General features: G+C 44.8%; 1 long non-coding RNA gene across 1 annotated transcript in view; it reads right to left on the bottom strand.

The window, feature by feature from the left end:
• Positions 1 to 14, bottom strand: part of LOC120991654 — an 18,276-nt gene extending 18,262 nt beyond the window's left edge. Inside the window, exon 1 of the long non-coding RNA XR_005776751.1 lies at positions 5 to 14. This is a non-coding gene — a long non-coding RNA (uncharacterized LOC120991654). The remainder of the gene's footprint in view (positions 1 to 4) is intronic.
• Positions 15 to 144,179: the final 144,165 nt, after the last annotated feature.

Here is a 144,179-nt window from a genome sequence, read left to right as displayed (position 1 = left end):
ATACAGTAGCTACCTTGTGTGTAGAGTTTATGGTAAATGTTTATATGTCATGCTGCTCTTTTTACATAATTGAATCCAATTTATTTTCTGGCTCTCCACCAAAGTAAAGCATCTCAGCATGGCTGCAGCCCTGTGTGTACGTGTGGTATTCTGTCGTGCTTAAAAGTGGCGTGATAAGTCCAGATGGGGTGCCAGCTTCTGTTCAGACACTGAAACCTCACAAGAGTACCCGGAAGGTTAATTGCAATGAAGAACTGCCAACCATGTACTTTCTTTAACATTGTGTGTTTAAATAATGCAAGATAACATCTGCTTCAAAAAATAAGCCAATTAAGATATGCCTCCATAACACGTTGAGATACTGTTATGGCTGCTCATTTAAAGTTATCTTCACGATCACTTTTCGGCATTGCGCTCAATTTCTGTTACACTAGGGTTAAATAGCTACCAGGCATTCCAGCGCAAGTACAAAAGAAAATGTTCTTGTTAAGAGTTTTCTATTACATTTACTTGCTGTGCTAGTTATACTGTGCAATATCATATAAACTGCACCCCAGGTCCCTTCTTTCAGTTAGTCCTTGTCTAACGAAGATAATCATGGACATTATCAAATGTTTTTTAAGCCACTGTCATGGAGTAAAAAAAGTGATAAATAATGGCACACAGTATATCTGGCGGGGGGCTCACCATCTTCGACTAAGCTCCACACCCTTTGTTTTCCAAGGTGGCGAAATAGTGGGAAAATCATAAAAAGTTGCATGTTTTTACACAATATGTGGTTTGTGCAAAAGTTTGCGACTTTTCTATGCCTGAAAACTGGTGCTAATGCAAAAATTCTCCGTATAAAGTTGTGAACTTTTGGCTGCAGCCCGGACTTTGTGTATTACCGTTTTTCCGCTGTTGTATGTGATGGTATAACATCGTATGACATTGTTTGTTGATCATGGAAACCTGAGTGCCAGAACCCCAACTTATCTTAAGGCCTCATTTTTGCGGCTCGGTTGCGGACCCATTCACTTCAATGGGGCCACAAAAGATGCGGACAGCACTCCGTGTGCTGCCTGCACCTGTAACGCCCCAGAGTGGCGTTACCACCTTTGCACCTCACTACTATCTCCTATGGTTAACCTGAAGTCATTCTGTGTATTTATTTCCAGGTCCTGTATAATGTGCACAGTGGCGTAACTAGAGTGTTATGGGCCCCAGTGCAAACTTTGTATCGGGGCCCCCCTACCCCCCGATTTTTATAAAGAACCGGCAGATTTTCTTACTAATGGCTTTCCCGTGTGGCTAGTCCGCTGCGTGAATGAGGGCCAAGCCCCATTCCGGACAGCAGAGACACGGAGCAGTAACACGATTGATAATGCTCCGTGCCTCTCTGTGACCTTTTTACTAAAAAATCACAGGGAGATAAAGTGATCACCGTGATTTTGTAGCAAAACGATCATAGAGAGGCATGGAGCATTATCAATCATGTTACTGCTCGGTGTCTCTGCTGTCCGGAGCGGGGCTTGGCTCTCTTTCACACAGCAGATTAGCCACACGGGATCCGCTCGTGTGAAAGAGCCCAATGCAAGGCTACACTCACCCAATCCTAATAAAATCTGGTCCTACCTCATCCAGGGTGTCACTGGCGTCGGTGTGATGTCCGCTGGATCCAGAACAAGGTCCCTGTGGTGATAGAAAAAAAAAGAATAATCACATAAGGAAGGGATGGTGACTACCCCTGTGAAACTACCAGCTGGGGGCGCTCTGCTGGCCTGGTAGACTGAGCTATGCCAATGTATAGCAGGGTAATTTAGGACATTTCCCCTAAGTGCTACCACACAGTACTAATGTCCACATTGTGGCCCCTCACAGTAGTAATGCCCATCTTGTGGCCTTTCACAGTAATTAAGCCCACCTTGTGGTCCCTTCACAAAAGTTATGTCCTTCTTGTGGCCCCTCACAGCAGTTATGCCCACCTTTGTTCCTGTCACAGTAGTTATGCCCAGATATGTGCCCCTCACAGTAGTTATGCCAAATATGTGCCCCCTAACAGTAGTTATGCCAAATATATGCCCCCTCACGGTATTTATGCCAGATATGTGCCCCTCACAGTGGATATGCCCAGATATGTGCCCCTCACAGTGGTTATGCCCAGATATGTGCCCGCTCACAGTGGTTATGCCCAGATATGTGCCCACTCACAGTAGTTATGCCCAGATATGTGCCCCTCACAGTGGATATGGCCAGATATGTTCCCCCTCACAGTAGTTATGCCAGACTATGTGCCCCTCACAGTAGTTATGACCAGATATGTGCCCCCTACAGTGGTTATGCCATATTATGTGCCCCTCACATTAAATATGCCCACATATGTGCCCCTCACAGTGGTTATGCCAGATTATGTGCCCCCCTCACAGTAGTTATGCCTTTATATGTGCCATCTCATAGTTATGCCTTTATATGTGCCCCCCTCACAGTAGTTATGCCAGATATGTGCCCCCCTACAGTGGTTATGCCAGATTATGTGCCCCTCACATTAGATATGCCCACATATGTGCCCCTCACAGTGGTTATGCCAGATTATGTGCCCCCCTCACAGTAGTTATGGCAGATTAGGTGCCCCCTCAGTAGAGATGCCCACTTTTGTGCCCCCTCACTCTAGTTGTGCCCCCTCACTCTAGTTGTGCCCATCAACCCCCCCCCCCTTCCCCCCCAGTCTGCAGTGTTAGGAAAATAAAAAAAAACCACATACTTACCCTCTTCCCTGATGTTGCGCTGCCACACTGACATCGCACTGCTGGCTGTACTAAAGGCAGTTTCCCGGGCCTTCAGAGCTCCTCCCACAGCCAGCAGCCCGATGTGCGGCCAGCAGAGGGAGCGCTAGAGCTCCTGCTTCACTGATGATCTGGAGACAGCCCGGCAGTGACAAGAACTGCCGGGCCGAGTGTATGTGAGTGAGTGCGCGCGTCCTCCCTCTTCCTCCCACCCCCTCTGCGCAAACCTCCCCCACCTTGCCTCATATTAAACATGTAATGGAGCGCCCTGACGGGGCCCGGCATTGTCACTGTACTTCATGCCGGGCCCCTTCACAGCGCTTCATTACATGTTAGTACAGCGGGCCCCCTCCCCCCGCCGGGCCCGGTCGCAGTCGCACTCCCTGCGACCGCGATCGTTACGCCCCTGAATGTGCATATCTCTTCCCATGTAACTGTTTATGTTCACGTGTAATATGCCTGGTTTACCAGCAGGTGGCAGCATAAATGGCAGAGCTACAGGTACAGAGAATGGAGCTTTCCATTCCATTCTAACACCCCCCTCTGTGGTGTGGTGGGCGAGTCCCACTTCCTGCAGCAAGGCTGTAGTTCAGTTTCTAGTCAGTTTAGCTCATCCTCGTCTAGGGGAAGGTTCAGCTTACCCCCTGCTAGGGGAGGAAGAAGGTGCACGTCCCTGCTGGATGTACTTTGTCTATGCCAGCTAGAGCTCTGCTGGATGTGGAGGCCACCGCTGGAAGCCTCTTAAGCCAGGAAGTATAGTTCCCTGGACAAATCTAGAGTCAGACTACAAGAGAGAAGTTGCAGCAGGAAGCTAAGTTATGCAGCTACTCTGTTAGTACAGCAGAATCAGAAGAGCAACAGATGAAGCATAGAGGAGTTTGCCTGCCACAGTTAATGCTAACGCCTGCTGGGACCAAGACAAAGTCTGTAAACCGTTTGGAGAAACGTTTATGCAAGGTAAAGCTGTTATTAAACTTCATCACAAGGTCTGGACTAAATTTATTTAATCATCCACTTCATCAACAACCCCCCTTTTCATTGCTTCGGAGCCAATGCCTAGGGTCCAGCGTATCCATGTAGGAGCACCGTGACACATGCACAAAACATTAAGGGACATTATAGGCTGCCCTACACCACTCTGGCATTCCTACACCTTGGTACCATTCACAGTATCACTAAAAGGGGCACTGTGCCTTTTTTTCTTTACTGCAACTGGAGTCACAAAAAACAAGTACTACTCTTTTTACTCCTAAAGGGCCCTAGGGGGAGGCGCCCATTGCACATCGTTGCTCTATTCCGTGGACCCGCAAAAAAAAAAAAAAAGTCCTATTCTTGTCCGTTTAGTGGTTAAGAATAGACATTTCTATTTTGCAGAATGCACACAGGCAGAATCCGTGTTTTGCAGATCCGTAATTTGGAGACCACAAAGCGCATTGTGTACATGAGCCCTAAGAATGAGAGAGGTGCATGGCTCCTTTAACGGGGAGGATTCATCATCTCTCTATCTACACCTTGCTTTTTAAACACCAGTACGACTTAGGCAAAAATGCTTCCATTACTGATAATACAACCGTCTGCATCCGTCATAAATGGATCCGGTTGTATTATGTCTTCTATAGCCATGACGGATCCGTCATGAACACTGTTGAAAGTCAATGGGGGAGAAAACGGATCCGTCAACATTGACTAACATTGTGTGTCATGACGGATCTATCTTGCTCCGCACCACATCGCAGACAGAAAAACGCTGCAGCATTATTCTGTCCTCAATGGGAGCACAACCAAATGGAATGGAATGCTTTTGTTTCGTTCAGTTCAGTTTTGTCCCCATTTACAATAAATGGGGACAAAACTGAAGCGTTTTCATCCGCTATTGAGATTCTATGATGGATCTCAATAGCGGAATTTTTAATGCTAGTGTAAAAGTAGACTTAATCTAGAGTGTCGCTTTTATGCTGCCCTTGCCAGTTGTTAAAAGGAGGTCTGGCAAAGGGCGTTGTGGGAGCCAGGCCCCGGCACATTTATTAGCATTTACACAATAATTTGGCATAAATGATGATCTTAAATCTATAAGCTGTGTAGATTTCAGTCTTGCGCACAATCTGACAGAGAAGCCATTTATTTTATGACAAGGCCTCCTCAGAATAGGTCATTATTATGGGCAGGGCTAAATGCGTCTTGGACGTGGGTAAGGCATGCCGAACCTGAACTATGGCTGAGTTGTGCCGGAAGCCACGGGCGTGGGTAAGCCTGGAGAGGGCGTACCCTATTGGAGTGTGTGAAAAAAGGGGTGGGAGGGAGGGGCAAGTGAGACACACCACCTGAGGGAAGGAATTGGCAGGTATATATAGGGAGCTAACGCCCTGCCCACAAATACAGGCTGAAATCAGCCTTAATACTTATGGGCAGGGCTAAATGCGTCTTGGACGTGGGTAAGGCATGCCGAACCTGAACTATGGCTGAATTGTGCCGGAAGCCACGGGCGTGGGTAAGCCTGGAGAGGGCAAAAAGACAAGTACGCTATGTTGTCTACACTGGTTTATTCATATTCTTCCAGCCCGCATGACCTATAACGCCAACGACTGAAAAGCTTGAGAAATTTCCCGGTGTGGATTCGGAATGTATCTGTTGAAGCAAGATGACCTCCAGCGCCCCATGGATCGAATAACGTGAGCGGGGACTTGGTGTTTCGAAGCTGACGATGCTGTCCCAATACGGAACGAGTGACCCGAAATGGCTCCTGGGTCGTACCCCAGACCTGCCGCCAGAGAGCGGATGTGGGACGTGAATTGGTTTGAAGTGAGGGGTTTGTTCTTGAAGGGCAGGAGCAGACTGTCAGGAGGCGCTGTCTGCAACAGGGACAATAATTTATTGAGGATCTGGACTGGACACCAATTATTCCGGGTAGGGAAATATTTAATTTCCGTGGATGGCCCTGTCTGGTTTGTTTTGGTTGACGGAATGCTGAGTACATAATAGTTATAGTGCCACGACAGTTGTTCTTTGCGAAGACCGCCGGGTCTCGGAGAGCTGCCAGTGAACTCTCCTGGCAGGAGGAAGCCGTAAAAACTTAGAACATGGCCGCTTGGATTACCGTGCTGGTCAAGGGCCAAAAAGGATCGCCGTCCAGGGCAGAAGACAAATCCCTGAACAGCTTGCCGAACACCGGCTGTCTGCGGGTGGCAGCCTGTTTTGCATTTTCCTGTATTCCCCTGAGGGCCGCCTTGATGACCTGGTTGGACAAGATAGAAGAACAACCCGGATTACTGAGCATAAAATGGAGTTGAAGGCCTGCTAGGTATAATTTGATAGTATTATATGAGAGCTTTTGTTGGGAATGGCAGAAGGCTATGAACGCCAGTAAGTAAGATATTTCGTCGCGGCCGCCCTGAGAATAGAGAAGTCTAAATCTCTCAAACGCTTTCAACCCCGCTTTATAATTCCTGGACATATTTGGGGCTAATGATTGTGTTATGAGGTGTTTTGCTGTTGAGATCAGAGATTCTAATCCATCACTGGGGTGTTGTATGCTGGAATTGTGGCACCCGTGGGGTCCGCGTCGGGCATCTCCTTGCGGGGCTTTGCCTGCTTTTAGAATGATAATGGCCGGAGACGCTTCTAGGAATCTGGGGGAAACATAAAGTAAACTGAATAACGTACCCGTGGGGATAGGATAAGGACCGTGAGACCCCTTGACCATCCGGGAGACTCCTAACTAAGAACCGAGCCCGGATGGCCTGGAGTGGGGTGTGGCGGACTCAATATGACATATGGCGTGGAAACAACAATGGCTAAATTGAAGGTCCAGTTGTCGCCCAGCATTTGGCTCATCCTGGCGGGACCCAGAGGCAAGATAAATGATGTGACATGGTATCAGTGGTAGCTGAACCTGGACGATCTAGGTGACATACACTGTTAAGTTGGCCTGGACGATCCAGGTGACATACAACATTGAACTCGGCCTGGACGATCCAGTTGACATACAACATTGAACTCGACCTGGACGATCCAGGTGACATACAACACTGAACTCGGCCTGGACGATCCAGGTGACATACAACACTGAACTCGGCCTGGACGATCCAGGTGACATACAACACTGAACTCGGCCTGGACGATCCAGGTGACATACAACGTTAAAGTTGGCCTGGACGATCCAGGTGACATACAACGTTAAAGTTGGCCTGGACGATCCAGGTGACATACAACATTGAACTCGGCCTGGACGATCCAGGTGACATACAACATTAAAACTCGGCCTGGACGATCCAGGTGACATACAACGCAAAAGTTGGCCTGGACGATCCAGGTGACATACAACATTAAACTCGGCCTGGACGATCCAGGTGACATACAACGCTAAAGTTGGCCTGGACGATCCAGGTGACATACAACACTGAACTCGGCCTGGACGATCCAGGTGACATACAACACTGAACTCGGCCTGGACGATCCAGGTGACATACAACACTGAACTCGGCCTGGACGATCCAGGTGACATACAACGTTAAAGTTGGCCTGGACGATCCAGGTGACATACAACGTTAAAGTTGGCCTGGACGATCCAGGTGACATACAACATTGAACTCGGCCTGGACGATCCAGGTGACATACAACGCAAAAGTTGGCCTGGACGATCCAGGTGACATACAACATTGAACTCGGCCTGGACGATCCAGGTGACATACAACATTGAACTCGGCCTGGACGATCCAGGTGACATACAACACTGAACTCGGCCTGGACGATCCAGGTGACATACAACGTTAAAGTTGGCCTGGACGATCCAGGTGACATACAACATTGAACTCGGCCTGGACGATCCAGGTGACATACAACATTGAACTCGGCCTGGACGATCCAGGTGACATACAACATTGAACTCGGCCTGGACGATCCAGGTGACATACAACACTGAACTCGGCCTGGACGATCCAGGTGACATACAACGTTAAAGTTGGCCTGGACGATCCAGGTGACATACAACGTTAAACTCGGCCTGGACGATCCAGGTGACATACAACGTTAAACTCGGCCTGGACGATCCAGGTGACATACAACGCTAAAGTTGGCCTGGACGATCCAGGTGACATACAACATTAAACACGGCCTGGACGATCCAGGTGACGTACAACATTGATCTTGGCCTGAGTGGTCCAGGCGACAGATAATTTAAGTACGCAGTATATGTGGTAACTAAACTGATCGCGCGCCACTGACGAATCTTCCCAGCCAAATCTGCGTTTGGAAGCCTGCCACGCGCAATTTTGTACCCCTGGCACCTGCTGGCAGAGAATCCCTGCCTCCATGCCGAGACACAATTCTGACCTGCAGGGACCAAGTAGCTTACTGGCCCATGTGCTGTTGATTAATATATGTAAATACGCACACCAAAATTGCCCCTGACACAGGCTGGAAGCTGGGCTGCCGCAGCTTGGCGTAACGCCGGCAACAATGCCCACTGCTTCCCACCTGTGCCGCCTCTGCTATATAGCGTCTCTGCTGGGGCAATGGATTTAATTATCCCTTTTTTTTTTTTTTTTTTTTTTAAACTGGGGCGGATATTTCCGAATGGACATGTGGCGCGCTCATGGCCACTGCAGGGAGGGGAAGGGGGACCCCCGTGCCTGCGACCCTGCTAGGACTGGGATGTGCGGTCCCCAAGTGCGAGCCTGGAGTGGACGGACGTGTGTGCCTTTCAAGGGGAACCTAGACTTGTACTCTTTCCCTAACTAAACATAGCTACCCCCGACTGCCCATTTCCTGCCACCGTAGGAGCTCCGGAAGGCAGAGCGAGCGGTGGACGTGTACAGGAGGGTCATTTCTTCGGCGCTCAGCTGAACATGCCTGTGGAGGCCCGGCGGTCACGTGTGCGTTCTATCCGCGAGAAGGGGAGACCGACCCGTGGCCGCAAGTATACGGCACGCTCCATTGGACAAGTACTTACCTGGTGACAGACCGGAAAAACAGTTTAAGTATTGCACTATACCGTGTAGCGAACCGAAACTTTTGAAACAACCGTGATGCTTGCACGTGCCGGCAGCTGGATGTGGCTCCTCTTGAGAACGAAAACTTCTCTCAGGAATGTCGCACTGTGCAGAGAATCGTACTGAAGAGAAAAAACAGACGTGAAGTTTGCTGGGCAGCTAGGTGTGGCTCTTCCTACAGATGCAAGTGAGACACACCACCTGAGGGAAGGAATTGGCAGGTATATATAGGGAGCTAACGCCCTGCCCACAAATACAGGCTGAAATCAGCCTTAATACATGTCAGATCGGCAGGGGTCTGACACTCAGCACCCCTGCCAATCACCTGTGCTGTGGCTGGTATTGCAGCTCTGCCCCATTTATATGAATGGGACAGAACTGCGCCTAGGCCAATAGACTGATGAATGTAATGTCACTGTCCTAGGAGGAAGCCACAGCACTATGATCTCTTCAAGCAGTTGATTGTCGAGGAGCCAGGGGTCGGCCCCCTGCCAATCGGATATTAATGACCTATCCTGAGCATAGGCCATCATTATTAAACTCACAGAGAACCCCTCTATCCAGAGACAACCCTGGTAAGGTTCCAAGCCCTTGCAATCACATCTGAATCAAAACCATTGACATTTAAAGAGAGCCCCCCCTTTGATCAGTGCTATGATCAGATTTAGGGTCCATTCACACGTCCGCAAAAGGGTCCGCACCGGTTCCGCAATTTTGCGGAACGGGTGCGGACCCATTCATTCTCTATGGGCCCGGACGTGAAGCGGAGAGCACACTATGTGCTCTCCGCTTCCGCATTTGCGGAGCGTGGCCCTGAACTTCCGGGTTTAGGCCCCGAATTTCCGGTCCGCAGCTCCGCAAAATATAGAACATGTTCTATTCTTGTCCGCAGCTGCGGACAAGAATAGGCATTTCTATAGGGGGTGCCGGCCGGGTGTGTTGCGGATCCGCAACACACCACGGACGTGTGAATGGACCCTTACTGTAATTATGATACTATGTTCTTAACATCAAGAATAAATTATGTCAAGCTGCAAAAAGGGTTAAATGAAATTATTGAAATTGCTCAGTTTACAATTTGTAAATGTGTAATTGGTACCATCTGATCAAGATCTCTAAAAAGTAAAGGCCAATTTATAAAAAATGCACGTGTAAACGACCCATAATATTGAACAACATATAGACCTATTGGTTAGGAGGCATGACTGTATTTAATGGCCAATAAAAATTTATATTAATATAATGCATGATTATACGTATTAATCCACTACTTACATATAATGTACTACAGAGATGGTCTATTCCTCAGGTCACTGGAGGCCATAACTGGGGTAACCATAAGGTCAATGGGAAAACTACTCTGGACCACCTCATAAAATATTGTATGAAATCACACATTTGCAGCCTCAGTTGTTTTATTTTTTGGGAGCAGTGTGGCAATACCTTTTATGTCATTTGGGGTCATTTACCAAAGTAGTCTAAAGTAGAACTGGCCTAGGTGCCCATAGCAACCAATCAGATTCCACCTTTCATTTTTGACAGCTCCTTTGGAAAATGAAAGGTGGAATCTGATTGGTTGCTATGGGCACCTAGGCCAGTTCTACTTTACACCAGTTTGATAAATGACCCCATTTATGTTGTTCAATATGGGCATTGGTGAGGAATTATCTAGGTGACATATGCACTAGTTATATTTGTTTTTCTATGACACTGTTTATCTGGCATTGTATGGCCCTGTCCAAGCACTGTAGGCACTATTGAATGATCCAGTGATTCATCTGTTGGAATTTTTTCTTTGAGGACAACCCCGCATTCCCAAATTATAAAGTTTGTTAGTTCCAGCACCCAATATACTAATGTGGCTGTATATAGTCAAGGGGTGGTCACCAGCACTCAGTGCCCAAGAGGAGTGAAAATTACTATTAGAGATGAGCGAATCGAAGCTGACGAAGTTTCAGAAAAAATTTGATTCTAAACGAATGTGAATTTCCTCACGCTTCGTGGTAACGAATCACAATTTTTCCTAACATGGAAAATGGCGCTACAATGGTGGCTAAAATAGTGGCTACACGTGTGAGGACATGGGGCAAGGAACTCTGGGAAGGTGGGATGACCCATAATGCCATGCATGCAGCCAATCAGCAGCCAGCCAGCCAGCCATGTGATGTCACAACCCTATAAATACAGTGGCCATCTTAGAGTCTTCCATTCACTATCGTACTTTGTTCAGGGACAGACATTTATGCAGGCACTAGAAAGAGTAAAAGAAAACCTCATTGTGAAAAAAAAAGCCTTTTTTATAAGTGCACAATAAGGATAGGGAGGAATCATTTCACATCATCTAAGTGCAGGGACAGACGTTTCAGGCGCTAGGGAGAGTGATAAAGAAAACATTGTGAAAAACAAAGTGGTTAATAAGTGCACGATAAGGATAGGGAGGAATCATTTCACAGCATCTTAGTGCAGGGACAGACATTGCAGGGGCTAGGGAGAGTCATACAAAAAACATAATTGGGACAAAAATACAATTTAGAAGTGCAGGGAAAGATTATTTGGGGATCTAAATAGCCATTATACAGCAATGTCATTCCAGAAATTTGTTGTAGGGGTGCAAGTGTTATGTTGAAAAGCCTTTAGTGGCTTATATCTGTGGAAAAAGAGAAATATACAGTATACTCTGTTCACTTTTGCAGCTATATATGGTGAAAGCGTTTAGTGCCCTATTATAGTACAATATGAGAAAAATAGACGCCGTTCACATTTGGTGTTATTTGCGCTCAAAACATTTATTGTCAGTTCAGTACAATATGAGAAAAATAGACTCTGTTGATATTTGGTGTTATTTGCGCTAAAAAAAGTATTGTCAGTTCAGTACAATACGAGAAAAATAGACACTGTTCACATTTGGTGTTATTTGCACTATAAGCGTTTCTTGTCATACTTCTAGAGAAAAAGAGAAAAATACACGCCGTTCACATTTAGTGTTATTTCCGTTAAAAGCATTTCTTGTAATTTTTCTAGAGAAAAAGAGAAAAATACATGCCCTTCACATTTGGTGTTATTTGCGGTAAAACCATTTATTGTCAGTTCAGTACAATACGAGAAAAATAGACTCTGTTCACATTTGGTGTTATGTGCACTATAATCGTTTCTTGTCATATTTCTAGAGAAAAAGAGAAAAAGACACGCTGTTCACATTTGGTGTTATTTGCGGTAAAAACATTTATTGTCCGTTCAGTACAATACGAGAAAAATAGGCGCTGTTCACATTTGGTGTGATTTGCTCTAAAAACATTTGTCAGTTCAGTACAATACGGGAAAAATAGACGCTGTTCACATTTGGTGTTATTTGCGCTATAAGTGTTTCTTGTCATATTTCTAGAGAAAAAAAGAAAAATACACGCAGTTCACATTTGGTGTTATTTGGGTTGAAAACATTTATTGTCAGTTTAGTACAATACGAGAAAAATAAACGCTGTTCACATTTGGTGTTATTTGCTCTAAAAACATTTATTGTCAGTACAGTACAATATGAGAAAAACACACTGTTCACATTTGGTGTTATTTGCGCTAAAAACATTTATTGTCAGTTCAGTACAATACGAGAAAAATAGACGCTGTTCACATTTGGTGTTATTTGCACTATAAGCGTTTCTTGTCATATTTCTAGAGAAAAAGAGAAAAATACACGCAGTTCACATTTGGTGTTATTTGGGCTAAACACATTTATTGTCAGTTCAGTACAATACGAGAAAAATTGACGCTGTTCACATTTGGTGTTATTTTCTCTAAAAACATTTATTGTCAATTCAGTACAATATGAGAAAAATAGATGCTGTTCACATTTGGTATTATTTGCGGTACAAAAATTTATTGTCAGTTCAGTACAATACGAGAAAAATAGACTCTGTTCACATTTGGTGTTATTTGCTCTAAAAACATTTATTGTCAGTTCAGTACAATACGAGAAAAATAGACGCTGTTCACATTTGGTGTTATTTGCGGTACAAACATTTATTATCAGTTCAGTACAATACGAGAAAAATAGACGCTGTTCACATTTGGTGTTATTTGCTCTAAAAACATTTATTGTCAGTTCAGTACAATACGAGAAAAATAGACGCTGTTCACATTTGGTGTTATTTGCGGTAAAAACATTTATTGTCAGGTCAGTACAATTCGAGAAAAATAGACGCTGTTCACATTTGGTGTTATTTGCACTATAAGCGTTTCTTGTTATATTTCTAGAGAAAAAGAGAAAAATACACACAGTTCACATTTGGTTTTATTTGCACAGAAATAATTTAGTGGCCTATTTCAGTACAATACGAGAAATAATAGTCAGTTCACTTTGCTGGTGTTTGCGCAGAAATAATTGGCCTATTTCTGTACAAAAAGAAAAATATATTCGTCGCTTTTAGGGGTGTTTTAATTTCCGTTTAATTTGTTTAGTTCAGCTACAAGTATGTCAGGCAGTGTGGCAGGTGCAGCACTATGAAGTGCCTTTTGCGCTGTGGCATTAGAAGAATTCTGATATCTCAGACTTTTAGTCTAACCAGACTGTTTGTTACTCTGTAATTCCTCCAGCGTCGTTCTATGGAAACAGTAGGTTTAAAGATCACACCAAATGCTTGAAATAACTTCTTTATTAACTTCAACTTTTCTTCAGGCCTCCGCAGCAGATAGTCCATGTACGTGTTGAAAAGATATCACAAAATGGCGGTATGCATAAGATGGTGGTTCAACTGTTCAATCTTGTCATTCAACATAAAAGGGTGGATATATTTCTCTTTTGAATATCTGTATTCTCACTTTAAGTTATTTAAGCTTTATGATCTCTCTGAGAGTTATATCTGAGGTCTAACTAATAATTTACTTGCTCTACTTGGTTTGCAGTTTGCTCTATACAATTGCTTATGATCTGGTATGAGCAGTTCGCATTTGTATGCATTTTTTTTTTTTATTGTATGATTGTATGGCTCAGTAGTTTGTATGTATGGAATTTGAATTTGGATTGTGAACTTTGTAATTTGCAATTGGTGGAACTGTAAGTAAACACACATATAACTGGTTCAGAATACAGCTCTAATCACTATATTAACAGTAGGAATATTATACAGTATAACTGTTTTAAATACATATTTTGGCCTCTTGCTTCCATAAAACACAGCTCTTAGTGGAGTGTGTGTGTCACGATACTAGTGGAATACTGCTGGAATCCAATGGCAGGGACAAGGCCTATACACAGAAAAGCACTGGTGTCTTGAATAGGAGGTTGCAGGACTGAAGGATGCAGTAGAGCCAGACAGGCGGAGCCGTTACCGGTAGCAACGGTGCAGGACTGAAGGATGCAGCAGAGCCAGGCAGGCGGAGCCGTTACTGGTAGCAACGGTGCAGGACTGAAGAATGCAGCAGAGCCGAGGTCAGACGAGCAATGGGTCAGGGCAGGTGGCACAGGAACGTAGTCAAACAATCCGGGTCGGCAACAAGAGGTAGCAGGATCTTCACAAAGTAGCAGGGTAAACCGCAAGTAGGAGGAACAAACCAGAGAGCTAGTTCCAAGCAAGAGGACTGCACGAGCAGAAGCTAAACACAATACTCAAGCAATTAGTAACAGGCTTGAGAGGTTTAAATGTGAAACAGGAAGTAAGATGGCACCCAACTGAGACACAATCCACCATCTTAACCGAGGGAGAACTTGAGGGCAAGACAATCTGAACTAAACAGACGTAGCAGGATGATTCCTGACAGTGTGTCTGTTCAGCTCCTCTCTCTGGTGAATAATAATTTTTAGCAGCTCCTGTGTGTGAGGCTGGCTGTGGTTGGCCAAGACTTCTGCTGTGTGTGAGGCTGGCTGTGATTGGTCTAGACTGCTGCCCAGCAGCAACAGTTTAACTCTATGCTTCCTGTTGTTTCTGCTGTGTCAATGAGCTTACCTCACATCCATATAATGAATATTAAAGGCATATTATCTTTTCTGCTACTGTGAACACAATATATATAACAGTTTTATGACATCCAAACATAAAGTCACTGTAAATAACTCTACTTTTGTCTTTAACACACAAACATAAGAACTGTATTAAGGTTATTGTCAGGTCTAGCTGTATAAACATATAAGCTATGTTAGCAACCTAGGGCAGGTCTTAGCTGGCCAGATACAGTCAGAGAAGTGCCAGGTCATGCACAGAAGAGTGGCAGAGGCCTTAATGTTTCTGGCGCAAGCAAAGGTTGCAGCAGAGTAAGGTGGCGTGGCAGCAGGAGTCGCAGCGAGAGGCCTGAGGTCCCGGTGTCATCTAGCGGTCGTGTCTTGACCAGCAACCCAGCGGTTCTTGATTGGTTAACTTGGTCATCCACGTCATCCCAAGTGACATCAGACACCCCCAGCCAACAGTCGGTGGGTTCGTCAGACACAACCCTTGAGCAGGCCCTGTGGCCTCACCTGTCCTCAACCTGCCTCTGTCCTTTTCAGTTCCCTCACCGCGAGAAGTATTATATGCTGTAGACTTGGCTCCACTTTTCAGCGAGGAAGAGCTACTAGAGGACAATCAACAGCTACTGCCGAGCCAGGATCTGGAGGAGACATCTGCTGTATCCTCCGCTAGGCGGCCAAGTAGTGATGAAGAGAGTGGCATTGGAGTTTGTGTTGCGAGCGGTCAGGCTCCTGACCCAGAGACCGTTGAGAAGGACATCAGTGATGTGCAGACACTACTCGATGATGATGAAGCTGATCACACTTGGGAACCGGGTGAAGAAGGGGCTCCGTCATTATCAGGAGAAGAGGGTGGCAGCTTGCCCGTGAGCCAGCGGTGGAGCCAGCAAGTCGCTAGCATGGCTGGGAGACAGCAGGGTGGCAGCAGTGGGAGGTCGGGAGCCAAACGGGCACGGGGTAGAACACCCACTTTGCAGCAGCCTACCTGCCCGGAAAAGAGTGGTGCAGGGGTTCACGGAGGAATCTGCGGTAGCAGTGAGCCAGTGAGTAGTGTTGGGGGGAAAATCAGGTACTCAGCAGTGTGGCAGTTTTTTGTGAAGCCACCAGAGGAGGTCAACATGGCCATATGTAGAATATGTGGGCAGAAGGTGAAGCATGGGCAGGGTGCAAATGTTGGCCCCACGGCCCTGCATCAACATATGCAGCGTCACCAAAAAGTGGCCTGGGAGAACCGTGGCTCTGATGTGGTGGTCCAGCCTGCTGCAGCTACCGCTACATCACCCAGTGGCACGCACTCAGTTTCAGCCAGTCAAGGCTCCACCACCTCAGCCGAAGGGAGCTGTCTGTCAATCCCATCTTCTGCTGGTCCAGATACTCCTGCTCCTACTCCTGGTCAGTCATTCCGTCAGCAATCAATCACCAAAGCGATTGCCAAGACAGCAGTATGCGTGCATGCATTCAAGGGCACAGAAGCTGAATGTGCTCCTGTCCAAGTTGCTGGTGCTGCAGTCCCTCCCTTTCCAAGTGGTGGACTCTGCACCTTTCAGAGAACTGATGGCTTGTGCCGAGCCGAGGAGGAGAGTTCCAAGCCGTTATTTCTTTGCGAAAAAGGCAGTACCAGCCCTGCACACACATGTAGAACAGAAGGTGGGCCAGTTCTTGAGCCTGTCGGTGTCTCCAAAGTGCACGGTAGTGCCGACATGTGGAGCTATATCTACGGTCAGGGACAATACATGTCCTTTACGGCCCACTGGGTGAATGTGGTTCCTGCACAGCCACACCAGCAACTTGGCCAGGGCACGCCGCTTCCACCTCTACGTTGTCACGCAAAAATGTCTGCCTCTGCCTCCTCATACTCCACCATGTCCTCAGCCTCCACTGCAGTCACAGTGCCCCTCCAGCATACTACATGTGCAGGGCTCGGCGGTGTCATTTGTCACGCTTTTCTGCACCTGGCTTGCCTTGGCGAACGGAGTCACACAGGGGAGGAACTGCTCCGTGTGATAAATCAAGAAATCGAATCCTGGCTTTCTCCGCCATAACTAAAAATCGGAACCATGCTGACCAACAACAGGAACAACATGGTGTCGGCGCTGCGTCAAGGAGGGCTGAGCCTGCATGGCACACATGTTCAATCTGGTTGTCAAGCGGTTCCTGAAGTCTTCCACCCATCTGCAAGACATCCTAAAAATGGCCAGGAAACTTTGTGAACACTCGTACACAGCAAAGCACACCCTCCTTGAGCTGCAGCGGCAGAACGGCATCCCCCAACATAGGCTGATATGCAACGTTTCCACCCGTTGGAATTACACCCTCCATATGTTGGACCGAATATACGAACAGAGAAAGTCCATGTCACGGCAAGTGGGGATAAGAGGAACACCAAGCAAACAAACAGCAACAGGTAAACAGACTAGGCCCCAAAGCTAAGGAGGAGGGAATGGTAACCTCCTAACAATCCCTGAGTCTCTCCCTGACTGCTGACAGTATGAGCAATTCCTGATGGTGAACGAACTCATACACTGAAACCTAAGCCCTGCTGACACTGAAGCAAACCCTAACTTAGGGAGCGGGGAATGAGACAGTCGGTACCTTCCACCGTGAAGGGACCAGCGTCTCCCTGAGACCTATAAGCAACACACGCACAAAGGAGAAAACAGGAGTTAGCTTGAGCGGTAAGTAAAGGATCCACAAACAACCAATATAGAACTCCAGAAGGAAAATATAAACCGCAAAGTCAGCAGGAATAGGTGGACTTAAATAGAGCCTCTTAAACAGCTCATGAGCAGAACCTGTGGAGAGGTGGGATCCAGCCCACAACAACAAACAGAAGGGAAACACAGAAAGACCTGTAAGATAGACTAACGTGCTGCAAGTCTATCTGATCTTCTCAGATCTCTCACAGGGCAGGCAGTGAAAGTACCCCCTTTTCTACGGGTGACCTCCAGGCACCCTGGACCGGCCTTATCCGGGTGCGCCCTGTGAAAAGCCTTCAGAAGGCGACTAGCACTGACATCAGTCACCGGAACCCACATTCTTTCTTCTGGACCGTAACCCTTCCAATGTACGAGGTACTGGAGGGAACCACGAAGAATACGCGAGTTAATAATTCTGGAGATCTGAAACTCCAGATTACCATCTACCAAGACAGGAGAAGGTGGCAAGGGAGATGGGTCAGCAGGTTACATATAGTTTTTCAACAAATACCTGTGAAATACATTATGGATCTTCCAAGCCTGCAGAAGTTCGAGACGAAACAGAACCGGATTAATAATGGCAGGGATCTTGTAAGGATCAATAAATCTTGGGCCCAACTTCCAAGAGGGTACCTTTAACTTAATGTTCTTAGTGGACAACCACACCAAATCACCCTCATACAGGTCCGGACCAGTCATACGTCTCTTGTCAGCCATACATTTATATCTTTCGCCCATTTTTTTCAAATTGATTTGAATTTTCCGCCAGATAGATGACAATGAGGAAGAGAATCTTTCCTTTTCAGGTATACCAGAGGACTCAGTCCCAGAAAAGGTACCAAACTGAGGGTAAAACCCATATGCACCAAAAAATGGTGACTTATCAGTGGACTCCTGTCTATGGTTATTTAAGGCAAACTCAGCCAAAGACAAAAATGAAGACCACTCTTCCTGATTCTCAGAGACAAAACACCTCAAATAAGTTTCCAGATTCTAGTTAGTGCGCTCAGTTTGTCCATTCGACTGAGGGCGAAAAGCTGAAGAGAAGGACAACTGAACTCCCAGACGAGTACAGAATGCCCTCCAGAACCTGGAAACAAATTGTGTCCCCCTATCAGACACTGCAAAAAAAGAGGGTTAGTCAGCACCTCCCAGTGCGCAGGTGCACGCCGCCATGGCAAAGACCTAGAGGAAAAAAAGGAAACAATGCGGCAGCACTCTGCAAATCAGACAAAGTACAACAATGCTTACAAAAATTGTGGTGCTAATACTACGCTTAAAAAGCGAGATGCTTGGTCAATGCATTTTGTACAAAACCATCTAAGCCCGTATGCCAAACGTCAAGGCGATCTCTGTTACACGGGTCCTAACACTAAATACTACCTGTTATGCGCCATAATGACCGCCATAAAATTCAGGGAGTGTTGGACCTACATGCATGTTGGATCCACTCTGCCTTTTTCCGTTTTTTGTGCCAAAATGGCCTCCATTACAAGGGATGCAGGTGCCAACATGCATGCTGAGCCCACTCTATACCCTTCCTGGTGCTAAACAGCTTCCAATGAATGTAGTGAGAGCAGGCCACAGCTTTATACTGAAAATAATTAAAATCAGCCTATGGGGCAGACAGGCTAATCAGGAGTGCACGACTCGCTGGAGTGCCACATCTCCAGCATTGTAAATCTGCAAAAAAAGAGGGTTAGTCAGCACCTCCCAGTGCGCAGGTGCACGCCGCCATGGCAAAGACCTAGAGGAAAAAAAGGAAACAATGCGGCAGCACTCTGCAAATCAGACAAAGTACAACAATGCTTACAAAAATTGTGGTGCTAATACTACGCTTAAAAAGCGAGATGCTTGGTCAATGCATTTTGTACAAAACCATCTAAGCCCGTATGCCAAACGTCAAGGCGATCTCTGTTACACGGGTCCTAACACTAAATACTACCTGTTATGCGCCATAATGACCGCCATAAAATTCAGGGAGTGTTGGACCTACATGCATGTTGGATCCACTCTGCCTTTTTCCGTTTTTTGTGCCAAAATGGCCTCCATTACAAGGGATGCAGGTGCCAACATGCATGCTGAGCCCACTCTATACCCTTCCTGGTGCTAAACAGCTTCCAATGAATGTAGTGAGAGCAGGCCACAGCTTTATACTGAAAATAATTAAAATCAGCCTATGGGGCAGACAGGCTAATCAGGAGTGCACGACTCGCTGGAGTGCCACATCTCCAGCATTGTAAATCTGCAAAAAAAGAGGGTTAGTCAGCACCTCCCAGTGCGCAGGTGCACGCCGCCATGGCAAAGACCTAGAGGAAAAAAAGGAAACAATGCGGCAGCACTCTGCAAATCAGACAAAGTACAACAATGCTTACAAAAATTGTGGTGCTAATACTACGCTTAAAAAGCGAGATGCTTGGTCAATGCATTTTGTACAAAACCATCTAAGCCCGTATGCCAAACGTCAAGGCGATCTCTGTTACACGGGTCCTAACACTAAATACTACCTGTTATGCGCCATAATGACCGCCATAAAATTCAGGGAGTGTTGGACCTACATGCATGTTGGATCCACTCTGCCTTTTTCCGTTTTTTGTGCCAAAATGGCCTCCATTACAAGGGATGCAGGTGCCAACATGCATGCTGAGCCCACTCTATACCCTTCCTGGTGCTAAACAGCTTCCAATGAATGTAGTGAGAGCAGGCCACAGCTTTATACTGAAAATAATTAAAATCAGCCTATGGGGCAGACAGGCTAATCAGGAGTGCACGACTCGCTGGAGTGCCACATCTCCAGCATTGTAAATCTGCAAAAAAAGAGGGTTAGTCAGCACCTCCCAGTGCGCAGGTGCACGCCGCCATGGCAAAGACCTAGAGGAAAAAAAGGAAACAATGCGGCAGCACTCTGCAAATCAGACAAAGTACAACATCAGACACCACATCAGAGGGAATGCTGTGTAATTTCACGATGTTATCAATAAACAATTGAGCGAGAGTCTTGGCATTGGGCAAACCTGATAATAGTACAAAAGTGCGCCATCTTACTGAAGCGGTCCACCACCACCAAAATTACCGTCTTCCCAGAGGAACTAGGAAAATCAGTGATGAAGTCCATGGACAAATGCGTCCAGAGACGGGATGGGATAGACAAAGGAAGAAGAGATCCTGAAGGCAGAGTATGAGTCACCTTGGCACGTGCACAGGTCTCACAGGCTGCCACATAACCCTCCACACCTTTACGTAAACCTGGCCACCAGCATCTCCGGGAAATAAGATCCACAGTGGATCTGCTCCCAGGGTGTCCTGAGAGGACAGTATCATGATAGTCCTTGAACACCTTGTGCCGAAGCCCAGAAGGAACAAACAACCTCCCTGGAGGACAGGAATCAGGTGCCTCACCTTGAGCTTCCAACATCTCCGCCTCAAGTTTGGGATACAGGGCGGAAACCACCACCCCAGCAACCAAAATCAGAGAAGGATCCTCTGAATCAACCCCCCCCAGGAAAGCTATGCGACAAAGCATCCGCCTTGACGTTTTTGATGCGATAAGTGACCACAAAATTTAATCTGGTAAAAAACAATGACCATCTGGCCTGCCTTGGGTTCAGATGCTTCGCCGATTGCAGGTAAGACAGATTCTTATGATCAGTAATTACCGTAATGGGATGAATCGCTCCTTCTAACTAATGACGCCATTCTTGGTCATATCGGTCAAAGGCTTGACAACAGTAGAATAATTCAGGATAAATTTTCTGTAGTAATTAGTAAACCCCAAAAACCACATCAGCGCTTTCTGATTCTCAGGTCGATCCCAGTCCAATACTGCACGGACCTTTTGGGGATCCATATGAAAACCTGAGGAAGAAAGCAGGTAACCTAGCAACTGCAGCTCCTGAACAGCAAACACGCATTTTTCTAACTTAGCATATAACTTATTCTCCCGGAGGATCAGTAATACTTGTCTTAAATGATCCTGATGAGTTTCCATATCGGGCGAGTAAATTAGTATGTCTTTAAGGTAAATAACAACAAACCTCCCCACCAAATGATGAAAAATGTAATTGATAAAGTGCTGAAAGACCGCTGGGGAATTAGTCAACCCAAAGTGCATGACCAAGTTCTCGAAGTGGCCCTCAAGGGTATTAAAGGCCATCTTCCATTCGTCCCCTTCCCTGATTCTTAGCAGATTTTAAGCCCCTCTTAAATCCAACTTGGAAAACACCTTGGCTCCAACAATCTGATGGAAAAAATCTGGGATCAAGGGAAGGGGATAAGGAACACGGACAGTGATGCTATTTAGCTCCCGGAAGTCTAAACACGGTCTAAGGGTCCCATCTTTTTTTTTTAACAAAAAAGAAGCCGGCAGCCACCGTGACTTAGATGGTCTAATATGTCCATTTGCCAAACTCTCAGTAATATACTCTCGCATAGCTACTCTTTCGGGTTGGGAAAGATTATACAACCGAGACAATTTAGCTTTGGGAATAAGGTTGCCTGGACAATCATACTCTCGGTGAGGGGGTAACTCCTAATCTCCACCCTCAGAGAATACGTCGGAAAAATCATAAAGAAATGGGGGTAGCACCTTAGTGGATACCACAGAAAGTGATGCGCAGAGACCGTTGTCTATACAGAAATCACTCCAATTACTGATATGTCTTGCTTGCCAATCTATGGTAGGAATCTTATGTCTGGTCAACTATGGTAAACCTAGCACTAGAGGGGCAGGCAAACCCTTCAGTACAAAACAAGAAATGGACTCAACATGGGAATCACCCACCCTCAAATGAATATCATACACCATATGAGTCAGAAACTTTTGTGAGAGAGGGGCGGAATCAATAGCAAACACAGATATCACCTTGTTTAACGCGCTTGTTTTAAAACCATGACTCTGAACTAACTGATAGTCCACAAGGTTAACTCCTGCCCCACTGTCAACAAATACTTCCAATTTAATATTTTCGGAGTCTATCGCCACTACGGCAGGCAGGAAAAATTGGGTACTACTGGTAAAAGACAAAAATACCTTCTCTGACTCCCCACCCACACTTCAAAGAGTAAGAGAACTAGACCCATTAGTAACAACTTTTTTTTTTTCCTTTTTTACCTTGAGGTTTAATATAAGGACATACATTAATAAAATGTCCTTCTTTACCACAGAAGAAACAAAGTCTTCTCTGAACCCTGAAGTTCCTATTACTGGGGCATGAAGAAACCTGTTCCAATTGCATAGGTCCCTCACCAGACACGAGCTCGAGTGTCTCTGTACCCGGCGGGACAGAAGAGGCTGTTTCCCCATCTGGTAGTGCATCCTGAGTGAGGGGAACCTTGCACCTCTCTCTCAGGCATCTGTCAATCCGTACGGCCAGGGACATAGCCGCCTCCAAAGAATCAGGGTTTTCGTGGAATGTCAGGGCGTCTTTTAGTCTCTCAGACACCCCTTGACAGAATTAATTACGGAGTGCTGGGTCATTCCACTCCAAATCAGTCGCCCATCTCCTAAATTCAGAGCAATATGACTCTGCAGAACGTTCTCCCTGACTCAAACTACGCAGTTTAGATTCGGCCAGAGAAACCCGGTCTGGGTCATCATAAATTAGGCCCAGGGCTTTGAAAAATTCATCCACCGATCGGAGGGATTGGGAACCAATCGGTAGAGAAAAAACCCAGGACTGAGCATCACCTTTCAGCAGAGAAATAATAATCCCCACTCTTTGACTTTCGTCCCCAGAGGAGAGCGGACGCAGTTGAAAATACAGTTTACAAGATTCTCTGAACCAAATAAAATTATCACTTCCCCCAGAAAACCTATCTGGGAGGGTGACTTTAGGTTCAAGGCTGCCCTGGTTCCCACTGACAGAACAAGTCATCTGAGAATTCTGAAACTGCAACTGAATTACGGAGGTCAGCTACCTCCAAAGATAATCCCTGCATGCGATCCACCAGTGCATTAACAGTATCCATATCTGCACAAAGCAAGGAAAATAATGACAGTAGGGGCGGTTGATAATATCACGGCAAGTGGGGATAAGAGGAACACCAAGCAAACAAACAGCAACAGGGGAATGGTAACCTCCTAACAACCCTGAGTCTCTCCCTGACTGCTGACAGTATGAGCAAGTCCTGATGGTGAACGAACTCATATGCTAGAACCTAAGCCCTGCTGACACTGAAGCAAACCCTAACTTAGGGAGCGGAAAATGAGACAGCCGCTACCTTCCACCGTGAAGGGACCAGCGTCTCCTGAGACCTGTAAGCAACACACGCACAAAGGAGAAAACAGGAGGACTTAGCTTGAGATGAGCGGTAAGTAGAGGATCCACAAACAACCAGTATAGAACTCCAGAAAGAAAATATCAACCGCAAAGTCAGCAGTAAGAGGCGGACATAAATAGAGTCTCTTAAACAGCTAACGAGCAGAACCTGTGGACAGGTGGGATCCAGCCCACAACAATAAACAAAAGGAAAACACAGAAAGACCTGTCAGATAGACTCATGTGCTGCAAGTCTATCTGATCTTCTCAGATCTCTCACAGGGCAGGCAGTGACAGGCCATCAACGATTTCTTGATGATGCAAGCGGATAGGAGTACTCCACTGTATAACTTCGATGTCAGCCAGTGGCAGCTCATGCGTGACACCTGCGGTTTGCTCAGGCCCTTTGAAGAGGCCACGCTTTTTGTCAGTCTACAAGAAAATTTAGACTAGCACATTTATATTCATAGCCACAGGTGCATATCCATCAAGCAAACATAGTTGATAAAAAAATGGCTGCACAACATTTCACATACAAACAATAGAGCTGAGAAATGGGGATCATTCTAAATTAAAGTTTTATTATACCTACTATAAATGGAAAAATATAAGCTCTTTGCACATATTTTTGATCAAACGTGTGTCGGGCCCATCTACCAGGTGTCAAGGTGGCTTCCGCAGATGGGTACCTAACACTAATATACCGCCTCTCTTGGACTTACCTAAGCCTAAAATTTCAGGGCAGTCTAGGAACCAGCTACATTTATACTCCGCTCAGAAGCCCCAGGCAGATGGGCTTTGCTCAGTCTAAAAGAGGGGCTACCGTCAATATATAATACCAGTATAGTGTATAGGTGTTTAGTGCGGCGGGGGCCATAGTTACCCCAAGGAGAACTCGCCTGTCCACCCAAAATGTGGAGAGAGATTGACCTGTGTCAAGATGAATCAGGCGTGGATCAGCCAGGATTTCCAACCACCAATTCCTGATGCATCAGACTAGATAATCCATGGTTTGATACAAGAGACCAGTTTATTCTGATTACCTGCCTCAGCTACTACTTTGATGCTGCAACCCGCCTGATGCCACACATCTGATGCCAAGTGCTCCTTATTTCACCCACCTTCGTTAGCGGGTACTGGTATTGCCACCCACCGCCCCAATCTGTTACCCGGTCACTTTGTGGTCTCCTGATTCAGTTGCTGCTGCCATCTCCAAACTATGTTGCCTTGCCACTCTGTGGTCTCCGGATGCTGCTGCCATATCCACACTGTCACCTTGCCACTCTGTGGCCTCCTGATGCTGCCGCCACCTCCAAACTATGTCACCTTGCCACTCTGTGGTCTCTTCATGCTGCTGCCATCTCCACACTATGTCAACTTGCCACTCTGTCGCCTCCTGATGCTGCCGCCACCTCCAAACTACAGTATGTCCCCTTGCCACTCTGTGGTCTCCTCAGGCTGCTGCCATCCCCACACTATGTCACCACCTTGCCACTCTGTGGTCTCCACATGCTACGGCCACCTCCAGACTCGGTCATTGTGCCACTCTGTGGCCTACTCATGCTGCTGCCACCTCCAGACTCGGTCATTACTCATGCTGCTGCCACCTCCAGACTCGGTCATTGTGCCACTCGGTGGCCTCCTCATTCTGCTGCCAACTCTAGACCCTGTCATAAGGCCACTCTGTGGTCTTTTAATGCTGCTTCCACCTCACCACTATGTCATGGGTCCACTCTGTGGACTTCTCATGCTGTTCCCTCCCTCCCCACTTCATGACTGGGCCACTATTTTGCCTTTCGGCCTGGCTGACATAATGATTTATATGATTTATTTGACCTTTCTTCTGATCTGTCAGAAGGAAGAAAAAATGAGATGCACAACGGATTCTGTGTGTGTAGCCGCTGTAAGGCCTGTATGGTCCCATCAGAATTGGCTTATTGATTTGGTAGCCAAAAGCAGGAGTGGGTACAAAACACAGAAGACATGAAAATATTCCATTCACGTGTCATCTGTTTTAGATCCACTCCTGTTTTTTTTTGGGCATTAGCAATACTGATGGATTATTGAGCAAATGCTGACCGAGTGAAGGTGGATGCTCAACAGACAGGATCCGTTTTTTGTGGGTTATTGTTCTGACGGATCAGAGGAAGGGCAAATTAATCAGTGACGTCAACACAAACTTACTGCTGACCCCCTCTCCACTCTGTCAGGGGGAGGTCTACATGTATAAGCGTGTAACAGAACAGGTTCTGTGGACATCTATGTGGAATCAGCTGACGACGGTGTAAAAGGAGTGCGCTTCTTGGCGCTAACATCAACCTATAAGGCTGAGTTAATATTTGAGTTATTTGGTCGGTTTTGGCCCCGTGACTGCCCAAATAAGTAAAGTGTGCAGTGATTCTACTAGCGACACCTGTTATCTGCATGTCATACTGACTGACAGTATTATTTCACTACCACAGCAGACTCCATATGGGTGTTACTGCAAGGCACAATGTTCTACACCCAGATAAAGGCTCTATGCAGCCCGGAAATAGCAGTTTTTTTTATGCGATTCGTCGTGAATTAATTTGGATCGAAGCTAATTTTTCCGAAAAATTCAGCGAACCGGCCAAATCTAATTTTTTTAAAATTTGCTCATCTCTAATCACTATGCGAGCGGCGCAGACAGCATCACAGAGGACATAATGATCTCTTATGGTCTTTTGAGATATGCCTTATCTTACATAACCTTTGTGAGACCATGCTGTGTTCACATAGCATGGTCACAGCATTTGAGAACAGAGCGAGGCAAGGCCTCAGTGTACAGCGTCAGTGCAGTGAAGTTCACTTCCCTTGATCACTGAATACCACTGACCATCCTCCTGGCTATGAACAACCACATTTCTATATTGGGTGCCAGAACTAATGATCGTAAAAGAAAATTTAGAAACAGGAGGTCCTATGGATGAATTCGTGGAGCGGCTTCTAGTGAGGGAAATACAGTGATTTAAAAGTTTTAGCAGGGGACAGGTGCTCTTCAGTTGAACAGTATGTGCATGTTTTCGCAATATAGGTACTGGTCCCCCCCCCCCAAAAAGATGGAGCCCACCAACTAATGCTGTCAGTGGGATCCAGTGGGGCCAGACTAATCTATACACCAAAAAGAATGAACGTCCCCCCACTAGTAAAGAACAATCAAATACCAAAAATCAATATCTTTATTAAATTATGCAAATCGTGAACATATAAAAACAGTCACAAAAGCAGCATACATATGCAAGCAAAGAGAATACATTGGTACTGCAGTAAATGGCTATATATATTCAATGAGCTACATCCATCTCAATATAGCGTCCCACTCTATCTCAGGATCACAAAATTTATACAGAAAAATGTATAAAATGCATAATGCAAGTTGAAATACTTTGTAAAAAAAATAGTACATGTCCCAAAAAGAGAACAAAAGGACAGCTAAACAAGCACATCAAATTACATCACATCCTAACAAGCCAGAATATAACCCATAATAATCAAAAGCATACAGCCCAAAGTGCCTCCAATCCCAACATACATTCCTCTATACAGCTTTCTCAAGGGATACCATAATACTAATTCCTGTCCCTTTTTATACCCTGTTAATAACATCTAATTAAAAACACATGGGAGTATTGGGCTGAACCTCAATCAGTTGTATCATGTGTTACTGTCATGTGATATCCTCTTATGTGATACTAACAAGTACTATCATGTGATACTAGAGAAAATGTCATGTGATATCCTCTCATGTGATACTAACAAGTACTCGTCATGTGATACTAGTGAAAATGTCATGTGATATCATCTAGTACTATCATGTGATACTAGTAAAACTATTATGTGATATTTCCTGTTAGGAAGCACTGTACTGGCCCATTGTTGTTGTGCTGCTACGCAGTTCAAATTTATATAGTTTAATTCATATGATATTCTATATTTGGTTATATACTCCCATCTAATGGCCGTTTTTGGTATTGCACTTGTTTTTCTGTTCGTGATGTGTGATTCATTTCATTGCTCCACCCCTTCTTCTGTGTACCTCACTTCCTGTTTCTTCATACTGCTCCAGGCATTTACACAGGTACAAATAACGATATAGTGAGGTGCCAATTGCACGTAACTAATAATGGAGAGGGTAGATGTATAAATATAGAAAAGAAGTAAAACAGCTCAAATGGCAAATATACCAGTAATCAAGTATGGAAGTTGTATTAAAACATGCCATACAGTGTAAAAACAATTAAAAACCGAGTTAAGTCAAGGGACTTACTTCACCGGGGAGGAGGATGAACAGGATAAGCTCAAGACACCTGTCCTCCTTGCCTCCCCCGCCGAGGTCGCCTGTAAGATGGATACACACCCTGTCCTCGCGATGGAAGTAAACTTGAGGACTTCAAACCAAGGATGCTCGTTTTATTCCTATTAAAAGCTTGACGTGTTTCGGGGATTACAGTTAGGTCCCGTTTATCAAGAGCATAAGTATAACATAATACAAGAAAAACTCACAATTATATAGAGGAGATGCATATCATTCATTTGGTGGATTCCATGTGGCATTTTGTTGTGGGCAGTGACTTCCTGGTCACATGACCTCTGGGGCCGGAAACAGGAAGTGTAATCGTGGACAGCTTAAATAAAATACTATAATGGTTATAAATTAAATAAATACACTCTTTATCCAAATATAATTTAACTATAAAAAATAGTCTAACCAGAGGTCTATATTCCCTGGATATACTTACGATGCGCTCTATATCCCCTGGCAGGTTTACGATGCGCTCCTGAAGGGCCATAGCCTTTTCCCCCTTACAGGAAGTCTGTTCACTGCGGTGCGTTCCAAGCAGGAACGCATCAAGGAACAGTGAACTGCCCAGCTAGCGTAGCGATGGTGCGTTCCAGAGTGGAACGCACCGCGAGCTTTAATCCACATGAATATAGCCAGGGGATATAGACCTCTGGTTAGACAATTTTTTATAGTTAAATCATATTTGGATAAAGAGTGTATTTATTAAATTTATAACCATTATAGTATTTTATTTAAGCTGCCCACGAATAGACTTCCTGTTTCTGGCCCCAGAGGTCATGTGACTAGGAAGTCACTGCCCACAACGAAATGCCACATGGAAACCACCAAACAAATGATATGCATCTCCTCTATATAATTGTGAGTTTTTCTTGTATTATGTTATGCTTATGCTCTTGATAAACGGGATATCCTGTTCATCCTCCTCCCCGGTGAAGTAAGTCCCTTGACTTAACTCAGTTTCTAATTGTGTTTACACTGTATGGCATGATTTAATACAGCTTCCAAACTTGATCACTGGTATATTTGCCATTTGAGCTGCTCTACTTCTTTTCTATATTTATACATCTACCCTCTCCACTATTAGTTACATGCAATTTGCGCCTCACTATCGTTATCTGTCTCTTTTGCATGTGGTACACTAATTAGTGTCCCTGTGTTCTGCTTTTTCCAAGTGGGTAGCTGCCTTGTACTGTAATGAGTAAACCACGACCTGGTGTTTCTGCGTTAATTTTTAGTTCTCCTTTGGCGCTCTACCTATCCCTTCCCTTCATTTCCTTCCCCATTTTCCTTTCCCATTCATCCACTCCAATTTTTTCTTTTATCTTTTACTTATTTGCACAGGTACACATGTATTCTCATGTAAGCTTACAAAAGCATCATCTTTTGACCACACAATACCGGAATCCATCTGTTCTGCTGTACTCTGTTATCTGGCTTACAGAATAAAGCAACTTACACGGATAAACTCGGTGTTGGTGATTACAAGCTATCTGATGAGGATTGTCCGCAGTGATTATATCTGCTTATACAGGCCAGGCATAAAGGTCTCACTAGGGATAAATTGCTATTACAACAATCGGAGTCAGAATAGTTGTTTATATGATCGAGCAAAGTAATGGGAATATCCATTAATGCACATATGTCTTGCAGGGACTGTGACAAATATATATACAAAAAAAAAGTCTATCTACCCCTCACTGGACCGTCATCGGCTGTGGAGTGCACCTGAACTTCCAGGCCGCGTTCCACAGTCGTGCGCACCAAATATCGCAAGAGTCAAGGTTCCTTAGTCCGAGATCACACCCCATGCGTCTCAGGCTGGAACGCAAAGCGCTGCGACTTATCGGAGAAACAGATTAAAAAAATAACAGTGCTACCATCAGGAAAATTTTAAAAGGAGTCATAGTCTTAATTCATTATACTGGAAAAATAATAAATATATATAAAAGGTGCAAAGAAGTGAGTGCCCAACATGAATAAAATATTAAAGTGACTGTGCAAAAAAAGTTCCAGTGATGGTGAACATGCAAAAACCACATACACATATATTCATGATAAAATGCAATCAGAGATCTCAATAAATACCACAATTATAAATAAAGTGATTCATACATAATATAGATGAAAATCCATGATTATAAATATAATATATAATAGTTAATCCATTGTGAATAAACAAAAAAACTTGTTTAAAAAAATACATATATCGTATGTGTTAAAATATATTGTATATTACATCTAAATATGATAAAATAATAAAACAATCAAAAACGAAGGAGCCCGGCAGGCTCTGAAACGCGCCGGATGCTTTTTGACCTACGGAGGCTTCGGTATCTTCAACGGTGATGTCACCAGCAGTGGTTTCCCGGCTAACTGTATCACAGGTTCCCCCGCACTGCGCGTGCTTCCGGCCTGAGCAGTGCTGGTGTTAGGAGGTGAACGAAGAGGATGCTTTCTACAGCACGTGAACAAAGAGGATCACTCATCAGCAGGAGAAAAGGACGGTAACTTTCAAGTCCAAAGAAGCTCTCAAGCAGGTAACGGACCGTACTAAATAACATCAGTGTATGCTTTGATTTTCCATGTACATTGCAGCACTTTTAACAACATTTTAACCCACTACCTATATACATTTTATTATATATATATATATAGGATACTGACAGGCTGATCCTAGTACACCCTTTAGATCACAGACCCCACAACAATAAAAGAGGGAGAATCAATTAAGCATTCAAGCTCTATTGGGAGCACCTTTTAAGTTCGTCACCTAGCGCCGGTTTCTCATATCACCCATACAGGCGATATATACGTGTGTATCAAAAACAAATGTAGTTGTGCTGATCAAGTGTACATAAATAAATCTATCACAGCTAAGGATAATCCTTCATATGTAGTTCGATCACGGTTTCTTTAAGGCAAGTATGATCAATGAGTAGGAACAGCCATGCACTCGTCCAATCTCCCTAAATCAATACATCAAAAGTGTGTTAAAAAACATAAAAACAGTATTAAAACCAAGAACCAAACAATGTCAAACAGAAGGAAAAAAGTAAAAAGGAAAGAGGAAGAAAAGAAAGAAAAAAGAGAAGAAGGACATTAAGAGGAAGAGACGACACAAGAGAATATAGAATAAGAACAGTAAAAAACAACTATCCTACAGGAATGGGGCAAAACTGAGATTCTCATTGAGGGTGTGACAGTGTCTAATTGGAAAATCCATCTGGCTTCTTTTTGTGCCAGAAGGCGTTTCCACCTACCTCCCCTTTAACTAATCAAGACCCTGTCAATCCCTCTTACCTTTAATAAGGAGCCATTACACCGTGAAGATCTTTAAAATGGCGTGGAATCGACTTGAGTTTTGTCAGGTCTGCTTCGTCTCTGGCTGCCTCAAATTATAGTTTTACTGGCATCACATGACGAGTACTTGTTAGTATCACATGAGAGGATATCACATGACATTTTCTCTAGTATCACATGATAGTACTTGTTAGTATCACATGAGAGGATATCACATGACATTTTCTGTAGTATCAACAGACGAGTACTTGTTAGTATCACATGATAGTACTAAATGATATCACATGACATTTTCACTAGTATCACATGACGAGTACTTGTTAGTATCACATGAGAGGATATCACATGACATTTTCTCTAGTATCACATGATAGTACTTGTTAGTATCACATGAAGGGATATCACATGACAGTAACACATGATACAACTGATTGAGGTTCAGTCTAATACTCCCATGTGTTTTTAATTAGATGTTATTAACAGGGTATAAATATGCACAGGAATTAGTATTAGGCTGCGTTCACACGAGCGTGTCCGGATTAGTTCCGGATGCGTCCCGGTGTGTTGCGGCAAACCCGCGCGAGCAGGAATGCAATTGCAGTCAGTTTTGACTGCGATTGCGTTCCGATGTTCAGTTTTTATCGCGCGGGTGCAATGTGTTTTGAACGCGCGTGATAAAAAAACGACTGTGATACCCAGACCCGAACTTCTTCACTGAAGTTCAGGTTTGGGTTCGGTGTTGTGTAGATGTTATTATTTTCCCTTATAACATGGTTATAAGGGAAAATAATAGCATTCTGAATACAGAATGCTTAGTAGGTGATCAATTGAGGGTTAAAAAATAAAAAAAATTAACTCACCTTGTCCTCTTGTTCGCGTAGTTCTCCCGGTCTTTAGTTCTTTAAAAAGATAAACTATGGGCTAAAGGACCTTTGGTGACGTCAGATCACATGCTCCAATCACATGGTACATCACCGCGAACAAGAGGACAAGGTGAGTTAATTTTTTTTATTTTTTAACCCTCAATTGATCACCTACTAAGCATTCTGTATTCAGAATGCTATTATTTTCCCTTATAACCATGTTATAAGGGAAAATAATACAGTGTATAGACAGTCACCTAGCAACCGTGCGTGAAAATCGCACCGCACCCGCACTTGCTTGCGGATGCATGCGATTTTCACGCAACCCCATTCACTTCTATGGGGCCTGCGTTGCGTGAAAAACGCAGAATATAGAGCATGCTGCGATTTTCACGCAACGCATAAGTGATGCGTGAAAATCATCGCTCATCTGAACAGCCCGATTGAAATGAATGGGTCCAGATTCAGTGCGGGTGCAATGCGTTCACCTACCGCATTGCACCCGCGCGGAAATCTCGCCCGTGTGAACGCAGCCTTATGGTATCCCTTGAGAAAGCTGTAGAGTGAAATGTATGTTGGGATTGGAGGCACTTTGCGCTGTATGCTTTTGATTATTATGGGTTATATTCTGGCTTGTTAGTATGTGATGTAATTTAATGTGCTTGTTTAGCAGTCTTAATAAACCCCTGCACTGGCCGTGGTTCTGCCGAAGTTATGAAGAGACACAGACCTCGGTGGATCCTCCACTAGTTCTAACTATAAGACAGCTTCCTTTGTGTCTTACACTTACACCTTTTTCTATGCCTGAAACAGGCGTGGTAAATGAGAATGGCCTGTCCCTTTCCCCACTCACACTGTGCCCATTTTTTTATTTCTGGCCAGAGCGGGGAGAAGCCACAGATTGCGGCACAACTAGCTGTTACGCTGCAATCTGCACCTGAACTATTCCTAATATAGGCGTATTTCAGGTTCATAAATGACCCCCTATGTATCTTGTTTCTGTGTGGAAATATCTCTACACTGCATTACAATATTTGATTGTTGCATAGATGTGTCGTTCCTCGTGGCGCATCATATCCCAAGATGAGTCGCACGATTTCATGATACTCTATTGGTGGTTATTTATGCCGTATGTGGCCACCTAGTGGTTGTGATGTGGGTTGCAGGCTTCCCAGGGTTTTGCTAATCTGTTGCAATATGTTGAATTTGTATTGTGAGAAAATGACGTCAATAACGGATTTTGCAGAAAGATAAGGGTGGACACATGGCAGTTTTTTTGTGGTCTGTACATGGTATTATCTGGGCAAAACATTATATTCCAAGGCAATGGATTACACTATTTATGCATCCATTAGATACACTGGCACTGAGCATGTGAAATAAGATCTGATTTTCACTTTATTTTACATTTACCAGTGTTAATTTGTCCTCACCCTTATTAGATCAGTAAAGGTTTTAGTCAATTTAGCCATTAGGTCAATAGATAGATTTCCCAAGCTATTCCTTGGGTAATATGTTTCATTATCTGTTGTATATGTACTGTTTATTTACATAGAATGTGTCGGCAGATAAGAACCATTTGGCCCATCTAGTCTGCCCAATATACTGAATACTATGGATAGCCCCCGGCCCTTATCTTATATGAAGGATGGCCTTATGCCTATCCCATGCATGCTTAAACCCCTTCACTGTATTTGCAGCTACCACTTCTGCAGGAAGGCTATTCCATGCATCCACTACTCTCTCAGTAAAGTAATACTTCCTCATATTACTTTTAAACCTTTGCCCCTCTAATTTAAAACTGTGTCCTCTTGTGGTAGTTTTTCTTCTTTTAAATATGCTCTCCTCCTTTACCGAGTTGATTCCCTTTATGTATTTAAAAGTTTCTATCATATCCCCTCTGTCTCTTCTTTCTTCCAAGCTATACATGTTAAGGTCCTTTAACCTTTCCTGGTAAGTTTTATCCTGCAATCCATGTACTAGTTTAGTAGCTCTTCTCTGAACTCTCTCTAGAGTATCTATATCCTTCTGGAGATATGGCCTCCAGTACTGCGCACAATACTCCAAGTGAGGTCTCACCAGTGTTCTGTACAGCGGCATAAGAACTTCACTCTTTCTACTGCTTATACCTCTCCCTATACATCCAAGCATTCTGCTGGCATTTCGTGCTGCTCTATTACATTGTCTTCCCACCTTTAAGTCTTCTGAAATAATTACTCCTAAATCCCTTTCCTCAGATACTGAGGTCAGGACTGTGTCAAATATTCTATATTCTGCCCTTGGGTTTTTACGCCCCAGGTGCATTATCTTGCACTTATCCACATTAAATTTCAGTTTCCAGAGTTCTGACCATTCTTCTAGTTTTCCTAAATCCTTTTCCATTTGGCGTTTCCCTCCAGGAACATCAACCCTGTTACATATCTTTGTGTCATCAGCAAAAAGACAAACCTTACCATCGAGGCCTTTTGCAATATCACTTATGAAGATATTAAACAAAATCGGTCCCAGTACAGATCCCTGTGGAACCCCACTGGTAACATGACCTTGTTTTGAATGTTCTCCATTGACTACAACCCTCTGCTGTCTGTCACTCAGCCACTGCCTAATCCACTCAACAATATGGGAGTCCGTGCTCAATGACTGCAGTTTATTGATAAGTCTTCTATGTGGGACAGTGTCAAAAGCCTTACTAAAATCTAGATATGCGATGTCTACTGCACCTCCACCGTCTATTAATTTATTCACCCAGTCAAAAAAATCTATAAGATTTGTTTGACATGATCTCCCTGAAGTAAACCCATGTTGTTTTTCATCTTGCAATCCATCTTGAGCACTGTATGCCTATTTCCAAGCATTGCATGGTACTACTTATTTGGGCACTATGTGGTATTATTTATCTAAATAACATATAGGAACATTTATATAGATACTATGGGAGTCATTTATCAAACTGGTGTAAAGTAGAACTGGCTTAGTTGCCCATAGCAACCAATCAGATTCCACCTTTCATTTGAAAGCTTCTTTGAAAAATGAAAGGAGGAATCTGGTTGCTATGGGCAACTAAGCCAGTTCTACTTTAGCCAGTTTGATAAATGACCCCCTATATGACAGCATTCAGCTATGTATCTGCATTCTGTGTGGTCTTAGTTGGCATAGCATATACTGAGTATCGTGCTGTTTTATGGAACCATGGCACTAAGTTTAATCAGTATAAGGCCTCTTTCACACTACCGTATGGCTATTTCAGTGTTTTGCAGTCCGTTTTTCACAGATCCGTTGTTCCGTTTTTTGTTTCCGTTGTGTTTCCGTTTCCGTTCCGTTTTTCCGTCTGGCATATACAGTATACAGTAATTACATAGAAAAAATTGGGCTGGGCATAACATTTTAAATAGATGGTTCCGCAAAAACGGAACGGATAGGGAAGACATACGGATGCATTTTCGTATGTGTTCCGTTTTTTTTGCGGACCCATTGACTTGAATGGAGCCACGGAATGTGATTTGCGGTCAATAATAGGACATGTTCTATCTTTCAGCGGAACGGAAAAACGGAAATACGGAAACGGAATGCCTACGGAGTACATTCCGTTTTTTTTGCGGAACCATTGAAATTAATGGTTCCGTATACGGACCGTATACGGAAAGCAAAAAACAGTCCGCAAAACGAAAAAAATAAACGGTAGTGTGAAAGAGGCCTAAATCTGTTTTCAATAGGCTTCCTTTATCCATGGTAATGGGTTGTCAACATTTTTAAACCTGAAGTACTAAAACAGAAAAGCACGGGGGTTTGAAGTAATGATGATTTAGGCATCAATATAGGAAAGGGTTCTTTACAGTTAGGCCCCTTGCAGAAGAGCATGTCCGGATGCGTTCAGTGAAAACTGTGCAATTCCGCAAACAAGTCCATTCAGTTTTGTTTGCGATCACGTTCAGTTTTTATTGCACGCGCGTGATAAAAAACTGTTTACAAACATCTCCTAGCAACCATCTGTGAAAAACGCATCACATCCGCACTTGCTTGTGGATGCGATGTGATTTTCACACAGCCCCATTCACTTCTACGGAGCCAGCGTTGCGTGAAAATCTCAGAATATAGAAATAGAACATGCAATGGGTCCGGATTCCGTGTGGGAGCAATGCGTTCGCCTCACGCATTGCACCCGCGCTGAAAACTCGCTCGTGTGAAAGGGGCCTTAGAGTAGTCAAACTGTGGAATGCCCTACCCCTAAGAGGTGGTAATGGCAGATACTGTGTTAGAATGTAAAAAAATGTATAGGCACTTATCTAATTACAAATTATATTGGTAGTTATTAATGTTCTTTAATTGACCTGAGAAAGGTTGAACTTCGTGAACCAATGTAACTATAACTACATTATGTTACTATAGTATATGACTATGAGGATTTGTATAAGATAATTAGAGCTCTAATATAAAAGTTATCTATCTTTATCTGGGGGGGAAGGGGTCATTTGAGCAAAAGTCACAAAAGTATGGATTTACTTGCTTTTTATTATTTCCATCCTGTTGGTGAATACTACATTCAGGGCTGCTTTATAGGTAGGGCAAATGGTGCATCGCTAAATGTAGATACAGTTGAAAGCTACTCCACCAACCCCATCCCCTGACGCTCGCCAGACTTGGTAGTAACATTGGGGTGGGGTTCACACAGTCAGAATTAGGGGCTAGCTGGCAAAGTTTAGCCTTAGGGGCAAACATACAGCACTGGCCCACTTGTAGTGGCCCAGCCTCAGGCCTCATGCACACGACCGTTGTGTGCATCCATGTCCGTTGTTCCGTTTTCCGTGATTTTCTGCGGACCCATTGACTTTCAATGGGTCCGTGGAAAACTCGAAAAAATGCACCGTTGTTCATCCGCGTCCGTGATCCGTGTTTCCAGTCCGTCAAAAAAATAGGACCTTTCCTATTTTTTTGACGGACAACGGTTTGCGGACCCATTCAAGTCAATGGGTCCGTGAAAAAACACGGATTCACACAAGATTGTCATCCGCGTCCGTGATCCGTGTCCGTAGGCTACTTTCACACAGATGGATCTGCAGATCCGTCTGCATAACAGCTTTTTCAGATCTGAGTTTTCACATCGTGAAAACTTAGATCCGACAGTATATTTTAACACAGAGGCGTTCCCATGGTGATGGGGACGCTTCAAGTTAGAATATACTAAGAACTGTGTACATAACTGCCCCCCTGCTGCCTGGCAGCACCCGATCTCTTACAGGGGGCTGTGATCCGCACAATTAACCCCTCAGGTGCCGCACCTGAGAGGTTAATTGTGCGTATCATAGCCCCCTATAAGAGATCGGGTGCTGCCAGGCAGCAGGGGGCAGACCCCCCTCCCTCCCCAGTATTAAATTAATTGGTGGCCAGTACGGCCCCCCTCCCTCCCTCCCCAGTATTAAATTCATTGGTGGCCAGTGCGGCCACCCCTCCCTTCCCTGTATTAAATTCATTGGTGGCCAGTGCGGCCTCCCCTCCCCCCACTAATTAAAATCCCCCCCATCATTGGTGGCAGCGGAGAGTTCCGATCGGAGTCCCAGTTTAATCGCTGGGGCTCCGATCGGTTACCATGGCAACCAGGACGCTACTGCAGTCCTGGCCTGCTATGGTCACTTAGCAACTTTAGAAGCATTATACTTACCTGCGCTGTCTGTGACCGGCCGGGGGCGCTCCTCCTACTGGTAAGTGACAGGTCTGTGTGGATCATTGCTTATAGCACAGACCTGTCACTTACCAGTAGGAGGAACGCCCGGCCGGTCACAGACAGCGCAGGTAAGTATAATGCTTCTAAAATTGCTAAGTAACCATGGCAGCCAGGACTGCAGTAGCGTCCTGGTTTCCATGGTAACCGATCGGAGCCCCAGCGATTAAACTGGGACTCCGATCGGAACTCTCCGCTGCCACCAATGATGGGAGGGGAGATTTTAATTAGGGGGGGGGAGAGGGGAAGCCGCACTGGTCACCAATGAATTTAATACAGGGGAGGGAGGGGGGCCGCACTGGCCACCAATGAATTTAATACTGGGGAGGGAGGGGGGGTCTTCCCCCTGCTGCCTGGCAGCACCTGATCTCTTACAGGGGGCTATGATACGCACAATTAACCCATCAGGTGTGGCACCTAATGGGTTAATTGTGCGGATCACAGGCCCCTGTAAGAGATCGGGTGCTGCCAGGCAGCAGGGGACAGTCATGTACACAGTTCTTAGTATATTCTAACTTGAAGCGTCCCCATCACCATGGGAACGCCTCTGTGTTAGAATACAGTCAGGTCCATTTATATTGGGATCTCGACACAATTCTACCATTTTTGGCTCTATACACCACCACAATGGATTTGCTCAGGATACTGCTTCTTTTCCTCACAAAAAAATTTTTTTTTGTCCGGTCTTAGACAAAATCTGTGACAGTAGCTGAACTCACATGTGAATGGATAGTATTAGCTCAAAGTATAGCATCAACTACACATTTAACACACAAATACAGAGCAAGAACCAAGATCACTACATACAGCACCAGAACCAAGCCTATAAGGCCCCTTTCACACGGGCGAGATTTCCGCGCGGTTGCAATGCGTGAGGTGAACGCATTGCACCCGCACTGAATCCGGACCCATTCATTTCTATAGGGCTGTGCAGATGAGCGGTGATTTTCACGTATCACTTGTGCGTTGCGAGAAAATCGCAGCATGCTCTATTTTGTGTGTTTTCCACGCAACGCAGGCCCCATAGAAGTGAATGGGGCTGCTTGAAAATCGCAAGCATCCGCAAGCAAGTGTGGATGCGGTGTGATTTTTCACGCACGGTTGCTGGGAGACGATCGGGATGGGGACCTGATCATTATTATTTTCCCTTATAACATGGTTATAAGGGAAAATAATAGCATTCTTAATACAGAATGCATAGTACAATAGGGCTGGAGGGGTTAAAAAAAAAATAAAAAATTTTTAACTCACCTTAATCCACTTGTTCACGCAGCCCGGCTTCTCTTCTGTCTTCATCTTTGCTGTGCACAGGAAAAGGACCTGTGGTGACATCACTACGCTCACCACATGGTCCGTCACATGATCCATCACAATGTTAAAAGATCATGTGATGGACCATGTGATGAGCGCAGTGATGTCATCAAAGGTCCTATTCCTCAAAGAAGAAGACAGAATAGAAGTCGGGCTGCGCGAACAAGTTCATTAAGGTGAGTTAAATTATTATTTATTTATTTTTAACCCCTCCAGCCCTATTTTACTATGCATTCTGTATTCAGAATGCTATTATTTTCCCTTATAACGATGTTATAAGGGAAAATAATACAATCTACACAACACCCAACCCAAACTCGAACTTCTGTGAAGAAGTTCGGGATTGGGTACCAAACATGCAGATTTTTCTCACGCGCGTGCATTACAATAATTTGCACTCCGGGCCAAAAACATGACGCCCATGTGAAAGAGGCCTAAGTCAAACACAGCACCAGAATCATAGTCCCTGCATGAATACAGCACTAGAACCTTGCTCAAAACACCAAAACAGCATCAGAACAATGTTCACTATATAAATACAGCACCAGAACCAAACACATAAGTTAAATACAGCAGCAGAATCAACTACATAAATATTGCAGCAAAACCCAACCCCTAAGTCAAATATATCACTAGAACCAAGCCTATAAGTCATATACACTCAACTAAAGAATTATTAGGAACACCTGTTCTATTTCTCATTAATGCAATTATCTAGTCAACCAATCACATGGCAGTTGCTTCAATGGATTTAGGGGGGTGCTCCTGGTCAAGACAATCTCCTGAACTCCAAACTGAATGTCAGAATGGGAAAGAAAGGTGATTTAAGCAATTTTGAGCGTGGCATAGTTGTTGGTGCCAGACGGGCCAGTCTGAGTATTTCACAATCTGCTCAGTTACTGGGATTTTCACGCACAACCATTTCTAGGGTTTACAAAGAATGGTGTGAAAAGGGAAAAACATCCAGTATGCGGCAGTCCTGTGGGCAAAAATGCCTTGTGGATGCTAGAGGTAAGAGGAGAATGGGCCGACTGATTCAAGTTGATAGAAGAGCAACGTTGACTGAAATAACCACTCGTTACAACCGAGGTATGCAGCAAAGCATTTGTGAAGCCACAACACTCACAACCTTGAGGCGGATGGGCTACAACAGCAGAAGACCCCACCGGGTACCACTCATCTCCACTACAAATAGGAAAAAGAGGCTACAATTTGCACGAGCTCACCAAAATTGGACTGTTGAAGACTGGAAAAATGTTGCCTGGTCTGATGAGTCTCGATTTCTCTTGAGACATTCAAATGGTAGAGTCCGAATTTGGCGTAAACAGAATGAGAACATGTATCCATCCTCTGATGGCTACTTCCAGCAGGATAATGCACCATGTCACAAAGCTCGAATCATTTCAAATTGGTTTCTTGAACATGACAATGAGTTCACTGTACTAAAATGGCCCCCACAGTCACCAGATCTCAACCCAATAGAGCATCTTTGGGATGTGGTGGAACGGGAGCTTCGTGCCCTAGATGTGCATCCCTCAAATCTCCATCAACTGCAAGATGCTATCCTATCAATATGGGCCAACATTTCTAAAGAATGCTATCAGCACCTTGTTGAATCAATGCCACGTAGAATTAAGGCAGTTCTGAAGGCAAAAGGGAGTCCAACACCGTATTAGTATGGTGTTCCTAATAATTCTTTAGGTGAGTGTATATAGCACCAGAATCAACTACACAAATATAACACCAGAACTCAACCCACAAGTCAAATACAGCACCAGAAACAAGTTAATTACATAAATACAGTACCAGAACCACGTGCAGTACACATAGACATCACCAGATTTAGGGGCCAGTATAAGAGTTAGGCCTCCTGCACACGGCTGTTTTTTTTCCCTGTTTACTGGCCGTTTTTTGCGTTCCTTTATACGGTCCGTATACGGAACCATTCATTTCAATGGTTCCTCCAAAAAAACGGAATGTACTCCGTATGCATTCCGTTTCCGTATTTCCGTTTTTCCGTTCCGTTTTAACATAGAACATGTCCTATTATTGCCCGCAAATCACGTTCCGCGGGCTCCATTCAAGTCAATGGGTCCGCAAAAAAAACAGAACACATACGGAAATGCATCCGTATGTCTTCCGTTTCCGTTCCGTTTTTTGATGAACCATCTATTGAAAATGTTATGCCCAGCCCAATTTTATCTATGTAATTACTGTATACTGTATATGCCATACGGAAAATCGGAACGGAAAAACGGAACAAAAACGGAAACACAACGGAAACAAAAAAATGGAACAACAGATCCGTGAAAAACGGACCGCAAAACACTGAAAAAAACATACGGTCGTGTGCAATAGGCCTTAGGTGTAGTATTAGCATTAGGGGCCAGCATTAGGATTAGGGTTAGGAGCAGGGTTGAGCAAACCCGAACTGTAAAGTTCGGGTTCGTACCGAAATTTAGGATTTTTGGACCCCGGACCCGAACCCGAACATTTTCGTAAAAGTTTGGGTTTGGGTTCGGTGTTCGCCGGTTACTTGGCGCTTTTTGTAAGGCTGCACAGCAGCCAATCAACAAGCGTCATACTACTTGCCCCAAAAGGCCATCACAGCCATGCCTACCAATGACATGGCTGTGATTGGCCAGAGCAGCATGTGACCCAGGCTCTATATAAGCTTGAGTCACATAGCACTGCACGTCACTCTGCTGTTACAAGTGTAGGGAGAGGATGCTGCTGGACTTGTGATTTCAGGGAGAGAATAGGAGAGAATCTAACTCAGCGATCTACAGACAAATAGTTGTGTGGGTGCAGGGCACTATCGTTTTACCCTGCCCTGAGCTCATTGACCAAAAAATACTAACTTTTAGAATTCTGTTAGCTTGGTGGGTGGTGGCGGCAGCGGCCATTTTATGCATGCTCAGTGCACCAGCACTGCATCTGAGCTTTTGGGACATTGCAAATCACCATTTTTTTGGGGCAAACTACAACATCTGGATTAGTCAGTGTGCAATTTAAGGTAGAAATACACCCATCATTTTCTGGGATTTTAAAAACACACTATTTAAAAAAAAATATATATATTATTTTCCAGATCTGCAAGTGTTAAATTCAAGTTTAATATATACAGCTTTCATGTTCTGTTAGCAAAAAAAGACTTTGGGCAATCTACAACATCTGGATTAGTCAGTGTGCAATTTAAGGTAGAAATACACCCATCATTTTCTGGGGTTTGAAAAACACACTCTTTTGACAAAAAACACTATTTTTAGGCCTTGCAGCATCAGCAGGTGTGAAATTACAGGCTTATATACTGCTGTCAAATTCAGTTTTTAAACAAACACTCATTTGGGCACAAAAAATTTAGTTGGCAGCCTTTGATGCAGATGTCATTGTGAGATACACCCTTAATACATTTGGGTTATGTAACGGATCTCCTAGCACCCCGAGTGGGTACCTCCGTTGATAGTTGCTCCTAGTGCTTTCCGAGGACTCCAAGCACTCCACTTGACACCGTACGCACTGCAGACCCAACGAACCGCCTAAGCTTGGTTGAGGTCTGACCGTCTCCTACCCACCCTGGACCTACGACAAGGCTCCAGGCTCCAGTGGGTGAACCTCTCCTAAAACGAGAGAGTAGGAACAGCTCTTAAAAGAGCTAGTGGTTATAGCCAGGGGAGTATAGCAAATCTCCCAGCGTATAGCAATCCACCGCGTCGATCAGTTACCCAAACATCAGCCTCAACATGATAAAGGGTAAAACAGGAACACTTTATTGAGGGCTACCCGCCCGTATTTATGCAGGTCCCCATCTGGTGGACACGCCCCTAGGGGACCAGAATGAAGACTGTGACACAGGACAGATATGCAGCAATTCAGAATACACAGACACAATACATCCCCACAATGCATCATGGTTTCCTCCTCTCTGCCCTGGAGACACCCGAGGAGTAATTCAATTATCTCTCAGGACAAAGAGAAATCGCCAATACACATGTGGATACAACAGGACAGGAATCACCACCCAAACACACAATGTCACACCCCCACAGCAAACAGACATTTAACATATTCCCAGAAAGCTCAAGTCTGAGTGCATATCATTAGGTGAATGGCACACAGAATACACAAATACAATAAAATTAGCTATCTGGGTACCCTCACTTAACAAAATACAATTGCAAAGACAGATTTAAGCTGTGCGGCTTGTCTGTCTGCTCCTTTAAAGTTAGTATGGGCCATAATCCTGAGGCAAGAGGCTGGTAACCAGGCCCCTCCGAAACCCAGTGGCGAGGTTGGTTTCGCCACAGGTTACATTCAGAGATTTTAAATACCGCCATTTGGTGCACCAATATTGAATTCAGGCCTACACTGGTTCAGGCCCTGTGAGATACCCCATCTACATACAGGGGTTTGAATTAGGCATTTGAAATACAGCCATTTAAAATACAGCCTTTTTGTGCAAAGATATATTTACTTCAGGCCTACAGAGGTTCAGGCCCTCTGAGATACTACCTCTACATACAGGGGTTTGAATTTGGCATTTGAAATACAGCCATTTAAAATACAGCCTTTTTGTGCAAAGATATATTTACTTCAGGCCTACAGAGGTTCAGGCCCTGTGAGATACTACCTCTACATACAGGGGTTTGAATTAGCCATTTGAAATACAGCCATTTTGGGCAAAAAAATCTTTTATTGAGGCCTAGTCTAGTTCAGGCCGTGTGAGATACACCCTTTACATACTGTCGTTCTATTCTACTATTAAACACCCATTTAGGGCAAGATACTAAATTAAAAAAATATGAGGAGAGCGTCAAATAAGGGACGTGGCCCAGGTCGTGGTGCTGCTGATGGAGCTCCTGTTGCAGGGAGAGGACGTGGTCGATCTGTGCCAGCTACACGCACAAGTGAAACCCCTTCCTCAGTGCGAGTATTGGTCGGGCCTAATGCTGCTCTACGAATGGTGAGGCCTGAACAAGTACAGGTGATAATAGATTGGGTTGCTGACAGTGGCTCCAGTTCCTTCACATTGTCTCCCACCCAGTCTCCTGCTGAAAGACCACAGTTGGCACCTGCAGCCGATGTCCATCAGTCTTTCACCTCACCTCCATGCAAATCAGCCAAGCAGTCTGAGCCCCAAGTAATGCAGCAGTCTCTTCTGCTTTTTGATGACTCTGTTAGCAGGGATTCCCAGGGACATCCACCTAGCCCTGCCACAGAAGTGGAAGAGATTGAGTACACCGATGCCCAACCACTTATTTTTCAAGATAAGTACATGGGAGGACCATCGCAGCACGTCTCGGATGATGCCGAAACACAGGTGCCAACTGCTGGGGCTTTCGAAAGTGTGCAGACCGACAAGGAAGGCGGGGTGAAGACTGAGTGGAAGATGATGTGGAGGACGATGAGGTCCTCGACCCCACATGGAATCAAGGTCATGCGAGTGACCTATGTAGTTCTGAGAAAGAGGCTGTGGTCGCACAGAGCCACCAGCAGATCAGAAGAGGGAGCAGGGTGCAAAAGCCTAGTGGCCGTCCTCTAGACAGTACGCCTCCTACTGCCCACCGCAGCAAGGGACCGAGCACACCAAAGCCAGCTCCAAGGAGTCCCCTGGTGTGGCAGTTCTTCAGACAATGTGCCGACGACAAGACACGAGTAGTTTGCACGCTGTGCAATCAGAGCCTGAAGCGAGGCATAAAAGTTCTCAACCTGAGCACAACCTGCATGACCAGGCTTTTAAGTGCAAAGCACAAGCTGCAGTGGAGTAGACACCTCAAAAACCAAGAAAGGTCTCTGGCTCCTCCTGCTTCCTCTTCTGCTGCAGTCGCGGCCTTTTCATCCACCTCTGGAGTGACAGTGCCACCTGGCACCCCGCAAACAGAGGATCTGCCTGCAACACCAACACCTGGGTCACCAAGCATCTCCACAATGTCCCACGCAAGCATTCAGCTCTCCATATCCCAAACGCTGGAGAGGAAGAGGAAGTACCCCCCTACCCACCCCTGATCCCTAGCCCTGAATGCCAGCATTTCTAAATTACTGGCATTTGAAATGCTGTCATTCCGTCTGGTGGAGACGGAGAGTTTTAAAGGCCTTATGGCGGTGGCTGTCCCACAGTACATCATGCCCAGCCGCCACTACACTGCGTGCAGAATTATTAGGCAAATGAGTATTTTGACCACATCATCCTCTTTATGCATGTTGTCTTACTCCAAGCTGTATAGGCTCGAAAGCCTACTACCAATTAAGCATATTAGGTGATGTGCATCTCTGTAATGAGAAGGGGTGTGGTCTAATGACATCAACACCCTATATTAGGTGTGCATAATTATTAGGCAACTTCCTTTCCTTTGGCAAAATGGTTCAAAAGAAGGACTTGACAGGCTCAGAAAAGTCAAAAATAGTGAGATATCTTGCAGAGGGATGCAGCACTCTTAAAATTGCAAAGCTTCTGAAGCGTGATCATCGAACAATCAAGCGTTTCATTCAAAATAGTCAACAGGGTCGCAAGAAGCGTGTGGAAAAACCAAGGCGCAAAATAACTGCCCATGAACTGAGAAAAGTCAAGCGTGCAGCTGCCAAGATGCCACTTGCCACCAATTTGGCCATATTTCAGAGCTGCGACATCACTGGAGTGCCCAAAAGCACAAGGTGTGCAATACTCAGAGACATGGCCAAGGTAAGAAAGGCTGAAAGACGACCACCACTGAACAAGACACACAAGCTGAAACGTCAAGACTGATTTTTCTAAGGTTTTATGGACTGATGAAATGAGAATGAGTCTTGATGGGCCAGATGGATGGGCCTGTGGCTGGATTGGTAAAGGGCAGAGAGCTCCAGTCCGACTCAGACGCCAGCAAGGTGGAGGTGGAGTACTGGTTTGGGCTGGTATCATCAAAGATGAGCTTGTGGGGCCTTTTCGGGTTGAGGATGGAGTCAAGCTCAACTCCCAGTCCTACTGCCAGTTTCTGGAAGACACCTTCTTCAAGCAGTGGTACAGGAAGAAGTCTGCATCCTTCAAGAAAAACATGATTTTCATGCAGGACAATGCTCCATCACACGCGTCCAAGTACTCCACAGCGTGGCTGGCAAGAAAGGGTATAAAAGAAGAAAATCTAATGACATGGCCTCCTTGTTCACCTGATCTGAACCCCATTGAGAACCTGTGGTCCATCATCAAATGTGAGATTTACAAGAAGGGAAAACAGTACACCTCTCTGAACAGTGTCTGGGAGGCTGTGGTTGCTGCTGCACGCAATGTTGATGGTGAACAGATCAAAACACTGACAGAATCCATGGATGGCAGGCTTTTGAGTGTCCTTGCAAAGAAAGGTGGCTATATTGGTCACTGATTTGTTTTTGTTTTGTTTTTGAATGTCAGAAATGTATATTTGTGAATGTTGAGATGTTATATTGGTTTCACTGGTAAAAATAAATAATTGAAATGGGTATATATTTGTTTTTTGTTAAGTTGCCTAATAATTATGCACAGTAATAGTCACCTGCACACACAGATATCCCCCTAAAATAGCTAAAACTAAAAACAAACTAAAAACTACTTCCAAAAATATTCAGCTTTGATATTAATGAGTTTTTGGGGTTCATTGAGAACATGGTTGTTGTTCAATAATAAAATTAATCCTCAAAAATACAACTTGCCTAATAATTCTGCACTCCCTGTACTTTTCAAGGCGAGCCATCCCTTCTCTGCATAACCAAGTAGGGGACAAAATCAGCTGTGCACTGCGCAACGCCATCTGTGGCAAGGTGCACCTGACTAAGGATACGTGGACCAGTAAGCACAATCATGGCCGTTATATCTCCATAGCAGCACACTGGGTAAATGCAGTGGCGGCTGGGCCTGAGGCCGATAGCAGTTAGGCCCATGTCCTTCCACCACCGAGGATTGCAGGGCGCTTCATTTTGCCTCCTGTTGCTTCCTCCTCCTACTCTGCTTCCTCATCCTCTACCAGCTCCTCATCCGGTCAGCGTAATACCTTCACCACCAACTTTAGCACAGCCAGGGGTAAACTACAGCAGGCAGTTTTAAAACTTATCAGTTTGGGGGACAAACCCCACACCGTGCAGGAGCTGTGGACGGGCATTGAACAACAGACCGATGAGTGGTTTGTGCCAGTCAGCCTCAAGCCCGGCCTGGTGGTGTGCGATAATGGGTGAAATCTCGTAGCAGCTCTGGGACTAGCCAGTTTGACGCACATCCCTTGCCTGGCGCATGTGCTGAATTTGGTGGTGCAGAGATTCCTTAAAAATTACTCCAACATGTCAGAGCTGCTGCATAAAGTGCGGGCCGTCTGTGCGCGCTTTCGGCGTGCTCACCCTGCTGCTGTTCGCCTGTCAGCACTGCAGCGTAACTTCGGCCTTCCTGCTCACCGCCTCATATGCGACGTGCCCACAAGGTGGAACTCCACCTTGCACATGCTGGCCAGACTGTGCGAGCAGCAGCAGGCGATAGTGGAGTTTCAGCTGCAGCACGCACGGGTGAGTCACTCAGCGGAACAGCACCACTTCACCACCAATGACTGGGCCTCCATGCGAGTCCTGTGTTCCTTGTTGCGCTGTTTCGAGTACTCCACCAACATGGCCAGTGCCGATAACGCCATTCTCAGCGTTACTATCCCACTTCTATGCCTCCTTAAAAAAACGCTCCTGGCGATGATGGAAGAGGATGTGGCACAGGAGGAGGAAGAGGGATCATTTCGTAGGGTTTCCGGCCAGTCATTCCCAAGTGGCGCCGAGGGTAGGTTCCTGCACCCACAAACCCGAAGTACACAATTTTCCAGCCAGGGTACAGTTCTGGAGGATGAGGAGGTGGAGGATGAGGAGGAGGAGATGGAGGAGGAGGAACCATGTTCACAGCAGGGTGGCACCCAGACGAGCTCATGGCCATCACTGGTGCGTGGATGGGGGGATACAGAGGACACAGACGATACACCTCCCACAGAGGACAGCTTTTCGTTGCCTCTGGGCAGCCTAGCACACATGAGCGATTACATGCTGCAGTGTCTCCGCAACGACCGCCGAGTTGCCCACATTCTAACTTGTGCTGATTACTGGGTGGCCACGCTGCTGGATCCTTGTTACAAGGACAACGTACCATCCTTAATTCCCTCACTGGAGCGTGATCGTAAGATGCGTGAGGAGGAGGAAGAGGTCGCCAACGCAGCTGGGGCACTGCCAGCACCTCAGAAGGCAGGGTTAGCATGGCAGACATGTGGAGGGGTAGCATGGCCAACATGTGGAAAAGCTTTGTCAGCACGCCACAACAACCAGCACCACCAGCTGATATGGAATGTCTTAGCAGGAGGCAGCATTTCACCAACATGGTAGAGCAGTATGTGTGCACACGCCTACACGTACTGAATGACGGGTCTGCCCCCTTCAACTTCTGGGTCTCCAAATTGGGCACATGGCCTGAGCGTGTCCTTTACGCCGTGGAGGTGCTGTCCTGCCCTGCAGCCAGTGTATTATCTGAACGTGTGTTTAGCACGGCAGGGGGTGTCATCACAGACAAGAGCAGCCGCCTGTCCACAGCCAATATGGACAAGCTCACGTTCATTAAAATGAACCAGGCATGGATCCCTCAGGACTTGTCCATACCTTGTGCAGAATAGACATGTATACCGGCACTAAGCAGCCATTGTTATACTGCAGCGCAATTGCTCATGTTTGTATTTTGGATATTTCACACTCTTTTGAAGTGTACCTTAATTTTTAAAAATAAATTAAAACCAAAAACCTGTGTTGGCTATCTCGTCCTCCTCCACCGCCGCTTCCACCTACTCCGCTACGTCCACCGCCTCCTCAAACTCCTACTCCATATGGAACTCCACCTCATAAATCCATATTTTTTTTTGTACGTGTTTTATTTTATTTCACTACTTTGTAATTTACATTTTCTGGTGGAATTCACCAAATTTTGGGTGTATAGTACTACTGCTCTACCTAGTAGGCCGGTTAAAAAAAAAATATATATTTGTCAGTTACATTTACAGTTGAAATTCAACAATTTTTGGGTGTGAAGTACCACTGCTATACCTAGTAGACAGGTTAAACAATAAAAAAATTGGTCTCTTAGATTTTATGGTGAAATTCACTAATTTTTGGGTGTGATGTACCACTGCTATACCTAGTAGGCCGGTTAACAAAAATAAAATTGGCAGTTACATTTTATAGTGAAATTCACCAATTGTTTGGTGTGATGTACCACTGCCATACCTATTAGACCGGTAAATAAAAAAAATAACATTTGTCAGTTACATTTTAGGGTTAAATTCACAATTTTTGGGGTGTAATATACCCCTCCTCTACCTAGTTGACAGCTTAATAAATTTCAATAATTTTTATTTTACATTTTTGGGTGACAATAAACAATTGTTTTCTGTCATAGACCCCTGCTCTACCAAGTAGACAGGTTAATTCATTTCTGTAATTTATCTGTTACATTCTTGGGTTGACATTATACAATTTTAGACGTGAATAAACCCCTGCTCTGCATAGGTGACAGGGAATAAAATTTCTGAAATGCTTCTTTAATTGATGCGTGCCACCTCCTTTGATTCAATACTTAAACTTAAGCAAGTTGTACCACATTTAAGCTTCAATACTTTGTCCCACATTTCCGCTATACTCTTTTGGCCAACATTTGCACCTCAATAGCTTTTCCCACAATTCTGCTTGACTCTTTTGGCCCACATTTGGGCTTCTGTAATTTGTCCCACATTTATGCCTCAATAACTTTTCCCACATTTCTTCTTGATCCCAATTTTTTTTAAATAAATTTATCTCCCTTAAATTTGGTCTCTTTCTCACGCTCCCTCTCCTGCCTGGAACCTTGATTCCACGCCACCCGTAATCACCATGGTAGGCGCATAAAAGAACATCGAAAGTTGATAGAGCAGACATCAAATTGGATCGTGAACATCATGGGGACGTGCGACATGGTGGGTGGGGCAGTAAGTATGCACACGCCTACACAAACTAACTGACAGGGGTCAGCCCCTGCAACTTCTAGGTCTCCAAATTGGGCACATGGCCTGAGCTTGCCCTTTACGCCTTGGAGGTGCTGGCCTGCCCTGCAGCCGGTGTATTGTCTGAACGTGTGTTTAGCACGACTGGAGGGTTATATTTCCCAATGTTTTGGGGTGTACCCTAATTTAAAAAAAATATTTAAAAATGTAAAACCAAAAAGCAGGTGTAGGCTACCTCCTCTTCCACCTACACCACCATATCCACTGCCTCCTCAACCTCCTTCTTCATATGGACCTGGTCCTCCTAGATCAAGATTATTATTTTTAATTTTTACGTATTATATGTTATTTTAAGTCATTTCCCTATCCACATTTGTTTGCAGAGCACTTGCCATGCTCTTAACCACATTTTGCTGCCATTTGCAGCCCTCTAGCCCTTTCCATGACATTTTTACAGCCATTTTAGTGCTCAAAAGTTCGGGTCCCCTTTGACTTCAATGGGGTTCGGGTTCGGGGTCAAGTACGGTTCAAGTTCGGGTCCCGAACTCGAACTTTTTTCCGAAGTTCGGCCGAACCCGTCGAACCCGAACATCCAGGTGTCTGCTCAGCTCTAGTTAGGAGCAGTAAACATCAGGAAGCAAATAGAGGTGGCTGAACTTCGCTGCTCTGCATCTCTTGTGAAGTCAATGTCTCCAACTCTGCCCCTCTCGCGATTTACAACAAATACATTAATTTCATGTAGAGATCCAAGAATTATATTGGAGGCATGTAGTGTATGCAAGCCATGTGCGACCCCTCTGATCACTCTCACGCTGTTCTGCACCTGGTTTGCCTGGGCGAACTGAGTCACACAGAGGAGGAACTGCTCCGTGTCCTTAATCAATAAATCGAATCCTGGCTTTCTCTGCGACAACTCAAAATCTGAACCATGGTGACCGACAAGGGGAAGAACATGGTGTCTGCGCTGCTTCAAGGAGGGCTGAGCCATGCGCCCTGCATGGCACAAGTGTTCAATCTGGTTGTCAAACGGTTCCTGAAGTCTTCCAACCATCTGCAAGACATCCTAAAAATGGCCAGGAAACTTTGCATGCACTTCAGCCACTCATACACTGCAAAGCACACCCTCCTTTAGCTGCAGTGGCAGAACAGCATCCCCCAACATTGGCTGATATGTGACGTTTCCACCCGTTAGAATTCCACCTTCCATATGTTGGACCGACTATAGGAACAGAAAGGCCATCAACGATATCTTGATCCAAGCGGACAGGAGTAGTCCTCTGTGTAACTTCGATGTCAGCCAGTAGCAGCTCATGCGTGATACCTGCCATTTGTTAACCGCTTCACGTCCGCCCATAGACTATAAACGTCCTATGGGTGGACGTCTATTTCTGACAGCACGTTTTAAAACGTCCTGTCAGAAATAGCAGCTGCACGCTAATCGTGCAGCTGCTGATCGGGTTGCCCGCTGTCAGTGACAGCAGGGCAACCCTAAGACAAGGCAGGGACAGTTCCCAGGTGTCCCTGCCTTCACGATCGCTGCAGACACAGCGCTCATCGAGCGCTGTGTCTGCAGAGAAGGAAGCGCTGTGCGCTTCCTGTTCTGGCCCGGCGGTCATGTGACCGCCGTGACCGGAGTGTGCAGGAGCTGTGTGAGGTCTCTCAGAGACCTCGATCAGCCCTGCTGTGAGGCTGTACAGCGCTAGATTGCTGCTGTACCGCCTCTCTAGGGGTGCATTTGTCCTGTAACTGGGGCTACTATGTCAGCCCCAGTTACAGGAGAAATCAACAGTGAAAAAAAAAGAAAAAGTGAAGCAAATGTCCCCCAGAGGTCTTGTATGACCTTATGGGGGACGAAAAGTGTAAAAAAAATAAAAAAAAATAAAGGGGTTGAAAAAATAAAATAAAATAAAGTTTCACATGTAAAAAAAAAAAAAGTTCCCAAGTAAGGAATAAAAAAAAAAAAAAAAAAAATAGAAAAAATAAAATAGACATATTTGGTATTGCCACGTCCGTAAAAACCAGCTCTATAAAAATATCACATGACCTAACCCCTCGGGTGAACACCGTAAAAAAAAAAAAAAAAAAAAAACTGTGTCAAAACAAGCAATTTTTGTCACCTTGCATCACAAAAGGTGCAACACCAAGTGATCAAAAATGCGTATGTCCCACAAAATAGTACCAATAAAACCGTCACCTCATCCCGCAAAAAATGAGCCCCTACATAAGAAAATCTCTCAAAAAATAAAAAAACTATAGCTCTCAGAACATGGACACATTAAAACATAATTTTTTTGTTTCAAAAATGCTTTTATTGTGTAAAACTTTAATAAATGAGAAAAAGTATACATATTAGGTATCGCCACGTCCGTAACAATCTGCTCTATAAAAATGTCACTTGACTGAACCCCTCAGGTGAACGCTGTAAAAATAAATAAATAGAAACTGTGCTAAAACAACCAATTTTTTGGTCACCTTGCCCCATAAAGTGTTATAATGAATGATCAAAAAATCATATGTACCCAAAAATAGTACTAATAAAACTGGCACCTTATCCCCTAGTTTCCAAAATGGGGTCACTTCTTGGGAGTTTCTACTGTAAGGGTGCATCAGGGGGCTTCAAATGGGACATGGCATCTAAAAACCATGTGGAGTTCCTTTTCTTCTGCGCCCTGCCGTGTGCCCATACAGCAGTTTATGACCACATGTGGGGTGTTTCTGTAAACCGCAGAATCTTGGTAATAAATATTGAGTTTTGTTTGGCTGTTAACCATCGATGTGTTAAAGAAAAAAATTGATTAAAATGGAAAATCTGCCAAAAAAGTGAAATTTAAAAATTTGATCTCCATTTTCCTTTAATTCTTGTGGAACGCCTAAAGGGTTAACAAAGTTTGTAAAATCGGTTTTGAATACCTTGAGGGGTGTAGTTTCTACAATGGGGTCATTTATGGGGGTATCCACTATGTAGGCCCCACAAAGTGACTTCAGACTTGAACTGGTCTTTAAAAAGTGGGTTTTGGCAATTTTCTTAAAAATTTGAAGAATTGCTTCTAAACTTCTAAGCCTTCTAACGTCCTAAAAAAATAAAATGACATTTCCAAAATGATGCCAACATAAAGTAGACATATGGGGAATGTTAAATAATAAATATTTTATGAAGTATACTTTCTGTTTTAAAAGCAGAGAAATTGAAATTTAGAAAATTGCGAATTTTTCAAATTTTTGGGTAAATTTGGGATTTTTTCATAAATAAAGGTGAAATATTTTGACTCAAATTTATGACTATCATGAAGTACAATGTGTCACGAGAAAACAATCTCTGAATGACTTGGATAAATAAAGGCGTTCCAAAGTTATTACCACATAAAGTGAGATATGTCAGTTTTGCAAAATTTGGCCTGGTCAGGAAGGGGGCAAATGGCCCAGATGGCAAGTGGTTAAGGCCCTGTTATTTGTCAGTCGCCAGGACTACGGGATGAACAATGTCATTCCACTGCTTTATGTCCTGGAATAGATGCTGGTAAATTTGGCTGGTCAGGGAACTGGAGACGTGGTGCCTAGATCTCATGGCTATATGAGCCCTGTGGGGGCTGAACTGGAGGAGGACATTGGAGCACAAGCAATGTGTAGAGAAATGGGTGGTTTTTTGACATAGGTGACAGGAAAGAAGGAGCAGGACCAGCCAGAGGAGCAACGGGGTGATGAGGAAGAGGACCCAGATACACAGTGGCAGTATGCAGTGGAGATGGAGGCAGGGAGTCCCTCCGAGTCACTTGCAAAAATGCTTGCTTGCGTATAGACAGCCGAATTGTCACCATTCGGCAGAGGGATGACTTCTGCCTCTCCACCTTGTTGGACCCTCGCTACCGGTCCAAAATGGGGGGCCTTTTTTACACCCGCTGAGAGGGAGGACAAACTGAACTATTATAGAGACATCCTATGTAGTCAGTTGACCGCTGCCTATTTGCGCCATTGCAGGTCTGACCGGGGGGGGGGGGGGGGGGGGGGGGCCCTCTGCGCTCACATTCCTCTGCCATGGCTGCTGTGCCAGCTCCATCAGCAGCAACTTAAGTCTAGAGTCTCTGAGCAGCTTTCTTCACCCGCCTAGTGAAGAAACTACTTCCCAGCAGCAGTTAGACCTGGAGTAGGACCTGAACTGGCAGGTGGTGGCATACTTGGACAGCACCCTGCCACCCCACATTGAAGATCCACTGAACAGCCAAACTGGACGCAACTAGCAGAGTTTGCCCTGGAAAAGCTCTCCTGCCCGGCCAGTAGTGTTGCATCAGAGCGGGTGTTTAGTGCGGCGGGGGCCATAGTTACCCCAAGAAGAACTCGCCTTTCCACCCAAAATGTGGAGAAACTGACCTTTGTCAAGTGTAGGGATTTCCCAAATGGTAGCCTTCAGATAAATACACAGTAGCCTTTTAGTGGTGGAAATCAAAGTAACAAATGTCTTTTATTGTTGGCACACCACAATTCAACAGGCGGTAGTGATCAGCTTACTTCAGCTGACACTTAAAGAAAAACAGTTCAGTCTTGAATCTGAAAAATCACATAGAAAGTTTTAGGGCACAGTACCGTACTCCCCACGGAGTGGATGGGAACCTTGCTTTGTCCTTTGTCTCTTGGCAGAGACCCTCTGGTTTTCACTCGGCTCCAAAAACACACAGCTACACAGAGCTCCACCATCAGCCAGGTAATCACACCACTGACCCTGCTGGCTGACTTATTGTAAGCCCGTCAAAACCCGGCTTGGACCATGGGGAACAGCCAACCCTCCCTGCACTTTGGCTGCTCCCAGTAAGAGCCGGCCCGGATTAGCTTTTCACAGCTATGCTAACTATCAAAGTGTCCATCAGCAACTGCTGCGGACATTTACACTACTGGCTCCTACTTCACAGAGGCCAGGAACCTCGGTGACACATATCTTCCATCTATGATGGTCCCTTGTGCCTTTCTACATATCCCCCCCCTCTGTCCAAAGCCGGGGGTCTGGGCAACTCCAGCAAACATGCAGTGTACTCTGGATAGGGCATCCGCATTTCCTTGTAGCCTTCCCGGCCTATGCTCTACCGAAAACCTAAAGTCCTGTAGAGCTAGAAACCAACAGGTGACACGGGCATTCTTACCCTTTTTCTCTCTTAACCATTGCAGAGGGGCATGATCCGAGACCAGTGTAAATCTCTGTCCCAGGAGATAGTATCGGAGACAATCAAGGGCCCACTTAATGGTTAAGCATTCCCTTTCAATTATAGAGTAATTCCGCTCTGCCGGGGACAGTTTTCTGCTGATGTAACACACGGGATGTTCCTCCTCATTTATGACTTGAGACATTACTGCCCCTATGCCTACTTCTGATGCATCTGTCTGAACAATAAAGTCCCGGGAGAAGTCAGGGGCTACCAAGATGGGCTGTCTACAGAGAGCGGACTTAAGTTTTTGGAAGGCCTCTTCAGCTTCCGGGGACCACTTGATCACAGCAGACTTCCCCCCTTTTGTAAGGTCGGTCAGGGGTACTTCTATTTCTGCAAACTTAGGAACAAATCTCCTGTAGTATCCCACAATACCGAGAAAGGCTTTGACCTGTTTCTTGGTAAGTGGGCGGGGCCATTTTTGGATAGCTTCCACTTTAGTTACTTGGGGTTTTATTATACCTCTTCCTACGATATATCCCAAGTATCGATCCTCTTCCAACCCCATGGCACACTTACTTGGATTTATAGTGAACCCGGCCTTTCGTAGTGCATCTAGGATGCTCTGAACTTTACTGAGGTGACTCTCCCAATCTTGACTGAAGATCACTATATCATCCAAGTAAGCGGCCGTATATTCCCGATGTGGGCGTAAGATTTGGTCCATAGCTCTCTGGAAGGTGGCAGGGGCCCCTTGCAACCCAAACGGCATCTTAACGTACTGGAAGAACCCTTCCGGTGTAGCAAATGCTGTTTTTTCCCTAGCTTCTCTCGACAACGGAATTTGCCAGTATCTCTTTGTAAGATCCAGGGTCGTTATGTATCGAGCTGGCCCCAGTCTCTCAATGAGCTTATCCACCCGGGGCATGGGATAAGCATCTACCATGGACACCTCGTTTAATTTTCGGTAGTCATTACAAAATCGTCATTCTCCATTGGGCTTCGGGACTAGCACTATGGGACTAGACCACCCACTTTTGGATTCCTCAATTACCCCCAGTTTTAACATTCTCTGGACCTCTTTGGAAACTATCTCCCTTCGGGCCTCAGGTATCCTGTACGGTTTTAAATTTACTCACTCCTGAGGTTCCGTTTGAATTTCATGTTCCACGACCTTGGTTAAGCCAGGGGTTTCTGTAAACAAGTCTCTATTCTGCTGTAACAGGAGCCGGCATTGGTATTTTTGGGAAGGGGACAGGGTTTCGGCAATTTTTACATTGCCGATGGTGGCGTCTGGTTGGGTCAACAGACATGGGCTCTCAGGAGGGTCCCTATCCTTCCATGGTTTTAACAAGTTGATGTGGTAGATTTGATAGGGCTTTCTCCTACCTGGCTGATATACCCGGTAATTAACTTCGCCCACCCTCTCAGTTATCTCACAGGGCCCTTGCCACTTGGCCAGGAACTTGCTTTCCACTGTGGGGACTAAGACTAAAACACGGTCCCCAGGACAAAACTGTCTAAAACGGGCGGTCCTGTTGTATATGTTCGCTTGCGCCTCCTGTGCTTGGAGCATATGCTCTTTCACAATAGGTGTCATTTGAGCTATTCGCTCCTGCAATGTAGTCACATGTTCAATGACACTTTTGTAAGGTGCGACCTCACTCTCCCAGGTCTCCTTAGTGATATCTAACAGGCCTCGTGGATGCCTTCCATACAACAACTCAAAAGGCGAGAAACCTGTTGACACTTGGGGTACCTCTCTGATTGAGAACAGTAGATTAGGCAACAGGTAATCCCAATCTCTGCCATCTTTCTCAACCACTTTTTTCAACATGGCCTTCAAAGTTTTATTGAAGCGTTCCACCAGGCCATCTGTCTGTGGGTGGTACACTGAGGTACGCAACTGGTTAATTTTTAATACTTTACAGAGATCCTGCATGACCCTGGACATGAACGGGGTCCCCTGGTCAGTCAGGATCTCCTTGGGCAGCCCTGTCCTGGAGAAAATCTGAAACAGTTCTCTGGCTATAACTTTAGAGGTAGCTTTCCTCAAGGGCACCGCCTCAGGGTATCGGGTAGCATAATCCATTACCACTAATATATTGGTGCCCCCTTGCGGATTTTACCAAAGACCCGACTAAATCCATCGCAATTCTCTCGAATGGTATCTCGATAATTTGTAATGGTATTAGAGGGCTGTGGAAGTTTGCGACTGGAGAGGTTACTTGGCACGTAGGGCAGGATTGGCAGTAATCTTTAATTTCTCTGTAACACCCAGGCCAATAAAACCTCTGCAAAACCCTTTCAAGCGTTTTCTCAGCCCCTAAGTGTCCCCCTAATACATGGTTATGTGCCAGGTCCATTACCATGCGTCGGTATGCTTTAGGAGCCACGAGCTGTTCAACTAATTCTTCCCGGATTTTAGTCACTCAGTACAACAAGTTTTCATTCATTGCAAAGTGAGGGTACCTCTCGTCTGCCCCTGGCTCTTGAGGTGCCCCATTTACTACCCCCACATTGTTTAAGGCCCCTTTTAGAGTCTCATCTCAGAACTGAGCAGTCCCAAAGTTTCCCCGAGACATCTCTAAGTCGGGGACCGTCTCCTCAAGGGCAGACTCTTCCTCATTCTCACCTACCATGGCCGAGAACGGAAAGTCAGGGACCATCTCAGGGTCAAGGAGCACGGGGCTGTCTGCAGCACCAGGGTGTTGCTGCGTTACTGCCTTGGCCCACAGGTCCCAGAACACAGGACAGTCTCGGCCAATGATCATCTCATGCATAAACCCCTGCACTACCCCTACCTGGTGGTATACCGTATACTCTTCTGTTTTTAAGGTCACCTGGGCTATTGGGTAGACCTTGGTATCACCATGAATGCAGGTGACTCCCAAGGTCTTCCCAGGAACCAACTTATGAGGAATACTGGTTGTTAGGAGCGTGACCAGGCTCCCCGAGTCCAGAAGTCCCTTTGTGGGGTTGCCATTCACATTAATTGTACAAAAAGGGAGTCCTCTCTCAACATTAGGAACCGCACTACACGCAAACTGTGAGGTTCGTCTCCCCACAGAACAGTCCATTTGTTCTGGGCTGCTGGGACATTGGGCTGCCATATGTCCCAGGCCACGGCACCTCCAGCAGATGACCTCTCTTAAGGACGGTCGTGGTGTTGGTTCTGATAGACTCTTAGCCTCATAACGTCCACCCCGGGGGGGTTTTAGTCCCTTTTTCTGCACTTCAGTGTCAACCCATGCCTTCCAGTAGGGGGAGTTCAGGGATCCTGAGGCAGCTATGGTTGGCTCTACGGCATAGTACCTCTCTACCAAACCTATTAAGTCATCTGCAGTCTGCGGATTTCCTTTTGCAACCCAGTACTGTACCGGCTTAGAGAGAGCATGCAGGAATCGGTCCATTATGACCGGCTCCACCATTTTGGCTGGGGAACAGACATCCGGCTGTAGCCATTTTTGGACGAGGTGCAGTAGATCAAACATTTGGGACCTGGGAGGCTTGCCTCTCTGAAACCCCCACTGGTGCACCCTCTGAGCTCGGACGGTGATGGTTACCCCCAGACGTGCCAATATTTCTGACTTCAGTCGGGAGTATTCCCGTGCATCCTGCAATGATAAGTCATAATACACCTTCTGGGGTTCGCCTGAGAGGAAGGGGGCCAGCACCTCGGCCCATTGCTCAGCTGGTAGTCTCTCCCGCTCAGCTACCCGCTCAAAGACGGTGAGGAAGGCTTCTACGTCATCCTCTGCGGTCATTTTTTGTAAGGCAGATTGCATGTTTTTTATTCCGCCCACATTCTGTTCAGCCACATACCCCGCTGGTTGTGCGGCCACCCTCTCTCTTAGGGTTGCAATTTGCTCCGCCAGTAGGCGGTTCGTCTCCTGCTGATGGGCATTAGCCTGCCGTTGTTGCTCCAATGCCTGTTGCTGCTGTAGATTGCTCTGCACCATCTGCTTGATAAGATCCTCCATTTTCATTGACTCTTGTTGAAGCTCCGCTGCTGCTTTAACCCAGAACATCAATTAAAAAACTTCCTTTCAACAAAAAAAATCCATTCAGTAATTTAGGCTACTGGCCCTTTAAAAGTCCAACCAGAGGAAAAAAAACAGCTTCTGACATTTAAATTGTTGCTGCTTCAAGCAATCCTGGGTGTGCACGCATCCTCCACCAATTGTAGGGATTTCCCAAATGGTAGCCTTCAGATAAATACACAGTAGCCTTTTAGTGGTGGAACTCAAAGTAATAAATGTCTTTTATTGTTGGCACACCACAATTCAACAGGCTGTAGTGATCAGCTTACTTCAGCTGACACCAAAAGAAAAACAGTTCAGTCTTTAATCTGAAAAATCACATAGAAAGTTTTAGGGCACAGTACCGTACTCCCCACGGAGTGGATGGGAACCTTGCTTTGTCCTTTGTTACTCGGCAGAGACCCTCTGGTTTTCACTCGGCTCCAAAAACACACAGCTACACAGAGCTCCACCATCAGCCAGGTAATCACACCACTGACCCTGCTGGCTGACTTTTTGTAAGCCCGTCAAAACCCGGCCTGGACCATGGGGAACAGCCAACCCTCCCTGCACTTTGGCTGCTCCCAGTAAGAGCCGGCCCGGATTAGCTTTTCACAGCTATGCTAACTATCAAAGTGTCCATCAGCAACTGCTGCGGACATTTACACTACTGGCTCCTACTTCACCGAGGCCAGGAACCTCGGTGACACATATCTTCCATCTATGATGGTCCCTTGTGCCTTTCTACACAAGATAAATCAGGTGTAGATCATCCAGGACTTCACCTACCAATGCCTGATGCAACAGATTAGATCATCCATGTTGCCTCACCCATACCTTGACAAGAGACAGGTTTCTTCTAGCTACCTGCCACAGCTATTATTCTGCTGCTGCCGCCACCCACTTGATGCCACACATCTGATGCCAAGTGCTCCTTCTTACACCCACCATCGTCAACCGGTACTATTATTGCCACCCACCTCCCCAGTCTGTCACCGGGTCTGTAGTCTCCTCATGCTGCTGCCACCTCCACACTCTCATTGTGGCTCCTCCTGATGCTGCTGCTGCTGCAACCACCTCCACACTGTCATTGTGCCACTCTGTGGCCTCCTAATGCTGCTGCTGCCACCTCCACACTGTCCTTGTGGCACTGTGTGGCCTCATCATGCTGTTCCCACCCTCCCCACTTCATGACTGGGCCACTATTTTGCCTTTCAGCTTGGCTGACATCATCATTTATTTGACTCTTCTAATCTGTCAGAAACAAGGAAAAATGAGACGCACAACGGATCCTATCTGTGTAGCAGCTGTAAGGCCTGTATGGTCCCATCAGAATTGGCTTGGGATTTGGTAGCCAAAAGCAGGAGTGGTTACAAAACACAGAAGACATGCAAATATTCCATTCATGTGTGTTAAAGGGAATATTAATTATTGATATTTATGCAAATCTCAATAATTAATATTCATAAATAGGTGTAAGTCATCTAGTGATGCCTCCGCCTATTTATACCAATTAAACAAACTATACTGTATACCTTTCTCTATACTGAACTACCTGCGGCTATTGCTGCGGCGCCTACTACAACAAAAGACTACACACTGTGCTTAAATAAAAAGTATTTATTATAACACTACACAGTCTAATATTTGCTTATAATTATATATATCTATATCAATGGAATATACACTCACCTAAAGAATTATAAGGAACACCATACTAACACGGTGTTGGACCCCCTTTTGCCTTGCATTTCCGTATGTGTTCCGTTTTTTTTGCGGACCCATTGACTTGAATGGAGCCACGGAACGTGATTTGCGGGCAATAATAGGACATGTTCTATGTTAAAACGGAACGGAAAAACGGAAATACGGAAACGGAGTGCATACGGAGTACATTCCGTTTTTTTGAGGAACCATTGAAATGAATGGTTCCGTATACGGACCGTATACAGAACGCAAAAAACGGCCAGTAAACGGGAAAAAAAAACAGCCGTGTGCAGGAGGCCTGACTCTTATACTGGCCCCTAAATCTGGTGATGTCTATATGTACTGCACGTGGTTCTGGTACTGTATTTATGTAATTAACTTATTAACTTGTTTCTGGTGCTGTATTTGACTTGTGGGTTGAGTTCTGGTGTTATATTTGTGTAGTTGATTCTGGTGCTATATACACTCACCAAAAGAATTGTTAGGAACACCATACTAATACGGTGTTGGACCCCCTTTTGCCTTCAGAACTACCTTAATTCTACGTGGCATTGATTCAACAAGGTGCTGATAGCATTCTTTAGAAATGTTGGCCCATATTGATAGGATAGCATCTTGCAGTTGATGGAGATTTGAGGGATGCACATCTAGGGCACGAAGCTCCCGTTCCACCACATCCCAAAGATGCTCTATTAGGTTGAGATCTGGTGACTGTGGGGGCCATTTTAGTACAGTGAACTCATTGTCATGTTCAAGAAACCAATTTGAAATGATTCGAGCTTTGTGACATAGTGCATTACCCTGCTGGAAGTAGCCATCAGAGGATGGATACATGTTCTCATTCTGTTTACGCCAAATTCAGACTCTACCATTTGAATGTCTCAAGAAAAATCGAGACTCATCAGACCAGGCAACATTTTTCCAGTCTTCAACAGTCCAATTTTGGTGAGCTCGTGCAAATTGTAGCCTCTTTTTCCTATTTGTAGTGGAGATGAGTAATACCCGGTGGGGTCTTCTGCTGTTGTAGCCCATCCGCCTCAAGGTTGTGCGTGTTGTGGCTTCACAAATGCTTTGCTGCATACCTCGGTTGTAACGAGTGGTTATTTCAGTCAACGCTGCTCTTCTATCAGCTTGAATCAGTCGGCCCATTCTCCTCTGACCTCTAGCATCCACAAGGCATTTTTGCCCACAGGACTGCCGCATACTGGATGTTTTTCCCTTTTCACACCATTCTTTGTAAACCCTAGAAATGGTTGTGCGTGAAAATCCCAGTAACTGAGCAGATTGTGAAATACTCAGACCGGCCCGTCTGGCACCAACAACCATGCCACGCTCAAAATTGCTTAAATCACCTTTCTTTCCCATTCTGACATTCAGTTTGGAGTTCAGGAGATTGTCTTGACCAGGACCACACCCCTAAATGCATTGAAGCAACTGCCATGTGATTGGTTGACTAGATAATTGCATTAATGAGAAATAGAACAGGTGTTCCTAATAATTCTTTAGGTGAGTGTATATATATATATATACATATATACTGTATACACTACTCAAAAAAATAAAGGGAACACATAAATAACACATCCTAGATCTGAATTAATTAAATATTCTTCTGAAATACTTTGTTCTTTACATTGTTGAATGTGCTGACAACAAAATCACACAAAAATTGAAAAATGGAAATCAAATTTTTTAACCCATGGAGGTCTGGATTTGGAGTCACACTCAAAATTAAAGTGGAAAAACACACTACAGACTGATCCAACTTTGATGTAATGTCCTTAAAACAAGTCAAAATGAGGCTCAGTAGTGTGTGTGGCCTCCACGTGCCTGTATGACCTCCCTACAACGCCTGTGCATGCTCCTGATGAGTTGGCGGACGGTCTCCTGAGGGATCTCCTCCCAGACCTGGACTAAAGCATCTGCCAACTCCTGGAAAGTTTGTGGTGCAACGTGACGTTGGTGGATAGAGCGAGACATGATGTCCCAGATGTGCTCAATTGGATTCAGGTCTGGGGAACGGGCGGGCCAGTCCATAGCATCAATGCCTTCGTCTTGCAGGAACTGCTGACACACTCCAGCCACATGAGGTCTAGCATTGTCTTGCATTAGGAGGAACCCAGGGCCAACCGCACCAGCATATGGTCTCACAAGGGGTCTGAGGATCTCATCTCGGTACCTAATGGCAGTCAGGCTACCTCTGGGGAGCACATGGAGGGCTGTGCGGCCCTCCAAAGAAATGCCACCTCACATTATTACTGTCACGGCCATGGCTATGACCGTGACTCCTTAACCGCATGCGGTTGCCTGCGGTTTGTTTTTGGTAGTTCAACCACAGGTGAGGGCTACTTGTGTGTTGCCTCACTTGTGGTTGCCGCGGGCAACATGTGGTTGGAGATTGTCGCAGATAGCAGCCTGAGCTGGTGCTAGGCAGCTTGCGGCATCTTCATGAGGTTACACCTAGCAACCTTTATGTTAGGTGTGTGTGTGTATGTTATGCACGTTGTATGTATTATGTGCACTTCCCGTTTAAGTGGTGTTTTTCCCTTCTGTGGTGTTGGAAGGGTTAACTCCCTTCCCAGTGTGCGTGTGTGTCACTGGGTGTGTCTGACTGTGGGTGTGGCTACGTGGCCTATAAAGCCTCTCACTTTTACATGGCTCAGGAGGTTGCTTCAGTCATGCTGGCTGGAGCAGCCTCCTGTGTTTCTTCCTGCCTGTGAGAGCCACCCCTGTGGTCATAAAAATATTGTCGTTATGTTTATGTCTTCTTGTATGTCATGTTGTATGTGATGTTCTGTTGGGACCTTCCTTGTTACTTTGTGCAGTTTACGGTTCTGGATTCCTGTTGCACAGGGATCCAGTCAGCAAGGCTGTGGCAGGTTGGTGGAACTTCTAGTTCGCCTGCCATACCCGTAAAGCTGTTTGTGTTCCCCTTTTTCCCAACAGCTTGGCCAGTGAGACTCCTGCTCCTCCGCGTCTAGGAGGAGTAGGTCGTCTTACCCTGACTCCTAGCGCAGGGACCGGACGGAGGGTGAGTTAGGGATCCGAGGTTCCTGCGCATGGGTCCTCCTACCTTTTAGGTCGGCCCATGCAGTTAGGAGTTAGGGTCAGGGTAGGGACGCTGTTAGGAGGTGACCTGCTCCCTATCCTGTCATCCTGGCCGAGTAGGTCAACAGCATCTGGCATCGCACGGCTGAGGATTTCCCCCATCCTCAGCCGTGACAATTACTGACCCAATGCCAAACCGGTCATGCTGGAGGATGTTGCAGGCAGCAGAACGTTCTCCACTGCGTCTCCAGACTCTGTCACGTCTGTCACATGTGCTCAGTGTGAACCTGCTTTCATCTGTGAAGAGCACAGGGCGCCAGTGGCGAATTTGCAAATCTTGGTGTTCTCTGGCAAATGCTAAATGTCCTGCACGGTGTTGGGCTGTAAGCACAACCCCCACCTGTGGACGTCGGGCCCTCATATCACCCTCATGGAGTCTGTTTCTGACCGTTTGAGCAGACACATGCACATTTGTGGCCTGCTGGAGGTCATTTTGCAGGGCTCTGGCAGTGCTCCTCCTGTTCCTCCTTGCACAAAGGCGGAGGTAGCGGTCCTGCTGCTGGGTTGTTGCCCTCCTACGGCCTCCTCCACGTCTCCTGATGTACTGGCCTGTCTCCTGGTAGCGCCTTCATGCTCTGGACACTACGCTGACAGACACAGCAAACCTTCTTGCCACAGCTCGCATTGATGTGCCATCCTGGATAAGCTGCACTACCTGAGCCACTTGTGTGGGTTGTAGACTCCGTCTCATGCTACCACTAGAGTAAAAGCACCGCCAGCATTCAAAAGTGACCAAAACATCAGCCAGAAAGCATAGGAACTGAGACGTGGTCTGTGGTTACCACCTGCAGAACCATTCCTTTATTGGGGGTGTCTTGCTAATTGCCTATAATTTCCACCTGTTGTCTATCCCATTTGCACAACAGCATGTGAAATTGATTGTCACTCAGTGTTGCTTCCTAAGTGGACAGTTTGATTTCACAGAAGTGTGATTGACTTGGAGTTACATTGTGTTGTTTAAGTGTTCCCTTTATTTTTTTGAGCAGTGTATATATGTATATATATATTTTTTTTTATAGCAGCACACAGCAATATTATTTGTAAACACACTATAACAACACGCTAATACGGTCCTAACTACACTAGACACAATCCCACTTCCAATATTCAACCCCAAAATCTAACTACTCATAATACTCATATACACATTAGCAGCCCACCCAACTTGGCTCTAAGCTGTCCCTAAGGGAGTAACGAGGGGTTAACACACACTCACTGCTTCTGGGGCAGGCAGGGCAGCAGTGAAGGGGAATAAAGGGGTAACAGGGGTTAATTAGGGGCGAGCAGGGGGTACCAGGGGAGGTGTAACAGGGGTAATGAGGGAAATGCACTAAAGAGTTAATGCAGGGGGAATGCAGGGGAATAAGGGTTATAGTTGGTGGTATAGGGATATCGTTGGTGGTATAGGGAAAGGGTTAATGATACTTAGCGATATTAGGCTTGTTGTCTAGGGGGTGCTCGTTCCTCTTACGGGATGATCCTCTCCGGCTGCTTGTGGCAAATGATGTGTGTCCTGAGCGTAGCGCCACCGGACTATTTAAGTTCGGCGGCACTCGCTCCCGATCCACCAGGCAAGAACGCGGGGGCCAGCATGGTGATATGACATCACCGCGCCGGCCCGCGCATTCCGGAGCACGCTTCCAGGCGGGAGGATCCTTTGATCCTCCACCTGTAGTGCATCTGCATACTACATACTACATAATTATCGCGCCAGAGGTATGCAGATAACGGAGGGACGTTTGTTTCCCTCTCTCTGTTATGTTAACTATCCCCAGCAGAGCTGGAGATAGTTAACCAAAAGGCATCAGATCTCTATTGATCCCATGCCTTTTGAAGTCACCAGAAGCTGGACATAATTGTCCAGCCATCTGGTGACATTCTCATCTCCTGCAGGGATGCAGGAAGAGGTTGGGGGGGGGGGGCACCTGGACAGGGGGGCAGCCATATTTGTATAGGATATGTGTATAGATGCTTGGGGCACATCCATACACATATACAGTACAGACCAAAAGTTTGGACACACCTTCTCATTCAAAGAGTTTTCTTTATTTTCATGACTATGAAGGCATCAAAACTATGAATTAACACATGTGGAATTATATACATAACAAACAAGTGTGAAACAACTGAAAATATGTCATATTCTAGGTTCTTCAAAGTAGCCACCTTTTGCTTTGATTACTGCTTTGCACACTCTTGGCATTCTCTTGATGAGCTTCAAGAGGTAGTCCCCTGAAATGGTCTTCCAACAGTCTTGAAGGAGTTCCCAGAGATGCTTAGCACTTGTTGGCCCTTTTGCCTTCACTCTGCGGTCCAGCTCACCCCAAACCATCTCGATTGGGTTCAGGTCCGGTGACTGTGGAGGCCAGGTCATCTGGCGCAGCACCCCATCACTCTCCTTCATGGTCAAATAGCCCTTACTTTCAAAGTTTTCCCAATTTTTCGGCTGACTGACTGACCTTCATTTCTTATTCTATTCAGTAGGACTATCAGCTGTGTATCCACCTGACTTCTCCTCAACGCAACTGATGGTCCCAACCCCATTTATAAGGCAAGAAATCCCACTTATTAAACCTGACAGGGCACACCTGTGAAGTGAAAACCATTTCAGGGGACTACCTCTTGAAGCTCATCAAGAGAATGCCAAGAGTGTGCAAAGCAGTAATCAAAGCAAAAGGTGGCTACTTTGAAGAACCTAGAATATTACATATTTTCAGTTGTTTCACACTTGTTTTTTATGTATATAATTCCACATGTGTTAATTCATAGTTTTGATGCCTTCAGTGCGAATCTACAATTTTCATAGTCATGAAAATAAAGAAAACTCTTTGAATGAGAAGGTGTGTCCAAACTTTTGGTCTGTACTGTATATACACATCTTCTGAGGGAATATATACATAGATATATATATATTCATAGATGTCTGGGGCACACCCATAAATATATATATATATATTACACACACCAATAAGCCCACCCATGTAATATATTATACACATAGAGGGATGCATGCTGCCAAGGGGGCATACATACATCTCTATGTATATATGCACCCCACCTGGACAGGCCCATATAAAAGGGCCAATATATATGCATATATGTCAGGGCATATATACATATATATTTAAATCTAACACTTCCCTCAGCAATCCCCCTGTTGTCAGGAACACGAGAATAAACATTTTGGGGGAAGGGTTGGGATGTATTTGTCTCCTCAATCGCACTCTTGGTGACAGTTCAGGAAGGACTGAAGTAATATGGCTCCTAGGTACCTAGACATCACCCATCACGACTAACACCTCCGACCTGCCCTTCACCAAACGTCTCCATGCACAGAATACACAGTCTTTATCCTGCTGGATAACTTTCTTGGCATCATTCATTATGATCTTCAGGTATCAGCCACTCCCAATGTAGTCTATTCTTGACTCCGGAATGGCTTCACCCTCGCCGTCTTTAGGTCACTCCACTCAGCAACTGTGAACTGTCCTTCTTTCTTTCTCTTTGTTAGTGTTGCTCTTTTGGCGCTAGCCACCCCCAATGTCAGTGCCAGTCTTTCGGCGTCAGTCACTCCCAATGATTCCGGAATGACTTTACCCTCAATCCATGTAGCACCTCCTTCTGGGGTACGGATGGCTGTAGGCTGGCTTCCTTTCAACACAAGTACAACTTCCCTCTTGATTGAAGAATCAGTTGTTGGAAAGGTTCTCCCATGGACAGATACGTAGGTCTTTACAAGGCAGGTTGAAAATTCTGGTAAGAGGTGATGTCATGGCACCTAAATTCTAACTGCGGGAAAGAACCCCGCACTACCACCATTCAGTCCAACCCTAGGGAATCTACTCTTCCCCACTCACACAAACTGGTCACATCCCTCCCAATACAGCCTAATTCAATTTAGTGTGTGTACCCATAGAGACTCATGCAACATGTCATATCTCTCTAAACTTCCAAAGACACAGGTAGGTTACAGACTTTGTTGGAGCTATGTCCTGAGCCTGCTACGATTAACTTTGTGAAGTTCTGTCTGGTTCTGGTTTAGTTGGTCCGCAAGCCTCTTGACCCTCCTGTAGATTAGACACTGTCCCATGTACATGACGATTACTACAGGGTGGGCCATTTATATGGATACACCTTAATAAAATGGGAATGGTTGGTGATATTAACTTCCTGTTTGTGGCACATTAGTATATGTGAGATGGGAAACTTTTCAAGATGGGTGGTGACCATGGCGGCCAATTTGAAGTCGGCCATTTTGAATCCAACTTTTTTTTTTCAATAGGAAGAGGGTCATGTGACACATCAAACTTATTGGGAATTTCACAAGAAAAACAATGGTGTGCTTGGTTTTAACGTAACTTTATTCTTTTATGAGTTATTTACAAGTTTCTGATGACTTATAAAATGTGTTCAATGTGCTGCCCATTGTGTTGGATTGTCAATGCAACCCTCTTCTCCCACTCTTCACACACTGATAGCAACACCGCAGGAGAAATGCTAGCACAGGCTTCCAGTATCCGTAGTTTCAGGTGCTGCACATCTCGTATCATCTGAAGGCAATCGTCTATGCTGTGAAGAATTTATGTTGGCCTCACCACCAGGGAATTAAAAATCAGAGTGAGGGAACATATACGAGACATAGTGAAAGCCAAAGATGTTGTCGAGTTAGTCAATTTAAGGCTACTCTTTGCTCTGTAAACCAATGTCTTTGTAATATAATTTAGTTACTCTTGGATTGGTTTGCAGGGATCGATCTCTGTGATCTTTTGATTCTATCTATTTAGATACAGTTATTTAGGTGATCGATTCCTGTGTATAGGTATCTGTATATGCATATGTACCCATACATGGCTCTATTCTTAGGGCACTGGCAGTAATCTCATTTGTCCTTAAGGTGATATGTACATATATGTTCACGCATCTCTATGGGACCTGGTTTTGAATCTCTATTTTTATAATGGATGATAATATGCACATACAGTACGCACTTTTTTGCTGTAATTGAGGCATTAGTCTTTTTTACAAGTGGATGGGACTCTTTGTTTGTCCAGCTGCTATACACGTGTATGTCCCAACTTGATGCACTGGCAGCCTTTTTTTCCGGAGATACATACGTGTACACCAGTAAAATTGTGGATACTTGTGATATATAAAACACTTTTTACATATGAAATAGGTCCTATGTGCGTGTAAATATGTGTACAAGTCTGGAGATATGCATTTGCACTTTTTCTGGACATCTGTGAATTCTAGCTGAGTGTTAGCCTCACTGCCCTCTTTTTCTAATTGTAATCAATTATGTTATGTCCTCTCTGGTGTAATTCACCTTTTTATCTGATGTGATACATCACATATAAATTAACTTTTTTATGTATTGTCTAATAAAGTGTATGTATATTTTGCTACTATACCCGTCTAGTCTCAGTTTATCCTTTGTTCGTATATGCTTATGTACACTGAGTGGGTACGTCACTATAGGGTTTTTTCCATCACAAAGGAACACTAAATGTGAACACAAATCTGTGTGCATTCTGTGACTGTTGTGTTCTATGTACAGTAAGGATCCTTAAGGGGTTAATGAGAGCAATAATCCAGTTTTGCACTGGCTAACATGCTACCAGACTTTTTTCTTCGGTGTGATGTTCGGCCTAAGGGCTCATGCACACGAACGTACTTTCTTTCCGTGTCTGTTGCGTTTTTTTTTTTGCGGACCGTAAATAGAACCATTCATTTTAATGGGTCAGCAAAAAAAAAAACGGTAGGTACTCCGTGTGCATTCTGTTTCCGTATGTCCGTATTTCCATTCCGCCAAAAAATAGAACATGTCCCATTATTGTCCACATTACGGACAAGGGTAGTACAGTTCTATTAGGGGCCAGCTGTTCCGTTTCACAAAATACGGAATGCACACGGATGTCATCCGTATTTTTTGTGGATCCATTCTTTGTGGACCGTAAAATACATACAGTCGTGTGCATGAGGCCTAAGTGAGATTGTTTGCCATGCTAAAAGTCCAAACAAAGGATGAAGTTAAGAGCCAGGACAGGAAGTAGAATACATGGAGTGACTTGAAAAGATTATAACCCAAAAGCATTCATCTGTTTTTATTTAAAGTACGGTATGTAGTATATTCACATATAGGCCTCATGCACATGTCCGTTCTGTTTTTTTCGGTCCGCAAACCGCGGATCTGCAAAAAACGGAAGCCGCCCGTGTCCGCAAAACGGACAATAATAGGACGTGCTATTTTTTTTTTGCGGGGCCATAGAACTTTTGTGGCCCCATTCAGTGAATGGGTCCGCACCCGAGCAGCAAAAACTGCGGTTCGGATGCGGAACCGAACTACGGTCGTGTGCATGAGGCCTAAGGCTGTTAAAAATCTTTGAAAGTGTTTCTTTAAACTTCTGTTAATAGAGGGTAATTTTATGTAATTGTTTGGGTAAAAGGGTATTTGGCATAAAAAAAAACACTGCTCCAGCATAAACTGTGGCAGATTTACTACACAAAGCTTCTACGCGGCAGTAGTGGCATTAGGGTCTCCCTAGGAGTAGAAACCATTTTTCAGGGGTTCACATGCAGTAAGACTTTCAGATGTTTTGTTTGTGGACTCCTCAAAGGATTAAATGTGATTTCCAAAGAAATATAAGCAATTCAAATGTTTACCACAAGATGGCAGCCTGAGAATAAAGTAGAAATATCAATCCCACCTAAGGACTATGGCAGTATTACTTTAGGTATACAATATTTTTCACATTATGATATGCATAAATATATTGAAACCTTTGGCGACAAACTTTTTTATGCAAATCTTTTAGAGTTCTGACAGAATGCTTATCTTAAAAAAAAAAAAAAAGTGATTTGACTTCCAAATATGCACAAGAGCAAGGCAAGTTTGAAAATGTTCTTTTTTTTTTAAAAGGATATTGACCCAGGTAATGAGTGTGACAAAGGAGACCATGGCCATTAGACCTCAAACCATAACTTTCCTGGTGAACCAGAAGCAAGCACAGACATTTTGCCTAATGATACAAATATACTCAAGAACTGCACAGTCTCTAGCACAGAGAATTTCACAATGCAGACAAGATCTGCTTGATGCAAAATGTTCAAAAAGGCTGCCGAGGGCATATCTCACCAGTGTAGAGACTATCAATGGCTAAATTTTGACCTTGGGTTTACTGCAGCATACAGCCCTGAGGTTAAAGGGGTTGTCTGAGTTATAATAAAACTTGGGCAACCCCTGTAAATGGTCTAAAGCAAAGATCAGCAACCTTCGGCACTCCAGCTGTTGAGAAACTAAAATTCCCAGCATGCTCCTTTCATTCCTGTGGGAGTTCTGGGAAGAGCAGAGCAAGTATGCATGCTAGGAGTTGTAGTTTCTGAACACCTGGAGTGCCGGAGTTTGCCTACCCCTGGTTTAAAATAACAGATGAATGGATACTCACCTGTTCCCTGTTTCTTTGTTTTGTGCTCCGGTCCTCCAGCTGCTGACATCATCTTCTTGGCTGTAGCTATGACGTTCTATGTAGAAGTCACCACTGCAGCCAATCACTGGCCTCAGCCATGCATAAGATGTCTGTTCAGGCCAGTGACTGACTGCAGCAATGACCTGTGTGCAAAGAACGTCACCGCTGCAGTGGTGAAAACTGGAGCTCAGCACAGGAAGAAACAGCGGTGAGTAGTTGTTTTAAGCAGTTTACAGGGGTTACCTGAGTTTTCATATAACTGGGACAATCCCTTTAAACACAAATGCTACCAGCATGGATTCAGTTTGGTAAATTAAAAGGGGGTGCTGCTATAGGGAGTACAGAAAATCAGTACATAAAGAAGAATACCTAACAATGTTGGTTTCCTGAGACTGATAGAGTATATATGAGAGTTAATGGAAGAAAACGTTTGTCAAAAACTAAAGGTGCAATTTGTCCGAGCTTGTACAAACTTACACACTGTTACTACAGTACCTTGCAAAAGTATTGCCCCCTTGGTGTTTTTCTTGTTTTGCTACATTACAGCCTGGAATTAAAACAGCTTTTTTTTGGGAGTTGCACTATTTGATTTACACTACATGCCTACCAGTTTGAAAGTACAAACTCATTTTTACTCTTAGGTAAACAATTATTAAGAAACAGAAAACTTTAAAGCGGCTCTGTCACCAGGATCAACCCTATTAAACAGACATACTGCCTGGTAGGGGTCATCATGCTGATTATTACTATGCCTTTCTTTTGGGTGTATGCTAAACAGCGGCATAGAAATCAGTTTTTATTCATATGCAAATTAGCAACTGGAACACCAGGAGGCGGGGCTGAATCATTTGAGCACCGCTTTGTAACACCCCCTGTGCTCTGCACACTCCTGCCTCCCTTTGATTGACAGGGCTAGACATTAGGCTGAGGCCAGAGCAGTGTCTAAGAGCTGTGTGCAAGCAATATCATATCACTATGTACTACAGCTTCACCACACTGAGATCTGCTCAGAAAGCTAATCTACATATTACTGCTTTATTCACAAGAACCATATATGATTAGAAAGATACCATTAATATGTGTTACTGTAGCTTCTAAGTATAGAAAAGAGATGATTCTCTATGTGGTGATGTTATAGCTTGATGGTAAGCATTTGGCTTTGTATGTAGAGATCCCAGGTTTAAATTATGAGAGAGACTGTCAGTTGTTTTCTTTAGATATTTTTTTTTCTTCCACACTTAACCCCTAATAAAAGTCTATATCCTTATCATATTTAGAATATTTTTTTTAAACGATAATAAATATTAATTTCTTCAAAATCATATGTTGTCTGTGAATAAACCAGTAATAGGTTTCAGGTTTCTAAGAAAAAAACATTATTCGCAATATGGTAAGGCCTTTCATTATTAATAATAATATCATATGATTATATATTTATTATATTATAGCCTTTTATTATGGTTTAAATTAAAGAGAAAAAAAAAAAGTTTATATAAGTCTCTCTGGGGATTTGACCTTAGAATCTCTACATGCATGACAGACCACTTAGCAATAAGCTATGGCATTATCACATAGTGATGCAAGTTTTTTCTGTGCTTATAAGCTAACACATTACTGGAGTCTTAATCATATTGTGCTTGAGAACAAAGCAGTAATATGTATATTGGCTTTCTGAGGATATCTCATTGTGGTGAAGCTATAGTACATAGTGTATATGTTATGTAGATGCTAGGACACAGCTTTGCACCTAACATGTCTAGCCCTGTAAATCAAGGGGAGTGGGGAGTACGCATAGCACAGGGTGAGTTACAAAGCAGTGCTCAAATAGTCAGCATCTAGTGCTCAAATTGCTCATTTGCATATGAATAAAAATGCAGATTTTACTGCATCTGTTTAGTATACAGACAAAAGAAAGGTATACTTTTAATCAGCATGATAAGCCCTACCAGGCAATATGTCTAGTTTAATAGGGTTGATCCTGGGGACAGAGCCTAACTATTTACCCCCTGAAAGTCAATACTTTGTGAATCCACCTTTCGTTGTAATTAGAGATGCACGTCTTGACGGGTATGTATATATTAGCTCACCATATCTAGACTGTGGGATTTTATCCATTTTCCAGGCAAAACTGCTCCACCTCATTCAAGTTAGATGGACTACGTTGGTGCACAGCAGTCATGCCACATATTCTCAATTGACGTCTAGGCTTTGACAAGGCCATTCCAAGACATTTACATATTTACCCTTAAACCACTGTCCCAGGGGGGTGAACCTCTGTCCCAGTGTCAAATAGCAGATTGAAATTTTAATTTTTTTTATTCTAATTAGTTTTTCAGTCTCTGCTGATGAACACCATCCCAACAGCATCGTGCTGCCACCACCATACTTCACTGTGAGAAGTTGTGGGTGTGCCACACAGTGTTTCCCATAATGGTGTAATCTGAGCAGAGAACTTATTCTGCATGTTTGAGGAGTCGTGCTGTTTGGCGAACTCCAAATTTGTTTTCTTATGCAGAGGCTTTTGTTCTAGTCAATGTTCCATACAGACACACTCTGTAGAGTGTACATCTTATAGGTATTCTTTGAACAGATACTTTCATCTCTACTCTGAACCTTTGAAGGCCCTTCAGTGTTATCGTTGGTGTCTTTGTTGAATTTTTGATTAATGACCTACTTGCCTTGTGAGTAGGGATGAGCGAACCCGAACTGTATAGTTCGGGTTCGTACCGAATTTTGGGGTGTCCGTGAAACGGACCCGAACCCGAACATTTTCATAAAAGTCCGGGTTCGGGTTCGGTGTTCGGCGCTTTCTTGGCGCTTTTTGAAAGGCTGCAAAGCAGCCAATCAACAAGCGTCATACTACTTGGCCCAAGAGGCCATCACAGCCATGCCTACTATTGGCATGGCTGTGATTGGCCAGTGCACCATGTGACCCAGCCTCTATTTAAGCTGGAGTCACGTAGCGCCACACGTCACTCTGCTATGATCAGTATAGGGAGAGGTTGCAGCTGCGACGTTAGGGCGAGATTAGGCAGATTAACTCCTCCAAAAGACTTCATTCTGTGATCGATCTGCAGCTGTGGATCATTGAAGTGCTATTATTGACTTGCTCACTTTTTTGAGGCTGCCCAGAGCGTTTTTAGATCACATTTTTTCTGGGGTGATCGGCGGCCATTTTGTGACTTGTGGTGCGCCAGCACGAGCTATCACCAAGTGTATTTAACCATCGATAGTGTGGTTATTTTGTGCTATATCCTACATCAGCTGCAGGCTGAGCCTGTGTCACCGAAGTGCATTTAACCATCAACAGTCTGGTTATTTTTTGGCCATATACTACATCAGCTGCAGGCTGAGCCTGTGTCACCCAAGTGCATTTAACCATCAACAGTCTGATTATTTTTTGGCCATATACTACATCAGCTGCAGGCTGAGCCTGTGTCACCCAAGTGTATTTAACCATCGATAGTGTGGTTATTTTGTGCTATATCCTACATCAGCTGCAGGCTGAGCCTGTGTCACCCAAGTGCATTTAACCATCAACAGTCTGATTATTTTTTGGCCATATACTACATCTGGTGCAGGCTGAGCCTGTGTCAACCAAGTGCATTTAACCATCAACAGTCTGATTATTTTTTGGCCATATACTACATCTGGTGCAGGCTGAGCCTGTGTCACCCAAGTGCATTTAACCATCAACAGTGTGGTTATTTTTTGGCCATATATTACATCAGGGGCAAGTTGAGCCTGTCACCCAGCGCCTAAAAAATAGACCTGACATTTCTATTCAACCAAATCTGTACTGTTTTAGCTGGTCAAGTTATTTATATTGACCGTAAAAGCACACTTTTTTTTCTGGGTTGAAAAAGCATTCCCAAATTTGCCATTCTCAAAATAACTAGTTTCTGGTATTTGAGGCCTACTTGAAATCTATCCCAAAAAGAAAATCTTACATTGAAGGTATTGATAGTGTCATTCAGAAAAACCTAAGACACACGCTAGCGTGCTGATAGAAGTGTAATTCTGTGATTAAACCTATACCTGTCACACAGCGCAAAAAAAAACAGGTCTCACATCTCTATTCAACCAAATCTGCACTGTTTTAGCTGGTCAAGTTATTTGTAGTGACCGTAAAAGCACACTTTTTGTTCTGGGTTGAAAAAGCATTCCCAAATTTGCCATTCTCAAAATAACTAGTTTCTGGTATTTGAGGCCTACTTGAAATCTATCCCAAAAAGAAAATCTTACATTGAAGGTATTGATAGTGTCATTCAGAAAAACCTAAGACACACACTAGCGTGCTGATAGAAGTGTGATTCTGTGATTAAACCTATACCTGTCACACAGCGCAAAAAAAAAACAGGGCTCACATCTCTATTCAACCAAATCTGCACTGTTTTAGCTGGTCAAGTTATTTGTAGTGACCGTAAAAGCAGACTTTTTGTTCTGGGTTGAAAAAGCATTCCCAAATTTGCCATTCTCAAAATAACTAGTTTCTGGTATTTGAGGCCTACTTGAAATCTATCCCAAAAAGAAAATCTTACATTGAAGGTATTGATAGTGTCATTCAGAAAAACCTAAGACACACGCTAGCGTGCTGATAGAAGTGTGATTCTGTGATTAAACCTATACCTGTCACACAGCGCAAAAAAAAACAGGTCTCACATCTCTATTCAACCAAATCTGCAGTGTTTTAGCTGGTCAAGTTATTTGTAGTGACCGTAAAAGCACACTTTTTGTTCTGGGTTGAAAAAGCATTCCCAAATTTGCCATTCTCAAAATAACTAGTTTCTGGTATTTGAGGCCTACTTGAAATCTATCCCAAAAAGAAAATCTTACATTGAAGGTATTGATAGTGTCATTCAGAAAAACCTAAGACACACGCTAGCTTGCTGATAGAAGTGTGATTCTGTGATTAAACCTATACCTGTCACACAGCGCAAAAAAAAAACAGGTCTCACATCTCTATTCAACCAAATCTGCACTGTTTTAGCTGGTCAAGTTATTTGTAGTGACCGTAAAAGCACACTTTTTTTTCTGGGTTGAAAAAGCATTCCCAAATTTGCCATTCTCAAAATAACTAGTTTCTGGTATTTGAGGCCTACTTGAAATCTATCCCAAAAAGAAAATCTTACATTGAAGGTATTGATAGTGTCATTCAGAAAAACCTAAGACACACGCTAGCGTGCTGATAGAAGTGTGATTCTGTGATTAAACCTATACCTGTCACACAGCGCAAAAAAAAACTGGTCTCACATCTCTATTCAACCAAATCTGTACTGTTTTAGCTGGTCAAGTTATTTGTAGTGACCGTAAAAGCACACTTTTTGTTCTGGGTTGAAAAAGCATTCCCAAATTTGCCATTCTCAAAATAACTAGTTTCTGGTATTTGAGGCCTACTTGAAATCTATCCCAAAAAGAAAATCTTACATTGAAGGTATTGATAGTGTCATTCAGAAAAACCTAAGACACACGCTAGCGTGCTGATAGAAGTGTGATTCTGTGATTAAACCTATACCTGTCACACAGCGCAAAAAAAAACAGGTCTCACATCTCTATTCAACCAAATATGCACTGTTTAGCTGGTCAAGTTATTTGTAGTGACCGTAAAAGCACACTTTTTTTTCTGGGTTGAAAAAGCATTCCTAAATTTGCCATTCTCAAAATAACTAGTTTCTGGTATTTGAGGCCTACTTGAAATCTATCCCAAAAAGAAAATCTTACATTGAAGGTATTGATAGTGTCATTCAGAAAAACCTAAGACACACGCTAGCGTGCTGATAGAAGTGTGATTCTGTGATTAAACCTATAACTGTCACACAGCGCAAAAAAAAACTGGTCTCACATCTCTATTCAACCAAATCTGTACTGTTTTAGCTGGTCAAGTTATTTGTAGTGACCGTAAAAGCACACTTTTTGTTCTGGGTTGAAAAAGCATTCCCAAATTTGCCATTCTCAAAATAACTAGTTTCTGGTATTTGAGGCCTACTTGAAATCTATCCCAAAAAGAAAATCTTACATTGAAGGTATTGATAGTGTCATTCAGAAAAACCTAAGACACACGCTAGCGTGCTGATAGAAGTGTGATTCTGTGATTAAACCTATACCTGTCACACAGCGCAAAAAAAAAACAGGTCTCACATCTCTATTCAACCAAATCTGCACTGTTTTAGCTGGTCAAGTTATTTGTAGTGACCGTAAAAGCACACTTTTTTTTCTGGGTTGAAAAAGCATTCCCAAATTTGCCATTCTCAAAATTGTGGTGAACGGGAACAATGAGGAAAACATCTAATAAGGGACGCGGACGCGGACATGGTCGTGGTGGTGTTAGTGGACCCTCTGGTGCTGGGAGAGGAAGTGGCCGTTCTGCCACAGCCACACGTCCTAGTGAACCAACTACCTCAGGTCCCAGTAGCCAGCAGAATTTACAGCGATATTTGGTGGGGCCCAATGCCGTTCTAAGGATGGTAAGGCCTGAGCAGGTACAGGCATTAGTCAATTGGGTGGCCGACAGTGGATCCAGCACGTTCACATTATCTCCCACCCAGTCTTCTGCAGAAAGCGCACAGATGGCGCATGAAAACCAAGCCCATCGGTCTGTCACATCACCCCCATGCATATCAGGGAAACTGTCTGAGCCTCAAGTTATGCAGCAGTCTCTTATGCTGTTTGAAGACTCTGCTGGCAGGGCTTCCCAAGGGCATCCACCTAGCCCTTCCCCAGGGGTGGAAGAGATAGAATGCACTAACGCACAACCACTTATTTTTCCTGATGATGAGGACATGGGAATACCACCTCAGCACGTCTCTGATGATGACGAAACACAGGTGCCAACTGCTGCGTCTTTCTGCAGTGTGCAGACTAAACAGGAGGTCAGGGATCAAGACTGGGTGGAAGACGATGCAGGGGACGATGAGGTCCTAGACCCCACATGGAATGAAGGTCGTGCCACTGACTTTCACAGTTCGGAGGAAGAGGCAGTGGTGAGACCGAGCCAACAGCGTAGCAAAAGAGGGAGCAGTGGGCAAAATCAGAACACCCGCCGCCAAGAGACTCCGCCTGCTACTGACCGCCGCCATCTGGGACCGAGCACCCCAAAGGCAGCTTCAAGGAGTTCCCTGGCATGGCACTTCTTCAAACAATGTGCTGACGACAAGACCCGAGTGGTTTGCACGCTGTGCCATCAGAGCCTGAAGCGAGGCATTAACGTTCTGAACCTTAGCACAACCTGCATGACCAGGCACCTGCATGCAAAGCATGAACTGCAGTGGAGTAAACACCTTAAAAACAAGGAAGTCACTCAGGCTCCCCCTGCTACCTCTTCTGCTGCTGCCGCCTCGGCCTCTTCTGCTGCTGCCGCCGCCTCGGCCTCTTCTGCTGCTGCTGCCGCCGCCTCGGCCTCTTCCTCCGCCTCTGGAGGAACGTTGGCACCTGCCGCCCAGCAAACATGGGATGTACCACCAACACCACCACCTGCGTCACCAAGCATCTCAACCATGTCACACGGCAGCGTTCAGCTCTCCATCTCACAAACATTTGAGAGAAAGCGTAAATTCCCACCTAGCCACCCTCGATCCCTGGCCCTGAATGTCAGCATTTCTAAACTACTGGCCTATGAAATGCTGTCATTTAGGCTGGTGGACACACACAGCTTCAAACAGCTCATGTCACTTGCTGTCCCACAGTATGTTGTTCCCAGCCGCCACTACTTCTCCAAGAGAGCCGTGCCTTCCCTGCACAAATAAGTGTCCGATAAAATCAAGTGTGCACTGCGCAACGCCATCTGTGGCAAGGTCCACCTAACCACAGATACGTGGACCAGTAAGCACGGCCAGGGACGCTATATCTCCCTAACTGCACACTGGGTAAATGTAGTGGCGGCTGGGCCCCAGGAGGAGAGCTGTTTGGCGCACGTCCTTCCGCCGCCAAGGATCGCAGGGCAACATTCTTTGCCTCCTGTCTCCTCCTCCTCCTACTCAGCTTCCTCCTCCTCTTCTTCCACCTGCTCATCCAGTCAGCCACACACCTTCACCACCAACTTCAGCACAGCACGGGGTAAACGTCAGCAGGCCATTCTGAAACTCATATGTTTGGGGGACAGGCCCCACACCACACAGGAGTTGTGGCGGGGTATAGAACAACAGACTGACGAGTGGTTGCTGCCGGTGAGCCTCAAGCCCGGCCTGGTGGTGTGCGATAATGGGCGAAATCTCGTTGCAGCTCTGGGACTAGCCGGTTTGACGCACATCCCTTGCCTGGCGCATGTGCTGAATTTGGTGGTGCAGAAGTTCATTCGCAACTACCCCGACATGTCAGAGCTGCTGCATAAAGTGCGGGCCGTCTGTTCGCGCTTCCGGCGTTCACACCCTGCCACTGCTCGCCTGTCTGCGCTACAGCGTAACTTCGGCCTTCCCGCTCACCGCCTCATATGCGACGTGCCCACTAGGTGGAACTCCACCTTGCATATGCTGGACAGACTGTGCGAGCAGCAGCAGGCCATAGTGAAGTTTCAGCTGCAGCACGCACGGGTCAGTCGCACTGTGGATCAGACCCACTTCACCACCAATGACTGGGCCTCCATGCGAGACCTGTGTGCCCTGTTGCGCTGTTTCGAGTACTCCACCAACATGGCCAGTGGCGATAACGCCGTTATCAGCGTTACAATACCACTTCTATGTCTCCTTGAGAAAACACTTATGGCGATGATGGAAGAGGAGGTGGCCCAGGAGGAAGAGGAGGAAGAAGGGTCATTTTTAGCACTTTCAGGCCAGTCTCTTCGAAGTGACTCAGAGGGAGGTTTTTTGCAACACCAGAGGCCAGGTACAAATGTGGCCAGACAGGGCCCACTACTGGAGGACGAGGAGGACGAGGATGAGGAGGAGGTGGAGGAGGATGAGGATGAAGCATGTTCACAGCGGGGTGGCACCCAAAGCAGCTCGGGCCCATCACTGGTGCGTGGCTGGGGGGAAACACAGGACGATGACGATACGCCTCCCACAGAGGACAGCTTGTCCTTACCTCTGGGCAGCCTGGCACACATGAGCGACTACATGCTGCAGTGCCTGCGCAACGACAGCAGAGTTGCCCACATTTTAACGTGTGCGGACTACTGGGTTGCCACCCTGCTGGATCCCCGGTACAAAGACAATGTGCCCACCTTACTTCCTACACTGGAGCGTGATAGGAAGATGCACGAGTACAAGTCCACGTTGGTAGACGCGCTACTGAGAGCATTCCCAAATGTCACAGGGGAACCAGTGGAAGCCCAAGGCGAAGGCAGAGGAGGAGCAAGAGGTCGCCAACGCAGCTGTGTCACGCCCAGCTCCTCTGAGGGCAGGGTTAGCATGGCAGAGATGTGGAAAAGTTTTGTCAACACGCCACAGCTAAGTGCACCACCACCTGATACGGAACATTTAGCAGGAGGCAACATTTCACTAACATGGTGGAACAGTACCTGTGCACACCCCTCCACGTACTGACTGATGGTTCGGCCCCATTCAACTTCTGGGTCTCCAAATTGTCCACGTGGCCAGAGCTAGCCTTTTATGCCTTGGAGGTGCTGGCCTGCCCGGCGGCCAGCGTTTTGTCTGAACGTGTATTCAGCACGGCAGGGGGCGTCATTACAGACAAACGCAGCCGCCTGTCTACAGCCAATGTGGACAAGCTGACGTTCATAAAAATAAACCAGGCATGGATCCCACAGGACCTGTCCATTTCTTGTGCAGATTAGATATTAACTACCTCCCCTTAACAATATATTATTCTACTCCAGGGCACTTCCTCATTCAATACTATTTTTAATTTCATTTTACCATTATATTGCAGGGCAACCCAAAGTTGAATGAACCTCTCCTCTGTCTGGGTGCCGGGGCCTAAATGTGTGACAGTGGCCTGTTCCAGTGGTGGGTGACGTGAAGCCTGATTCTCTGCTATGACATGAATACAGATTCTGCGCTGACATAAGGCCAGATTCTCTGTTACGGGACCGCTCTCCTCTGTCTGGGTGCCGGGGCCTAAATGTGTGACAGTGGCCTGTTCCAGTGGTGGGTGACGTGAAGCCTGATTCCCTGCTATGACATGAATACAGATTCTGCACTGACATAAGGCCAGATTCTCTGTTACGGGACCTCTCTCCTCTGCCTGGGTGCCTGGGCCTAAATGTGTGACAGTGGCCTGTTCCAGTGGTGGGTGACGTGAAGCCTGATTCTCTGCTATGACATGAAGACAGATTCTGCGCTGACATAAGGCCAGATTCTCTGTTACGGGACCGCTCTCCTCTGTATGGGTGCCGGGGCCTAAATGTGTGACAGTGGCCTGTTCCAGTGGTGGGTGACGTGAAGCCTGATTCTCTGCTATGACATGAAGACAGATTCTGCGCTGACATAAGGCCAGATTCTCTGTTACGGGACCTCTCTCCTATGCCTGGGTGCCTGGGCCTAAATGTGTGACAGTGGCCTGTTCCAGTAGTGGGTGACGTGAAGCCTGATTCTCTGCTATGACATGAATACAGATTCTGCGCTGACATAAGGCCAGATTCTCTGTTACCGGACCTCTCTCCTCTGCCTGGGTGCCTGGGCCTAAATGTGTGACAGTGGCCTGTTCCAGTGGTGGGTGACGTGAAGCCTGATTCTCTGCTATGACATGAAGACAGATTCTGCGCTGAAATAAGGCCAGATTCTCTGTTACGGGACCACTCTCCTCTGTCTGGGTGCCGGGGCCTAAATGTGTGACAGTGGCCTGTTCCAGTGGTGGGTGACGTGAAGCCTGATTCTCTGCTATGACATGAAGACAGATTCTGCGCTTACATAAGGCCAGATTCTCTGTTACGGGACCTCTCTCCTCTGCCTGGGTGCCTGGGCCTAAATGTGTGACAGTGGCCTGTTCCAGTGGTGGGTGACGTGAAGCCTGATTCTCTGCTATGACATGAAGACAGATTCTGCGCTGACATAAGGCCAGATTCTCTGTTACGGGACCGCTCTCCTCTGTCTGGGTGCCGGGGCCTAAATGTGTGACAGTGGCCTGTTCCAGTGGTGGGTGACGTGAAGCCTGATTCTCTGCTATGACATGAAGACAGATTCTGCGCTGACATAAGGCCAGATTCTCTGTTACGGGACCTCTCCTCTGCCTGGGTGCCTGGGCCTAAATGTGTGACAGTGGCCTGTTCCAGTGGTGGGTGACGTGAAGCCTGATTCTCTGCTATGACATGAAGACTGATTCTGCACTGACATGAAGCCAGATTCTCTGCTATGGCATGAAGAGACTGATTCTCTGCTGACATGAAGCCAGATTCTTTGCTATGGCATGAAGAGACAGATTCTCTGCTATGGGACCTCTGTCCAATTGATATTGGTTCATTTTTATTTTTTTTATTTTTATTTTAATTCATTTCCCTATCCACATTTGTTTGCAGGGGATTTACCTACATGTTGCTGCCTTTTGCAGCCCTCTAGCTCTTTCCTGGGCTGTTTTACAGCCTTTTTAGTGCCCAAAAGTTCGGTCCCCATTGACTTCAATGGGGTTCGGGACGAAGTTTGGATCGGGTTCAGATCCCGAACCCGAACATTTCCGGGAAGTTCGGCCGAACTTCTCGAACCCGAACATCCAGGTGTTCGATCAACTCTACTTGTGAGTTTTGGTAGGTGGCCTTTTCTTGTTAGGTTTGTAGTGTAGTGCCATATTCCTTTCTTTTGTTATAATTGATTTTATGGTGCTTCTTGAGATTTTCAAAGTTTGGTATTTTTTTTTATAAGCCAACTCTGTTATCTTTATCTGTTAATCTATTATTCTTCACAACTTTGTTCAGAGAGGTTCGGAGAGCTCCTTGGTCTTCATGTTGTATACTTAGTAGTGTTGAAGACTCAGGGATATTTCTGAACCAGTGTACAGTATCTATACTCACATCATGTGACAGATCATGTGATACTTTGCTTGCACCTAGGGAAAATTTATTTAAGTAATTACAGTATGTTATGTCTGAAGTTATTGAGTTAGAATAGACCTTATATATGGGTTTCATAGTAAAGGGATGAGTACATATGCACTCACAACATTTTAGATTTTATTTTTTTGTATTTTTAAGATTTCCAAGTTTTCTCATTTCACTGCAAGGGTCCATTCACATGTCCTCATCCGTTCCGCAATATCGGGAACGGGTGCGCACCCATTCATTCTCTATGGGGCTGAAAGAGATGTGGAGAGCACACTATGTGCTCTCCGCATCCGCATCTCCGGAGCGCGGCCCCGAACTTCCGGGCTTCGGCCCCAAACTTCCGGGATGCGGCTCCACAAAAAAATAGAACATGTCCTATTCTTGTCCGCCTTTGCAGTTCTATGGGGGGTGCTGGCCGGTTGTATTGCAGATCCGCAATACACTACGGACGTGTGAATGGACCTTAAAAATGTAGACTTTTTTCAGGTGCAAAACAGCTAAAATATTGAGCTGAAATATTTAATTAACCTGCTCAGGACCGCCGTACGCAGGATTGCGTCTTTGCGGCGGTCCTGTTACTCTGGGTGGACGCGCCGGTGCGTCCTCTCGCGAGACGTGAGATTTCGGCCAAAGCCGGCCCGCGCATGCACATCGCGGGCCGGCAAAATTTAAAAGACAAGTTCGTCATCAACCTGCCAGCCAATGATCGTCGCTGGCAGGTTGATGATTTTCAAAGAATCGAATCAGAAGCCACCTAACACATTATATTAGTAAATATGATGTGTTAAATGGCTTCTGTGCTCTTCTGCTGGTCCTTTTCGTCGGTTGGTTCCAGCAGAGGAGCACACATCACTGTGAGTAGCCACCAACACCCCACTTAGCCCCCAGATCACCCTCCATCACCCCAATTAAACCCTTGATCGCCCCTGTCAATCACCTAGTGAAAGAGAAAAAAGTGATCAGTGTAAACTGTCACTTTTTTTTTTTTCACTGGTATTGATTTATAGTTTTAGGATAGTTTAGGTCCCTTGGTTAGGTAGTTAGCGTCGGTTAGCGCCCAGCCCACCGCACCGCAGTCACTTATTCGCTGATTAGCGTATCGCTAATCAGCTTTTGTACTTTTATAGTATCTGTAAGTGATCAAAACTGATCACAATCAGATCTATAATTGTATTAGTGTCACCTTAGCTTGCCCTCCACCCAAAACGCAGTGTTTGCCCGATCAGGCCTGATCGGTCGCCCACACGTTCGTTCACCCACACTTGCCCTGCCGCAGTGACAAAAAACTTTTTGTTTTTTGATCACTGCACAATCACTTTACAAGCGCTGCGGCGATAAAAAAATCAGTTTTGATATTTTTTATCAACTGCAGCGGCCTCCGGTACTTCGCTAGCCTCCCCTTTGTAAGACAGGCTTGCTTTTTTTCTTGGGTAGTCTCAGGGAATACCCCTAAATTTAGTAGTCCAAATGGCAAACAGGGGGTATTCTTCTGAAGAGGCCTACAGGATTCTGACCCAGTCGGATGAGGAATGGGAACCCTCATCTGACGAATCTAGCGGGTCAGAATATGAACCTGTAGAGAGCAGTGGCAGTCTGACCCAAAGTTCGGACGAGGAGGTTGAGGTCCCTGATAGAACCAGGCGTACCCGGCCCCGTGTCGCTAGACCACAGGTAGCGCAGGATCCGTTTCAAGGGCAGCAGAGTGGGGCTGGCACTGTCAGAATACGTGGTGAGGCATACACCAGCAGCGCAGCCTATCCTGGACCTAGTACCAGCACTGCCGTACAACCTGGTGAAGTGGCGAGCACCAGAAGGGCAGTTGAAGCTGGTACGGTGGCACGTGCAGTAGTTACCCCGTCGCAGCCACTGCACAGACAGGCCCGTAGAGCCCCTAGAATCCCTGAGGTGCTGGCAAACCCTGATTGGCAGTCACCAAATTCAGCTGCACCATTAGTTCCCCCTTTCACCGCCCAGTCTGGAGTTCGGGTTGAGACGGCTCAGATCGGTTCGGCCCTGGGATTTTTTGAGCTGTTCTTGACTGCGGAGCTCTTGGACTTAGTCGTGGCAGAAACAAATCGGTATGCCACTCAATTTATATCCGCCAACCCGGGAAGCTCTTATGCCCAGTCTTTCCGGTGGAAACCAGTCCAATTTTCCGAAATTAACATTTTTCTGGGCCTTCTCCTGAACATGGGTCTAACCAAAAAGCATGAATTGCGGTCATATTGGTCCACGAACCCGATTCATCACATGCCCATGTTCTCTGTTGCTATGTCCAGGACACGTTTTGAGACCATCCTGCGTTTCCTGCACTTTAGCGACAACACAACCTCCCATCCCAGATGCCACCCAGCTTTTGACCGGCTCCACAAAATTCAGCTCCTCATAGACCACTTCAACCAGAAATTTGCAGATTTGTATACCCCTGAGCAAAACATCTGCGTAGACGAGTCCCTAATACATTTTACCGGGCGCCTTGGCTTCAAACAATACATCCCAAGCAAGCGTGCCCGGTATGGGGTCAAATTGTATAAGCTCTGTGAAAGGGCCACAGGCTATACCCACAAATTTCGGATCTATGAGGGAAAAGATCAGACCCTGGAGCCGGTCGGTTGCCCTGACTACCTGGGGAGCAGTGGGAAGACAGTCTGGGACTTGGTGTCACCCTTATTTGGCAAGGGGTACCATCTTTATGTGGACAATTTCTACACAAAAGTGCCCCTCTTCAGGCATTTGTTCCTAGAACATATTGGCTGCTGTGGCACCGTGCGACCTAGTCGCAGGGGCTTCCCCCAACGGCTCGTTACCACCCGTCTTGCAAGGGGGGAGAGGGCTACCTTGTGTAATGAAGAACTGCTCGCGGTGAAATGGAGAGACAAGCGTGACGTTTACATGCTCTCCTCCATTCACGCAGACACGACAATCCAAATTGAACGGGCAACCAGTGTCATTGAAAAGCCCCTCTGTGTCCACGACTATAATGCGCTCATGGGAGGGGTGGACTTCAATGACCAGATGTTGGCTCCCTATTTAGTTTCCCGACGCACCAGACGCTGGTATAAGAAGGTGTCTGTATATTTACAGTCAGGTCCATAAATATTGGGACATCAACACAATTCTACCATTTTTGGCTCTGTACACCACCACAATGGATTTGAAATGAAACGAACAATATGTGCATTAACTGCAGACTGTCCGCTTTAATTTGAGGGTATTTACATCCAAATCAGGTGAACTGTGTAGTAATTACAACAGTTTGCATATGTGCCTCCCACTTATTAAGGGACAAAAAGTAATGGGACAATTGGCTTCTCAGCTGTTCCATGGCCAGGTGTGTGTTATTCCCTCATTATCCCAATCACAATGAGCAGATAAAAGGTCCAGAGTTCATTTAAAGTGTGCTATTTACATTTGGAATCTGTTGCTGGCAACTCTCAAGATGAGATCCAAAGAGCTGTCACTATCAGTGAAACAAGCCATCATTAGGCTAAAAAAACAAAACAAACCCATCAGAGAGATAGCAGAAACATTAGGCGTGGCCAAAACAACTGTTTGGAACATTCTTAAAAAGAAGGAACGCATCGGTGAGCTCAGCAACACAAAAAGACCCGGAAGACCACAGAAAACAACTGTGGTGGATGACTGAAGAATTCTTTCTCTGGTGAAAAAAACACCCTTCACAACAGTTGGCCAGATCAAGAACATTCTCCAGGAGGTAGGTGTATGTGTGTCAAAGTCAACAATCAAGAGAAGACGTCACCAGAGTGAATACAGAGGGTTCACCACAAGATGTAAGCCATTGGTGAGCCTCAAAAACAGGAAGGCCAGATTAGAGTTTGCCAAACAACATCTAAAAAAGCCTTCACAGTTCTGGAACAACATCCTATGGACAGATGAGACCAAGATCAACTTGTACCAGAGTGATGGGAAGAGAAGAGTATGGAGAAGGAAAGGAACTGCTCATGATCCTAAGCATACCACCTCATCAGTGAAGCATGGTGGTGGTAGTGTCATGGCGTGGGCATGTACGGCTGCCAATGGAACTGGTTCTCTTGTATTTATTGATGATGTGACTGCTGACAAAAGCAGCAGGATAAATTCTGAAGTTCTTCGGGCAATATTATCTGCTCATATTCAGCCAAATGCTTTAGAACTCATTGCACGGAGCTTCACAGTGCAGATAAACAATGACCTAAAGCAAACTGCAAAAGCTACCAAAGAGTTTTTTAAGGGAAAGAAGTGGAATGTTATGCAATGGCCAAGTCAATCGCCTGACCTGAATCCGATTGAGCATGCATTTCACTTGCTGAAGACAAAACTGAAGGGAAAATGCCCCAAGAACAAGCAGGAACTAAAGACAGTTGCAGTAGAGGCCTGGCAGAGCATCACCAGGGATGAAACCCAGCATCTGGTGATGTCTATGCGTTTCAGACTTCAGGCTGTAATTGACTGCAAAGGATTTGCAACCAAGTATTAAAAAGGGAAAGTTTGATTTATGATTATTATTCTGTCCCATTACTTTTGGTCCCTTAACAAGTGGGAGGCACATATGCAAACTGTTGTAATTCCTACAACGTTCACCTGATTTGGATGTAAATACCCTCAAGTTAAAGCTGACAGTCTGCAGTTAAAGCACATCTTGTTTGTTTCATTTTAAATCCATTGTGGTGGCGTACAGAGCCAAAAATGTTAGAATTGTGTCAATGTCCCAATATTTATGGACCTGACTGTAATTCAGTTGGCTGCATATAATAGTTTTGTTCTCTACAGTAAGGCTGGGAGAACAGGATCCTTCCTCAAATTTCAGGAAGAGATCATCGCGAACCTCCTGTATCCAGAAGGTTCCGTGGCCCCATCCACCAGTGTAGTGAGCCGTCTACACGAGCGACATTTCCCCAGTGTCGTTGCTGGTACCTCAAACCGACCGCCACCCCGAAAAAAATGTTGTGTCTGTAGCAGGAGTGGAATAAGGCGTGACACCCGCTATTTCTGTCCTGACCACCCTGCCCTATGCTTTGGAGAGTGTTTCTGGAAGTACCACACACAGGTACACTTAGCATAGGGATTGCATCTCACAGGACAGACACACAGGGCTATTAGGGCCCTTTTACTCACAGCTGCTGCAAACCTCTCCTTTCACCTGGGATAAAGTGCATAACGTACTTCGCCACATCTTTGGTCGATTTGCGCTTTGCACATTGTCCCATGGGGAAGGAGAGGTTTGTCCTATAAAGGTAAAAAATAAAATAAAAAAATTAAAATAAAAACACCAGGTAAGCAAAAAAGTTAACTTTCAGTTCAAAAAGTTTAAAAAAGTTTATATGTTCTGTTCAAAAGTTATTATAAAGTTAATAAAATTTATTGCGTTGCGGCCTGTTTTTTTCTTTTTTGTTTTGTTTTTTTTACCTTCCAGGTGGACCAACCGATCGACTAGCTGCAGCACTGATGTGCATTCTGACAGAAGCATTGCGCTGCTGTCAGATTACACACAAGTCGGTGTATGCGGCGCTGCAAGACGAGATTTCTCCTCTGCAGTAAAAGATACGTTTGCCGAGGCATATGAGCTGAGGAGGTGGCGGTGTTCATATACTTTGGCAAACACTTTGTATATATAAAAAAAAATAAAAAATCCCGGCAATGATTTATTCATCCACATCGATTGATGTGAATGGATAAATCTGGTTTGCCAGGGCATGCGAGCTAAGTGGGTATGGATGTTGGGCGGAGCTCCTATGTCCTGGCAGACGCCTTTCCCCTCCTTTTTTTTTTTGGGCAGAGATTTTTTCATCCACATTGATCGATGCGAATGAAGAAATCTGTGCCGTTCATTTTTTCTTTCAGCCCAGAGGCTGAAAGGAAAAAAAAAATCTCATTACCCGTATTCTCAATATAAGGAGAATAGCAGAAACTCCTAATGCTGGCCATACATGTAATGATTGCGGAGACCCTCAAATGCCAGGGCAGTACAAACACCCCACAAATGACCCCATTTTGGAAAGAAGACACCCCAAGGTATTCACTGAGGGGCATATTGAGTCCATGAAAGATTTAAATTTTTGTCCCAAGTTAGCGGAAAGGGAGACTTTGTGAGAAAAAACAAAAAACAATCAATTTCCGCTAACTTGTGCCAAAAAAAAAAAATTCTATGAACTCGCCATGCCCCTCATTGAATACCTTGGGGTGTCTTCTTTCCAAAATGGGGTCACATGTGGGGTATTTATACTGCCCTGGAATTTTAGGGGCCCCAAAGCGTGAGAAGAAGTCTGGTATCCAAATGTCTAAAAATGCCCTCCTAAAAGGAATGTGGGCCCCTTTGCGCATCTAGGCTGCAAAAAAGTGTCACACATGTGGTATCTCCATACTCAGGAGAAGTTGGGCAATGTGTTTTGGGGTGTCATTTTACATATACCCATGCTGGGTGAGATAAATATCTTGGTCAAATGCCAACTTTGTATAAAAAAATGGGAAAAGTTGTCTTTTGCCAAGATATTTCTCTCACCCAGCATGGGTATATGTAAAATGACGCCCCAAAACACATTGCCCAACTTCTCCTGAGTACGGAGATACCACATGTGTGACACTTTTTTGCAGCCTAGGTGGGCAAAGGGGCCCACATTCCAAAGAGCACCTTTCGGATTTCACCGGCCATTTTTTACACATTTTGATTTCAAACTACTTTGCACGCATTTGGGCCCCTAAAATGCCAGGGCAGCATAACTACCCCACAAGTGACCCCATTTTGGAAAGAAGACACCCCAAGGTATTTTGTGATGGGCATGGCGAGTTCCTAGAATTTTTTATTTTTTGTCACAAGTTAGTGGAATATGAGACTTTGTAAGGAAAAAAAATAAAAATAAAAATCATCATTTTCCGCTAACTTGTGACAAAAAATAAAAAATTCTAGGAACTCACCATGCCCCTCACGGAATACCTTGGGGTGTTTTCTTTCCAAAATGGGGTCACTTGTGGGGAATTTATACTGCCCTGGAATTCTAGGGGCCCAAATGCGTGGTAAGTAGTTTGAAATCAAAATGTGTAAAAAAATGGCCGGTGAAATCCGAAAGGTGCTCTTTGGAATGTGGGCCCCTTTGCCCACCTAGGCTGCAAAAAAGTGTCACACATGTGGTATCTCCGTACTCAGGAGAAGTTGGGCAATGTGTTTTGGGGTGTCATTTTACATATACCCATGCTAGGTGAGATAAATATCTTGGTCAAATGCCAACTTTGTATAAAAAAATGGGAAAAGTTGTCTTTTGCCAAGATATTTCTCTCACCCAGCATGGGTATATGTAAAATGACACCCCAAAACACATTGCCCAACTTCTCCTGAGTACGGAGATACCAGATGTGTGACACTTTTTTGCAGCCTAGGTGGGCAAAGGGGCCCACATTCCAAAGAGCACCTTTCGGATTTCACCGGCCATTTTTTACACATTTTGATTTCAAACTACTTACCACGCATTTGGGCCCCTAAAATGCCAGGGCAGCATAACTACCCCACAAGTGACCCCATTTTGGAAAGAAGACACCCCAAGGTATTTTGTGATGGGCATGGCGAGTTCCTAGAATTTTTTATTTTTTGTCACAAGTTAGTGGAATATGAGACTTTGTAAGGAAAAAAAATAAAAATAAAAATCATCATTTTCCGCTAACTTGTGACAAAAAATTAAAAATTCTAGGAACTCACCATGCCCCTCACAGAATACCTTGGGGTGTTTTCTTTCCAAAATGGGGTCACTTGTGGGGAATTTATACTGCCCTGGCATTCTAGGGGCCCAGATGTGTGGTAAGTAGTTTGAAATCAAAATGTGTAAAAATTGGACGGTGAAATCCGAAAGTGCTCTTTGGAATGTGGGCCCCTTTGCCCACCTAGGCTGCAAAAAAGTTTCACACATGTGGTATCTCCGTACTCAGGAGAAGTTGGGCAATGTGTTTTGGGGTGTCATTTTACATATACCCATGCTGGGTGAGATAAATATCTTGGTCAAATGCCAACTTTGTATAAAAAAAATGGGAAAAGTTGTCTTTTGCCAAGATATTTCTCTCACCCAGCATGGGTATATGTAAAATGACACCCCAAAACACATTGCCCAACTTCTCCTGAGTACGGAGATACCAGATATGTGACACTTTTTTGCAGCCTAGGTGGGCAAAGGGGCCCACATTCCAAAGAGCACCTTTCGGATTTCACCGGCCATTTTTTACACATTTTGATTTCAAACTACTTACCACACATTTGGGCCCCTAGAATGCCAGGGCAGTATAACTACCCCACAAGTGACCCCATTTTGGAAAGAAGACACCCCAAGGTATTCGCTGATGGGCATAGTGAGTTCATGGAATTTTTTATTTTTTGTCACAAGTTAGTGGAATATGAGACTTTGTAAGAAAAAAAAATAAAAATAAAAATCATCATTTTCCGCTAACTTGTGACAAAAAATAAGAAATTCTAGGAACTCACCATGCCACTCACGGAATACCTTGGGGTGTTTTCTTTCCAAAATGGGGTCACTTGTGGGGTGGTTATACTGCCCTGGCATTCTAGGGGCCCAAATGTGTGGTAAGTAGTTTGAAATCAAAATGTGTAAAAAATGGCCGGTGAAATCCGAAAGGTGCTCTTTGGAATGTGGGCCCCTTTGCCCACCTAGGCTGCAAATCATCCGAGACGTACTGCAACGGTCCTCCCATGTACTCATCTTGAAACATAAGTGGTTGGGCATCAGTGCACTCAATCTCTTCTACTTCTAGGGCAGGGCTAGGTGGATGTCCCTGGGAAACCCTGCTAACAGAGTCATCAAAAGCAGAAGAGACTGCTGCATGACTTGGGGCTCAGACTGCTTGGCTGATTTGCAAGGGGGTGAGGTGAAAGACTGATGGACATAGGCTGCAGGTGCCAACTCTGATCTTTCAGCAGGAGACTGGGTGGGAGACAATGTGAAGGAACTGGAGGCACTGTCAGCAATCCAATTTACTATCGCCTGTACTTGTTCTGGCCTCACCATTCGTAGAGCCACATTAGGCCCGACCAAATACCGCTGCAGGTTCTGTCGCCTACTCGCACCTAAGGAAGGTGTTTCACTTGTGCGTATTTATAAAAATATCACATGACCTAACCCCTGAGGTGAACATCGTCAAAAAAATAAAATAAAGACTGTGTTAAAAAAACATTTTTTTGTCGCCTTACATCAGTAAAAGTGCAAACCAAGCGATCAAAAAGGCATATGCCCCCCAAAATAGTACCAATTTAACCGTCAACTCATCCCGCAAAAAATTAGCCCCTACCTAAGACAATCGCCCAAAAAATAAAAAAAAACTAGGGCTCTCAGACTATGGAGACACAAAAACATGATTTGTTTTTGTTTCAAAAATTATATAATTGTGTAAAACTTACATAAATAAAAATATACATATTAGGTATTGCCATGTCGGCAATGACCTGCTCTATAAAAATATCACATGACCTAATCCCTCAGGTGAACACTGTAAAAATAAAAAATATAAAAAAGTGTCAAAAAAGCCATTTTTTGTCACCTTACATCACAAAAAGTGTAATGGCAAATGATCAAAAAGTCATATGCACCCCAAAATAGTTCCAATCAAACGGTCATCTCATCCCGCAAAAATGATACCCTACATAAGACAGTCGCAAAAAAAAAAAAAAAATATGGCTTTCAGAATATGGAGACACTAAATGTTTTTTTTTTCAAAATGCTTTATTATGTAAAACTGAAACAAACTACTAAATATGACTACTTTTTTGGTTTTGTTGCGTCCGTAACAACCTGCTCTATAAAAATACAATATGATCTATCCTGTCAGATGAATATTGTAAATAGCAAAAAATAAAAACGGTGCCAAAACATAAATTTTTTGTTATCTTGCCTCACAAATCGTTAATTTCTAACGATAATTTGTTTTCCCCCTAGTCCTAACAGCAGCACAGATGGGGTTAACTGCCCCTGTGGACTGGTAGGACCGGCAGAATTTTAATGAGCCCAAGAACCAATAAACGATCTTCAGCTCCCTGAAAAGGAGGAGATCACCCCCCAGCCCACCGTGTTTTTAACAAGCATAATGTATTTAGGGTGGGATATTTGTGTGCTGCTGTTAGGACTAAGGGAAAACAAATTATCATTAGAAATTAACGATTCCCTTACGTCCTACCAGCAGCACAGATAGGGAGATAGCAAGAAGAATCCCCTAGGGAGGGTCCTCATGCCTGGCAGAACTAAGAACTGTCTGCCCAAAAGCCGAAAACTCTGCCATCCTAGCATCTATCCTATAATGGGAGATGAAGGTTGACTCAGAGCTCCAGGAGGCCGCCTTACAGATCAACTCTAAGGGGAGAAGTCTTCTCTCCGCAACCGAGGTGGAGACCGCCCTAGTGGAATGGGCTCTAACAAACTCAGGAGGATCTAGGGATTGGGAGACGAAAGCTTCCCTAATGGCCTCCTTGATCCAGCGACTAATGGTAGCTTTAGACGCTTTACGGCCTTTAGACTTACCGGCAAACAGGATAAGGAGATTCTCATCTATCCTGAACTCTCTAGATCTATCCACATAGATCTGGAGGCATCTTGAAATATCCAGCGGGTCTCTAGCTGGAGTATCAGAGGAGGAGGCTGTAAACAAAACTGGTAAAGAGATTACCTGATTGATATTTTGGAAGGTAGGCACCTTAGGCCTGAAGTATGGTAAAAACTTCAGGAGTACTCTATCCTGTAAGAAAATAATGTACGGGTGAATTGCAGAGAAAGCCTGCAATTCAGAGATTCTTTTGGCTGAAACTACAGCCAGAAGAAAGACCATTTTTAAAGTCAAAAATTTGAAATCTACCTCCTCCAAGGGCTCGAAGGGGGGAGATGCTAGCCCCCTGAGCACTACTGAAAGATCCCACTGGGGGATAAGTTTCAGTATAGTAGGCTTTAGTCTTTCAGCTCCCTTCAGGAAGCGTTTAATGAGTGGGTCCCGAGAATGTGGACTGTTGAGACAGGTCGAGATGGCACAAACCTGTACCTTCAAGGTAGCTGGAGATAGGCCTCTATCTAATCCATCTTGAAGAAATTGTAGTATCGCAGGAAGGGGCGGATCTGCGGATGCCACCTGTTTGGAATCACACCATGCCACGAAGATTCTCATGATCCTGGAGTAGGCCTTCTTTGTAGACTCTGCTTGGGAATGCGACAAAGTTCTCAGGACCGACTCGGAAAGCCCTTCTATGTTGGGAAGGGACTGATCAACCTCCAGGCTGTCAGGTTGAACCTGTGCAGATCTGGGCAGAGGTGAGTGTCCCACGACACCAGGGTCTGCTCCGGGGGGAGTCTCCAGTATTGTCCCCGACTCATCTGAATGAGCTGGGTAAACCAGGATCTCCTGGGCCAGAACGGTATGATGGCTATTACCGAGGCCTGATCCTGACGGATTTTCATCAATACCCTCGGTATCATGGAAAACGGAGGGAAGATGTAAGCCAGCCTGAACCTCCACGGTATCGACAGAGCATCTATCGCCAGGGGGTTGTCCTCCCTGTACAGGGAACAGAACCTCAGCACCTTGGCGTTGAACCTGGTCGCCATGAGATCCACCTCTGGCATACCCCATCTGTGAACTAACTGCCTGAAGATCTCCGGATGCAGAGACCACTCCATAGTCGGTAATCCTCGACTTAAGCGGTCCGCTATCATATTGAGGGAGCCTCGAATATGAACGGCAGATAGATGGGAAAGGTTCGTCTCTGCCCACCGGAGAATCACCCCTATCTCTGACAGAAGGGGCAATGATCTTGTGCCTCCCTGCTTGTTTATATAGAGAACCGCAGTCATATTGTCTGACTGGACTTTCACTGCTTTGCCCCGGATCTGAGGGGCGAAGTGAAGGAGGGCTAGCCTGATAGCTCGCATCTCGCGAAGATTGGAAGAAAGACGCCGCTCCAGGGGGGACCAAGATCCCTGTACTGGGGATCCGTCCAGGTGAGCGCCCCAGCCTACAAGGGACGCGTCTGTAGTCAATATGACCCAAGCTGGTTGGGTCATAGACTTCCCTGCTGGTAGCTGAAACCACCATCTGAGGGAATTCCGGGTTTGACCGGACAGGGAGCACAGGGAATCTAGCCCGCAGGGCTGCCGTTCCATAGGTGTAAGACCTCCGACTGAAGAGGGCGGAGGTGCCATAGCTCCCAAGGGACTGCGTCCGCAGCCGCTGACATGAGCCCCAGCATCTTCATGAGAGTCCGAATAGAGACTCGACGAGGGACAAAAAGGACTCTTGCGAGGTCCTGAATCCGTGTTCTCCTTTCTAGAGTCAACCGGAGGGACATCTCCACAGAGTCGACCACGAACCCTAAATAATGGATTGAAGTCGATGGGCTCACATTCGACTTCTGCCAGTTGATAATCCAGCCCAGCCGGAGTAGAAAGGAGATTGCGATCTGAAGATAGTGGGTAAGGACCGGAACTGAAGAGGCTATGAAGAGCCAATCGTCCAGATAAGGAATAATAGTCAGTCCTTGAAGTCTCAAAGCCGCCACCACCGACGCCACCACCTTGGTGAAGATAAGGGGGGCGGAAGAGATTCCAAAGGGCGGTGAACTGAAAGTGCCTGCGAACCCCTAGAAACTGGACCGCGATCCTGAGGAATTTCCGGGAAGCGGAATGGATCGGAATGTGAAGATACACATCTTTGAGGTCCAGAGTAGCCATGACATCCCCAGGGTTGAGGATATGGCTGACTGACCTTATGGTTTCCATGCAAAACCTTGTTTTCCTTATAAATCGATTGAGAAATCTCAAGTCGATGATCATCCGGAGATCTCCCGTTTTCTTGGGAACCAGGAACACTGGAGAATAAATCCCTAGGCCTCTCTCCCCTGCCGGCACCTCCTCTAGGGCTCCCTTGGAGATATAGTCCTGAATGTAAGATTCTAGGACCACTTGTTTGGCAGACCCGAAGTTTCGTGTGGCAATGAATCTCTCTGGGGGGAGAGAGATAAGATCTACCCGGTACCCGACGGAAACTATGTCCTGAACCCAGGGGTCTGCAACCAACAGGCTCCAAGAATCTTTGAAATGGGAGAGACGGCCCCCCACGGGAATCTGGGGGAGGGGTGCGGGAAAATCTAGAGGAGACACTGCAGGGGCAGCAGGGCTTATCCAAGAGCCTCGAGGAGGCCCATAGTCAGGAGGGTTTTGCCTCCCTGGTGGGTTTGCGGGAGCATCTCGAATATTTACGAGACGGCCCCCCTCAATCTCTGCGCCTAGACTGCTGCCCTGGACGACCTCCGCCTTTCTTCTCTTGTCTGGGGCGTCCCCGAAAGGGCTGCTGGGGGAGGCTCTTCCCCTTTTTATCGGAGAGCCCCTCCATTATCTTGTCCAATTCGGACCCAAATAGCCTATCCGGTTCGAAGGGGAGCCCACAAAGATTGAACTTGGACGCGTTGTCCGCGATCCAAGGTTTCAGCCAAAGTGGTCTGCGGGCAGCTGAAACTAGGGCCATAGTTTTGGCGGCCAGCTTCAGCTGCATCTGGGTGGAATCGACCAGGAAGTCCATAGCCAGATTGGCTGATTTGAAGGCTGCCAGGATATCATCTCTTGAAACGCTCTGGTCCACGTCCGTCTGGATCTGGTTGAGCTTAGAGCGTAAATAGGAGACTACCTCAGTGGCCGCAATTGAAGTTGATGCGGAGGCAGCGGCCGCCGCGTAACCCCTTCTAAGGGTGCACTCTGCCCTCCGGTCTAGAGGGTCCTGCAGACTAGACCCATCATCTGCAGGGACTAGAGTGCGCCGGGACAACTTGGCTATAGCCATGTCCACCTTGGGAACGGAACCCCACGATTCCACCAAGGGTTTAGCCATCGGGTACATGAGTTTGAATTTTCTGGTGAGAACTGGACCTTTCTCAGGCTTTCTCCACTCTGTGTGCATCACAGAGAGAAGGGTCTCATCTGCTCTAAAGACACGCTGTGTCCGTCCGGCGGGATCGGAGGACTCCCCCATGTCAACATCCTGGTCCCCCGACCTGATAGACTTGAGTAACTTCTGCGTCTTTTCTGGAGGAAAAAAGCAAGAAGTAAATTCTTCTTCCTCAGAAGAAGACCCCACAGAACAGGGGGTATGTCTCTCGACCGGTGCGACCACATCCATGGGAGTCTGAGAGGGTCCTGGTAGCCTCTCATTAAGCAGCCACACCACTCCCTTAATGGAATCATCCACGTATGTCTTGGTCCACTGGAACATTTCTTGCATCGTGGGTTCCGTGGATGCCGTGCGACAACTCTCACATCTAGAGTAAGGACAGCTGTCGTCTAAGGGTGTGTTACACTCGTAACACGCTAAATGCTTCCTCTTGGCCCCAGCCTTCCGCTGATCTGGATCCTTAGGGGAAGCCATAGTCTGTAATTAGAAAGAAAACAGGTCATAACACCTACAAATACCTGGAGGTGGTGAAACAAGACCTTATGTGGGCCCACCAGCACTAGAAGAAATTAGAGCTGTGAAAGAGGAACAACAAACCCAAGCCAAACAATACTACAAGAATATCTCAAGGCACAGGGAACTCTGGAGCTAGCTTGTGAAAGCGATGCAACCAGAGCACTGACTGACCGGCTCTGGGCGCTTAAAAGGAGGAAGCCCCGCCCCCTGGGCGGGCCCTCGATCGTGACTAGCCCAGAGAGATAACAGAGCCAATACTGGGTCAGTTTGCCCTATGTGTCTCCCCCGATTAATCCTGGATCTCAGGAAGTTTATAGGGAGACAGATTAATAGAAGTGGTGAGGTTTAGAAACCTCACCGCATCGGCATGAAAAAAACGGAAGTGACGTAGCGCACCTAGTGCGCGTCACTTCCGGAAGATGGCGGCGCCCATAGCGCCGCACACATGCGGCAATGGAGAGACGGGACACCGCAACCGATTTGAAAGAAGAGGGGAGGGGACACCCCTCTCCCCGATGGTACCCCAGAGACAAAAATCGCTGCGATAAGGCCTAAAATAAAGCAAATGAGAGCCAAGAAGGGGCGATCTTTTAGATTAAGGAAAAAAAGAGCCCCTAAGCACTCTTCAGCTCCCTGAGGGGGAGCGACACGCCAGTCCACCTGTCCAGAGGACAGAAAAAAACACGGTGGGCTGGGGGGTGATCTCCTCCCTTTCAGGGAGCTGAAGATCGTTTATTGGTTCTTGGGCTCATTAAAATTCTGCCGGTCCTACCAGTCCACAGGGGCAGTTAACCCCATCTGTGCTGCTGGTAGGACGTAAGGGAATAGTGCAATATAGAGCAACCAAAAATCCTATGTACCATAAAATAGTACCAATAAAACTGCCACCTTATCCTGTAGTTTCCAAAATGGAGTCTTTTTTTGGAGTTTCTACTCTAGGGGTGCATCAAGTGTGACATGGCAGCTTAAAATTATCCCAGTGAAATCTGCCTACCAAAAACCATATGGCATTCCTTTCCTTCTGTGCCCTACCGTGTGCCCGTGCAGCAGTTTAAGACTACATATGGGGTGTTTCTGTCAACTACAGAATCATGGCAATAAATATTGAGTTTTGTTTGGCTGTTAACCCTTGCTTTGTTAGTGGAAAAAAAAAATATTAAAATGGAAAATCTGCCACAAAAGTGAAATTCTGAAATTTCATCTCCATTTTCCATTAATTCTTGTGGAACACCTAAAGGGTTAACAAAGTTTCTAAAATCAGTTTTGAATACCTTGAGGGGTGTAGCTTCTAAAATGGGGTCATTTTTGGGTGGGGTCATTATGTAAGCCTCATAAAGTGACTTCAGACCTGAACTGGTCCTTAAAAAGTGGGTTTTGGAAATTTTCTGAAAAATTTCAAGATTTGCTTCTAAACTTCTAAGCCTTCTAACATCCCCAAAAATAAAATGGCATTCACAAATTTATCCAAACATGAAGTAGACATATGGGGAATGTAAAGTAATAACTATTTTTGGAGTTATTACTATTATAAAAGTAGAGAAATTGAAATTTGGAAATGTGCTAATTTTTCCAAATGTTTGGTAAATTTGGTATTTTTTTATAAATAAAAATGAAATTTTTTAACTCAATTTTACCATTGTCATGAAGTACAATATGTGACGAGAAAACATTCTCAGAATGGCCTGGATAAGTAAAAGTGTTTTAAAGTTATTACCACATAAAGTGACACATGTCAGATTTGCTAAAAATTGCCTTGGCAGAAAGGTGAAAAATGTCTTGGTACTGAAAGGGTTAATGTGCTATGTAAAGCGGTGAACGAGAGAGAGGTATTTGGCCAATATATTGATGTATGAAGCACAAGCACTACAATAGATAAAGATTCTTATTATGAAAAACCACTGATTGAAAGTTTGAGGCTGTTACCAGGAGAAAATATTATTATATAAAAGCACTTATTAACCGCCTCCGGACCGCCTAACGCACGGATGCGTCCTGGAGGCGGTCGATTCATTCCTCCTGGACGCATCCGTGCGCCATCTCGCGAGACGGGAGAGGGACAGGCGCGCAAGTTCACAGGATCGGAAGGTAAGCGAGTGGATCTGCAGCCTGCCAGTGGCGATCGTTCGCTGGCAGGCTGTAGATGCGATTTTTTTAACCCCTAACAGGTATATTAGACGCTGTTTTGATAACAGCGTCTAATATACCTGCTACCTGGTCCTCTGGTGGTCCATTTTGCTTGGATCGACCACCAGAGGACACAGGAAGCTCTGTAATAAGTAGCACCAAGCACCACACTACACTACCCACCCCCCGTCACTTATTAACCCCTTATGAACCCCTGATCACCCCATATAGACTCCCTGATCACCCCCCTGTCATTGATAACCCCGCTGTCATTGATCACCCCCCTGTAAGGCTCCATTCAGACGTCCGTATGTTTTTTACGGATCCACGGATACATGGATCGGATCCGCAAAACACATACGGACGTCTGAATGGAGCCTTACAAGGGGGTGATCAATGACAGGGTGGTGATCACCCCATATAGACTCACTGATCACCCCCTGTCATTGATCACCCCCCTGTCATTGATCACCCCCCTGTAAGGCTCCATTCAGACGTCCGTATGTGTTTTGCGGATCCACGCATCCATGGATCGGATCCGCAAAACACATATGGACGTCTGAATGGAGCCTTACAGGGGGGTGATCAATGACAGGGTGGAGATCACCCCACATAGACTCCCTGATCACCCCCCTGTCATTGATCACCCCCCCTGTAAGGCTCTATTCAGACGTCCGTATGTGTTTTGCGGATCCACCCATGCATGGATCGGATCCGCAAAACACATACGGACGTCTGAATGGAGCCTTACAGGGGGGTGATCAATGACAGGGGGGTGATCACCCCATATAGACTCCCTGATCACCCCCCTGTCATTGATCACCCCCCTGTCATTGATCACCCCCCTGTAAGGCTCCATTCAGATGTCCGTATGTGTTTTGCGGATCCACGCATTCATGGATCGGATCCGCAAAACACATACAGACGTCTGAATGGAGCCTTACAGGGGGGTGATCAATGACAGGGGGATGATCACCCCATATAGACTCCTTGATCACCCCCTGTCATTGATCACCCCCCTGTAAGGCTCCATTCAGACGTCCGTATGTGTTTTGCGGATCCACGCATCCATGGATCGGATCCGCAAAACACATACGGACGTCTGAATGGAGCTTTACAGGGGGGTGATCAATGACGGTGGTGATCACCCCATATAGACTCCCTGATCACCCCCCTGTCATTGATCACACCCCCTGTCATTGATCACCCACCTGTAAGGCTCCATTCAGACATTTTTTTGGCACAAGTTAGCGGAAATTGATTTATTTTATTTTATTTTTTGTTTTTTCTTACAAAGTCTCATATTCCACCAACTTGTGTCAAAAATAAAAATCTCACATGAACTCACCATACCCCTCACGGAATCCAAATGCGTAAACATTTTTTTAAATTTATATTCCAGACTGGGTATACGTATATTCCAGCATTGGTATATGTAAAATGACACCCCAAAACACATTGCCCAACTTCTCCTGAGTACGGCGATACCACATGTGTGACACTTTTTTGCAGCCTAGATACGCAAAGGGGCCCACATTCCTTTTAGGAGGGCATTTTTAGACATTTGGATACCAGACTTCTTCTCACGCTTTAGGGCCCCTAAAATGCCAGGGCAGTATAAATACCCCACATGTGACCCCATTTTGGAAAGAAGACACCCCAAGGTATTCCGTGAGGGGCATATTGAGTCCATGAAAGATTGAAATTTTTGTCCCAAGTTAGCGGAAAGGGAGACTTTGTGAGAAAAAACAAAAAAATATCAATTTCCGCTAACTTGTGCCAAAAAAAAATTTTTTTATATGAACTCGCCATGCACCTCATTGAATACCATGCTGGGTGAGAGAAAAATTTGGCAAAAGACAACTTTTCTTATTTTTTTATACAAAGTTGGCATTTGACCAAGATATTTATCTCACCCAGCATGGGTATATGTAAAGTTACACCCCAAAACACATTCCCCATTTCTCCTGAGTACGGCGATACCACATGTGTGACACTTTTTTGCAGCCTAGGTGGGCAAAGGGGCCCAAATTCCAAAGAGCACCTTTCCGGTTTCACCGGCCATTTTTTACAGATTTTGATTTCAAACTACTTCGCACGCATTTGGGCCCCTAAAATGCCAGGGCAGTATAAGTACCCCACAAGTGACCCCATTTTGGAAAGAAGACACCCCAAGGTATTTCATGATGGGCATAGTGAGTTCATGGAAGTTTTTATTTTTTGTCACAAGTTAGTGGAATATGAGACTTTGTAAGGAAAAAAATAAATAAAAAATTCATCATTTTCCGCTAACTTGTGACAAAAAATAAAAAGTTCTATGAACTCACTATGCCCATGTAAACGCTATAACTTTTACCCAAAATTTTTTTTTTATCAAATACATGTAGAAAAATAAATTTTGAGAAAAATTTATATGTGGATGTCGTTTTTTTAAAAAAAATTTACAACTGAAAGTGAAAAATGTCATTTTTTTGCAAAAAAAATCTGTAAATTTCGATTAATAACAAAAAAAGTAAAAATGTCAGCAGCAATGAAATACCACCAAATGAAAGCTCTATTAGTGAGAAGAAAAGGAGGTAAAATTCATTTGGGTGGTAAGTTGCATGACCGAGCAATAAACGGTGAAAGTAGTGTAGTGCAGAAGTGTAAAAAGTGGCCTGGTCATTAAGGGTGTTTAAGCTAGGGGGGCTGAAGTGGTTAAACAGTTTGAGGCTACCACCAAAAACCTACTGGAAAAATACACTCCTTACTATTCACTGCTGTGAAACCCATGGATCCTCACATCCCATTCCATCAACCTCTGGTGTACCTGAATTTACACGAAAGAGAGGGGACTGGCAACCAGATGTCTAGTGAAAAACTACAAATACCTGAATAGCATTGTGAACATGTGTGTTGTATATATTGAGTTTCAGCTTTGTGATATCTAGGGTGAGATTTGTCCTGACTCCTCCCCACAGATTTCCCAGATTATGAGTGTAAAGTTACATTTAAAAGTCATGTTTTTTTCAGTATTGTGTTGGTTTCATATTGACATCTCAAATACTAAATATTGTACATGTTAAAGAATCAGCACAGCCTGGCTGTTCCATAGCTCTTACCCCACATACAGGCGATGGCATTAGTTCGAGAAATTATTTAGCCAATAAAATAAGCAATTAAATGATTTTGTGCTTTATTTCACTGTTCATTGCGCAGTAAAAATAACTAATCATTGAGTATACCAATATTGAAAAGGACCCTTGCTAGTATAAGTTATATATCACTGAGGGCAATGTCCTAAAACATAACTTTTATTATAATAATTCTTAAAAACCAAATACAAAACCTGGATAAACCCTCCTAATTTATGTGAAGAAAGCTATCAACGGTTATTTCTAAGCGGTGGGAAGCTGAGACATTGGGATACTGGGTTAGGGAGAAATCTGTTCCTATTCTTACCCTCCACAATCTTCTCAGCCCAGAGATGCACCTTGATGGTAGATGCACTCTGTCCAGGTACCTAGGACTAATCTGTCCTTAAAAAGACCCTATTGCGTAACGTAGATCCCAAATGTCACAGATCCCAACGCTGTGACATTTGGGAGGGTTGATCAGGGGACTATAATTATAGGGGTCAAAAAAAGTGTGCAATCACAATGATTAAACAAAAATGTGACTGCCAGCACAATGATACATGGGCAGTAGTGTTGAGCACGAATATTTGAATCGCAATTTTTAATCGCGAATATCGCCACTTTGAGAATTCGTGAATATTTAGAATATAGTGCTATAGATTCATATTCGCGAATAGTGTTAAATATTCTAATCAAGAATTTATTGCAAATTTATCGCGAATATATCACATTGTCAATTTTTGCAATCAAGTAAACAATGACTGGAGATCACGAATTCTAGAATTTATGGCAAATATTCAGCCAAAAATTCACGAAATATCGCAAATTCGAATATTGTCTTTACCGCTCATCACTAAAGGGCAGCAGGAACCATAGGTACACACAAACACTCCTAGGGTGCAGAGTATGACGATAGGGGGGCAGACGGCAGTAATGGTACTCTGAAGCACACTAATCAGAGACATAGTGCCGGATATCCTGAATCTCCGGCTAATAAAACATTACTGGTAGACAGTTTCAGTGTAAGGACGTACAATCAATCGATACTAAGGGCCAGTGGAAGACTATGTTACCTGCTATCATCTGGCCCCAGGAACCCTCTTTTGTTCACGGTAATGCAAACGGATCAGTTCTGAATGGATACAAGCGTTTGCATTATAGGTGCGGATCCGTCTGTGCAGGTACCAGACGGATCCGCACCTAAACACAGGTGTGAAAGTAGCCTAACTTTACCTCACAGGTTGCTTCAATTTAAACAGTACTATATCTGTATTTGTTTCACTATTAAAAAAAAATAAAAAATAATTCTAAACTTTGGGGGCCTTTTTTTCATAAGACATTGTTTTTTATCCTCCTTAGGGCTCATGCACTTGACCGTATAGCTTTTTCAGTGTTTTGCGGGCCATTTTTAACGGATCAGTTTTTCCGTTTTTTGTTTCAGTAGTGTTTCCGGTTTTGTTTTTCCGTATGGCATATACAGTATACAGTAATTCCAATAGATTTGTTCAGTTTTTTTTGCGGACCTATTGACTTGAATGGAGCCACGGAAGGTGATTTGCAGGCAATAATAGGACATGTTCTGTCTTTGAATGGAAATACGGAAACGGAATGCACACGGAGACACTTCAGTTTTTTTTACTGACCCATTGAAATGAATGGTTCAGTATAAGTAACGCATACTAAACTCAAAAAACGGGCAGTATACTGAACGCAAAAAATGTTTGTGTGCATGAGCCCTTAGGGACTTGAAGCAGAAGCAGTGGCATAGAGAAGTTTGCCAGCACCTAGGGAAAGCCAAGTATTGCACCCTCTAACTTGTGGACATATCCTTTTTTTATAAAACCATGCTCCATTTAAGGCCCCAGACCCACTCAGAAATAATTCCCATTTAGGCCTCAAACGTAGTAATCCATTCCCCATTTAGGTATCATACCCCGAGCCCTACTGAACAGCAGTTTAGGTCTTATTTAGGTCCCCCTGGACCTGCCCCATGCATAAAAATTCCCCTCTGCATCCTCTTAAAGAGATTGTGTCACTTCAGCAAATGGCATTTATCATGTATTGTTATTGTCCATATTGCCTTCTTTGCTGGCTAGATTATAATTTTTATTTTTTCCCCATCAGATTATAAACTGCTAGTTTCCAGGGATTACAAACACCTTGCAATCCAGCAGTGATGGCCGGGAAAAGGCACCGGCCTCTCTGGTGGCCGGGATCGTGGGAGTGTGCATAGTCCACCACTTATTTCTATGGTGTGCAAGCACGACCACCGTTGCTGAATTGTAGGGTGGTCGTAACCATGGAAATGAGCAGTGCATCATGTGATGGAGAAATGAATCAAGCCGGTAAAAGAGGCAATATGCACAATAGCAATACATTAGTAAGTGCCTTGTATTAACTTTCTCTACATGATAAATGCCATTTGCTGAAGTGAGACAACCCCTTTAAACAAAACGAAAAAAATGTCTCCCCTTCCTGTATTCTTCTGTGCATGTTCTGCGGCCTACGAGGCTTGTGCACCCCATGACTCCTCTGTGCATGGTGCCCATCTCTCTTGCAGGCATAAAGCGGCCTACAAGGGTGAAAGCGAGCATATGGCTCTCTGCTCTGCCATTACTTTGCCGGAAACTGTCACCGTTACAAGGCCCTGTTAACAGTGTCACCTGGCCTGCATTGCCATTGTAAGCAAATTTATCAAATGTCACAAGTTGTTTGATGCATCTTTAAATATGTCTGTTACTCCTGTTTTACGCCACCCTCTCTGCTCTGGTAACTTTGTGCATAGTTTCTTATAAAAATATAATGATTATTATTTCTTAGACCTGACCTACATTTCATTAGCATAGCTAACCACAAACACTTTTCAACACTGGAAAGAGTCATGTAACAATACAAAAAGTTGCAGATTTTTATGCAAGTAGGACCAGAAAGTCGCCAAAAGCCCTCTTTTGCAGCTTTTTTTTTTTTAACCAGAATTGTGGAGTGCAGGGCTTGATAAATCCCCCCATGGTATTTCAAAGCATTATTGCATGTAATGAGTGCAAACCGTTAGGTCATGCTGCTGTGTGTCAAACATCTGCAGGGGTTACAATGATTGAAGATCAGCTTTATTGGTCTCGGATCAGTGCCTGAACAGCATCCGGATTACAGCGTACATCAATACCGCCCCGCAATCATCGTACACGGTGCATCAGAAGAAGTCTCTAACATGGCTGTCGAAAAATGGTATGTGCACAGTGCAAGTTTGTGTCATTTTGACTTGACCCATACAGGAATTGTAATCTTTGTTACACTTATTATATAGGACCAAATAACAATATTATTAAGTCTTAAATTGCAAGTATAATTTCCAAAAAAATAAAATATAGAAGACTACACTTATTTTCTATAATTATTATCTATTAATATTATTTATTTATTATTACTCCCAATCCCCAATTTTACTCACTGTCTAAATTCCTTATTTCCCTATTTAATTCTATTTAAATTTAAAAACGTAGCGCTCTAGGCTGTTTATTAGTGTCACTTGCAAGCTGCCCACACCATTCATTTTAGCAGTTGACAGAGTGACCAGGACCGTACTGCAATTCCACTGTATCTGAAGCATGGCAGACAATGATAACTTCCTGAATTAAGGCTCATTCACACGTCCGTGTTTAAATCTGTGAAAAGGTGGTCAGTGATGCCTCTGAAGATGTCCGTTATGGATCCGTGTATCCGTTTTTTGCTGTCTGTGTGTCATCCATGTTTCACAGCTGAAAAATAATTTTCAAACCATCTCTTCTTTTATGATCAGTGAAACACGGATGGCATGGTTTTCACTGACCCATAGACTATAATAGGCATGATGGATCCATGAACGCGGACAAAATAGAGCATGCATCTGTGCTAGAAACACGGACCAACGAGCTGTGGTAAAAAACTGATGTGTGAATACACACATTAAGGCCTCATGCACACGACCGTTCAGTTTTTTGCGGTCCGCAAACCGCAGATCCGCAAAAAAAATGGAAGCCGCCAGTGTGACTTCCGCAATTTTTGGAACGGAACGGGCGGCTCATTGTAGAAATGCCTATTCTTGTCCGCAAAACGGACAAGAATAGGACATGCTATATTTTTTTTTGTGGGGCCACGGAACGGAGCAAAGGATGCAGACAGCACACGGAGTGCTGTCCGCATCTTTTGCGACCCCATTGAAGTGAATGGATCCGCACCCGAGCCGCAAAAAGTGTGGCTCGGATGCAGACCACAACAACGGTCGTGTGCATGAGGCCTAAAGTAAATGGGGATGTGAGCTGTCCCTGGAGAACATGTACAGCGCACATATGTGGAACACTGAGGTGTGAATGGGGCTTTATGAAGGAGAGGTCTGTAGCACACATGGCAAAGCTATGAAGGAGAAGATGGCTGAAATATGCAACATATTAGAATCTAATTGTACGGTAACGTTTTTATTGTCACTGGTGCTTTAATAGACTTCATAGGGATACTTTACTGACAATAGCAACATAATAAAGTAAGATTGAACTCTTGAACAGCGCTGTAAAGTTTGAGGACCATGTTCTATGAGCTCAAGAATATGGCAGTTGTCAGCAGTTTTCTTCTGGTCTGTTATTTTCAGTCTGCAGATAATTGAAAATGATGAAAAGTGCATTCAGAACCTTTAGACGATGGAGATTATTTTAGTCATGGCATCTTTGTTTTCTTTTGTCTATTCAATTAGTTGATTTAGGTAACCCTCTTCTTCAGCAAACGCTAATTAATCATAATTGTGTCTAGCTGGTACAGTGCAGATAAGAAGCCCGGTTTACATTTCTGCTACGTTTCAGTTTTGGCTTTAGCAGTTGAAATTTATGAGCTTTGGCGAGCGTACATGTGATTTGTTGATATCCTGTTTTAACTTTGCTCCTGCTAATTAAGACGGTATTATTGTGCAAGATAGCCATATGTTTTATTCCACACATTGCGTTATAAACAGCGCAAAAAAAAAAAGGACGATGATGCCACACTATTCCTTCAAGCACTTCTGTTGATTTAGGTATTCACTTCAGTGCAGTATGTATTGGATTGTATAAGCTTGGACAGAGGTAAGGAACCCAGGTAGATTGTAAGACGCTTAACGATTAGAGGACCGGATAATTCTCCATTTCTGAATTTAAATTTTTTACTCCCTGCCTTCCTAGAGCCATAACTTTCCTATTTTTTTTGTTCACATAGCCGTATGATGGCTTGTTTTTTATGGGACAAGTTATACTTTCTAATGGCACCATATTGCATACAACATAGTGGGAAGTTGAAAAATAAATTCCAAATGGGGTGTGAAATTTAAAAAAAAAAAGCAATTGTCCAAATAAACCATTGTGGCCCATCTGAAGTTTGCCTGAGGCTACCTGGATGTTCTACAATGCTATGGATAAAATACAACTCTGCACATCAAAATAAAAACCTCATTCCAGCCACGAAGCATGGTGTAAGAAGCATCATGGTTTGGAGCTGCTTTGCAGTCTCGGGGTCTGGACGCCTTGCATTCATGGAGAGAACAATGAATTCTAAGGTGTTTTAAAGGGCACCTTTCATCACCCTTATGCTGACCTCACTGAGGGCAGTAGCAGCAATGTGTGCTCCTCGCTGTACACCGTTCACTGCATCCCCATTGATACAGCCCAAGGAATCTGTGAGAAGTCAGCGATGTGCTAATATAGTGAATTTAAAGTGCGGTAGAAATCAGGACTTTAGGTTCAAATTTCTTTTTAGTTCAAAAAATCTTTTTAGGACATTTGGGACATTTAAAAAAAAAAGTTAAATAAAAGTTTAGTTATTCTATGAAGTTCTGCTCATTCTAGGCTTAGGATTGGGCATTTTTCCTGTATGATTGTACATACAGAGCTATCGTGAGGACATACCTGTATTGGGCTGATGGAGGTCTTGCATAATGTCAACCAGTATCCACTGCATTTGCGTGGGTAATGATAAGCCTATGCTTAATAGACATACCATGGCGCGTTAATGGAGCCTGATGGCGTGTGATGGGTGGTTCTGCGCCTGCGCCAACGTGATGCAGGCAAGTAGTGTGTGCTTGCATATATTTCCATAGAAGTACATAAGCTAAAAGCCGCGCCTACGCACTTATCAAACCGGCCGGGGAGAAACAGGGAGCTGCGCGTTTGAATAAAAAACAAAGCACCCGTCCCTTCTGATACACACCTTCCTTAGCAGTGGGGTAGGGAGGTGGAATATGTGCTCAAGAGTAAGAGTAATATATTTGCGTCATGACAAGCGAATGAGTTGTTGTGACCACAAGGGGGCACCGGCTGCATATGTAAAACATAATGACAAGCAATAGCACTGATGAACTAGAAAGAACATAAATTAATTGCACATTGTACATAGTTATTGGTAAAGCACAAATAAGTAATAATATTAGTGTATTAACAAGGTTATGCACTGTTTTACTATAGGTACATTACCCCCATCCTTACAATGTAAATTCACAAATGAAGTCCAAATAGGCGGACCTGTGAAATTTCAGTTGGCTAATATTGTGTGTAACATCAAGAAAATGTTTAGAAACGTGTTAGTCAAGTCTCTTGGTTCAGGTCATTATGTTTAGTAATTCTTCCCTTGCACTCCATTGTCATTTTGTCTACATATAAAAGTCCACACGGACATTGTAGTATGTATATTGCAAACTTCAATTGACATGTATAATAATCAAGAATGTGGTATATTTTTACAGTTCTGGGGGTGAGTGAAGGAACCACCTTTCAACATAGCATTACAATTGCTGCAATGCAGGCATGGAAAGTTGCCTTTTTTGGTTTGGATAAAAAAGTCTGTCTTAAAGGGTTTCTGTCATCAGAATTAACCCTATTAAACTAGCTGACATTAGCGATGTGCTAATGTCAGCTGAACCTAACTAGCCTATTCCTACTTGTATCTATGCCCCTGTTACGCCAGAAATCTAACTTTTATAATATGCTAATTAGCCTCTAGGTGCAGGGGGGCGTTGCCCCTGCTCCTAGAGGCTCCATTTTCCACCCTATGGCCACCCCTTCTACACTAGATTGACAGGGCCAGGCAGCGTTGGTCTCCTACTGCCGGACCTGTCTGCCTTGTAAATCTTACGCCTGTGCCATCCTGTTCAGTATCTGCGCAGGCGCAGTGAGTGAAGGGCGCCTGCCGGCTTCCTCACTGCGCCTGCACCGGATACTGAACGGCGCGAGATTTCCATAGCATACAGGGCCGGCAGTTGGAGGTGAAGGCTGCCTGGCCCTGTCAATCTAGTGTAGCAGGGAGTGGTTAGAATACAACAGCCACAGAATGCACACAGATTTGTGTTCACATTTAGTGTTCCTATGTGATGGAAAAAACCCTATAGTGACGTACCCACTCAGTGTACATAAGCATACACGAACAAAGGATAAACTGAGACTAGACGGGTATAGTAGCAAAATATACATACACTTTATTAGACAATACATAAAAAAGTTAATTTATATGTGATGTATCACATCAGATAAAAAGGTGGACTACACCTGAGGGGACATAACATAATTGATTACAATTAGAAAAAGAGGGCAGTGAGGCTAACACTCAGCTAAAATTCACAGATGTCCAGAAAAAGTGCAGATGCATATCTCCAAACTTGTACACATATACATGCACATAGGACCTATTTCACATGTAAAAAGTTTTTTATATCACAAGTATCCACAATTTTACTGGTGTACACGTATGTATCTCCAGAAAAAAGGCTGCCAGTGCATCAAGTTGGGACATACACGTGTATAGCAGCTGGACAAACAAAGAGTCCCATCCACTTGTAAAAAAGACTAATGCCTCAATCACAGCAAAAAAGTGCGTATGTGCATATTATCATCCATTATAAAAATAGAGATACAAAACCAGGTCCCATAGAGATGCGTGAACATATATGTACATATCACCTTAAGGGCAAATGAGATTACTGCCAGTGCCCTAAGAATAGAGCCATGTATGGGTACATATGCATATACAGATACCTATACACAGGAATCGATCACCTAAATAACTGTATCTAAATAGATAGAATCAAAAAATCACAGAGATCGATCCCTGCAACCAATCCAAGAGTAACTGAATTATATTACAAAGACATTGGTTTACAGAGCAAAGAGTAGCCTCACACTATGAAATTACATACCCATATAATGAGAAACAGTCCAAACTCAGGCGAGCCACGTACCCCGACGCGTGTTTCGGCTGGAATGCCTTCTTCTGGGGGATGTGGCTCAACCTGCAATGTGTCTATATTTAAAGCGTCTAGCTCACCTGTCTATAATCTAGATTGAATTCGCAGACTGCTACGTCTGCCAATGATGACATCACTGGAGGGGAAAAGGTGGGGCGTGCCAGGCCACTCGATGGCCAGTCAGGCGGCAGTGCACGCAATTCCACCTCATGACGCGGTCGTCACGTGATGGCCAGTCATGTGATCGGCCGCGTCATGCACCAGGAAGGTCCTCGAACCATAGAGCAAGGAAAATCACCCGCATCACGAAGGTCCTTGAACCGTGAAATAATAATATAAATATAGAATAGTCTCTCCCACCGTTGAAAATGTAAATAGAGAGCAAAGGAAGAAAAAGGTAGGAAATGAGATAAAGAATAAAGTAGAGAAAAACCAGTCAGGAGAATTGAAGTACCACGATGTAACAAATTTAAAGGTATAGACCATGTACCACTGTATACATATATCGAAGGATCCACATGATAATTAAATAAATATCTAGCCAATTAATATGTGAATACAATTAAGTGCTAAAAAGGGGGATACAATTCATTATACTATTGGATACATCCAGTGAATGATAAAGAGCAATGAGAAAGATTCATAACTCCCATACCCATGCAACAGGGTTGTGCATGTTATCCCAAAAAACGATGCATTAAAACATGATTCCCTGTACAATCATTCCTAATAAGTGAAAATAATATAATACATAATATTTAAGTGAACGTGCAAAAAAGAGTACATTTACATACAAATAGTGAAAACAAAAAAACAAACAAAATGTTTTAATGCATCGTTTTTTGGGATAACATGCACAACCCTGTTGCATGGGTATGGGAGTTATGAATCTTTCTCATTGCTCTTTATCATTCACTGGATGTATCCAATAGTATAATGAATTGTATCCCCCTTTTTAGCACTTATTTGTATTCACATCAATATCTATTCAGATACAGTTATTTAGGTGATCGATTCCTGTGTATAGGTATCTGTATATGCATATGTACCCATACATGGCTCTATTCTTAGGGCACTGGCAGTAATCTCATTTGCCCTTAAGGTGATATGTACATATATGTTCACGCATCTCTATGGGACCTGGTTTTGTATCTCTATTTTTATAATGGATGATAATATGCACATACACACTTTTTTGCTGTGATTGAGGCATTAGTCTTTTTTACTAGTGGATGGGACTCTTTGTTTGTCCAGCTGCTATACACGTGTATGTCCTCACTTGATGCACTGGCAGCCTTTTTTCTGGAGATACATACGTGTACACCAGTAAAATTGTGGATACTTGTGATATAAAAAACTTTTTACATGTGAAATAGGTCCTATGTGCATGTATATGTGTACAAGTTTGGAGATATGCATCTGCACTTTTTCTGGACATCTGTGAATTCTAGCTGAGTGTTAGCCTCACTGCCCTCTTTTTCTAATTGTAATCTATTATGTTATGTCCCCTCAGGTGTAGTCCACCTTTTTATCTGATGTGATACATCACATATAAATTAACTTTTTTATGTATTGTCTAATAAAGTGTATGTATATTTTGCTACTATACCCATCTAGTCTCAGTTTATCCTTTGTTCGTGTATCAGGGAGTGGCCAGAGGTGGGAGAACGGAGTATATTTCTGGAGTAACTAGGGCATAGATAAAAGTAGGAATAGGCTAGTTAGGTTCAGCTGACATTAGCACATCGCTAAAGTCAGCTAGTTTAATAGGGTTAATTCTGATGACAGAAACCCTTTAAAGAGAGACCAGGGCCCACATATGATCTGATCAGTTTGTCTTTTAGATTTCTAGGGCGTTTATATGCCATGATCGGAGGATCTTTAAATGTCTCAATCTCTGGATGGGCGCCATTGTATAATGTCCTAATTCTTTCTCAGGAAACGTCCTATTTCCATACTTTTTCTGTTAAAGGTGCTCACAAATGGGATCCTATTTGTCTTTTTTCTCCTCCTGGAATCAAAATGTGTCTTTCTCTTGTTTATGTCCTGCCAGTAAGTCAGTAGGATAGCCTTTTTTCAAAAATTTGTCACCCAATTTCACCCAATCTTTGCATTCACAATTTATTGCTGTTTACTATCCGTTTGACTCTCCACATCTGCGACTTAGGAAGAGAAGTTACCGTGCTTCTGGGATGACAGGTATTGTAGCATAAAAGATTGTTCTTGTCGGTCGGTTTCACATACACTATAAATCAGTAATGATCTAAGTGTCATTATTTTTTACCAGAACATCAATGAACTGCAGCTCACTAGTGGATGTTACTATTGTGAACTGCACTTCCGAATGATGGCTATTAAGTTCCTTTAAAAGGTCATGTAATGATGACATGTCCCCGGTACATATGACAAACATGTCATCAGTATATCTCCACCAACACTGTAGATGTGTGGATCTATAGATGACCTCCTTCTCAATAGCGATTCATAAAAATATTTGCATAGGTCGGTGCGGCGTTCCAGCCCATCACGGTCCCCCAGCACTGAAGTCATTAAGTAATAATTGTTTCTGGAGAGCAATAGGATGTTCAGAGGTCTCAAGTGCCTGTTTAACTGCTCTGATTCACTTCTCATGAGAAATAGATGTGTACAGACTCACAACATCGAATGATACCAACAGGGCTGAGGTGAGTATATCTCTTTGATTCAGTCTGGTCAAAAAGTCTGTAGTGTCCCAGATGTATGAAGGGGAATCGCATGCAAATTGTCTCAATAGTTTATCCAAAAAGGTGAAAATTGGGGTACAAATAGAGACGTTACCCAAGACATTAGGGCAACCCAGCCACTGTTCAAGCTTTCTTTGTATCTTAGGTAAGCAGTATATAACAGGAGTAATTTGTTTAGTGACAAAAAGAAAATCAAATAAATCCTTGTGAATCAAATTATTATTAAGGGCGTCATGTAAAAGGGACCTTATACGTTAAATAATCCTGTGTTTGGGGTCCCCAGTTAAATGTTCATATACGTCAGTTAGATAATTTTTCATATCCTGGACCACCACTGTTCCACCCTTGTCAGCTGTTTTAATTGTTATCTCATTATTATTACTTAGATCGAGTAGTGCTAATATTTCTTCTTTGGTTATACAAACCGGATTCCAAAAAAGTTGGGACACTATACAAATAGTGAATAAAAACTGAATGCAATAATATTTTATTCAGAATAGAACATAAATCACGGAACAAAAGTTTAAACTGAGAAAATGTACCATTTTAAGGGAAAAATATGTTGAATCAGAATTTCATGGTGTCAACAAATCCCCAAAAAGTTGGGACAAGGCAATTTTCACCACTGTGTGGCATCTTCCCTTCTTCTTACAACACTCAACAGACGTCTGGGGACCGAGGAGACCAGTTTCTCAAGTTTAGAAATAGGAATGCTCTCCCATTCTTGTCTAATACAGGCCTCTAACTGTTCAATCGTCTTGGGCCTTCTTTGTTGCACCTTCCTCTTTATGATGCGCCAAATGTTCTCTATAGGTGAAAGATCTGGACTGCAGACTAGCCATTTCAGTACCCGGATCCTTCTCCTACACAGCCATGATGTTGTGATTGATGCAGAATGTGGTCTGGCATTATCTTGTTGAAAAATGCAGGGTCTTCCCTGAAAGAGATGACGTCTGGATGGGAGCATATGTTGTTCTAGAACCTGAATATATTTTTCTGCATTGATGGTGCCTTTCCAGACACGCAAGCTGCCCATGCCACACACACTCATGCAACCCCATACCATCAGAGATGCAGGCTTCTGAACTGAGCGTTGATAACAACTTGGGTTGTCCTTGTCCTCTTTGGTCCGGATGACATGGCGTCCCAGATTTCCAAAAAGAACTTCGAATCGTGACTCGTCTGACCACAGAACAGTCTTCCATTTTGCCACACTCCATTTTAAATGATCCCTGGCCCAGTGAAAACGCCTGAGCTTGTGGATCTTGCTTAGAAATGGCTTCTTCTTTGCACTGTAGAGTTTCAGCTGGCAACGGCGGATGGCACGGTGGATTGTGTTCACTGACAATGGTTTCTGGAAGTATTCCTGAGCCCATTCTGTGATTTCCTTTACAGTAGCATTCCTGTTTGTGGTGCAGTGTCGTTTAAGGGCCCGGAGATCACGGGCATCCAGTATGGTTTTACGGCCTTGACCCTTACGCACAGAGATTGTTCCAGATTCTCTGAATCTTCGGATGATGTTATGCACAGTTGATGATGATGGATGCAAAGTCTTTGCAATTTTTCGCTGGGTAACACCTTTCTGATATTGCTCCACTATCTTTCTGCGCAACATTGTGGGAATTGGTGATCCTCTACCTATCTTGGCTACTGAGAGACACTGCCACTCTGAGAAGCTCTTTTTATACCCAATCATGTTGCCAATTGACCTAATTAGTGTTAATTGGTCTTCCAGCTCTTCGTTATGCTCACATTTACTTTTTCCAGCCTCTTATTGCTACTTGTCCCAACTTTTTGGGGATTTGTTGACACCGTGAAAATTGGAAGCAACGTATTTTTCCTTTAAAATGATACATTTACTCGGACTAAACGTTTGATCTGTCATCTACGTTCTATTACAAATAAAATATTGACATTTGCCATCTCCACATCATTGCATTCAGTTTTTATTCACAATTTGTTTAGTGTCCCAACTTTTTGGGAATCCGGTTTGTATTTTTACCGCCTTGGGTGTTATTTTTGTAACTATTCTTTGAATCATTGATTTGTGTGTGAACCACATCAATATACACTGCCTGTCCAAAAAAAAGTCGCTAGCAAAAAAAAGCCTTTAGCTTTGATTACGGCACGCATTCGCTGTGGAATTGTTTCGATAAGCTTCTGTAATGTCACAATATGATGTAAGACCCACCATATACCTGAGTAACTTGACACTGACCTACCACTATTGGCGCTAAAAAGGGTTTATCCAAGAACAGGCGAGACTGGGATGGTACCCTTACCCACCAGTCCCCCTAGTTTGGCCCACTTCCATATCCTTTACAGGCAGACACTCTTGCCGACCTGACAAACCCCGAGCAGCCTCTAGTGTCTAGCGCTTTTCTTCCTTTCCACCCCACTCTTACAAACCCGAGGCGCCTCAAGTTTTTCAGATCCAGTGGAATCCCTTCCAACAGATCCGTCTGACCCTCAAAACTTTCTCTCTCTCTTATGCTCACTGAACCACTCTTTCACAATTTGAGCCCGATGAATCCTGGCATTGTCATATTGGAATATGCCCATGCCATCAGGGAAGAAAAAAATCCATTGATGGAATAACCTGGTCATTCAGAATGTTCAGGTAGTCAGCTAACCTCATTCTTGGAGCACATACTGTTGCTGAACCTAGACCTGACCAACTGCAGCAACCCCAGATCATAGCACTGCCTCCACAGGCTTGTACAGTAGGCACTAGGCATGATGGGTGCATCACTTTATCTGCCTCTCTTCTTACCCTGATGTGCCCATCACTCTGGAACAGGGTAAATCTGGACTCATCAGACCACATGACCTTCTTCCATTGCTCCAGAGTCCAATCTTTATGCTCCCTAGCAAATTCAAAGCCTTTTTTTTTGGGGGTTTGCCTCACTGATTAGTGGTTTTCTTACGGCTTCACAGCTGTTCAGTCCCAATACCTTGAGTTCCCTTCGCATTGTGCGTGTGGAAATGCTCTTACTTTCACTATTATACATAGCCCTGAATTCTACTATTGTTTTTCTTCAATTTGATTTCACCAAACGTTTAAGTGATCGCCGATCACGATTATTCAGGATTTTTTTTCCCCCGCCACATTTCTTCCCTGAATACGATGGGTCCCTACTATCCTTCCAGTTTTTAGTAATGTGTTGGACAGTTCTTAACCCAATTTTAGTAGTTTCTGCAATCTTCTTAGATGTTTTCTCTGCTTGATGCATGCCAATGATTTGACCCTTCTCAAACAGACTAACATCTTTTCCACGATCACGAGCTGTGTCTTTCGACATGGTTGTTCAAGAAATGAGAAGCAACTTATTGCACCAGTTGGGGTTAAATAACTTATTACCAGCTGAAAGATAAACGACCATGCAGTAATTATCCAATAGGAGGCTCATAACTATTTGCTTAGTTAAATCCAGGTGGCGAATTTTTTTTTGGACAGGCAGTGTACGTATCTATAGTGTGGTCATCAGAGAGTGGAAAAAGGTGCTTTTCATTTTAGGGCCAAATTCCTTAAGTGTCACTTCTGATGTTACAGTATTATCTATTGTCTCAGGTAATGTCTTCTGATCTCTATTGGAGAAAAAAAGCCTTATGGTAAGTCTAAGTGTCCTTAAATCAATCTCCAGATTAAACCAATCTATTTCAGAATCTGGGCAAAAACACAAACCCTATTTAAGTAACCTTTGTTCAGCTGTAGATAAAGTATATAAAGAAATATTTAAAAGGAACCTGTCACCTGGATTTTGGGTATAGAGCTGAGGACATGGGTTGCTAGATGGCCGCTAGCACATTTGCAATACCCAGTCCCCATAGCTCTGTGTTCTTTTATTGTGTAAACAAAAACTATTTGATAAATATGCAAATTAACCTGAGATGAGTCCTGTCCCTGACTCATCTCAGGGACAGGACTCATCTCAGGTTAATTTGCATATGTATCAAATCGTTTTTTCGACACAATAAAAGCACAGAGAGCTATGGGGACTGGGTATTGTGGATGTGCTAGCGGCCATCTAGCAACCCATGTCCTCAGCTCTATACCCAAAATCCAGGTGACCGGTTCCCTTTAACACTAAAGCATCCACTACTTTTTGTAAAAAGCAGTAGAGAGTGAGTGAGCACTCATATCATTTGGACCATAATGGATATATTGAATATATATTTAATAGGAGGGTTGCACATGCAATAAAAATCTTCACATAAAATACATGTATCACACAAATATAAAATTATAATAATAAAATACAAATGGTACCAAGACTAAAAATTTCACTGATGGGGGAGTGATGTGGCACACTCTTTTCCCACAATAGATAACAAGGGTGGTTGATTTTGTTGAAAATGTCACTTTCCGTAGCTTGCTTGCTATGATAAACAACCCTTGTTAGTGAGTTGGACTTTGTATGCGAATGTCTCAAACCGCCAATGTAAGAGCGCACTGCTCTATATGTTTATACGGCAGGTCACTTATACCAGTGACTTAAAGAGGACCTTTCATCTGAATCAAGTAAGTAAACTGAATATACATACATGGAGAGCGGCGCCCAGGGATCCCCCTGCACTTACTGTTATCCCCGGGCGCCGCTCCGTTCTCCGGTTATAGGCTCCGGTAAAGTCACAGTTAGGCTCCACCCATTGGAGCCTGCCGGCGTCTCTTTCTCCTATGTTGTAGCGCTGGCCAATCGCAGCGCTCAGCTCATAGCATGGCTAAGAGCTGAGCGCTGCGATTGGCCAGCGCTACAGCATAGGAGAAGGAGACCGCGGCAGGCTCCAATGGGTGGAGCCTAACTGTGACTTTACCGGAGCCTATAACCGGAGAACGGAGCGGCGCCCGGGGATAATAGTAAGTGCAGGGGGATCCCTGGGCGCCGCTCTCCATGTATGTATATTCAGTTTACTTACTTGATTCAGATGAAAGGTCCTCTTTAACATGGATAGATGATAGTGGGTGGTAAAACATATAAACAGTCTATCCAGAGTTCACTGTTGTAGTTGCCTTTCAGCTGCTGCAATTGCTACCAAGACCAATACTCTAAATCATGTTGTGGTAGTCTTATGTCTGCATATAATAGTGATATATAATCACTCGATGTTGCGATGATAGGTAAAACAATTTCAGGTTCCTACCTCCTTAACAGGAGATAGGTAGGAACCTGAAATTGTTTTACATGTTAAGTCACTGGTATAAGTGACCTGCCGTATAAACATATAGAGCAGTGCGCTCTTACATTGGCGGTTTGAGACATTCGCATACAAAGTCCAACTCACTAACAAGGGTTGTTTATCATAGCAAGCAAGCTACGGAAAGTGACATTTTCAACAAAATCAACCACCCTTGTTATCTATTGTGGGAAAAGAGTGTGCCACATCACTCCCCCATCAGTGAAATTTTTAGTCTTGGTACCATTTGTATTTTATTATTATATTTTTATATTTGTGTGATACATGTATTTTATGTGAAGATTTTTATTGCATGTGCAACCCTCCTATTAAATATATATTTAATATATCCATTATGGTCCAAATGATATGAGTGCTCACTCACTCTCTACTGCTTTTTACATTATCTTATTTTGGGGTAGGGCACCCCTTTTGTGAGCTAGTAGCACCTTACATAGCCATTAGGTGGGAGCCAACCCCTTGTATTCTATTCCTATCCACTACTTTTTGTGCCTTGTTGGACAACGTTTGAACAGTGATTTTTCAGGTGAGCAGCTTGTCCGAGTGTTCTTCCTGTGGTTGCACCCTCCTCTTCTCCAGGAGCATTTCCTTTCCATTGTGTTGTAGTTGTTCCAGTCTCTAAACAAGGAGCCAGATCTGAAGAAGAGTTCCCTGTGGTGGTTCCCGTCTGTCTTCTCTGTGGTTCCATTTTTAGCCATTCCCAAGGGTGTTCTTTTTGTTGCCATCTATAGACATTATCATATTGATAATCCTCCATATCGTGGTACCATTTCTGTCTTTTGTCCAGTGAATGTTTGTTAGAGATTTGTTCAAACCTGGAACAGAAGTAAGCGTTCTTTGGAAACAATGTTCGTCGCAGGCAGGATCTGAAGCCTCTGGGAATTTTGGTAGCATTCAACTAACGTGTCCAAATGTAGTAAAGAGATAAGTCTTTTAGATTCAACTTCACATATTCTCTTCAATAAGTCCACGGAATGATGAGTTCCCCGCAGTTCTGCTGATAATCCTCTTTGCATCATCTTCCGTGCATCATCTTCAGTGTATGCAAAGGGCCTGAAAGCATGTGGATTGGTCATTACAGTATTTGTAAAATATCAAGGCTGTCTGTACAGGAAACACAGCATTAACAATTATAATGTGACTAGCACTCCAAATAACAGAATGGTAGGTGCTCGTTTCCCAGGGGTATCAGTTCAAATTCCCATAAAAACTGGATACTCCAAATGCAAATAAGGGGATGGAAACAGCCCCATATAGGTATGTTCTCATGATATCTGCCAAAATATCTTATTTATTTACTCATGTAAGAATTGTTTTTATATATATTTCAATCCTATTGTTTACAGTATATGCTTATTTTTACCTCTGTGATGTCATCCAATCTCAAGGATTATGGGTGTCTCCCTTTGATTATGAAATTAATGGTTATATTAATGTGCACGTCACTTGGATTATACATGCTTGAAAAAGTATCTTAAGCCAAAACGTTGTATGTGGAATAAAGGAACACAAAAGGATGTGCTGTTTCCATCTCCTTATTTACATTTGGATTATCAACTTTTTATGGGAGTTTGAACCAATACCCCTGGGAAAGAAGCACCCACCATTCTGCTATGTGGAGTGCTGTTCGCATTATAATATATACAGAGCTGTCAATCACTGAGTAGGACCACCCACATGACTCAGCACAGAATGAGCAGAGATTTTAATCAGTAAATTAGAATTTAGGGCCTATTCATACTGCGTTTTTTGCCTGTGGAATCTTGACATGGACACCTCTGCTGGAATTCTACAGGTCGCTTCATCAGCCTCGCATTCTTTTTAATGGGAAGCAGCACTGAAGATCTTGGAGAAACCACGACCGCGCGGAAAAGGGAAATGTCCCTTCTTGGTCCGGCTCCACAATCGTCTGCGCTGCCTCCCATTGAACAGAATAGGAGAAAGAAACGACGCGGCACATTTTCATTGTGAAAAAAGCCATGTGAATGGGCCCTTTCACAATAAACTGTATATTAATTTTCTCAGCTCTTCCTGCTCTTTAACATGCTACAGATTGCATTGTATTTTCCATGTGACAGATTTGCTTTAAAATTAGGTTACAGAATGTAAAGCAGATAACATATACAGTATGTGTGTTAAGATTTTCAGCATTATATATTATTAATGTAATATCTGTCTATTTACCTGTTGTTGAAAGAGAAAAGCATAATTGCCATTTTTTTATATATGGTCAAGAGGAAAGGAATTCCTGACCCTGAATAACATTGTGATTGTCTTTAAATCCATCAGATCTTTTATAAAAATAGCCAATATGCACTATACGGATCCCTTTTGTGCGCTAATGGACCTATCATTTAAATTACGTAAAGTGAAATAAGTCTCTAGACCCTCTATCTTGCTATGTGTTCCTTCTCTGAAATATTTGTAGTTTTCACTCATGACCTTCATAGCTTTGGTTTCCCATTAGTGACCATTACTGTGAACAATATGCTGACAGCGGCCACTGGAAGATTGTTTATTGTCACTTAGCTCTCAAGTGACAAAGTGACAACTCAAGCAGCATACAGGTGGATTAATATGACAAGAATACTATATAAATGCAAATACAGACATAAACCGTAAAAGTGGTTGAAAATAATAAAACAAAAAAATAATATTTATAATGATAATAAAAACAAAAAAATAATAATAAAAACTGTCTGTTTACATTGTATTGTTGCTTGTTTGCTTGAAGATACCATATATCACAATGGTTGAAATCAGCAGTACACAGAAAATAGATGCACTACATGAAGATAAATATATATATATATATATATATATATATATATACACAGTATATATTTGCCTTACCACGGTACAGAGTGAAATTGTCTAAAAAGATTTACAACCTAGAGTGATCTTTAGCTACAGTATGTGCAGTCTTCGGATTCTCGTGGAAGAAATGACACCTCCTTAGTTGTTAAAGGTTACAAGAAGGTCACCTCCCACTGTGTTAGCTTTCTTACTGTATCTTCAGAATTTGAGCTTTTCTGACCTCAGCTTGTCAGCACAATGATTTACCAGTAAGCACCTGAAGTAAGCTTGTTTCTTCCTGTTGTGTAAGTTGTGTAGTTATGTAGGGACCATTACGTTTTTAATCACTTGGTTATCACATTTTAATAGGAAAGCTCACAATACAAACAGGGATGTAATACATTTTCTATAGAATCACTCATGGAAACTTATTAGTAAATGGGATTTTTTAGAAATACCATAAAACTTTGTATTTGAAAATCAATTTTGTAGGGCTTGTTGCATTTTTTTTTTGCCGCAGCATACCTACATGTCACTGTTTGTACCTATGAAACTGGCTGACCTGTTGCATGTGCGCTTGGCAACTGGAGGCATCTGTGTTAGTCTTATGTTAATATGTGCCCACATTGTGGGAAAAATAATGTTTTTTATATGAAAATGACCCTCTAGGAACAATAGGGCCATTGCCATTACACCTAGAGGCTCTGCTCTCTCTGCAACTGACATGCCCTCTCCACTTTGACAGGGCCAGGCGTAATGATGTTTTAACTGCCTGGTCCTGTCAATCAAAGTGGAGAGGGAGCGGCAGTTGGAGAGACAGCAGAGCCTCTAGGTGTAATGGTAATGCCCCCATTGTTATTAGAGGCTCATTTGCATATATTAAAGCATCATCTTTCTCAGTAGTATGGGAAAATGTGAACATGGGACCAACACAGATGTCTTCAGCTGCCAAGTGCACATGCAACAGTGACAGAGTGTTGAGTTGGCAGCAGCATGAGGAGACCACAGAGTGGCCCAATGACAGAGTGTTGGGGTAGCGCCTGTATGAGGAGACCACAGAGTGGTGAGGTGGCAGCCACATGAGGAGACTGCAGAGTGGCCCAGTGACATAGTGGTGAGGTGGCAGCAGCATGAAGAGACCACAGAGTGGCCCAGTGACAGAGTGTTGAGTTGGCAGCAGCATGAGAAGACCACAGAGTGGCCAAGTGACAGAGTGTTGATTTGGCAGCAGCATGAGGAGACTACAGAGTGGTGAGGTGGCAGCAGCCCAGAGACAGAGTGGGGAGGTGGAGGACAATACCAGTACCAGCTGGTGGGTGGCAGTAGGAGCACCTGGAAGCAGGTGTGTGGCATCAAGCAGGTGGCAGCATCAGAATAGTAGCTGAAGCAGGTAGTCAGAAAATAATGGTCTCTTTTGACAAAGTTTAGGTGTGGCACCATGGATGATCTAGTCTGATGCATCAGGTACTGGTGTGTGGAAATCCTGCTGCTGCCCCCCCCCCCCCCAGCAGCCATGGCAGTGGAATGTAAGTGCAGAGGGCCCCTTCCCTGGTCAGACCTGTGTGAGGATGGGCGATAGCGCACATAGGCAGTGGCCAACTGACTACATAGGATTTCTCGATAGTAGTTCAGTTGGTTCTCCCTCTCACCGGATGAAAAGATTTCAATTACTTACCGGTAATTGGTTTTTCCTCTAGCCCCCACAGCGGCACGACAGGAGGATACCCCGCCTCCCCAGGGACAGGAAACAAAGTGGAGATTTTTAAATACTCCCCTCCCCTTACCTGCTCCAGTAAATAACCGAGAAACTCTGGAATGGATGCAACAAAATTAATCTTTATGTGTTATTGAGAATTAGACAAGGATACTCTCCAAGAAAGACAAAACTTTTTCCTTCTTTCCTTTTTTTTTTTTTTTTAAAATAAAAGTTAGAATAATTATTGGGAAGGAAATTCCCCGTGCTGCTGTGGGGGCTAGAGGAAAAACCAATTACCGGTAAGTAATTGAAATCTTTCCAAACGCCCCCACAGCGGCACGACAGGAGGAATAACATAGGAATCCCATATCAGGGGGGGACAACAGCAGTTAACACTCTGCGAGCAAATGATAACTCCCTGTTCTTCAACACATCTAACCGATAATGTCTAAAGAAAGTAGAAGGTGACGACCAGGTGGCTGCCTGGCAAATTTGTTCTAACGGAACCTCCGCTGATTCAGCCCAAGAGGCTGCTACAGATCGGGTTGAATGGGCTTTCAAGCCTGCCGGGGGAGGAACCTCCCTTAAGTCATAACGAGTCAAGATTGTTGATCTGATCCATCGACTAACGGATGCTTTGCTTGCAGCGTTTCCCTTATTTGGGCCTGCAAACGGAATAAATAGTCTGTCCGTCTTCCTGAGATCTTCTGTAGCCTTTAGGTAGGTAAGAACTGCTCTTCTTACATCCAGGTTATGGAAGCGTCTTTGCTCCTGACTGCCTGATGGGGATCCAAAGGAAGGGAGGGACACTTCCTGAAGACAGTGGAACTTAGAGACCACCTTGGGTAAAAAAGAGGGAGAATGTCTCAGTACTATACTATCATCCTTGATGGACAGGTACGGGGGCCTGCACGAGAAAGCCTGTATCTCCCCCACCCTCCTAGCTGAGGTGATGGCTATTAAGAAAACTGTTTTAAAGTTAAGCAATTTTAGAGATATTTCAGATAAGGGTTCAAAAGGGCTGTCGGGGGAGGAACCTCCCTTAAGTCATAACAAGTCAAGATTGTCGATCTGATCCATCGACTAACGGATGCTTTGCTTGCAGCGTTTCCCTTATTTGGGCCTGCAAACTGAATAAATAGTCTGTCCGTCTTCCTGAGATCTTCTGTAGCCTTTAGGTAGGTAAGAACTGCTCTTCTTACATCCAGGTTATGGAAGCGTCTTTGCTCCTGACTGCCTGATGGGGATCCAAAGGAAGGGAGGGACACTTCCTGAAGACAGTGGAACTTAGAGACCACCTTGGGTAAAAAAGAGGGAGAATGTCTCAGTACTATCCTATCATCCTTGATGGACAGGTACGGGGGCCTGCACGAGAAAGCCTGTATCTCCCCCACCCTCCTAGCCGAGGTGATGGCTATTAAGAAAACTGTTTTAAAGTTAAGCAATTTTAGAGATATTTCAGATAAGGGTTCAAAAGGGCTGTCTGATAAGGCTGCTAAGACTAGATTTAAGTCCCAAGGGGGGACAGTGGACCTCACTATTGGCTGTTTTCTCCGAGCTCCTTTCACAAATCTCTTAACAAGGTCTATCTCTGCTAATTTTATATCAAGTAAGGCACTCAAAGCTGATATATGGACTTTTATAGTGCTTACCCTTAGCCCCTTCTGAAGACCTGACTGGAGGAACTCCAGGACCTTAGTGATTACAAGGGGACCTCTGGTATCCCCTCCTGTAAATCTTCTGAAAGACTGCCAGATCCTGTCATAGATCTTAGAAGTCACCTTCTTGTGACTATAAAGAATTGTGGAAATTACCGCGTCCGAGAGGCCCTTTCCTTTTAATATTTCCCGCTCAGTCTCCATGCTGTCAACTGAAGTTGTGTTGTCCTGGGATGCCATACTGGGCCCTGGTGAAGGATATCCGGGATGTTTGGTAGTTGCCACACGTCTCCTGCTGACATCCTCACTAGGAGAGGGAACCATGACCTCTTGGGCCAGTAAGGAGCAATCAGGATCAGCTTGTGGTTCTCCTGTAGTACCTTTTGCAGCACCTTGGGGATTAACGCAAAGGGAGGGAAGGCATACAAGTTTACTTTTGGCCATGGTTGGGAGAGAGAGTCCACTATAAGTGGGTGATCTGTATAGGCCAGAGAGCCGAACTTCTCTACTTGTCTGTTTTGACGCGTGGCAAACAGATCTATTTCTGGAAGGAACCATGTTTACGCTATCTGATGGAATATCCTTGGGTTTAAGGACCATTCCCCTTCTTTCAAGACATCTCTACTGAGAAAATCCGCAACTGTATTGTCTTCTCCCCTTATGTGAACTGCCGATATTGACAGTATGTTCCTTTCTGCCCACTGGAAAATTTCTCTTGAGACCCTCGCCAAGGATGTGCTTCTTGTGCCTCCCTGCCTGTTTAGATAGGCCACCGCTGTGGTGTTACTGTGTAATGAAGTCAGGCGGCACAGCGTACTGGTTGAGGGGTGCTCGGTTTGTGTGGAGGTAATCCCAAAATCAGAAGAATGAAAGAAAACCGGCACTCCCAAAAATCTTTGCTGGTGATAGATTTATTGGTCACTCATATGACGCGAGGCGTTTCGGCACTCACAGGTGCCTTTTTCAAACAAGAAGTGAGCAGCAGTATTGCAGCGTACTCAAGTTAGGGTTAATAGTGTTCCTGGGTGTTGTAGTGCAATTGTGACCACTAACCTGAGACAGCTGACTCTCTGCAAGGCAGGTAATGATAAGTAATGTTCGTGACGCCAGTGCCAATTAAACGGTGGCACACCGTTTGCTGATAGCAGGAATAACTGAGGAACCACGTGATGTTAAAACAGAACTCAAACTTTAGAAGTCATCATACATGGACACAGATGGAAGCGCAGTTCCTTTGAAGACAGTTGGTTTCAATACATTTGATGCAGGCAATATATAGCAAGGTGACTTCAGAGTGTTAAACACAGGACTTGCAGTACAGGCGGCTTGCACTCTATTCCTGACTGATCCTGGAACTTAGAAACTCTTCTCCAAGGCCCGATGCCCTAGCTCTGGCTTATATCCTTGGTTTTATAATGATCAAGTACCTCCTCTGTTGTCTTTAGTACCTCTTGCTTTTCTGGGCTTGCCTCTGTCTCTCTCAGTTTCCTCAGGCTGGTTAACTGTGGTGTTCCTGCTTCTGCATATATGAACTCAGGAGGGGAACCTTCTCCTTGGATCTGGAACCCGATTACAGGGACTGCAATACCCTCTCCTGGTCTGCAAGCTCCAGGCCTGGACTTAACTCAGACATAGTCTGATCTCTAACACAGTCTAAATCTCCTATTCCTCTCCCTGACTGGGCCTTATATAACCTAGGGCTCCCTAGCTCCCTCTAGTGACTCAGAGCTGGAATGACACCCCTAGCAGGCCTGCACACGCGCATTTCACAGTAACAGGGAAGTACATAGCATTACATTACATTATATTTTATGAAGATGACTTATACCAACCTCCCCATAAATAAGGGGAAACGACAGCACAACAAGTGACCCTTCTGTAGTGACGGGCATTACAGCTCCCGTACACTACATACCCCGCTGCTTTAAGCTGAGTACGACCTCGTACTCCATCAGGGCCCGCCCAACTGGAATTTTCACCTGAAATAGAAAAAGACACATGCAGGCATACATATACGTAATTCATCTGCATATACATTCATATCAGGTCCAATTGGCAAAGGTGAAGTGTGGTGACAAGGGGCGTCGTTCTCTTCTCTCAGGATAGTGAATGGAACTGGGGCGCTGACCTGGCACAGCGTAACATTATTACCAGGATAGTCCATATGTGCAAATTGTTCTTAATAGAACAGCAGAAAAGATAAAACAGTATAAAAGTTCTTGGAGGCTCAAAGAACAAATATGAGTCCGTACCCAGGTTCCTTTCTTATAAATCACAGAGGCTCGCAGGCAGTGGAGTCCATCTCTGGGCACATTTCCTTAAAAACAAAGATCTCAGAGGCTCAGGTACTTTTGAGTCTATCACTGGGCACATATCCTTGGAATCCAGTTGCACAATAAAAATGACATCTAAAAACAAGTGCTGTAATACCCCTGATCAACCTGAAAAGGGGGTTAAGGGTAAAAGGTGCAACAACGGAACAGGCACAACTTGGTTTGTGATAGCAGAAGCAGGCAGGAGGTCCTGGAAACAAACTTGGCTTTGTTGACTTTATTATTTCAGTGGGTGACCACTACCACTGAGCCGTGGGTAAACTGGCAGCAGCAACAAAGGACCAGAAACAAAGGACTCCTGTCCTGGAAGGGTTAAACTTTCAAAATCATCCCTTGGCGAAATAAATCAAAGGCCTAGCAGGCTAATTCACAAGGGCGCATCATAGTTGCCCAGCTCTGCTGGCAAATAAGGGCTGTAGTAGTTCTCTACAGGTGGATGTGCCCACATTACAGTGTCAGGGGGCAGCTGCAAAGTGAAGGGACCCCTAATAGGTATTGGCCCCATAGGCCTAGGGGTAAAGACTCTTGTGGACCGTACCGGTCCCGGCATAATTATAGTAGGCTGTTCTGGATTAGATACCGCCGCCTCAAGGGGTCCGGTGGGCTCTGTGCAGCAAGTCACAGGATTAGCGGGACTTCTTTGGGGCCTTGACGGAGCAATGTTAGCAGAAGGTGGTTTACGGGTGGTGACAGGCACCCTTACCTCGTCCTCCTTAGGCGGCGTCTGGATCCTGGCGGTGGCAATCTTGCGCAGCTCCCGCAACTTTTCCTCCAGCCGGACGATCTGGTCACCTATACTTTCAGTCTCCGAATCGCTGTCCTCTGCTGGCGCCGCCGGCGCAGGTACAGTGTAGGATGCGTCGGACGCGGCCGCTGCAGGCTCCGGTGGCGCATCTGGTCTCCTACCCTTCCGGATATTCTCCAGGGTAACGCGAAGTCCTTTTAAATTTTCCATGTCTTGGATGGTTTTCTCCCGGCGAGGCAGCTCGGGGGACGGATAGGGACTCACCCATTTCTCCAACACGGTTGGCTGCCAGAATACATTAGGACCAATGAAAGAGCCCCGCTCTTGGAACGCGTGATGGGCTGGTTTTGGAGAGCGCTCAGGTGCCCGCTCGCAGCCAGAATAGTCCTCTTCTGCCTCCCAGTCCTCCGGTTCCTTCTTGGGACGGGTCACGGCAGTCGCATATGGGCCTCGCAGGCCCTCGGCAGGGGTGAATTCTACCTCCTCTCCCTCGCGGAGGTTATGCAGATGCTCAGGGAGGTAACCTCTCTTGACAGACCTCCGGTTGACGAACAAGTCTCTGCCAGTAATGTGGTCTTGTATGAACCCGTAGCCACGGGTTTTGTCAAAGGACAGCACCAACCCCTTTCTCCTTTCCAGGCGGGGTTGGGTATGGGAATGACGGTCATAAATGGACTTGGTCAGTTCTTCATAATATATTTTGGTTTTAGTATTCCTCTTTATAGCGGCCTCCCGGATCTCTGCCATTAATGCGGACCACTTGAAAGAGGGCTGAAAGAAGTCTCTCCAGGAGCCATAGCAATGCTCCGGTTCTTTCCCCAGTGGCGGGCAGGCGGGTCTCTCCGGTCCCGGAGAGTAGGCCGGTGGAGCCTCCTCTGGCTCAACACCAACGACATCCGTCTTCAATACTGGCACAGACATCTCAGCAGAGCAGTCTTTACTCTACCAAAATGCTCGATCCTTCTACGGGGATCGACAAGGTGGGGCCAATAAGTTCAGCCAGATCCTCCCATTGCACTGGGAGGCCGCCCCCCAGGTATTCCAGTATGTGGAAGGCGGAGTCCATGCTGGCAGACATGCAAATGTCCAGACAGGCGGTGGCGCCTGACCTTGAACCTTTTCCCGCTTTTTCAGTAAAAAGACGCCAACTTTTCCCGCCTTTTCGGGATGAAGATGACGCAGCAGTAAATTCAGCAAGCTCAGCGGCCATCTTTTAGCAAGAAACGCTGTCTATTCACTGACAGCAAGCAGGATGGTAAAAAGTCCATAAAACCACACTCCAATGTGGCGATTTCCTTCCTCTTGATAGCGCAACACTGCACAGTGCTTTTTGGAGGTTTTAGGGACACTTTTGGTATGTTTTTCAGTCCACAAAGTCCACTTTAAATAAGCAGGCAATTTGTCACTTTGGTCACAGGGTAACTGTATAAGGCACAAAGTTCACGCTTCTTGCACTAGAAAGCGTGCGTATCCTGTTCGTGACTCCAAAAGAGAGGTGCAGCGTACTCAAGTTAGGGTTAACAGTGTTCCTGGGTGTTGTAGTGCAATTGTGACCACTAACCTGAGACAGCTGACTCTCTGCAAGGCAGGTAATGATAAGTAATGTTCGTGACGCCAGTGCCAATTAAACAGTGGCACGCCGTTTGCTGATAGCAGGAATAACTGAGGAACCACGTGATGTTAAAACAGAACTCAAACTTTAGTAGTCATCATACATGGACACAGATGGAAGCGCAGTTCCTTTGAAGACAGTTGGTTTCAATACATTTGATGCAGGCAATATATAGCAAGGTGACTTCAGAGTGTTAAACACAGGACATGCAGTACAGGCGGCTTGCACTCTATTCCTGACTGATCCTGGAACTTAGAAACTCTTCTCCAAGGCCCGATGCCCTAGCTCTGGCTTATATCCTTGGTTTTATAATGATCAAGTACCTCCTCTGTTGTCTTTAGTACCTCTTGCTTTTCTGGGCTTGCCTCTGTCTCTCTCAGTTTCCTCAGGCTGGTTAACTGTGGTGTTCCTGCTTCTGCATATATGAACTCAGGAGGGGAACCTTCTCCTTGGATCTGGAACCCGATTACAGGGACTGCAATACCCTCTCCTGGTCTGCAAGCTCCAGGCCTGGACTTAACTCAGACATAGTCTGATCTCTAACACAGTCTAAATCTCCTATTCCTCTCCCTGACTGGGCCTTATATAACCTAGGGCTCCCTAGCTCCCTCTAGTGACTCAGAGCTGGAATGACACCCCTAGCAGGCCTGCACACGCGCATTTCACAGTAACAGGGAAGTACATAGCATTACATTACATTATATTTTATGAAGATGACTTATACCAACCTCCCTATAAATAAGGGGAAACGACAGCACAACAAGTGACCCTTCTGTAGTGACGGGCATTACAGCTCCCGTACACTACAGTATGAGTCATACTGCTGCTCACTTCTTGTTTGAAAAAGGCACATGTGAGTGCCGAAACGCCGCGCTTCATATGAGTGACCAATAAATCTATCACCAGCAAAGATTTTTGGGAGTGCCTGTTTTCTTTCATTCTACCGCTGTGGTGTTGTCTGAGAGTATTCTCACTTCTTTCCCGCGGATTTCTGAGTGAAGGGTCTTCAAGGCCTCCCAGACTGCCCTTAACTCCTTCAGGTTGGAAGTGGCTAGGATTTGATTTCCTTGCCAGCCCCCTTGTACTACGGACCTGTTTGAAAAGGCCCCCCAACCGTTCTTGCTGGCGTCTGTAGTGATAGTGACTACATCTGTTTGTTGCCACGGGACGCCTGTGTTTAGGTTCTGGTTGATCAACCACCAATTTACGGAGTCTCTTACATATTGAGGGACTCTTACTCTCCGTTCTAGTGAAGCTATGCTCTTGTCCCATTCTCTGAGCATGAAAGACTGAAGGTTTCGTGAGTGAGCCTGAGCCCACTTTACTGCTGGGATAGCTGAGGACATTAGGCCCAAGATCTTCATTATTGACCTGATTGTCACTCTTGATTTGCTGCGGAACAGAGTAAATTCCTGCTTGATAGTCTGAACTTTTTCCTGTGGGAGGAAGGTCCTCATGAGACCTGAGTCCAGCAGCATTCCTAAAAAGATCTTTCTTCTTTCGGGCTGAAGGTCTGACTTTTCTTTATTTATTAGCCACCCCAGATCTGTTAGGCTTTGCTTCACTAATTCTATTTGTTCTAATAGGAGACTCTCTGATGCAGCCGCTATAAGGAAGTCATCTAAGTAAGGCACAACTAATATGCCTTTTAGATGAAGCTCTGCTATCACCTCTGCCATCACTTTGGAGAAGACTCTTGGTGCTGACGTAATGCCGAAAGGAAGGACCTGGAATTGATAATGGAGTACCACCGAACCTTGTTGTACTGAAAATCTGAGGAATTTCTGATGCTCTCTGCAGATTGGAATATGGTAGTACGCGTCGGTAAGGTCAAGGGTTGCCATAAAGGTATTTCTCTGTAACAGACTTATAGTGGATTTTATGCTCTCCATCTTGAATCGTTTGTAAAGTAGATGTTGGTTCAGTCCCTTTAAGTTTATAATGGCTCTGTATGAGCCGTTTGGTTTTTTTGACTAAAAATATGGGGGAATAATAACCTGTTCCCTGTTCTGCTAGGGGAACTGACGCTATAGCTTCTTTTTGTAAAAGGATTTTTACCTGATCTAGTATTAAAGCTTGGACTGGATCGGCTTTTTTGGTGATGTGGAACACCTCCTGGGGAAGAGTGGAAAACTCCAACTTTAGGCCTGATGAGATTACGTCCAACACCCATGGAGAATTGGAGATATTCTCCCAGGCTGGAAGGAAGTACTTCAGCCTTCCTCCTACCCTGCATCTGGCGTCATTGTTTTGATGACTTTTGGGAGGAGTCAGAGGGGTTGAATAAAAACCCTCGACCTCTTCCCGAATGCCACCGGGGGGAAAAATCCTTTCTTTTTTGGTCTTGTCTGCCCCTAGATGTAGGAAAAAAACGTCTCTGACGAAAATTCCTTTGTTCTGAGGGAAACCCCTTCTTTCTGTCTGTGTTTTTTTCTAGGATGTCGTCCAGGACTGACCCGAACACCCTATCACCTTCGCAGGGGATGCCGCAGAGCTTGTTTTTGGATGCCGCATCACCTGACCAGGACCTAAGCCACACTGCCCTTCTGGTAGAGTTTGAGAGGGCCGCAGATCTGGCTGCTAACTTAATAGAGTCGACCGAAGCGTCGGCCAAAAATTTTGCCGCCTGTTTAAGAACTGGCAGAGATGCTAAAATATCCTCTCTAGGGGTTCCTGATACTAGGTGTTCCTCAAGCTGGTTTAACCAGATAGACATGGACCTGGCTGTATACGTTGAGGCTACGCTAGGTCTAAGGATGGACATGAAAGCCTCCAAAGATTTTTTTAGTAGGGCCTCGCTTCTCTTATCCATTGGGTCCTTTAAGAGACCTAAATCCTCAAAGGGTAAAGCTGACTTCTTTGTAATTTTTGCTACGGGGGCATCCACCTTAGGACATTTGTCCCAAGAGGACGTATCTTCCTCAGCAAAGGGATATTTTCTTTTTAGGACGCTAGATACGCTTGGTCTCTTTTCCACATCGGTCCACTCCTTATTAATTAATTTTATAATATTAGAGTGAAGGGGCAACACCCTCTTCCTTTTTTCTCCTAAGCCCTTAAACATTAAATCCTGTATAGTTTTGGATTGTTTAGACTCCTCTAGGTTTAGGGTTGCTCTAATGGTCTTTAATAATACTTCGGTCTCCTCAATGGAACAAAGAGGCTTCCCGGACTCATCTTCAGAGGAAAGAGGTTCAGACTCCGAGAGCTCCCCTTAATCAAAATCCTCTTCCTGATATTCCGACTCTAAAGTCGCAGGCATCTCAGTCATAGAAGTAGAAGGCTTCTGGAACGTAGCAGCTAGTCTTTGATCCACAGCGCTGCTTACTTCATCCTTAATAATATTTCTAATATTGTCCAATAAGGAGGGGGACTCTTCTGACACAATTTTTTCCAAACACTTTGAACAAAGGGCTTTCTTATACCCTGACGGTAAGGCTTTTTTTAAAAATGGAACACTTTTTGACTCGCTGGGACTCTGACTTCTGAGCTTCCCTGACCTAAAGATATAAGTCAGAAAATTTGTTTTAATAAAAAAGGGGGCTGTCTAGTCTGTAAAGAAATGGAGAGGTACAGTCCCTTATCCAGTGTAACAGAAGGCCAGAAATTTTAACCCCTCAGTGAACACAGGCAAACATAGGCATTTATCATTTCCCCCCAGAGGAGGGTAGCTTACTGGGCTGCCGGTCTTGGAAGGATCCGAGGGTCTGCGCATTGCGTCCTCTCCTGATGCCGACATGACTGCAGGCTGCTCTCAGGACGCCGCCGATTCCCGCCGCTTTTTTGAATTTTCAGTGGGAAATGACGTCCTACTCTGGCGCCTGTGAGCTTGAGCTCACGTGACCCGCGATCCTGTGGCTTCCTCTCGCGATACCAGCAAGTAAGCGCTGCCCGGGGCTGCCTCCACCGGAGGACTTGTGCCTGGGAGACAGGGAGAACCGCACCGCAGTCCCGCGATCCTGCTCCCCTATCGACCTGCCGGCGACCTAACTGATGGGAAACCGAACGAAATCCCACCAGCGAAAAAACTCCACATTTGCTCCCAGAGGGACAGGAAACAACTGGAGCAGGTAAGGGGAGGGGAGTATTTAAAAATCTCCACGTTGTTTCCTGTCCCTGGGGAGGCGGGGTATCCTCCTGTCGTTCCGCTGTGGGGGCGTTTGGAAAAAAGGTCCCAATTTTTGACCGGTAGCGAGGGTCTAACATGGTGGAGAGCAAGTTGTCATCCCTCTGGCGAAAGCTCTTACTGCGCAAGCAACTCAGCATGCATTGGGCCATTTGCACAAGTGACTCAGAGGGACTCCCTGTCTCCATCTCCACTGCATACTGCCACAGTGTGTCTGGGTCATTTGCTTCATCTTCCTCATCGCCCTGTAGCTCCTCCGGCTGCTCCTGTTCCTCCTCTCCTGTCACCTGTGTAGAAAAACCATCCATTTCTCTACGCATTGCTTGTGCTTGAATGTCCTCCTTCTTCTCTAGTTCAGCCTCCACAGGGCTCAAGTGGCCATGAGATGTGCTTGCCACGTTTCCTGTCCCAGATTTAGCAGCCTCTGTTTCAGGACATGAATCAGTGGATTGAAGTTGTTTATCCCGTAGTCCTGGCAACTGACAAATAAAGTGGCCCCCTCAAAGGGCCTGAGCAAACGGCAGGTGTCATGCATGAGCTGCCACTGGCTAACATCGAAGTTACACTGGGGAGTACCTCTGTCCGCCTGTATCATCAAGAAAGCGTTTATGGCCTTTCTCCGTTCATATAGTTGGTCCAACATATGGAGGGTGGAGTTCCAACGGGTGGAAACGTTGCATATCAGTCAATGTTGGGGAACCCCATTCTGCCTTTACAGCTCAAGGAGGGTGTGCTTTGCAGTGTAAGAGTGGCTGCACAGTTTCCTGGCCATTTTCAGGATGTATTGCAGATGGGTGGAAGACTTCAGGAACCTCTTTACAATTATATTGATTATGTGCGCCATGCAGGACGCATAGCTCAGACCTCCTTGACGCAGCGCCAAGACACCATGTTCTTCCTGTTGTTGGTGACCATGGTTCCGATTTTGAGTTGTCGAGGAGAAAGCCAGGGTTCGATTTCTTGATGAAGGATGTGGAGCTGTTCCCCTCCTCTGTGACTCCGTTCGCCCAAACAAACTAGGTGCAGAACAGCATGACACCGCCGTGCCCTGCACATGTGGTATGCTGGAGGAGCACTGTAAATTGCCCCTGCAGGGGAGGCTGAGGACACGGTGGAGGATGAGGAGGCAGAGGCGGACATTGTTGCAAGACCAACGGTGTGAGAAAGTGGAGGCGGCAGCGGCGTCACCTGACCAAGTTGCTGGTGTGGCTGGGTAGGAACCACATTTAACCAGTAGGCCATAAAGGACATATACTGTCCTTGACCGTAGTTAAAACTCCACACGTCGGCGCTGCTGTGCACTTTGGCAGACACAAACAGACTCAAGGACTGGAACATTTTCTGTTCAACATAGGTGTGCAGGGCTGGTATTGCCTTTTTTGCAAAGAAATGATAGCTTGGGACTCTCCACCTTGGCTCGGCACAAGCCATCAGTACTCTGAAAGGTGCAGAGTCCACCACTTGGAAAGGGAGCAGCAACTTGGCCAGGAGCACATTCAGCATCTGTGCTGTTGGATGAGTGCACGCATACTGTTGTCTATTGGCAATCACTTCAGTGATCGATTGCTGACGAAATGACTGACGAGGAGTAGGAGGATGAGGAGCAGCAGCATCAGGACCAGTAGATGATGGGAAGGACAGATAGCTCCCTTCGGCTGAGGTGGTGGAGCCTTGACTTGCGGAATAGGGGTACGGGCCACTGGGTGATGCAGCGGTTGCTACATTAGCACCACGGTCCTCCCAGGCCACTTTATAGTGATGCTGCATGTGATGACGCAGGACTGTGGTGCCAACATTGGCACCCTGCCTACGCTTCACCTTCTGACCACATATTCGGAAAATGGCTATGTTTACCTCCTCCGGCACCTTGACAGAAAACTGCCAGACCCCCGAGTATGGCATTTTCCCCCAAACACTATGCGCTAACTGCCTGCTACCACTGCCTCAGTGAACCCCTGCACCGCTACTTTCTGGGCAGGTAGTCTCCTGCAAAGCGAGCGGTCTACCCCGGGCACGTTTGGCTCTTGACCTCCCACTGCTACCACCCTGCTGACCCACGGCCATGCTACCACCTTGCTGGCTCAGCCGATACCTCATGCGCAAGATGCCATCCTCTTCTCCTGATGATGATAAAGCCCCTTCTTAACCCGGCCCCCAAGTGCGATCGGCTACATCATTATCATCTGCTACTGTCTGCATGTCACTGATGTCCCCCTCAATGGTCTCAGGGCCAGGGGCCTGACTGCTCGCAACTCTCATCATTACTACTTGCCTGCCTGAGGAAGCTGTAGATGTCTCCTCCAGATCTTGGTTGGGCAGTAGTTGCTGACTCTCCTCTAGTAGCTCGTTGTCGCTGAAAAGTAGAGCCGAGCCTACGGCATATAATAATTCTCGTGGCTTAAGGAACAGAAAATGACAGAGGCAGGTAATGACAGTTGGGGGCACAGTGCCTGCTCTCGGGCCATGCCAACTAAGAGTCGTTTCAGAGGAACCCACCGACTCTGGCTGGGAGTGACTGATATCACTTGCAACGACGTTAAAGACCGAATCAACCATTCAAGCACCACTGGGTTGCTGGTCAAGACTCGACCGCTTGATGACACTGGGAACTCAGGCCTCTCGCTGCGACTCCTGCTGCTACCCCCTTTCTTCTGATGCTACTTGTGCCTGCGCCAGAAACATTTTGGCCACTGCCCATTCCCTTTGAAGGGCCTGTCACTTGACTGTATGACATACTGTAAAATAAAAGAATTAAATTAAAAGTAAATTAATACACCCCAAAAATGTCTATAAAACAATGTACGTTCACTGCTGAACAACTAATTAGACATACATTTTTTTCTTATTAGTACACTACAAAAATGTCTATGAAACAATGTACTTTGACCGCAAAAAGGCTAATAACACACTTTTTTTCTTATTAATAAACCGCAAAAATGTCTATAAAGAAATGCACGTTCACTGCAAAACAGCTAATAAGATGTAAGTTTTTTTTTCTTATTAATACACCAGAAAAATGTCTATAAATAAATGCACGTTCATCGCTGAATGGCTAATAAGACGTAGTTTTTTTAAAATTATTACTACGCCACAAAAATGTCACGGGTCGTACCCAGACATACAGACATCCCGGTGACAGTGAGTGGCAGGAAATCTGTGAAACTGACAACACGTGGTTTGATCTGACAGGTTTTCCTTGTGGATCAATAGGCATCTGTGTTGTTTCTGGTAATGGCCACACCTCTTGCCTCCAGGTGTTGCTAAAGTGGTCATTTAACATTCCTTATTTATAGTTGCTTCTCCCACAATGCTGTGCGGTTTATAGCTTCTGTGCCTGTGGATAGTTTGTGGTTGGATCTTGGAGTTCCTGGTGCTTCCATAGCCCCTTTGAAGTTAAGTCTTTCCTTTTCCTTTTGTACTTTGTTTGAGTTCTGTGTGTTGCATTTCCCTATTGTTTGCATTAGGCCTGAAGAAGACTTCTGTTTGTCCTTCCTTTTGGAGGAACAGGTAGTCTCGTCTCTGCCATTAGTACCAGGGTAGGATAGGACTCTAGGTATTCCTGAGTAGGAACTTACCTACCTTTGGGGTCTGTTCATACTTGTAGTCAGTCAGGATTTTGGTTATTGTTTTCACTAGGTGTCCATCTTCCTTCCCTAGTTCTCAGGCCTGATTCCTTATTCCCCCCTTCCCTCCTATGCTCGGTGTGGTGTTTCCCTCCCACACCGAAGCGTTACAAAAAATGTTTATAAAACAATGTATGTTCACCGCTGAACGGCTAATAAGACATACTATTTTTTCTTATTAATGCACCAGAAAAATTTCTATAAAGAAATGCACGTTCACCGCAAAACGGCTAATAAGACGTACTATTTTTTCTTATTAACACACCACAAAAATGTCTATAAAACAATGTACATTCACCGCTGAATGGCTAATAAGATGTAGGTTTTTTTCTGCTTACTACACACCACAAAAATGTCTATAAAACAATCTACGTTCACTGCTGAATGGCAAATAACACATTTTTTTCTTCTTAATAAACCACAAAAATGTCTATAAAGAAATGCACGTTCACTGTAAAACGCCTAATAAGACATACGTATAGTACCTATTAATACAGTCCGTAAATGGCTGTATTACACAGCACTTGCACGCCAATAACAAGCAAGGTTTGCTGGAATTTCTGAGCTATCATATAGTGCAAACCTAAAAGCAGCAGTATAACAGCAATTTGGATCCCCAATTAGTGCAGCAAGGTGTAATAGAAATTATCTTATTACCCAAGCTGTACACTCTCGTATTGGACCCTGTTCTCCGTTTATAGTGTAGATAATGCCTCTCTATCCTTTCCCTACATTTTGAATGATCTTTCCCTGAACTTATACATCTTTTTTTCAGCACAATAAAGTCTTTCCTAATACTGTCCCTAGCGCCTGCTGCCATCATCCTGTCCGTAGAGCAAACGAGGTGCAGAACAGCGTGACACCGCCGTGCCCTGCACATGTAGTATGCTGGAGGGGCACTATGAATGCTGCAGGGGCACTGTGAATTGTCCCTGCAGTGGAGGCTCAGTACACGGTAGAGATTTAGGAGGCAGAGGCGGACATTGTCGCAGGACCAACGGCGTGAGAACGTGGAGGCGGAAGCAGCGTCACCTGGCCAAGTTGCTGGTGAGGCGGTTCAGGAACCACATTCACCCAGTGGGCCGTAAAGGACATGTATTATCCTTGACCCTAGTTACAGTTCCACACCTTGGCGCTGCCGTGCACTGACAGGTTCAAGGACTGGCCCACCTTCTGTTCTACATACGTGTGCAGGGCTGGTACTGCCTTTTTGGCAAAGAAATGATGGCTTGGGACTCTCGACCTCGGCTCGGCACAAGCCATCAGTTTTCTGAAAGGTGCAGAGTCCACCACTTGGAAAGGGAGGGACTGCAGCACCAGCAACTTGGACAGGAGCATGTTCAGATTCTGCGCTGTTGGATGTGCACGATCTCCGAAGCAATTGCTGATGGAATGAGTGAAGAGGAGTAGGAGATCAAGGAGCAGGAGCATCAGGACCGGTAGATGATGGGAAGGACAGACAGCTCCCTTCTGCCTAGGTGGTGGAGCCTTGACTGCCTGAAATCGGCTGTGTGCCACTGGTTGATGCAGCGGTTGCTGCGGCAGGCTGGACCACCACATCGGAGCCACGGTTCTCCCAGGCCACTTTATGGTGACGCTGCATATGTTGACTAACATTGGCACCCTGGCCACGCTTCACCTTCTGCCCACAGATTCTACATATGGCCATGTTCACCTCCTCTGGTGGCTTATCAAAAAACTGCCACACATCCGAGTAGGTGATTTTACCCCCAACACTATGCACTGACTGACGGCTACTGCCGCTGCCTCTGTGAACCTGTGCACCACTACTTCCTGGGTAGGTAGGATCCTGTGAAGTGGGTGGTCTACCCCGAGCACGTTTAGCTACCGACCTCCCACTGCTGCCACCCTGCTGACTCCCGGCCACGTTAGCGACTTGCTGGCTCCACCGCTGCCTCACAGGCAAGCTTCCATCCTCTTTTTCCGATGATGAAGCCCCTTCGTCAGAGGGGATCTCCCCGCATCGTCTATTCATTTATAGGGAATATGGGACAGAAGGCTAAAATTTCTCAACTTTGTAAAGTGTTGCTTGAAACATGATTTAATAATACATGTTCTACGGGACAAAAGGCTTGGCAAATTGATTGTCTGGGAATTTCCCTCGAAAATTGGGATAATATATTGGTGAAATTAAGTTTAGTTTCTTATAATTTTAAACAAGTTTTGGTTCAATTTAATATTTTAAATTTAATTTAACAGATTGAAGAATGATGTATTGATAATTCAGTCTGTGGTTAACCCGCACTAGAAAGGCCTTTATGGGGCAGTGGACAACAGTTTTTTGACTTTCCACGATTACTCAATAAAGTGTTGCCTAAGACAGGAGAGAATCTGACAGTCTTCTGGTTTTTCGAAAACGTGGTTGCGATGGAGAAAGCATTCCAAAAAACTAATTTTCTCCACCTGGAGACGAATCCTGTCAAGATTGACGCAAGTTCGGTATCGGCTGCTCATCGAGCCAGATACTTCTGGGAAAACCTGCCTGGCATGAACAGGCCTCTAGTAGCTACAGAGAGTAAGAAGACAAAGCTTCAAGATTGCTTGGAGTCCATAAGAGTCGCGAAGTTCATCAAGATTCAAACCATAACTACCAGCCCCTGGTCTCTTAGTCAGGGAAAAAAATCATGAGTTCCCAGTCATCATGGATGGGAAGGAGGACATCCTGTGGTGCACAAAGATGGAGAGGGTCTTCGGATTCCCCCCGCACTATACGGACGTCTCAGAAATGAACCGCTGCTCCCAACAGAAGATCCTGGGAATGCCATGGAGCGTCCCGGTCATCCGGCATCTATTCGCCCCGCTGAAGGATTATTTTGAAAGTGTGTAGAAGCCACACAGTGCCCCCACTCTGCAGATTTATTATGGAGACACCGGATTTTATAATATCACATTATTATATAAAGAAAATAAAAAATTAAGCCCATTCATCACCCGGCTCCCAAGTGTGATCAGCTACATCATCATCGAGTACTGTCTGCACGTCAATGATGTCCTCCTCGACCGTCTCTGGGTCAGGAGCCTGACCGCTCGCAACACCAGCTCCCATGCCACTCTCCTCATCACTACTTGCCCGCCTAGTGCAGGAAGCAGCAGATGTCTCCTCCACATCTTGGCTGGTCAGTAGCTGCTGACTGTCTTCTAGTAGCTCATCCTCACTGTTTAGTGGAACTGAGCCCAAAGCATACAATACTTCTCTGGCTCTGGGAACAGAAATGCACAGCGGCAGGTTGAGGACAGGTGAGGGCACAGGGCCTGCTCCCTGGCCATGTCAACTAAGGGTTGTGTCTGACGAACCCACTGACTCTTGGCTGGGAGTGTCTGATGTCACTTGCGCCGAAGTCGAAAATCGAGTCAAGAACCGCTGGGTTGCTGGTCACGACAGCTAGCTGACACTGGGAGCTGAGGCCTCTCGAAGTGACCCCTGCTGCCACAGCCCCTTACTCTGCTGTGACCTCTGCCTGCGCCAGAAACATTTATGACTCGGCCACTCCCCTGTGCAGGGCCTGGCACTTCTCTGTCTGACATACTGTTAGATAAAATTAAAAAAATAAAAAGGAAATTAAAGCACCCCAAAAAAGTCTAAGTTTCTCACTTCACCACACAACGGCTAATAAGTCCTTATTTTCCACTAATACATGCCAAAAAAGGCTTTAGAACAGATAACCGCACCGCTGAGCAGCAAATATATTTTTTCTTTTTCCGCTAATACACGCCACAAAAGGCTTTACAACAGTTAACTGCACCGCTGAGCGGCAAATATACACTGCTCAAAAAAATAAAGGGAACACTTAAACAACACAATGTAACTCCAAGTCAATCACACTTCTGTGAAATCAAACTGTCCACTTAGGAAGCAACACGGAGTGACAATCAATTTCACATGCTGTTGTGCAAATGGGATAGACAACAGGTGGAAATTATAGGCAATTAGCAAGACACCCCCAATAAAGGAGTGGTTCTGCAGGTGGTAACCACAGACCACTTCTCAGTTCCTATGCTTTCTGGCTGATGTTTTGGTCATTTTTGAATGCTTGCGGTGCTTTCACTCTAGTGGTAGCATGAGACGGAGTCTACAACCCACACAAGTGGCTCAGGTAGTGCAGCTTATCAAGGATGGCCCATCAATGCGAGCTGTGGCAAGAAGGTTTGCTGTGTCTGTCAGCGTAGTGTCCAGAGCATGGAGGCGCTACCAGGAGACAGGCTAGTACATCACGAGAAGTGGAGGAGGCCGTAGGAGGGCAACAACCCAGCAGCAGGACCGCTACCTCCGCCTTTGTGCAAGGAGGAACAAGAGGAGCACTGCCAGAGCCCTGAAAATGACCTCCAGCAGGCCACAAATGTGCATGTGTCTGCTCAAACGGTCAGAAACAGACTCCATGAGGGTGATATGAGGGCCCGACGTCCACAGGTGGGGGTTGTGCTTACAGCCCAACACCGTGCAGGACGTATGGCATTTGCCAGAGAACACCAAGATTGGCAAATTCGCCACTGGCGCCCTGTGCTCTTCACAGATGAAAGCAGGTTCACACTGAGCACATGTGACAGATGTGACAGAGTCTGGAGACGCCGTGGAGAACATTCTGCTGCCTGCAACATCCTCCAGCATGACCGGTTTGGCATTGGGTCAGTAATGGTGTGGGGTGGCATTTCTTTGGAGGGCCGCACAGCCATCCATGTGCTCGCCAGAGGTAGCCTGACTGCCATTAGGTACCAAGATGAGATCCTCAGACCCCTTGTGAGACCATATGCTGGTGCGGTTGGCCCTGGGTTCCTCCTAATGCAAGACAATGCTAGACCTCATGTGGCTGGAGTGTGTCAGAAGTTCCTGCAAGACGTAGGCATTAATGCTATGGACTGGCCCGCCCGTTCCCCAGACCTGAATCCAATTGAGCACATCTGGGACATCATGTCTCACTCTATCCACAAACGTCACGTTGCACCACAGACTGTCCAGGAGTTGGCAGATGCTTTAGTCCAGGTCTGGGAGGAGATCCCTCAGGAGACCGTCCGCCACCTCATCAGGAGCATGCACAGGCATGTAGTGTGTTTTTCCACTTTCATTTTGAGTGGGACTCCAAATCCAGACCTCCATGGGTTGAAAAATTTGATTTACATTTTTTAATTTTTGTGTGATTTTGTTGTCAGCACATTTAACTATGTAAAGAACAAAGTATTTCAGAAAAATATTTAATTAATTCAGATCTAGGATGTGTTATTGTTGTGTTCCCTTTATTTTTTGGAGCAGTGTATATTTTCTTTTTCCGCTAATACACGCCACAAAAGGGTTTACAACAGATAACTGCACCGCTGAGCAACAAATATTTTTTTATTTTTCCGCTAATACACGCCGCAAAAGGCTTTACTCCCAAGTGTGATCAGCTACATCATCATCAATGAGTACTGTCTGCACGTCACTGATGTCCTCCTCTCTGGGTCAGGAGCATGACCGCTCGCAACACCAGCTCCCATGCCACTCTCCTATATACAGTTGCAAGAAAAAGTATGTGAATCCTTTGGAATTATATGGATTTCTGCACAAATTGGTAATAAAATTTGATCTGATCTTCATCTAAGTCACAACAATAGACAATTACAGTCTGCTTAAACTAATAACACACAAAGAACAATCTACAGGGAGTGCAGAATTATTAGGCAAGTTGTATTTTTGAGGATTAATTTTATTATTGAACAACAACCATGTTCTCAATGAACCCAAAAAACTCATTAATATCAAAGCTGAATATTTTTGGAAGTAGTTTTTAGTTTGTTTTTAGTTTTAGCTATTTTAGGGGGATATCTGTGTGTGCAGGTGACTATTACTGTGCATAATTATTAGGCAACTTAACAAAAAACAAATATATACCCATTTCAATTATTTATTTTTACCAGTGAAACCAATATAACATCTCAACATTCACAAATATACATTTCTGACATTCAAAAACAAAACAAAAACAAATCAGTGACCAATATAGCCACCTTTCTTTGCAAGGACACTCAAAAGCCTGCCATCCATGGATTCTGTCAGTGTTTTGATCTGTTCACCATCAACATTGCTTGCAGCAGCAACCACAGCCTCCCAGACACTGTTCAGAGAGGTGTACTGTTTTCCCTCCTTGTAAATCTCACATTTGATGATGGACCACAGGTTCTCAATGGGGTTCAGATCAGGTGAACAAGGAGGCCATGTCATTAGATTTTCTTCTTTTATACCCTTTCTTGCCAGCCACGCTGTGGAGTACTTGGACGCGTGTGA

The sequence above is a fragment of the Bufo bufo genome, chromosome 2 (genome assembly GCF_905171765.1).
Source record: "Bufo bufo chromosome 2, aBufBuf1.1, whole genome shotgun sequence".
NCBI lineage: Eukaryota > Metazoa > Chordata > Amphibia > Anura > Bufonidae > Bufo > Bufo bufo.
This window is presented reverse-complemented; position numbering and strand designations above follow the sequence as displayed.